Below are 143,886 nucleotides of genomic sequence, written 5' to 3'. Positions count from 1 at the left end.
TAAATCATCAGCAAACATAAGATGGTTCAACTTAAGAGAATTGCAACCATAGTGATACTTAAACTCATTACTGGCTCTAGACAGGTTTTTAGAGAGATAATCCATGCAGAGGACAAAAAATAGGGGAGACATAGGATCACCTTGTCTAAGGCCTTTTGAAGAATAAAATTTCTCACCTACACTGCCACTCCATAAAACAGTAAAACTAGGAGTTCTAATACAATCCATCACAAGAGAGATAAACTTTTTTGGAAAATTTAAGCCAATAAGAATTTCTTCTATGAAGTCCCAATTAATGGAGTCATAGGCTTTCCTAAGATCAATCTTAAGGAGACATCTAGAAGGACCATTATTTCTGTGATAATTCTTAACTAACTCATGAGACAACATAATGTTATGAGCTATAGATCTCTTAGGGATAAAGGCTGATTGGTTCTGAGAAACTAATTTCATAAGATGGGGACTAAGCCTAGCAGAAATCACCTTAGTAATCACTTTATAAACCACATTGCAACAGGCAATTGGTCTGAAATCACTAAGTCTCTCAGCATTGCTACTTTTGGAAATCACAGTAATAGTAGTACAGTTGATTTGTTTAAGGATCTTACCAGTTCTGAAAGACTCCCTAACAGCTTCCAGCAGATCATACTTGATAACCTCCCAAGTAGCTTTGAAGAAGAATTTATTATACCCATCAGGGCCTGCTGCTTTATCAGAGCCAATGGTGAACACTGCCTGCTTGATTTCCTCTTTAGTGACCACCCTTAAGAGGTTGTCTCCTTCTTCATTAGAGAGCTTGTCCTCCTCTTTATACGTCTCATAATTGACATGCTCTCTATTAGCATCACAACTGTTAAATAATTCTTTGTAGTATCTGGTGATTTCCTTGTGAATTTCATCAGGATCACTAATAATACCCCCATTGTCAAGTCTTAAGACTGGAATACTGTTTTTGACTCTTCTCTGCTTGATTGAGTTATGAAAGTACTTGGTGTTGGCATCCCCAAGTTTCAGCCATTGAATCCTGGACTTTTGTTTCAAGAAGCTTTCCTCACATCTCATCAGAAATCTCAGATGAATTGTCATGGCCTTCTCTTCACAAATGAGATACTCATTCATTGGATCCTTTTGTAAGTCTTTTTGGTTAATCTCCAATCTGTCTCTCTGAGTAATAACTTTCTGAGATATATCAAAAAAATGTCTCCTATTCAACTTGCTTAGTCTGTAGCTAATAGCTTTCAACTTCTTCACAATCTTGAACATGGAGAGACCTTCAACTTCTTTATTCCATTCCTCCAATATAATTTCTTTGAATTCTGGATGAGTAGTCCAGAAATCAAAGAATCTAAAATTATTCCGTTTCTGCTCAATTCTGCTCAATTATTAAAAACTGAAAAATATGGTTGTGCAATTGGTCGATTTCGGTCGACCGAACCAAAAAAACCGAAAACCAAAATTAAAAATCGAAAAAGATATTTGTAAAAAAAAAAATTTTAAAAAAAATTGTAAATAAAAAAAGTCAGAAAAGAAAATCAAAATTTAGCAGGTAAAAATGTAAATAAAATACCAAAATATGTATTTCAGGAAATTACCACTTTTTTATATTGATCATTAGTAAGTAATTTTAAAAATAATTGAAGGATAACAAAATATATAAATTAGAAAAACTGAGATACGTATATACGACGTTTATATCTTATTATATGATCAATTACAAAGATACAAGATAGTAAGATACAACATCAATAATATCAAAAAATAAAGCAGAAACATCAATAATATCAACTTCAAGGTGAAGAGATTTATAATTTTTCAATTGGCGATGGTACTTTACTATATTTGCTAATTTAAGCATAATGTAATCTGTATATGTTTATTCTGTGACTATAAATATTTGACTTTCCATAGGTTATTTTAAGAAATTATGTCTTCTATTTTGTATGATATTATGTTGATTAATCCCAAAATGATTATAATGTTCTTAAATCCAAGAGCAAATTACTCTAATATTTTCACACGTATGACATATCTCCCAAATCCATTTTTTTAAAAGTTAAATAGAATAGTCTTTTATATTATCATTAATATTTTAGTTTTTTTTTTCATTCTTAGCCTTAGTTAACTAAATTAAATAATTTAATTTTAAAATAAATTTTAAATATTTATTTCTTTTATATATAAATAAAAATATATTTTTATGAGATTTAATAGCTTAAAGAATTTAGTGTAAACTTTTCTAAAAAAAATATTTTTGTTATTTTTATTAGTTTTCTTATTTATCTTACTTTTCAAAACTAAAAATTTAATTTAAAAAAAATAAAGATTTAAAACATTTATAACTATAAAAAAATTAGTTGAAATTGTTAAGCCATTAGCAAAAAACTATAATTTATATTAAAAATTAAATTTAAAAATTAGACTGAAATTTAATTATATAATTTATAGTTGACTAACATAAAAAATGCATGAAAATTTTAAATACTAATAAAATTGAAAGTAAATAACTCTATCATTCAATTCGCAAATACGATGAATAGAGTTATATATTAATATAAAAATGTCAAGAGTGAGAATAATTTGCTATAAATTAATTTTTTTCAGACATAAAACTATCTCTCCTCTATTATACTTAAGAATATATTATAATAAATATTTAATCTCTAAATTTTACATTTTAAAACTTTTTTTATGTATAATTCAGCCTTATGATTTGGTCAGTCATAGCCTAAAAATATTAATTATTTTTGGCTTTTCTTTCATGCATGGTTATGTTTTAATATACAAACTATATTTTAAAAGTTATTTTCTCTGTTTTTTAGAAATGTTCACTTTTAAAAAAAAAATATCTAAATAACGGTTCATTTCAAACTTTAATGTTAATTTTAAAAAATAATTGTTGCCCGTTATTTCAATTAATAAAACAAAAATAATATATAGTAGTTTTACTAAATCTATATAAGAGTACTTTATAATTTAAATAAATTTTTAATTAAAAAAAGGTCCAATTTATATTCTATTAAAAGTGGCATTTAAATGGGAACAAATAGAGTATAGCAAATGTCGATAGTAAATTGTTTAGTTATATAGCATGTTTTATTGAATTAGTACTTCAACCTGTTCGTAATAGTTGTCGCTTTTGGTTATTTCGCATTGATTAAAAAAATTAATTTATATACATTTGTATTAAATAGTTTATATTAATTATTATTAAGGAGTATTTCTCAACTATTTCGTCACACATTTTCAATTTATTGTGAAATAAACAACGAAGAAAGCACCACTTTACATGAGGTATGTTATTAGTCGATAATTTATGACTGGTGCATTTATATTTGCTTTGACAATAGCTAGTCTAATTTGTATTTTTGTTAAAATGTGAATGCTTAACAAGCTTGAAACTTTTGACGATCTCTTTTTTGTACTAATATAGTAGTAGTATAATTTTTGAAGACGTGTGTATATGTAAAATGAAGAAACAAAAAGGGTCATCCCAGTTATGAAATTCATCAAATTTTATTTCCTGATCAAAGTAATAAAAATCTGTTTTAAATTAAAGTTTATCCGCTGATTTTACACATGTTAATTACAAACCCAAATTTAATACTACCAATATTTTATAATTTAGCATTATTCATATGTTTTGTTATAATAATTAATTAAATGTGACAAATGAATGCAAACAAATGTCCTTACTTTTCCAGTATATATATTGGGCAGGGGTGTCATAGTATAGTATATACACCGGAGGGTTAATTTGTTTATCTCGTTATAAATTCAATTAATTTAAATTTTTAAATTTTATAATAATAAATAGACGTGTTATCTTGTTATAAATTCAATTAAAATCTTTTAATTTCAATAATTTTATCTCAATTTAGGAACTTAATACTTTATTTTATTTGTAATTATTTAATTTAGTTGTATTTTAATGATAAATTTAGTTTTTTAAATTTTCCCTTTAATTTTATAATTTATATGTGTGAATTAAAATTAATTTTTAATGAAAAATGTTTAATACCAATTAAATATAAATTAATACGGAATTTTCCAAATTAAATTAAATTTTGTTTAAAGTAATAAAGAGTTTATACAGTAAACCTAAACAGAACCGTAGTCTCAAAAAAAAAAAAAAAAAAACAGAACCGTAGACTTTGTATTGAACTCCTCGATTGGTTTGGTTTTGTCGTGTTCCAATTTTCTCCATAAAAATCACTCCACCATAGTTGGTTGACCTTTGACCTTAATTTCTAAGTACTGACATGCATTACACTCAATACTAAAAATAAATAAAACGAAAAAGTGTATGTATGGGCATGAAAACGCAGCCTCGGGTTTGATTATCATGGTCGGTCGGTTTTGCAGATAGATGGGCTGGTTTCTATTGATTTCTGTTGGCTCAGAATTAATAATTAAAGCCAACCCTACATGCATAAAAAAGCTTAAAAGGATTGAGTGATGGGGCTACTCTCTTTACAAATCAATAATTCAATTTCACCAACAGAATGTTTGGATAGCAATAGCACGCTCGAATCTGCTAAGAAGTACCAGTATAACGATAACAGTATTGGTGTTGAATATTTGTATGATACCTCACACAGATATCACCGCCACCGAACCATCAAAATTATGTTTTAAAAACTGGATCATAACGACTAGTTCAATCGGTTTAACTGCAAATGAAGGCCAATACTGTAAAACCAAAATATTATCCAACTTATTTGAACAAAAAATTCAACCAAATTAGTAGAACCGGTTCAGTTGTAAAAATCAACTGATTTTCATAATCTAATATTTTTCTTTCTGTGAACAAATATTTTTAAGGTCTATTAATATTTTTATTACTTTAAGAGAATTTTATTCATATATACGCAATATTATATAAAATTATAAAATGGTTAAGTCAATGGTTAAACCGATTGATTGTAAATTAGTGGTCACATTAATTCAGTCGTTAGTTTGGTTTTTGAAATATTGAAATCTAACTTCATAAAACATCATCAAAATTAAGGTTAAAATTATAATATTAATTTAATTTATTAGATATTTCTATCATTTACCTTCAAACATCATATTACTGTAACTGAATTTGTTTTTATATATATAATTACAATAGCTTCAACGTTTTTTTTATATAGCATTATGTATTTTGAACACATATTCTTCACCAGTATTGATCAAAAAATTTATTATTTTTATACTGAACCAGAATACTTTTTGGTATATTAGTTGTTTAATTTTATCTTAAAATAATTCAAGACAAAGATTTATTATTTTATTTATTTTCTCTCTCTTACTGTATACCAGCGAGAGAATATCCATTAGATATGAAACAACAATAATTCAGGTCCAAGACTTAAATTTGAAATATGTGCTGTATGATGCTTAATTAATAAAAAAAATATAAAAAAAGCCTACCGTCCAAAATATTAGAATTTTTTATCTGTTCACTATTGGAAAAATCTAATCTTTATCATCTAGTAATTTTTTTGTTAGGTGAACCACGCATAAAATTCTGAGTTCCACTAATATTATACTAATAAAAATTAAAATACAACACTATCATAAATAGGAGTAAAATAAAAAAAACACTATAATAATTAATGCTTTCTTAATCTATGTGAAAAAGTCATTTGTCCCATTTTAAACGGGACAGAGGGAGTATATTAATTAATAATTGATTAATATAATTTAAAAATCAAATAACATTTATTAATTAATAGATGTAATAATCGCATCACATTTCACACTTTAAATAGATAGTTTAAAATTATGAATAACAAACTTAGTTCACCTAAAAATTCTCATGTTTCTAGTGTGAGCAAAGATATGCTTTCAAATTATATTTTGAAAAATGATAAAATGTTAAAATGCTTAACTAGTTAGCTACCAATCATAAAATAGGCTGAAACTAATCAAAGCAATATTTACTGATTAGTCATCAACATCAATATTTTTTTCTTATAAATTATTTGATATTTTGAATCATATAAAATTGATAATTTATGGTTGATGATATATTTAAAGATCGTATATAATTGCGAAAAATCATAATTTCAATTTACATTTAATCTCTTTTAAATTATATTATCACGTCTTATCATTATATTTATTATTCGTTTGTTTTTCTCTTACTTCTCTCTTCCTCTCCTGATTTTGTTCTACATCTACGACAAATGACATATAATTCCAACTAATTATATCATTCTTAATATCAAATAATTAAACTCATTTGAAAGTTTATTATATTAGGCGAGATTTCAAATATGGTATTATTTATAACACCTTTTTACATGTAAATAGACATTGAACTTGACGTGTGAATATATACAAGTTGTCAAAAAATAAATATTAGACTTTTATCACAAAAACTAGCGATATCATGTTAAATAAATAATCCATCTACAATTTTAACATGTTAAATAAGAATTCAACAAAAGTATTATTTCTATAATTAGAATAATAGTTTATTTTTTTTACAAGGGAACCAGGCAAAGCATAAATAAAAAATAAACTAAACATGGTGGTCATAAGACACATCATGTAAATTGTGCACCTAATATCTTTTATGGAGTTGTTAGAATAATGGTTAATGTAAAAAAAAATCACAAATTGTACACGTTTTCTCATTTTAAGCACGCAGTTTAAATTGTCTAATTTTCATGCACGAACTACCATATTTTCTCAAATTCATACACGGTGCTGAGGTGTTACGGCTCCATTGATGTAATCCGATAAAGTGGAGGTCATTTTACACTAAATAAATGAGTGCCACCTCAGCGTTGTGTATGAATTTGAGAAAAAAAATGTTAGTTTGTGCATGAAAATGAAAAAAATTTAAACTGTATAATTAAAACGAGAAAATGTATAAATTTCGTGATTTTTTTGACATTAACCCTTAGAATAATATTAAGAGCAAATTACTCTAAGTCCCCTCATATTTGTCATAATTCACAGTTTAATACCCCTTGTTTGAAAATCAAACAGTTTGGTACCTTAATTTTGATTATGACAACAATTAGGGGCTTCTGTTAGTTCCGTTAATAATTTGATATTTACTTTCAAACGATTCGCTACCTTAATTTTTATTCTATCAACAATTAGGGGCTTCTGTTAGTTCAGTTATAATTTGATATTTACTTTCAAACGATTTGTTATCTCACTTTTGGTACTTCACTTTCAATTATGTTAACAATCTGATACCTCATTTTCAAACGATTTGGTACCTCACATTTCATTCCGTTAACGATTTGGCATTTATATTTAACAAAAGGTTTTAAGTGTTTGCAAAATCAAAACTGAAGTACCAAATCGTTTAATTTTCAAATAAGGATACCAAACTATAAATTATGAAAAACGTGGAGGCCTTAGAGTAATTTGCTCTAATATTAATGATATACATATAATGATGGCTTAACCCATCAAATAGAGGTCCCTATATTTTACCAGAGGTTCTTATACTTCATTTTTGTATTATCTGGTCCCTCTACTTACCTATTTTTAGTTTTCAAGTTTTTTTTAGTTTTTTCCAGTCCCTTTATTTACAATTTTTTCCCTCCAGTCACACAAAAGGATTGGAAAAAATTCGAAAAGAACCTAAAAATAAAAAATAGATAAATAAAGAGACCATATAATATAAAAATAAAGTATAAAGACTTTCAAACAAAATATAAAGTATAGGAACCTTTAAATGGATTTGATCGATAATGATAGCCATATGATATAGTAACTCATTCGGATATGATCCAAAACCATATTAGTAGAAACTAAATTCAGATATGATGTCCTTAATTAAAGAAACATTATTTAGTATTGCAAACCGTGCAACCAATTTATTTGCATCTATATATTATATAATTGAGAGGACCAACGGAGCCCTCTCATTGATTCTCACCAAATAGAGCATTCTCATCAGTTCCCACTTTTCTTAAACAACTTATTTAAAATTATTTATTTTAATGAGTTATTTATTAATTTTAATGAGTTTTAATTCCTATTTTACTTAAATTACTTATAATTTTAATCATAGTTAAACATTAGAAGTTTACTTTAATTACACCTACAATGTTGCAAACGATAAAAATTATGATAATGACGTTATCCATTAAGACGTTATCCATTAAGAGGTAATAGGAGAAGAAGATGTATATATGATGTTAATTTGTATAATAAAGTTAATTAGTGCTCGAACAAAATTATCAACATAATGGAATTCCTTAAGAGATTCGTAATGCAGAAGTTCCATGTTTTGAAACTAATTTATGTGTTTTTATGTAAGTATATAATTATTTTACTGTAATCTTTATTTTTATGTTTTTATTTTCTATGTTTGTGTTTAAATCATTATTTTGAAGGTGTATTATGCAGGTGGTCATGAAAACCTGATAATGAAATTTTATTTAAATATTGTTTTGGTGGTATGATCACAAAAATAGTAAAGGTATTGTATATTTTGTTCATTAGCTAAGTCCGTGCAGATTTGTTTTGTTATTAAATAACATTGTTAACATTGTCAATTAAGCCATGTTTATTTTTTGAACGTTATTTGAATTTGCATTACGAATTTTATTAAGCATACAGAATTTTAATATATTCTTTTTTCATAATGTTGAAGTTTTTTGGAGTTCAATTTCTCTATGCTTGAAGTTACGGTATGAAAACCAGTAAGACAGAAAAGTTGAATTTGCTAAAAATTGAACCTTCTTTTATTCAAGGCTTTTTTTAGAGTTATTTTGTTTATTTACTTTTCTTTAGAGCGAGTTTTATATAAATTAGCTATTTAAGTTTTATTTTTAAAAATATATTAATTATTTATTTATATGAATTAGCTATCTAATTTGTAATAAATTCTATCTAATAAATTTTCTATTAGTTGTTTATAGCAATTTCATCTAAATTATAGATATTTTGGTTTTTTATTTTAATTATACACAAACATGCTTCCGTACTATTTTTAAGTCTTTTGTAATCCACTTTTAAAATTCTTAAAAATATTTTATTTCATATATTTTGATTGTTTAATCAACGTATCCACCACAAAAAAATGTCTATGGTATAGAACAAATATTCTCAATACAAATGAAATAATAAATTATAAAATGCTAAAAACAATATCCTATATATTTAATACTTTAAAATAAAATAATCCATTATTAGAATTATTAAAGTTCATCTTTTTTTATTAATTTTAAGTTTAATAAAGGGTTTCAAAAAGTCCATTTTTTTAAATTTTGAAAATCTACTTAAACCTTTTAAAAGTTATAAATTTATTCAATTTAACCAATCCACTTGGAATATATTTAATTTTTCAAAATTGATTTAATTATTTCTATATGGCGTGCCATGTTGGTCTAATATATAAAATTATAATTTAACCGAATAAAATGGCATCTCAATCAACAATTCTTTTTTTTTCTAAATTCAAAACAAAAAATACACAATTTAATTTCCATATAGGCAACAATTAAATAAATTTAAAAAATTGGATAGATTTTCATCAAATTGGCTAAGTTGTGATAAATCTATATATTTTTTTAAAAGTTCGGATAAAATTGTAAAAAGTCAAAAAATTTAACTTTTAACAACATTAAACCTTAATTTACTAATTTATGGATTATAATTTTTATTTTTAGTATTTCCATATTATTTTTTAATAACTATATTATTAATATGAAATGTTATATTGATTTCGCGCAAATGCGCGGGGTACGACTAGTAACTAATTAATTCCTCCCCGCGTGATCTATATCTCACCAATCCATTTAGTTGATGTGAATGTATCACCAAGATATAGACTGACTTTTTTTATTTAGTATTCTAAATTATCAGGATTGACTTTATTCTCTGCACATCAATATAAATTAATTTTAGTGCATTTTGTTTCTAAAAAGATAGAAATTGATATTAAATTGAATGTGTAATCGTAAAATAAGATAAATTTTTATTTCAATACGGCTTTTTTATTCTAAAAATGTAAAATATATACTATCAATATTTTCAATTCAAAATACGAAATACAAAATCATTTTTCAACGTTTGTATCAATATTTTTTATATAAAAATTAATTGTTGTTTCAAATCATATACATATAAGAATTAATATTACTTATTAAAGTTGAAAGTCTTGATAAAAATTATACTCTCTTCGTTCATAAAAATATTACTTTTGTTAGATTATTCTTCTATTTTTTAAAAGTGAATTATTATAGAGCCACTATTTTTAATATTTATTTAATAAAATTATACGAGTATTTAATAGTATTAATAACATTAAATAATAATATATAACTTTTTTTATTTTTATAGAATGGATTAAGTAAAACACACTAAATTTTAGATCTTTTAAATTTTTTTATCATAAAATTTTCCGCATGACTAACACACTATTATTAAATTTTACTATGAATTATTTTGTATTTATTATATCAATTAAAGATGTTGGGTTTGTGGGTTACAGGCTGTTGGAATCGACTAAGATTGTATAGAAGTAGACAGTACATTCTTAATAAGTTGGAAAAGACTAAATGAAAGCCACAAAATAGACCAAAATCAAATGAACTGACCTCAAACCCTAAACTCCTTGCAGCCGCACTTCACACCTTGTAAGGGGAGATGGTTTTTTGGCCTTTTTGGCCAAAAACCATCTCCCCACCCTTTAATTTCTTCTATTTTAAATAAATAAATGGCTTGCTTATCTTAGATCTTTAGTTTGTTGGTCTTTTCACATGTTATTGTGAAGAAATTAGATTTTAATTTCTTAGTTTATCTACCCTAAATGGGTTTTCGTTAGTCTTTTTCTCTTATGGTTTCCGGCTTCGGCGGCTTCCGGCGGCTCTGATAGCTTCAGTCTCTCCAGCGGCTCCGACGTTATTTTCACGTTTCCGGCGTGTCTCCGGCGTTTCTGACGTGTCTCCGGCGTCTCCGTTTGGAAGATTAGTTTTACAGATTCTAATGTTTGCAATTAATTTTAGTTTTTTAGATGTTTGGATCTATGACTTTACTTATTGTAATCATTTAAATTTGTAGTTTGATATACTCATTTGACTAGATCTATTATTAGATTTAGTGTTTGATGAGTTGGTTGGGTGGCTCTTAGTAGCCGAAAAACCCTTAAAATGTTATTGTAATATCTAGCACAATTGTTTTGTGGCTAGATTTGAGACTTTTATAGTTGAATTATCAATGAAGATATTAATCTTTTCGGCAAAAAAAAAAATGAACTGACCATTCTAAAAAAAGTTAGGTTGACAAATTCTACAAAGCAGCCTCTTGTAGAATATGAATACTAATATCGTAGATATGGAGTAATTTCTAGCCTTGTCTTTCTGTCACAAAATATTAAAATGGCTATAAGATTTATTTAGTTATTTTTTTTTTTTTTTTTGATCGCCAAAGAGAAATTATATAGAAAACTCAAGAGCCGAAGAAATATCTTCGAGAATACAAGAACGGATAAGATTAGGAACATCCTCCATAATCACGATATCCTCAGAAATTGTTAGCGCCCACTTAGCTAAAGAGTGCGCTGTTTTGTTGTTATCTCGGGGAGTATAACCAAAACTAATGCTATTAAAATTCGAAATCAACCTGAGAATATCTTCTACTATTAATCCTTGATGATTTGGATCAGCTTTTCCCTTCAAAATTGCTTGAATAACAACCTGCGCATCACTCTCCACCAGAACAGCAGTAAAGCCACATTCCAAAGCAATTTTAAGGCCATGAAGGATAGCTAGACTTTCTCCAATGGCTATAGACTGAACAGCAGCTAACTTCTTCCCTGCTGAGGCCATAACTTCACCTCTGTCATTCCTGAGCACAACACCAAGGCCTGCTGAGCCATCTGCCATTGAAATCGCAAGGTCTGAATTAATTTTCACCACACCCGGTCTTGGAGCCTTCCATCCTGGCTTAGCAATCTGCTCATCATTGCGACTCTGAGCCGAAACTTGCTGCACACCGCAGTCTCTACTCCTGTTCAAGAGGGACTCCATAGAATCTTCCTTTCCCTCATGGATCAACATATTACGGGAATACCACAACTGCCATAAAATCACCACAAACAAAGCAAAATCATCTTTTGTTAGCCGCTTTAACATAATCTCAACCCAAGTATGGAAATTGGGGACATCAATATCATCAACCCGAAGGCCCAGCTGAGAGCTCAGCCAAATACCCCTAGCCCAGCTGCAATCTTTCAAAACATGGAGAGTAGATTCTCCTGGTTCACCACATTTGGGACAAAAATCATCAACAGCAATCCCTCTATTTATCAACACCTGGAAACAAGGAAGAATGTCCTTCAAGGCTCTCCATAAAAAATGTTTTATTTTCGGCAGAATTTGAATTTTCCAGATAACTCTCCATATCATAGAGTTTGAATATGAAGAACCTCCACAGTCTCTACCATTGAACTTCAAAAGTTGGCACGCATGGTAGCCTGACTTCACCGTGTAGAGACCACTCTTAGTATGCATCCAGAACATTTTGTCAATAGGCAATCTTGGACTGAGGGCCATCTTAAGGATAATGTCCGCCTCAAAAGGCAAAAAAGAAGCTTCAATAATGTCCCTTTTCCAGCTCTGTGTTTCTGGGTCGATTAAAATATTCACCGTCGCATCTCTAGGCAGATTTTGCACAACCAGCGGCTTCAACATCGTCTCCCCACACAACCATTTATCATTCCACACGCTAATCCTTTCCCCATTGCCTACCCTCCAGCTTTTTCCTGCATTAATTAACTCGAACGAGGCTTGTATGCTGCGCCAGAAAAAACTTGGAGTAAAACCTGAACCTGCTGCCAAAATATCACTCCGGGGGTGGTATTTTGCTTTAATAATCCGAGCACACAAGGACTCCGGACAAGAAGCCAAACGCCATGTTTGCTTAGCTAATAAGGCAATATTGAAAGACTGAAAATTACGAAAGCCTAAACCTCCATCATCTTTCGAAATGCACAGTCTGTCCCAACTCATCCAATGGACTGGATTCTTCTTTTCGTTATTCCCCCACCAAAACCTACTCACTAAGCTCTGGATTTCCTCACAAAACGTCTTCGGAAGGAGGAAGCAACTCATAATGTAATTGGGGATCGCTTGCGCAACAGCTTTAATAAGAATCTCTTTGCCTGCACGGGATAAGATCTTCTCCTTCCACCCCTTAAGCTTTTTCCAAATACGCTCCTTCAGAGAACCGAAGATACGCTTCTTCGATTTCCCAATAATCGTTGGTAAACCCAGATATTTCGGCAAGTTCCCCACTTCCTGAACCTGCAGAAGATTTTTAATTTCAGCCCTCCGCTCCATTGGAACCTTCGAGCTAAAAGAAATCTCTGATTTACTCACATTCACCTGCTGTCCCGATTCAATCTCGTAGACATGTAACATATCTCGAAGAACCCGACACTCTTGAGTGGTCGCTCTAGTAAACAAAATACAGTCGTCTGCGAATAGAAGGTGGGATATGCTCGGGCTACCACGACAGACTTGAGCCCCATGGATATCTCCTCGCTGAACCGCTTGACGAACTAAAGCGGAGAGGCCTTCAACGCACAGGAGAAATAAATACGGCGAGATGGGGTCTCCTTGCCGGAGTCCTCGAGATGGCTGAATATAGCCCTTCACTTGGCCATTGACGAGAAAGGAAAAGGACACAGACGAAACACAACCCATTATTAAATTAATAAAATGACCCGGGAAGCCCATTTTATTCATCACTTGACGAATGTATCTCCACTCCACTCTGTCGTATGCTTTACTCATATCGAGTTTGAGCGCAGCAACACCCTTCTTGCTTTTAATCCTGTGTTTCATTGAGTGGAATAATTCAAAAGCAATAATGGCATTATCCGTAATCAACCGGCCAGGGACAAACGCGCTTTGCGATTCGTCAATAACACTTGGCAGCACTTTTTTCAATCTATTGGCCAAAACTTTGGAGATAAGTTTGTAGACGACATTGCACAGGCTGATAGGACGGAGGTCCTTCATTGTTTCAGGCGCTTGAGTTTTGGGGATTAATGTGATGAGCGTGTGGTTTAATCTAGGCGGCATTATACCTGTTTCCAAAAACTTGAGGACAAGAGCAGTAACGTCTTTACCAACTATATTCCAAAAGTTAATAAAAAACATAGCTGACATACCATCAGGCCCCGGAGATTTATTTGGATGCATCTGCTTCAGCGCAAAATTCACTTCCTCAGCTGCGAAGGGAGCAGCCAACAAATCAGCATCGAGAGGACTTATCTGCTTATCTAAGGCTTCCAACGTACTGTTACAAACCGGAGGATACGATGTACTAAAAAGATTGCTATAATACTTACATATTATCTGCTCAATATCTTCAGCTTTCGTTCTCAAAATACCTTCTGCATCCTGAAGTTTAGAGATAGTATTACGTTTCCTGCGATTTGAAGCTTTCATGTGAAAAAATTTCGTGTTGCGATCTCCTTCTTCTAGCCAAACCGCTCTTGACCTTTGACGCCACATGATTTCCTCCCGTTTGAGCAGCTCGTTAATCTCAGTGTGAACAACTCTTCTCCTCGCTGCAACACGGGCAGAATTGGGTAAGCTCTGGAGCCTCTCTAGCTGCTTCGTCAACGAACGTTTCAGCTTATAAATATTCCCATAGACTTCAGCATTCCAACTCTCCAAGCTAGAGGCACAAGCTGAAATTTTTTCCATAGCAGAAGCCCCATGCTCTAGATTCCAGCCACCCTTTACTATCTCACCACACTCTGGATGCTTTAGCCACATTGACTCAAAACGAAATAATTTCGTCCTGCTCTCCCTTCTATTAACACCACAATGATGGAGAAGAATGGGGCAGTGATCAGACGAGATTCTTACAAGATTAGACGAAACAGCTTCAGGAAACATCGCTTTCCAACTAGAGGTAGCAAAGAATCTGTCAAGGCGTTGTTTAATATTGTCCACCCCTGTTCGCCCATTATCCCAAGTAAAAGGATTGCCTGACCAACCTAAATCTGCAAGCCCACACTCATCAATCACAGCACGAAAAACTTCCATCGCTTGAATTGATTTAGGTCTTCCTCCAATTTTTTCGCTGCTCTTGAGAATTTCATTAAAATCCCCAAGGACCAACCATGGAAGCAAGGACACTCCTTCTAAACTTTTTAGCAGCTCCCACGTCTTATATTTGGCTCCAGTTTCCGGCCACCCATACATACACGTACCCCGCCATTTCCCTTCATTATTTGGCATCTCACAAACAAAATCAATGTGATTTTTGGAGAAGCTAGAAATACTAACATTGCAGTCTTTCTTCCACATAAGAATAAGACCACCACTGCGACCTCGGGCATCAACAACAAAATAATAGAAACTAGAAAACGAAAACTTAAAATAATTAACTTCAAACTGACAAAGACGAGACTCCATAAGAAAAATAATATCGGGGTTATGGTCATTAACATATTTCTTTAAAGCTCTTACCGTCCAAGGATTCCCCAACCCTTGGAGGTTCCAACTGAAGGTTTTCATTGCGACTGGCGAGACTGTCCTGCAGTCTCCGCCAAAAAAGAAGAATTTTGATCCAGTCCAGCAATAGAAGCTTTTGGCTTCTTTGAGCAGAGATCCTGCATCTCGACATCCTCCGAGTAAATATCAAGTAACTGAAGTTGATATTGGGGTTTCCTTTTTAACATTCTCGCCTGTAAAGATTCGTTGTCAGTCGATTTACTCACAGCAGGTTGGACACCGCGGGCTGCGTTTTTCAGATTCCTTCCCCCTTTTTTCTTCGCTCCTAACCCCGATTTCTCTTGAACAGCTCCAGACCCCCTGCCTGGTGTGAAATTTAGACTATCAATCCTCACCCCAATTTCACTTCCATGCTCAGACACTATATTCAGCCTATTCACACCCTCAGCTTCTCCTTTCTCATTATCTACAACAGTTTCTGCTTCTTTACTTAACACAGGTAGTTTGGATACCCCACAAGTGAGATCATTTATTTCCCCCTCAAACTCTTCATTCAAACGACGGCGAACCTGGACATTTTCATTATCACCCATCCCTTCACTTCTCGAGAAGACAACATCAGCTCTCCTTTCAGTAGTTTTGGATCCGACAGCTTTACGGAATGGAGATGCCCGTAGTGCCGGGCTATATGGCCAGTCTATCTCCTCGACACACTCCGGACGCGTCTCACAATCATCATGAACATGCCCTAACAAGCCGCACCAGTAACAAAAATTAGGGAGTTTTTCGAATCGAAAATAAACCCACACCTTCTCGCCCTTGCTATTACGGATAAAGGTTCCCCGCTTAAGAGGAACATTAACATCGACCAGTACCCTAACTCGGATATGTTTACCCCATACAGCAACGTCCTCCTCTCTAATCTCCAATACCTTCCCTACTCGTTCTGCAATTCTAGTAATACTCTCACTGTCTCTGCAATTTAACGGCACGTTGCATAACCGAATCCAGAAAGGAGATTCATTCAGCTTCACCTCTGATAATTGCTCATCGCCTTGTACCTCCGATAAAATAACCAGCTGTCTATCATAATGCCATGGGGCTTCTCTCAACACCTTCACCTTATCCCTATGATTTTTGAATTCACAAACAAACACTCCTTTGCCAATATCTGATATATCAAAATTTCCGTTGATTTTCCATGCACCAGTCATTGCACTATGTAGTGCTTTGACGTTGATAGGTTTCCCCGGAAGCAAACGACCCACAATGCACCTTTTAAACTTTTCTGCATGTACTCCTCCTGTGCCATGTTCCCCAAGTTCAACGATATCTTGTTCCTCATCAGTTAATGAAAATTTCCTCCAAAGGTTTTCTAACTCATTCTCCATCTCTACGGGAGAAAACACAACGACAAAACTCAACAACACCTAGCAAAGAGAACAAACAATCGTAGATGAATTCTACAAGAGAAAACAATCGAAAGAACGAATAAAACTCCACTCCAGGAAAAAAAAAAATGACCTAGACTAGGGAAACCCTAATTTAGGCATAGGAGCGCTCCATAGGAAAACCTAGGAAAATCGATTTATTTAGTTATTTATTTATAATTTTTGTGTTAGAAAGATCTTAGTTTAGTCATTTTCAATATTTTTTATCAAAATATGTCGACCTTTTGAAGTCTATGTCACGCTGTGCGTTTGATCTTTGAATTTGCGTCTTCGTTTTTTTATTCCTTGTATAGAAGTCATCAGCAACAACCCCGCTCGATATGAATATGTGTTTGTTATTCTTTGCGACTGTACCTAATCGAATCAAAATCGATTAGTTAGATTGAATCAAAATCGATTAGTTACATCGAACCAATCAGTTTAGTTTTAAAATATAATTTTTTTTTCAAAAAATTTGGTCTTATTTGATATTGAAGGTAAATGCTAATTTTATTTTTGTTTAAAGGTTTTATAGCGTAAAAAATCACGAACTTTTACGTGTTTTGTAAATTTAATACGAACTTTTAATTTTAGCAAATTAAACATGAACTATCAGTTTTTTACAATTTTAGACACCTAGCGATTTTCCGTTAGAAAAAATGCTCACGTGTACATCGGTATGACCACTGTTTCGGCGTCCACATCATCATTTTTTGATGGAAAATTGCTCGGTGCTAAAATTATAAAAAATCAAAAATTGGTGTATTAATTTGTCAAAATTAGAAGTTCATATTAAATTTGCAACACATGCTAAAGTTCGTGATTTGTTATGCTATTAAACCTTGCATAAAATGAATAAAAAATCAAATCAAATTAATAAATCGAATCGAATTAAAAAAAACCGGCCAAACTTAATTGGCTCGATTTGATTCAGTGTGAAGTATTTAAATTTTTAAAAGTTAATTTAATTTAAATTTGGAATAATTAATTTTTAATGCAGATCAATGCAAATGAAATGTGCACATATCCTATTATTGTTATGGATTATTTAATAATTTAATTTTAAAACGTAAGCTTGATTTAATAATTTTTAATATTTTTTCCGGGTGGTCTTTTTTTCCCTCATTTATTATTAGGGGTTATTTTTCAAATACATATTTTGGGTAAAGTATTTACACCATTTTAACCCATCTTTTCCTCTTATCCTACACTACCTAATAAGCTAACTTATTTACTAAAAATACCCACTATATAAAGAATTCTTATTTCATTTTAGGTTAAACTTTTACATAACCACATTTTTTCTCTCTTCTTCTCTCTCTTCTACTCTCTTCTTTTCTTTTTCTTTTTCATTTGATTTTCAGTTTATCTCCTCCGATTACTTTTCCGTTCGCTTTCCGATCGCGCTTTCGTTGGTCTACTTCTGATGGATTTCTCGTCGTTTTTTCGTTCGTCTTTTCCGTTCGCGCTAGTCCGTTCGTCTTTTCCGTTCGCGCTATGGATTTTTCGACTCGTTTTTAGGTTTTTATAATTTTTTAGGTTTTTTTAATGATTTAAATATTTTGTAAATAAATTATTATAGATCTATAAAATTTTTGTTTATAAAATTGTTATATTATTCATATAATTATTTATTTTGTCTTCTCTTATTCATAGATTTGTTTATTGCTACTGATTTTGTAAAGAAAATATTGATTTATGGTGCATTTGTAATAATTATATAATATCTTTACGTTTTAGTGTATTTTTGGTGTATTAATAGTGTATTTCTGCCTTTTTTAGTATATTTATGGTGCATTTACAGTGTTTATGGTGTATTTGCAGTGTTACAAAATGTTATAAATACACTACTAATAAACTGCTTATACACATCTTATACACTACTTATACACTATATATACACTAATTTTACATTATATAAACACCATAAAAACACTATATATACATTACTGTTACACTATAAAAAATAAAATAAAAAATTCCAGGAAAATAATCTATAAAAAATAAAAATTAACACTATATATACACTAATCTTACACTAACTAAAAAAAATTGTCGGTGGGTTCGGTCGACCGAACCAAAAAAACCGAAAACCGAAATTGAAAACCGAAAAAGGTATTTATGAAATTGAAAAAAAAGGTATTTTTCGTAAATGAAAAAAGTCAGAAAAGAAAAGTCAAAACTTGCAATGTAAAGTTGTAAATAAATGCCAAAACTTGTATTTTGGGAAATTACCACTTATTATTAGGGGCAGTTACCAGTCGGTTCTGTCACCAAATCAAACCGAATCTAAAATAGGATAATTTTTATAGTCGAGCTGAAACTGAATTCTATTGAAATTAAACCGTACCGAATTAAAATAATATTTTGGTTGGGTTGGTTATTTAGTTAACTAAATAACCAAATTTCATTAAAATAAATTAACTTTAGTGTTAACGTTAGTTTTTAATATTATTGAACTTCAGGAGCAATTAATATCTAAGTTAAAAAATTACCTTAATTCATATCTATACTATATATAAAAGCACGGATTGGGGGGACATGCAAATTTACTGAATAATCCTTTTCAGTTTACTACTAAATAAAGGTTTTATAGTCATTAACTAATTAATTTTTAAAATAATCACTATTGTAATTAAAGTCCTAATTAGAATAGATAGCTAAATTATCTCTAATTTAGCTTTTAGTATGTAAAAAAATAACTAAATTGTCTTCAAATTAGTAGGAATACCTATCTTTTAGATTGAGTGAACTATAAAATTAAAATATTATATTTAGTCAATATATTATTATTTAGGCTTATTCACCAAAAAATGCCAAACCTTTGCGTCTCGAGTCAGATTTAGCCAAACCTTTAAAAACCACCAGATTTAGCCAAACCTTATATGTTGTGTTTTTTTTTAGCCATTAGTGAATCGAACCGAATTTTGTGCCTACATGTCACTGCCAACTTAGCAAAACTAGCTGACATGGCATTCCAAATCACTAATTCAAACCTAACCAAACCAAACACTAAATCAAACAAAATCAAATTCAACTAATTCAAATCAATTAAATTTTTATTTTAAATTATATTTAATTAAAATAAATATTAATTATCTCAATATTTTATTTTATTCCGATTAAAATTCACGCCGACTAATAAATTTAGTTAAATTTAATTTTAATTAATTTCTGTATAAATTTTAATTAGTTAAATAAAAAATATAAATCATCTAAAATTAATATAAAAAAAATTAATTGCCGCTAATTTTTTTTAAATAATATTATTAAAATTTTCGATGCTTAAATATTTTTTAAAAAAATTAAATAATTTTTTTGTATCGAAAAATTCAGACCCACCGTGGTGGTGGATCTGTCAAAAAATAACAGACCCACCACCACGGTGGGTCTGTTTGAGAACAGACCCACCACCACGGTGGGTCTGTTTGAGAACAGACCCATCGGCAATGGTGGGTCTGTTCTCAAACAGACCCACCACGACGGTGGGTCTGTGAGAACAGACCCACCATCACCGATGGATCTGTTCTGAACAGACCCACCGGTCTATTCAGAACAGACCCACCGGTGGTGGGTCTGTCATTTTTTGACAGACCCACCACCATGGTGGGTCTGATTTTTTGGTAAAAAAAAATTAAAAAAAATATTTAATTTTTTCAGAAATTATATTGAAAAATTATTCCGGCGGTCGGTTTTTCGTATGCGTCTCGGTGGCGGCCGATTTTTGATTGATTAAAATTAATTAAAATGACGGTGAATTTTTTTTAATATTATAATGTTGAGATTATTGAAATATGAGTTTTAGTAATTAATTAATAATTAATTTGATTTATTTGGGTTTGATGTTTTTTGGTTTATTATTTGGTTTGATTAAGTTGGGTTAGTGAATGTGCCATGTCAGCAAATTTTACTGAGTTGTAGGTGACATGGATGACATGTGGACAACAATTTCGGTTCGATTCAAAAATGGCTACAATTGACACATAACATATAAGGTTTGGCTAAATCTGGTGGTTTTTAAAGGTTTGGCTAAATCTGACTCAAAACGCAAAGGTTTGGCATTTTTTGGTGAATAAGCCTATTATTTAAATTTCTATCTTATTATTTTTAAAGATATTATTGATAAAATTAAGTTAATTATTTAATTATGGTTATTATAAAACCAAAAGAAGAATAAATTCAGTATGAAAAAAATTTAATAACCGAATATATTATATTTACTTTTACAAAAATTCTTAACTAATTTAATATTTATTATAAATAAAAAATTTATATAATTATAATACATTTATTAATATGTTCATTGACGAGTTACGTTACGAGCCACGTGCATAGTACGTAATGCGAAACTAGTACTATATATAAAAGCACGGAGGGGGGGACAGGCAAATTTACTGAATAATCTTTTTCAGTTTACTACTACATAAAGGTTTTATAGTCATTAACTAATTAGTTATTTAATTAATCACTATTATAATTAAAGTCCTAATTAGAATAGGTAGCTAAATTATCTCCAATTTAGTTTTTATTATGTAAAAAATAACTAAATTGTCTCCAAATTAGTAGGAATACCTATCTTTTAGTTTGATTGAACTACAAAATTAAAATACTGTATTTGGTCAATATAATATTATTTAAATTTCTATCTTATTATTTTTAAAAATATTATTAATAAAATTAAGTTAATTATTTAATTATGATTATTACAAAATCAAAAGAAAAATAAATTCAGTATGAAAAAATATTAATAACCGAATATATTATATTACTTTTACAAAAATTCTTAACTAATTTAATATTAATTATAAATAAAAAATTGATATAATTATAATTAATTTACTGATATGTTCATTGACGAGTTACGTTACGAGCCACGTGCATAGCACGTAATGCGAAACTAGTTGAATATAAATTACAGAAATAAAACTATTTATGCAGTAGACCCTCTAATAACTAATACTCAATAAATTAATAATTAATAAAATTTTAGAAACTAATTTTAATATTACATTTTATTTAATATTTAATAATTCTAATAGTTAATAAATTTTTAATTCATCACATATATTAATTATTAGAGGGTCAATATGAATTCGAGCTGAGCTTGATTTAAAAAAAGTAAACATAGAAGTCCAGCCCAAGTAGGACGGGCTTGTAAGAGTTGGACTGATACCCATCCCACCGTTCAGGTCTTGTTGTCATTGACTTGTAATTGAAGAGATGCCCAATTATGTGCTGCCTATAGGTTGCAAATGGTGGATTTGGATGGGTATGAATGGGGTTTAAATGGGTAGGTTTCGAAATGGGTAATCTATTCGTCCTAACCTATCCATTAACCACTTCATATGTACAATATTAAAAATTAATTTTTTAATATTTAAATTATTTAACTGTATATTTTGTGAGAATCAATAAATTTAAAGAGAAATTTTTAGAGACAATATGTTCCGGAAAAAAATTGTTTTGGAAAAAATATTTTTTGCAAAAAAATATTTTCGGAAAAAAATATTTATTTCGAAAAAAAAAGCTGTAAAAAATATTTTTTTGGAAAAAGAATTCCGAGAAAAAAATATATTCCAAAAACATTTTAAAAAAAAAACATTTTCTTGTAAAAAACATTTTGGTTCGGTACAATTTTTGAATGTTGTTTTTGAAATTTAAAGTTTATTTAGTATTTTAAAAAATAAAAATACTCTTAAATTGAAATATGTCATTTAATCTATATTTGCCCGTTGGATCATCATGGTAAAGTGCGGGTGCCCATATCAAACCCTTTTATTACTCTTATTTTAATGGGTTGGAAGATTTTTATTTTTCACCCATCTACTATCCATTTAACAAATAACTATCCTTTTATAATCCATACTCTTTATATAGTTGGTGGGTATGTATGAGTAAATGGATATGAATGAGAATTGCTACCCATTGTACAATATTTCTTCTAAATAATAGTATTATTTTTCATTACTCTTTCTTCCCACCAGAAGCAGAAGTGAGAATGGGTTTGAAAATAGTTCAAGTGTTATAGCTTTCAAAGGTTTCACGAGAAAATAATTTAAACTTACACTCATATACGTTCTCATTTCTTATGGTGTGAAGATATGCCAACAATAACGCAGTTAACCCTCATTTGTCGCAGTTTAGAAGTCACTTATCACCGATACGACAAATTAGACATGTTTACGGGCTTGGGTACCCGCTCAGTCCCGTCCAAATCCGGTGGTTAGGGTCGGGTTTGGACAATGATTTTTCGTACCAAGTTCGGCCCGAGTTCGCAAAAAGCCCGTAATTTTATGGCAGGCTCGGGCTTTCATTTTTACAAAATTTACATGTAAGCCCGCTCAAACCGGTCCCGGGTCTGCAAAATTATAGTTTTAGGGCCGTGTTTGGGTAGAAAATGTAAAGCCCGATCCTGGTTCGGGTCGGGCTTGTAAAAAAAAGCCCGTCGAGTCCGATCCCGAGCCCGGCCCATGAATAGGTGTACAACAAACAAATATATCAACGACTCGTCCCAGTCACATTTAAAAAAAAATACAGACATGACATTACCTGAGCTCCATTCATTCTTGCCATTTTAAGGTCCATGAAAATGATATCAAAGTTACTGCCTGACCGGAGCAAATTCAGAGCCTCCTCTCCGCCATTCACCGCCTCAACTTGTAATCCGACACTTTTCAACACTATTGTTTGAACCATTCGAGAGACGGACTCATCATTTGTTAAGTTATCTTGAATTTAAGCCCATTTGCATCAAGTCCATTTTGTATCATAGCCCAAGTCCATTTCATCTTGGAGAGCAAGGATCAATCTTGGCCATTCTTTTTGGCTTGAAGAGCAAGTTGTAATCCTAGCCATATACTACTACTTGGTGACCAAGTTTATTTGGCTATAAATAGACTAGCATATTGGTGGAGTAAGACATGGAGAAAAACAAATAGCAATAGCATTTGGAAAACACTTGAGTGAGATCTTTCTTTTAGGTATTAGTAAAATACTCTTTTAGTCCTTAGAGTTATTTTACTAGTACATTTTGAGAGTTACATTATTCTAGTGTTATTGGGTTTTGGGTTAGAGTGATATTCTCCATTTGTACTCTTTTTCTCATATAGTGGATTTTACTTCTCTTTCGTCCGTGGAGTAGGCTTACGCCGAACCACGTAAATCATTTGTGTCTATTTTATTTCTCTATTTTGTCGTTTATATTCCTGAATAAATATTCTTCCGCATTAATAATCCTAACATCATTGACAACCAAAGCCACCAAAGCATTCATCTTGATGTAGTTTTGAAACGATAATGAGAAAAATACGAACAATTATATAAGCGAAAACCATTTCTATATTTGCTCATCTTTCCCGATTATTTGTTTCTTCTTCAATTTCCTCTCAATCAGGACCAACAATCATTCAATTAAAAAGTAATAGATTAGTAAAAATAATGGTATGGGCAATTAACAAAAAAAACATCATGCATGGTGACAATTATCAACATGCATCAGCCATTTGTTCATCCAGAAACTGACGTTCGCAAGCCAGCAACTTGAATCATGCAAATTATCCTGTAAGTAATTAATAGTTGTATATAGGTTTATCGATCAAGTTTTGTGGTACCAATTAATCTACCGTCGGTTTTTTGTTGCCCTTTTTTCCTCTTCTGTTTTCTCTACCGTTTGTTGATTGTCAACATGTTAATGTCTAAATGTCCAGGTTTGTTTCTTTTCTTTTTTGTAAATTTATTTATGTATTATTCAACTATCAAGATCTCTCAATGATATTCTATTACTAAGTATCCACAACATAGCCTCCATTATCCGACCATTAGAAGAAAATTAAATGTCAATAAATTACGACATATTATCGGTTTCTTAATATTATTATTGTAGTTTCTTCATTTTCAACTACCTTTCATGAGACGTTTACCGCTTCATGATCGACCAAGAAAAAAATATGCGACTGGAAGTTGGCCATGATATGTGAAAAGTTTTAAAATGTTGAATCCATTGTTGCTAATCTAATTTTATTAGTGGATAGTTTCCAGGTTAATCAATCTTTATTTCTGGTTGTTCAACCTTCATTTCTTTGATGAAAAAAAAGAAAAAAATTTGAAAACTGAAAATAATTTTCATTTATGCAATACTTGTTCATCTTCAATCATTATCCTTCAATTTTCAGGCTTGTTTTTCTAACACTAAATTGTTTATCAGCATTTGCTTATGTGTCATAATTTTATGTTTATGAGGATTTGTTCATTTTTATCTTTTTTTACTTTTATTTTCATTATCTATCAATTTCGTCAACTATCTTTCTAAATTCATTTGTTCCAATTCCAAATCAAAACAAACTCATTTTCACTTTTATTCAGTTTCTATCACTTTTGAACTTCAAAATGATATAATTTCTTTATTGGGTTAGTGTCATAAAAATTCACCAACTTTACACGTTTTCTCATTTTCATCACACAATTTAAATTTTCTCATTTAATTACGCAGTTTAAGTTTTCTCATTTTCATGCACGAACTACCACTTTTTCTCAAATTCATGCACGGTGATGAGGTGTCACAGCTACATTGGTGTAATTCGCTGAGGTGGAGGTCATTTTACACCAATGAATGAGTGTCACCTCAGCACTGCACATGAATTTGAGAAAAAGTGGCAGCTCATACATGAAAATAAGAAAATTTAAACTGCGTGATTAAAATGAAAAAACGTGTAAAGTTCGTGATTTTTTTGACATTAACCCTTTTTTATACTAACCTATCACAATCTCATAAATTTTAATCATCTTTTTTTGAAAAAAGGAAAATTTTCACAAATTTTTTAATGATTATTTACTAAAATAATATTTTATGTGTTGTCGTATTATTTTTTATCTATAATTTAGCCTGTTTATATATCACATTTTTGGCGCTTTTCCTTTAGAGCCTCTTAATGACGTTCTTTACTTTTAAGAGCATCTTTAAATAAATAAAGAATTTTCAATAATAAAGGATAAAAGTTAATTTTACTTAATATTCTCTAAATTTAATGATTATAGTGTTTATAATTTTTAAATAAATAATTGAAAAAAATGATAAGAAATAAAATTTATACTATATTTAAATAAAAATTATTTTCATTGTTTAATTTTGCAGAGCCAAATTGATTTTTCTTTTTATTTTTAAAATGAAAATTCATTGAAGCGTTGTTTTATATTATATTTTCGTAATAAAAACTTTTAAATTTATAAAGACTCCGTAATAGATGCTCTTAAAGGATAAAGTTTATATATTTGATAATATTTTTCATTTCGGATGGAATATGAAACTATTCAACCGAAGGCAGGTACCTCAAAATATATGCTCAGTTAATTTAATTAATATATTATTTTTATAATTAATTTTTAAAAAATAACTAATATTGTTATATTTTATAGATAATTGTGTAGGTATCAATATATATAGTTGCATAATACAATGATTTAATAAGTGAATTGATTTTTGTGGCAATAACACATATTTGAGGGCATTTTTATGGTTACTGTTGCAATTTATTTTATTTATTTTTTTATTAAAAAAAATTGGTATACTTCATTCAATAGTAATTAATAAATAAATTAGAATAACTTGTACAAATAAAGTAACCATAGATTTATATTTAATGGCTATTTATTTTATTGTGATTTATATTTTATTTATTTAATTATGGCAAAGTTACCAAAATTTTAGACACATATGAAGAAGTTGTAACTATAATATCTTTTCATCTTTAAAGGAAAGATCACTGTATATAAATTCATATTCATTTATTGGTAAAAAATAACTTATACCTCAGCAAATTGCACCAATAAATGAGTGTCACGTCAGTACCGTGTATGAATTTGGGAAAAAATAAAAATTGGTGTATGTTTTTGAGAAGTTTTAAAGAACGCGATTAAATTGAGAAAATATGTAAAGTTGGTGAATTTTTATGACATTATCCCTAAAATTTAATTTCTAAACAATATTGTTTTGTTCCATTTATTATAATTTTCTTTATATTTATTAAACCTCTTAACTTTTAAATTTATTCTTAACCCTTCAACTTTTATTTTTTTGTCGGGATGACTTCCTTTTGTTCAGTGTAGCAAAGCGCATGCATTCAAACGCTTTAAAGCACGTTAAGGATAACTAAAATGTATAATTTGACTTTTAAATTATACTATTTTGTTCTATTTGACTTATAAACTATTTTTTTCCTATTGTTATCGATGAAAATCGTATTGTTGATGTCATTTAATCAGACTCACTCAAGATCCATGACTCAGTTTGTGGTTTAAAAAAAATCACTGAGTGAAGCGGACATATCGTCAAATTTCACCATGAAACAACGATGCGACTGAAAAATATTAGTAAATCTTTTAATTTTTTTATTTAATTTTTTATTTTGTGCTTTTTGAATATGCTTTTTTATATACTCGTTCATCCATAATCTTATTCTTTAATAATGAAATATTTGTTATCATTAAAAAAAATCCCAATCGTTTAAATGAAATAAAAATTAGTTACATCACTTTTTATAAATAATAGTAATTGATTATAGTATTTAATTATTCTAAAATTATCATCTATAAATTTATTTAATCTTATATTTCATTTCAATGATTGTTAGGTATGAGTTGGACGGACAAAATGACACAAACAAACGAAAAAGGAGTAGATAGAAGCACGAGAGACAATCAGATACTTGAGACTACACGAATAATCACATGGACTTGCTTTTAGATCGAATAAAATTGATCAATGACCATGAACACAACAGTTGTCAGCTTGCAACTGGGCAACAAAAAAACTTACGATATACCAAGTCGTAGGGATCACTACCCACCAACGTGCACCTTTCCAAATATTTAGGTGGGCCTAGCATTGGCCTGTCCGATCTGGCATACAGCGAATCAAAAAACCGAATTTTTGACACCCCTATATTATCGCCGTTGGTAATAAAATTTCCAAAAATCACATACATAATAGTAGCGGAATCAACAGAGAGATTCGATAAAATATATTTTTAGAGTTCTTATAGGAATTTCAATGGCCGGATCAGAAGGCGGCTCAGGTACGATTGCTTTTCATTTCATGTTCTAAATTCATTGTTTTTATTATCGAATTTGTTTGTCTGGTTTCTTTGAAACTGCTGTTGAACTGTTGATTAAAGCATATGTTTTTTGTTGATTATTGTTGAATAAACGACCTATTTTATCTTTAATCGTATATATAATTAAAATTGATGATAATTGATATGGAAACGAATTGAAACGTAATATCTGATAAGTTTTCGTGCAGCCTAGAATTTAGTATGGTTTGATTCTGATGTTGAACTGCAGTTTACAAAACACTATTTAATTTTAAGAAATTTGAGGGGATTAATTAGAGATTTTGTGTGTATGATCATTGATTATGCAAATGAAGTAATAAGGAGTGCTAATTATATGTAATGGTTTGGCAATTGTGAGCAGATGAACATGGGAAATTACTTCATATATTTGATAAAGCAAAGGAGCAGATACAGGATGTAATACACAGTGAGAAATTGAATTTTCTTCACAAGGAAACTGATGGCACTAGTAATGACATTGATGAACATACTCCATTAGATAATGTCAAAGCTCCTAATGTGTTCGAAAGAGCAAAAGAGGAGGTCGAAGCTTTGATTCAAACCATCCAAATCAAGAAAGATTCTGAAGATCATGAGAAGGGGTATTGTATACACTTATTCTTTTTCAACACACGGATTCTTTTTTTCGCAAATCGAATCAGGGATTCCGGAATTCATCTTACCATGTTTTTTTTTTCATTTTTGGGTTCTTTTTTTTTGGTTTTGATATTTTGTTATTTGTCATTTCAGGGATGAACCTGCGAAATCCGAGGCAGAGAATGTCGGTGTTAAGTCTTTGAATTTGCTTGCAAGTGCTAAGGAAGAGATTGAATCAATTATTCGTCATGATAAGTCATCACCCCAAGAACATCATAACGAAGAAACTCATGAGAAAAGGTTTTGCAATTTGCATACACTAATTGTATTTTAACACGAACTTTTCTTTTTTTCGCAATTCGAATGGCTGACTGAAAATCTGATTAGTGATGATCTGAATGCTGGAATTCATGTTACCATGTTTTTTGTTTTGGGATTCTTGTTCTGATATATATTTTGTCGGTTGTCATTTTCAGGGATGAATCCACGAAATCCGAATTAGAGAAGGTCGGTGTTAAGTCTCTAAATTTGCTCAAAAGAGCTAAGGAAGAGATCGAATCAATCATCCATCCCGATAAGTCATCATCTCAAGATGTTCGTCACAAAGAAACTCATGGAAAGAATGATAGGATTAATGAAAATACTCCAATTGATGAAGTTAAAGGCCCGAGTATTTTCGAACGAGCTAAAGAAGAGATCGAAGCCCTCGTAGAGTCCATTCACACTAAGAAGGAATCGGCTTCGACTGAGAAGAAAGAAGAAGGTGGCGGATTCGGAGCGTCAATTGGAAGAGGGTTGGAGAAAGTATGTTCTCCTGATAAAGATGGATTTGTAGGTTTCATTGGAAAGGGACTAGAAAAAGTTTGTGCTCCTCGGGGTAACAGCAAAAAAGATTAAACTTAAACTTTCTTGTATAGCAAGGTGTTGTGGTTGAGGATTGATTACATGGGGATAGTAAGAGATGTTTGATTTGTTTTTATTGCCCATTTTTTGTTGTTGAATCCCAAAATATATGGTTTGTGAAACTTGTTTAAGAATTGAATCACAGTTTGGCTTGGAAATGGATTGAGTTAAGTTTCATTCTTGCAATGGAATTGGTTTCACCAAATGCCTTATTTTTGTCCTAATTGATCCTTATTTGACATGATTTTTCCTGCATATTTATTCAATTTGAAAGAACATAGGATCTGATAAGACTACAAATAAAAACTGGCTACCATCTCATGATTTCAAACTTTATAAAGGAATAGGTCAACATACTTATGAGAATTTCCACCACTCCATCTTCTTCCATGAATTATGATTAAATACAATATAATGATTGATGATGACTAATCATTCATATAAGCAAATCCTAATGATTGTGAGTATAATTTGATCAAAAATTATTTTCCATATGCATATGATTTCTTACATTTTATCAATTTATAATTAATTATTTTCACTTTTTAGTAATTGAATTTTAATTAATTATTACTAATATAGTATTAAGGATTTTTAATAAAATAAATTAATAATTTTAATATAGTATCATATAAGAACTAATTAGTTTTTCTAATTTTTTTTCTTCAGTTTATCGTCTGAATGTCTTAATTTAATAATCATGATTATTTTTTTATTTTATAATAATTAAATTTCAATTTAGAAAAATTTCAAGTTCTATATATATAATGATAAGATAAATAAAATATGATAATAAAAGAATACACCACTCAATTGATTGATGTTGATCATTTTAAATAAATAAATTTATTTTTTAATTTATATACAACTTCATATATTGTAATCCATTTTGTAAATTATCGTGACATTTTCCAACATTTATCATATTGACAGCTTCGTCATTTTACTTTAAAATAAAACGATGATATCTTTTATTTTTTTTATTTTCGTTAATATTTTGATTCTTCCATTCATTTTGATGTTACTCAACAAAAAATTTAATTAAATGAATTAAATATCAGCATAGTCTTTAAATTTATTTTTAACACAAGAGTAAATAAAATTTATATTTTTATAAAAATTTAATGATTTAAAAATTCAATTTATTTTTTTATATACTTATTAGTGTTTTATTTTCTATAGTTTTTAAAGAGAAGTAAAAAAAATTAAAACAAAAATTAAGAAAACAAAATAAAAAATTAAAGTCATTAAGTTATTAGATCTTATAAAAGTATATTTTTATTAATAATTATGTCAAAAATAAATTTGAGAAGTGAGCTTGAATCTTAAATCTTTCGATCTAATTGACTTACATAAAAATAAATTGAACGAAACAATTAAATTATTATCAATAATAAAAATAAAAATAAACTATTAATTTTCAAACTAAAAAGATGTAACTGTAAATTATAGGGTTAATTACATATAAAATCACTACCTTTACACGAATTTTCAAAAATAACACGACCTTTAAAACGTGTCAATTCAGGGCATCACCTTTCATTTCTTTTCAAAAACAACATGAGTACGTTTTTTCATAAAATTTTGCTGACTTGGACAGCCGATGAGAGTGCCACGTGTCACGCCACGTCAGCAAAAATGCCACTAAAAATGTGCCCATGTTATTTTTGAAAAGAAATGAAAGATGGTGCCCTGAATTGCCACGTTTTAAAGGTCGTGTTATTTTTGTAATTTCGTGTAAAGGTGGTGATTTTATATGTAATTAACCCTAAATTATATTACATACGAGGATGACAGTATAATTTTCACTAATCTATTTTCTGAGAGTTTATCTCACATAACCGTTGATTTCATGTTATATTTACAGGAAAATAATGAATATCAATGATATGAAATCTTTTAATTGTTGTCTATTATTTTTATTTTCAAATATTTCACATGTTTGACATTATTGTAAAAATAATATGGCGCAATATCTACCAATATAATTTTGCATTTATAGTTAATCTCTCTATCAGTATCAGTCTATCACCAATGATAAATACCGGCAGTGCAGGATTCCATGTGATAAAATTAATCATCATATTTGCAAGTTGCAAGTAAATTTTAATTAAGATTGAAGGGATGCCATGGCCTAGCATGTGGGAGTGGGTGACATGTAATTGTTGTTCTCTCTCTATATATATATTGGAATATAGTTTTATTTTGTTGATAATCTCTATGAATTGTTTATTTAAAATATTATTACGAATACTAATGAGTTATAATTCAAAATATATATTCACCGATAATTCAAAATATATATTCGCCGGACAACATTTTGCTAATATTGTGCAATTAAATTCTTCCACAAACGTTAATTTTTTTTCTTTGAAGATAATTAATAATATTATAATATATAAATTGCTATATGCTAGTGCCATGCTCAACCATTTGACTTCCTACCTGATACACAAATCTGATAGCTGTTTTTGTATGCTTTATTATACTTGCAAATTTGACCAATTCTTTTCTGTGCATCATCATCCAATATTATACTGATAGCTTCTATTTCTGTCTGATGACAATATTTTTTATGACAAAACCAGTCCTTTTCTTTTGCATATCTCTGTTTTACAATAGTAATTGTGATTATGGGCATTGAAAAATACTTAATTCATACTGAGCTTGTATTAGTAATTTTTATTTGCTAGTTATGAGTTAAACTTTATTGATAAAAATAAAGTCTGATTAGGGGGAAATTATAAAAGGAGAAAAGCACAGGGACTGATAAAAATAATCTGCATTTAAAGCCGACAAAGTAACCCTTCAAAGCTCAAACAGCTACAAAACGACACAGTAGCGAGTCACATGCTGATGAAAGACACTGAACGCTAACGCTAATACCGACTCGTCATGACACCAGCACAAACCGGCCGAAAAGATAATTTCTAATCCAAAATAAATAAATAAAACACACACTGTAATTTGACTTCTACAGCAAGTAATCCCAATCGTTGGATCAAATCAAGAATCCAAATCAAAGTTTCCATCTTTGTTCAGACAAAAAAGAAGTTAATTAACAGTTTTGTCCAAATGTCTGCACACACACATATTTTTTACCAAATGATAAACTGAGACAGTTGAGTTCATTGTGTACGGACTAAATTCATGAACCGTATATTTTTTTAGATCAATGGTGACAAATTTTATTGAATTTGACAGGCCCATATCATAAATAGCTAGTATTTCAATTCTCTTTCTCTTCTCTTCTTCTTTGTCTTCACTCTTAATTATTTTGTGCTAACATGTCTCTAATTCTCCTAAATTCATTGTCTTTTTTCAGAAATTATGTGCTATTTATATTATTTGTTGATTCACTCAAAAGGGTAATTAGTATTCACTGATTGACTCAAAAGGGTATCAATATTTTTGCAATTTTAAGTAGTGAAATCTCCTTTTTTGTTGCTATAAATTCTATATAAGTTTCAAAGTTAGGTTCTTTTTTGTTTTTTTAGGCTCTTAAATGGATAATAGAATAGGGTTTTCTGATTCAAATGAGATCAGCAATGGAAGCAGTAGTTGCTGTATAGAAACCCATTCAGTACCAAATCCATCAAACCCTGAATTATCAGCTCTTCACCAGCTTTCAAAGAGTCTTGAATCAGTCTTTGACTCATCTGATTTTGACTTTTTTGCTGATGCCAAGATTATAATCTCAGCCTCTAATAGAGAGGTTCCAGTCCACAGGTGCATTTTATCTTCTAGGAGTCCTTTTTTTAAGGCTATTTTTTGTTCAAATAAAGAGAAGGGTGTTGTCAAATTTGAGTTGAAGGAGTTGGCTAAGGATTATGATGTTGGATTTGATTCAGTTGTGGCTGTTTTGGGGTATTTGTATAGTGGGAAAGTGAGACCTTTGCCTAAAGGTGTTTGTGTTTGTGTTGATGAAGTTTGCTCCCATGTTGCTTGTAGACCTGCTGTTGATTTTATGGTGGAGGTTCTTTATGCATCGTTTATTTTTCAGGTGCCTGAGTTGGTGGCTCTCTATCAGGTAAAAGTTTAGCTTTTGATTTGTTAGTTTAGCTTTTGATTTTGAAGTTTTAATCTTTAAGTGGGTAGCATATTATATGTTTTGGATTGGATTGAAGTATGCAAGTTAATCTAGATTAGGTAGGGTTCCTTTTCGTTTAGTCCAAAGCAACTCTTGCACGAACATGCTCATAGAATTGGAATCAAATAGTCCTTATCTGATTCCGTAAACAACATCGAGTAACTTCTTATCGATTTCTATTTATTTCAGTATGAACCTTACCCCACTAGTACCAATAGAAGACGTAGAGGAATAAGCACTACGCCTAGGAATAAATACTGCAAGTTCGATCTTTTTTTTTGATAATTTAGTTCGATCTTTTTCAATAACATTATCACGAGTATGGTTAACCTCCACTGTGATATAGAACCTATAGCTAGGTATAACCTTTTATCTGCCTTTAGTATCCTAGAGTTGCCATTTTTCTTTCCCTTATCCAACTTAACGGTTTTTGCTAATTGATTTACCTGGGAATGAATCAAAGATCCTGGATTTTGTTTGGGTTCATAATGATGAAACAATACCTAACCATATACTCATACATGTAGTACGAGAAATGAAAATGCTGAAACGGGTAAAACAATGTTTTTTTATAAGAATATCTTATAAATAGTATAGAGTTTCAGAAGCATTTTTGGAGACAGAAATAAACAAAATTCCGAAACATAGAACTCCAAAAGTTTCTGTGCAACATAGCTTATCATGAGCTGTGACAGCACTTTCCTTAATTTTGTTAGTTTACTGTCTGAAGTGTTCTTTGTTTTTTATTCCTTGCGTAATTGCAGAGGCACCTTCTAGACATTCTTGACAAGGTTGCAGTTGATGATATTTTGGCAGTTCTATCGATTGCAGATATCTGTGGTAAAGCTTGTGAGAGATTGTTGACAAGATGTATCGAGATAATTGTGAAGTCCAATGCTGATGTTGTAACTCTTGAGAAGGCCTTATCCCAACACATTGTAAAGCAAATAACTGATTCTCGCCAAGAACTCGGGTTAAATACACCTGAAAGTACTATTTATCCTGATAAACACGTAAAGAGAATTCATCGAGCCTTGGACTCGGATGATGTCGAGTTAGTTAGAATGCTGCTGAAAGAGGGGCATACTAATTTGGATGATGCACACGCACTCCATTATGCTGTTGCGTACTGTGACGCAAAAACTACAACAGAGCTTCTTGATCTCGGAATTGCTGATGTTAACAGTAGAAACTTAAGGGGCTACTCTGTGCTTCATATTGCTGCAATGAGGAAAGAGCCTAAGATTATAGTATCTCTCTTAACGAAGGGAGCTCGGCCGTCAGATCTCACTTCAGATGGTAGAAAAGCAATTCAAATCTCAAAACGGCTTACTAGAGCCGCAGATTACTATAGGTCTATTGAGGAAGGAAAAGCTTCTCCTAAGGAAAGATTATGCATAGAGATACTGGAGCAAGCAGAAAGAAGAGATCCGTTGCACGGAGAGGCTTCTCTTTCTCTTGCAATGGCCGGTGACGACCTGAGGATGAAATTATTATACCTTGAAAATAGAGGTGATATTTTATTCTTTATTTTTGCGTATTTATTCCTCGTTTAAACTCAGACGGATATTTACTTCCCTTGAATTGATGAAACTATGTGATCGATCACAAGATCGAATTATAGAAGGGGATTCCTACAAGGCACTATTGGTAAGGTTGATCCGAAATAATGAAGCAATTAATAATTGTTTATCTGGTTTCTTTCGCAGCAAGTGAAGCATTATGCTGTTATTAACCATTTAATCATATAGCTGGCTGTATGAATTTGGCTAATAGCAGCATATTAACCTCAACAACACTGCGGCTAGATCAAAAACTAGTTTATTTCATTTAGTTATTTTATAATTGTCGTAGAAAAAAGGATAAGCTCCATTCACCTTTGTTTCTCTTATTTGGCCTTTGATTTTGATTCTGAACTGATATTGCAATATAGTTGGAATCTGTAGTTTTATATGGTTAAAATGAAAACTGTATCTCCTGCTTCGCGGCTAGAACTTTCTTTCTGGAGGAATTATTTAGAATCTTCTTGTCGTCGCTTAAAATATTTACTTCCCTTTGGCTAATATGAAATTTTTCTGGCATTTTGAAATTTGTCTTCTTCTTGTCTACAGGATTGGATCGAGAAATTCTTGCAGGAAATTTTTCCACCACGTCATCCGAGTCTATGAATTGCTAACTGTTATTAAACAAATTAATATTTCAGTTTATTACATTACTTTATAAACATCATTTAATGATGTGTTAGCATTTCATAGGCTCTATCCAAGGATGATGTGGTAGACAAAGTCTATGTAAACATTTCTCATGTCTATCCTTTATAAATTTTAAACTATCTATCAAAGAGAGCTGTTTGCGTAACTGTATATAGCAACAAATTGTTCGTTCTCGTGAACAAATGTTTCGATTATCTATGTTTAAGTCTGGATGATTCTGATTTATGGATATTTCTTATCAGTTGGACTGGCGAAACTTATATTTCCCATGGAAGCAAAAGTTGCAATGGACATTGCTCATGTGGATGGCACATATGAATTTCCATTAACAAACGCCAGGCCTATAAACTCTGTTCCTGCGCAGAGGACTACTGTGGACTTGAATGAGGCACCTTTTATAATTCAAGAGGAGCATCTGAATAGGATGAGAGCACTCTCGAGAACAGGTATGCATTTACGCATTTATAAACCTACAGTATTAGATTCTCTCTGCCTTATCTTGAACACTGAGAAATATCTTTAAACTTGTCTCGGATATAATTCAAAGCTTGAATTACTAGTCATATATAGGTAAAAACTGATCAAGTAATGAAAACTTATACTGCAAGAAACAGAAATAATTGAAAATTGCTTAATTATTTCTGTCTTCAGTGCTTTTAGACGTTTGATAGTCAGGGTTAATGTTGACGGATTCCTTGTGTGAACAGTTGAACTGGGGAAACGGTTTTTCCCTCGGTGCTCAGATGTACTGAATAGGATCATGGACGCGGAGGACTTATCGCAGCTGGCGTATGTAGGAAACGATACAGAAGAAGAACGACACAAGAAGAAACAAAGATATATGGAACTTCAAGATCTTCTAAGTAATGCATTTAATGAGGATAAACAAGAGTTTGATAGGTCTAACATTTCATCTTCTTCATCTTCTAAATCAATAGGTGCGGTTCGATCTAATAGTAAACTCCGTAATAGATGTGGCAAGTCTTAAATTACTCTACTCTGTATTATATAGAGATTCATTTACTCTCTTTTTCTTCCATTTTTGATCCTATATTCCTTCTCTCTGCAATATAATACTAAGCTGTTAATCAGACAGCTAGAGACGGAATAATTTCATGTTCTGTAAATATTTAAAATCTTTATAAGTTTCTTTGCATACTATCAATTATCGAATACTTAAACATTAGCAAAAAATAATAATTTTCATTTAATTTCAGATATATATAACTTGCATTCACAGGATTACTAATAAACATCTATTTAAGCAGTATCGTAACGATAACATGTTTGATGCAATAAAGATTACTCTAACATGTTTAATCCCCATCACCTGTAATATACTCTTCAGTCTTCATGTTCTTCTTCTTTGCTTGCTACTATTCTTGAAGTTGAATCATCATCATCGTCGTCATCATCAAGAAGCAACTCTTCTTCTTTAACAGTAAGAACAGATTCTACAAATTTATTAGCATCATCGAACTTCTCGTGAACTGGTTTTCTTGATTCTTGAAAACGTTTCTGCAAGAAATGAGTTGTTGAAAGCGATGAAGAATAATCTGCTGCACCGCCAGGTTTCACCATCAGAAATTCCATCAGGAGCTATCTATATCGTTTTTTTTCTCTGTTTATAAAGACTACACAAAGTTTGTAGCATTTACAAGAGAGAGAGTGCTTCATAATAATGGGAAATGAGCAAGCAACACTATGCATCAATTACTAGTAATGTTGGAAGCAGCGTAATGAAATGAGGAAAAAAAATTGAAGGGTAATGTTTAAGCATTATTTGAAAGGCATAATTATTGAGAATTTTAAACATGAAGCAATAATATTAAGGTATATTTGATTTTTTTTCACTTCAAATTGAACAAAATGACTGTAATTAAAACTAAACACTAAAATAAATTAAAATTGATAATTTCAAAAATTTAGAGCTGTAAAAAGTAAAAAAAAAATGGATTTTTTTTGAATGATTAAACCTATTTAAAATAGAAAAAGTTCATTTGGGGGGGGGGGGGGGGGGGTGGTGTGAGGTTAGGTAACTTTTTTTTTGGCTTGATTATTTGAGTTTTTTTTTTTGCCAAGACTATTTAAGTTGAAAATTTACTTTTATCTTTAATTCCAATTCTTTATATTATTTTTAAATTATAATAATTATTTAATATATATATAATAAAACTCTTTATTATTTAATTAATTTATCTTTTTAATATTTATTCTTAGTATTGCGAGATACCGATTACAATATTGTCATCATTTTAATGATGTGTTATGATGTGATTAGTCCATTCCACGAATGATGTAGTGAACTGAGTCTATCTAATAATTTATCTTCGTTGAATCCCTATTTTTCGATTTCCTCGATAATTCAATTTTTTTTAGAACGCAGGATGTAATTTAGGGTGACAATATAATCAAGGAAATAATAAATAGTGACGGGAAATTCTTACCTAGACCCGATCCATGAAAAATTTATGAATCTATCCAATGATGTGTTAGAGAAATGAGAAAAAAAAGAAAATAATGAGAAGAGAGAAAAAAATGTGTTAGATTTTCTAACACCTTATTGAATAGGTGTATGGAAAATTCATGAACCAGGTAAGTAGTGACATAGTCAAAATAAAATTTGTTTCTCTATTAAATCAAATATTCTTTTAATGAAAAGGATAATATTCTTTTGTAGGTTGGTATTTTCAAGGTAAAAGGTCCTAGAAAGCCCTTGAAATATAGGTGATGGTAACTTCTAGTGACCTTCCTTTACTATTTTTCAATAAAAGAGAACAATAAATAACTTTCCAATGGCTAATTCAATAAGTGCATCGTCGTCAAAATGAAGTGGGTGTTTCCACAAGTTTCACATCGATATGATCCATCTTCATACTCTACACAACCTTCCTCAAAATCACTCACATCCCTTTATTTAACTGATGATTCGGATACCCAACTGCACCAATCCTTATCATCCACTCATGATCCTCATCGCCAAGTACAAGATCCTTATTCGGAGAGTGTTTGTTAGCAGTGACGGAGCCAGAATATTTATATCAGGAGGGCCAAATTGCAATATGCACTATATATAGGAGATAATTTTTGAAAGTTAGGGAGGGCCAAAGCCATCCCCAGCCTACCCCTCCCTCCGTCATTGTTTGTTAGACGAAAACTAAAATATCTGTCAATTCATATTTGGAGTGTCTACATCAACTTATGATGCTTCGGAAATTGACGAATGTGCATCATATTATTTACCTGCAGATTGACCTTTGTCCATTACGTGAATATTTTAGAAGAGTTAGAGATCTCGAATGAATCTTCATTATGCATAAGAATTATATTAGGCATCTTACGCTTTCTAATGAATTAAAAATCAAAGCTATTTAGAGGTGTCTATATTAAGTTTATGACATTTAAAAATTAGTGGTTCCTTTATGGGTTCTTAGCTCGTCGAGCTGACGCCCAGTACAAGACAAATAGTTTTTAAAAATAAATCAGCTCGTGAACATGATCTACGAAAAAATCTCTCTAAAAATAGCTGAAAAAATTATCTAATCACACACATCTAAAGAAAGCTCAACCAAATTCTCTATATTTTTGGGGGAAAACTCTCTCAACACACAAAATTCTAGTCAAATCATTCATGGTCAAATCAGTCTTATAAGGCTTAATTACTTAAAAATCATCCACTTTAATTTTTTTTTTTCGTTTATACCCTGACCTAGGAAAAAATTCATTTATACCCTGACGTGTGTGTTTATGTTTCACCTCTACCCCGAGACACTAAATTAACCTCTTTTTATTTAAAAAAAAAATTAAAATAGTCCTTCATTTAGAGAAAAATTTATTTCTAATTAAACTCTAATTAGTTTAGGTTAAAAATAAAGAACTATTTTAAACTTTTTTTTTACATAAAAAGAGGTTAATTTAGTGTCTCGGGATAGAGGTGAAATATAAATACATACGTCAGGGTATAAATGAATGTTTTTCTAGGTCAGGATATAAACGAAAAAAAAGTTTAAGGTGAGTGGTTTTTAAGTAATTAAACCTTCTTATAACAACAGAATTCAGAGCGCAAAAGAGCTACAAACTATTGTAAAAATTAATCTCATTGTTTAGCTTTAGTTTATGTTTAGTAGTTTAGTGTAATATATCAAATATAATTCTTTGTTAGCTTTAGTATTTATATTTGAGCACACTGTGGATTCCGAAACTTTAATCCAACTGGATTATTTTCGGCAATTTCAAGTTTATTTTCTCTTTTCTTTTTAAAATTAAATTTAGTTTCTTTAGGTCGAACTAATTTTTTTAATCTAGGCATGGCGAGTAATATGGGTGATTATAATTGAATTGAATTATTTATCTTTCTCTGCTTATGTAGTTTAATTGTTGAATTTAATATTAATAATTAATGAACTACTAATTACTTGACACTATATTGCTTAATGATTAAAAAATAGAATTAATCGTTTCAAAGAGGAAATAATATAGTTGCATTAAAAGATCAAGCTTATCTTATTTGATCTATGTGAATAACTAGAATCTAAGAATAATAGTTTGTTCTCTCGTTTGAGGTTGTTAAATTACAATTGAAGAGCTAATAACGACTCGTAAGAGATGTTAGTGTTGAAGTGGGATATCCCACGTTGATTACGTGTGAATGTATTTGTATTTATATATTAGATAGGCATCTCTATTTTAAACATATTGGTTTTAAGATGGATTCCATTATGATATTAGGGCTTTATCCATCACACAGTGTGAGGGGGGATTTTGTTGCTCGGCCCAGACACATTATGTGTGAGGGGAGTGTTGAAGTGGGAAATTGTGTGTGAATAGACTTAATTTACTCTGTTAGAATCTCAAAATCCAACGTGGAAACATCAGTGAAACTAGTTGAAACTTGAATTTCAAAATCCAATGTTTTTTTGTTGATGGAGACATCCATAAAAAAAACATTAAGATCATAATTGAGATCTGAAAAACATTAAGCGTTTAAGTGAAAATAAACATTAAAATTAATTTTTGTACCTTTTTTTTAAAAAGACGGTGCCATGTTAGAGTTTTGTGGCGAGAAAAGAATGTCATGTCTGATAACTCAACAGAAATGGATGTTCCCATTAAATCGTGTGTGTTTTTGTTAACGAAAGAAATATGAGGGTCGTAATTGAGATACAAAAAATATAAAAGAGTCAAGTGAAATTTTGATTAAACATTAGGATCATATTTGTACCTTTTCCCTTATATTACATAAAGATATAATGAATGGACTTTAAGATGTTGACATTAATGTTTTTAAAATCGGACCGGAAAGTGAACCGGCTTCGATGGGGGTTCATGGTTCAATCGGTTCAACCGGGTTGGATCGGATTTTTAAATTTTAATAAATATAAATTATTTAAACTAAAGACATATGTGATTTAAACTTTTAGTAATAAAAAATATGATGATATATTTAAATAAAAATATTTATTAAATTTTATTGTGTAAACTAAAATTATAGGTGAATAATTTCTAAAAATATGTAGAATAAATGTCAAGTAGGATAGAAAATAAATAATTTTCAATTTTTATAATAAATGCTTGCTAAATTAAAAATTAAAGTAAAATTTATTTATTTAAATTTAATTGTGAAAAATATAATTATAGTTGAATAATTTTCAACATTATGTAGAGTAAATGCTATGTAGGATAGGAAAAAAATTATTAAATTTTTATAATAATATTTACTAAATTAAAAATTAAAGATAGTATAAATTCTATAGAAAATATGATATTATATTTAAATAATTATTTTATATAAAATATAGCCATATATAATTAATATTTAAGTTTCTAAAAGTATGTATATTGTATAGTAATTAATTATGCTAAATAAAGAAAGATACTAAAAAAAGAAGAGTTGAGTGTGTTAGAAGAAAAAGAAAGATAAAATATATGTACATGTGTCAGTGAAATGGAGGAAAAAGTAATCACGTGGGTATGGGTGTCAGGATGTGTAAGGAAAAGTTGTGAATTTGAACGCTGATTTGAAAGATATTCCAAAAACCGGGTTTAACTGATTTTTTTTAAAAACCGGATTTTTCCGGTTTAATCCGGTTAGAAGCGGTTTTTATACTTTTTGGATTTTAACATATAATCGGACCGGATTGCTGGCCGGTTTCCGGTTAACCCGGTCCGACCGGCCGGTCCGGTCCGCTTTTCAAAACATTTAAAATTAAAAGCTGCTGATACAAGGTGACGGCAACTTCGAAGTTGTAATGACTTTCGTTTATTTTTGAAGAAGAGAGACAAATAATTAAAGTTTCCAATTGCTAATGAGTTGTCAAAATGAAGTGGGTATTTGAACTAGTTTCACATCGAGATGAATCCTCTGCCTACTCTACAGAAACCTCCTCAAACTCAGAAACATCCCTCGATTTAACCGACGATACCCAACAACAAAGCGACGATCAAAAATCCGATCTGCCACCCTCAAGCAAAAGAAAAAGAGAATCCGAGGAGCTTGAAGATGCTTTATCAGCCACTTATGATCCCAATCCCCGGCACTACTTAGGAAACGCTTCTCCTCAGAAAAGATTATGGATAGATATTCTGGAGCAAGCAGATCCATTGCACGCAGAGCCTTCTCTTTCTCTTCCACTGACTGATGATGAACTGATGCTTCTATTATTATACCTTGAAAACAGAGGTGATTTCTGCGACGTTTATATATTGGAATTAAATCGCTACAAATATCATACTTGCATTTTATATGTAATGTTTTACAAGTCTATATCTCTAAATAGTTTTGCTGTTATTGAAGCCTTTTTACGGTTAGGCAATGTTTTACTTGTTTCATTTTGGTAACTTAGCTATCATTTTTACAACAATTGGAGAGCATTTTAGGCATGGATTGATAGTTATGTGAAAAATATTAAATCGTATAACCACACCATTTTCTACCATATAGGTAAAAATTGGTCAAATATCGGGTAACCTAATGTTGTTGCAAAAATGAGTAGGGCTATCAAACTGTAACAAATGAAAATGAAACGTTGGTAAGTTCAGTAACTGTAAACTTATAGTATTTAATTAACCATCAGTAGTGCTTCTCTGTAAATATATGCTTACATTTGACTAGTATGAAAATGTTCTCGCATTTGGATTTGATCTTATACATCTAATAGACTAACAGTACTCGAGCGCCTAATATAAGATATGGAATAGATTAGAGTTGATTATGCAGAACTTAACTATCTGGATAATGTTTTGACAAAAAAGTTACATTAGGCATCTTGAAAAACTTTTTTTGGCTACTGGATATATTTATATGTCCCCTATAAATTTTAAACTCAGTCTTAGTTCAGTTAAGCTGGTTCAAAATAATCTCACGGACATGTGATCGGTGTTTGTTATTTCAAATTTTGTGCCTTGTTGCATTGCTGCTATAAGAATTCTCTCTCGAGTTCATTTGCCCTGTAATTCTACTTAATTTCGAAGAGAAAGAGCTTCTGGCGTAACTGTTTATAGAAACAAATTGTTCTTTCTCGTGTTCTTCCGTCAATAATGTACCAGCTCTCTATTTTTAGTCTTGATGATTCTGATATATGACTATTTTCTATCAGTTGGACTAGCAAAACATTTATTTCCCATGGAAGCAAAAATTGCAATGGATATTGCTCAACTGGATGGCACATATGAATTTCCATTAACAAGCTTCAAGACTACGATCTCTGCTGATGTGCAGAGGCCGACTTTGGACTTGAATGAGGTACCTTTTATAATTCAAGAGGAGCATCTGAGTAGGATGAGAGCACTCTCGAGAACAGGTGTGCATTTACTCAAATAAACATCTACGGAATTTGATTATATCTTTTCGTTCTCTTGAACACCAAGAATTTCCTTAAAACTTGCCTCAGATAAGTTTCAAAGCTTGAATTACTAGTCAGATATAGGTAAAAATTGTTCAAGTAGTGAAAAATTATATTGCACAGGAATTTATCCAAGTCCTACATTTCAGTATGTCTGTTTCCAAAAACACTTATGAAACTCCGTAACTTTCTATTTATAACCTATTCCAGTAAAGAATAGTATTGTTTCACAGTTCCCCATTTTAGCATTTTTTGTTTCAATTTCCATGCAACATAGGTGAAAACGTTGTCATGGTTTTCCTATGCAAAATTCTGATCACTTTGCGTATGCATTATATGCTCTAGTGCTTTAGATGTTTGATATTTAGGATTTATGTTGATGAATCCTCGTGTGAACAGTGGAACTAGTACAGCGTTTTTTCCCTCAGTGCTCAAAGATACTGAATAGGATCATGGACGCGGAGGACTTATCGCAGCTGGTGGATGTAGGAAATGATGCTGATGATGAACAATGCCAGATGAAACAAAGATTTGTGGAACCTCAAAACCTTATACGTAAAGCATTTAATGAGGATAAACGAGAGTTCGACAGGTCTAACATTTCATCGTCGTCGTCTTCTTAATCAATAGATGTGGTTCGATCTAATGGTAAAGTCTGGGACGGAGGTAGTAAGTCTTATTTCACTCTCTGTTTCGTGTATAATATAAGGGTTCTCTTACTCTTCAATATAATTGGATGTTCTGTTAATATTAAAAATACCCCGCAGCTTCGTACTTTACTTTTCTAGCAACTAATGAGATGGTTATGTTGATATATTTTTTATAATTCGTTTAAGGTTTATAAATAGACTGTGTGAATGATACATAATAGAGAGTATTACTATGAAGATAATAAAATCATCCCTGCCTGAGATTCAAACTGAAGAACTGTACATTCAGTAGTTTCATAACTATTACATGTTTGATGCAATAAAGATTACTATGCGCCCAAAGTTTCTGGCTTTCCAATCAAGTCCTCCTATTCAAGGTAAAATTTAGAGTCACTAATATCTTAGCCTTCGTCAACTGGATCTTGATCAGAAATCACATCATCATCCAATAAATCATTCTGTTTTTGCCTCGGTTACAAGCTGGTGATCTTCTAGAGCAAGTGCCTCAGTTTGTCTCTGGGTTACTTAATGCCAATTCGTATAACTGGAATGAAGGTCTACTTCGACAATTGTTTATACCTATGATGTACTTAACATTCTATCAACCCCGTTGCCAACCATATACAACCTGACTTTTGTGGCGGTATAATCGAAATGGGGTAATCTCGGTCAAAGGCTATATTGGAAACATTTCTGTCAAATGAACATATTTCCAATGCTTATATGGGATACCTCGCATTGAAGCTAGGGATATAAAAACAGCCCAGCTCCTTCTCTCTAACATTTCTCCTAACCCTAACAACAACCAGCGCCGCTCATGTCTTGGGGAGGTGACTTTGGCTAATTTTTTGTCAAAATCATCTCCCTACCCTCTATTTTCTCTACATCTATTCTAAATAAATGGTATTTTTACCATCTATTATCTATTATTGTAATAATTTTTGCCATGTTGATTTCTACCCTTTATGAATTTTCTTCTTCTCTTCATAGTGAGCTATGTAAGATTTACTACTCCGGTGTTTTCGCACTACAAAATCACTTGGTGGTCCTTCGTCTAGAAATCGGCCAGAAGGGGTGTTTCGTTGAAGTTCGGAATTTCTAACATCTCCTTTGGAAGATTAGTTTACAAATTAATTTTATGACTTAAATGATATTTCCTTAGATTTGTTATAGATTTAAAGTTTTTATTATTTTTGTTGTAATTTTATATTTGTAAATTGCCCACTTTAGCTAGGTTTATTTTTAGATCTAGTTTTTGTGGAGTTTGATTTTGGGTGACACAATTGTTGTCGAGTAACCCTAATTTTCTGTAATTTCTAATCCGTTTATTGCGGTTAGAATTGAGACTCTTGTAGTCGAATTTTCATCTATGAATGAAATCATTATCTTTGGCAAAAAAAAAATGCTTATATGGAGATCTTTTCATCAACGGTTGCCTACATGGGAGGTTCTTGCTTTCCTGACTTCATAAAGTATGTTCATGTATTAATTTGGACATGAGGAATCTTTAATGCATTTGTTGTTTCGCTGTTCTTGTGTTGAAAGAATATGATTTACTTCCCGGTTGGGACTGCGTTACTCGACTAGATATATTAATCGAGTTGATTTAAAACATATGGCAGAGTAAATCTCAAGTAGCTTGAATAGGTAGAAAGTTGCTCCGACATAATGTTGAAACCTTTCATATATGGACGCATATTTAAACCACCTCATGTTCAGGACCCCATGTCTAGTTCCATACTAGTAAAACTTGAGGTTTGTTCTAGTAGCGTTATAAGAATGAGTTTATTTGAGCCGCTTTTAGAAGTATTAAGTGCATTCAGCATCTTTTTAAAAAATGGAGGGTCAACTTAGCAACGGTATATATACGGTAATGGCAACTTCTAATGGCCTTCGTTTACTTTTCAAGCAAACAGACAAATAAATTAACTCTCCAAGGGCTAATCAGTGCCTTCAGTCAGACAGTAACTCATATCCAGCTGCCGAAGTGAAAATGAAGTGGGTGTTTGAACTAGTTTCACATCGAGATGAATCCTCTTCCTACTCTACAGAAGCCTCCTCAAACTCTCAAACATCCGTCAATTTAACTGACGATACCCAACAACAAAGCGATGATCAAGAATCTGATCAGCTACCCTCAAGAAAAAGAGAATCCGATCAGCTTGAAGATGCTTTATCAGCCACGTATGATCCTAATCTCCTGCACCACCAAATCCATCTCTCCTTAGGAAACGCTGAGCAAGCAGACAGAGGAGATCCATTGTATGGAGAGGCTTCTCTTTCTCGTGAAATGGTTGGTCATTACCTGAACATGAAATTATTATACCTGAAGAATAGAGGTGATTTTTTTGCATAAACTTCAAAGCTTCAATTACCGGTCCGATTACGGTAAAAACGTTTCTCAAGTAGTGAAAACTTATATTGCATGAAAATTTGTTCGGGTCCTACATTGAAATGTAATTCTGAAACAATAACACTTTGGCTGTGATTGTTTCATGGAATAGATACGGAGTGAAATAACTATTCCGTATACAATGACTATTTTTTTTATTCCAAGTAATATCATGAAACAAACACAGCCAAAGTGTTGTAGTTTGCACATATTCCACGAACCGAACATGGTCTTTAAATTTTATACAAAATATTGCTTCACTGTTTTCCATTTCGAGTTTTTTTTGTTTGTTTCCGTTCCGTGCAACATAGGTGAAAACTTTTATCCTGGGGTTTCTATGCAAAATTTAGATCACTTTGCTTATGCATTGTATGCTCTAGTGCTTTAGACATTTGATATATATGATTAATGTTGTGAACAGAGAAACTAGGGAAACGGTTTTTCGCTCCGTGCTCAGAGGTACTGAATAGGATAATGGACGGGGATGGATTACCAGAGCTGGCGTATATAGAAAATGGTACTGAAGAAGAACGACACAAGAAGAAACAAAGATATATGGAACTTCAAGACCTTCTAAGTAATGAGGATAATCAAGAGTCTGAAAGGTCCAACAATTCTTCTTCTTCTTGTTCTTCTTCTATTTCTTCTGAATCAATAGATGTGATTCGATCCAAAGGTGTTTGTGTCGATGAAGATTGCTCCCACGTTGCCTGTAGACCCGCTGTTCATTTCATGATGGAGGTGCTTTATGCATCTTGTGTATTTCAGGTGCCTGAGTTAGTGACTCTTTATCAGGTAAAAGTTAAGTCATATTTTGTGTACTTCACACCCAAGTTTTAAATTTGTTATAGTCTACCTTTTGATTTTTATATTTAATCTTTAAATGGGTGGCAAAGTAAATGTTTTGGATTGCATTAAAGTATGCAGCCAATTTAGACTAGGCAGTGTTCCTTTTCGTTTAGTCAAAAGCATCTCTAGCACAAACATGCTTCTAGGATCGAAATTAAACATTTGATTGATTCAAGTAAATTGAATAGCTAGCCTAGTCTTGTCTGCTGTTCAGAGTAAACTAATTCATCCATCACCCTTCATGTTAGTTTATTGATAGCTAACCTTTTTTATCTGCCTTTATTATACTAGAGTTGCCATTTTTCTTTCCCTCTACCCAACTTACCGGTTTTTGCTAATTGATTTTCCTGGGGATGAATCAAAGATCCTGGATTTTGTCTGGGTTCATGGTGATAAAACAATGCCTAACTACATACCCATATAGAGCAGTAATATTCTGTTGGAGATCAACAAGAAAATAATAATAACAATAAAAAATCGAAGTCTTCTCAGTTTCAGATCATCTATGTAGCACGGAATCAAAAACACAGAAATGGAAAAATGCTGAAATGAGAAACAGTGAAAGGATATTTTTTTACAAGAATATGTTATAAGTATAGAGTTTTGGAGAATTAGAAGCCTTTCTGAAAATGAAATGTAATGCCGAAACGTAGAATTTGCAAAGTTTATGTGCAACATAGCTAATCATGAGCTGAGATAGCACTTTCCTATATTTGGTTAATTTCTTGTCTGAATTGTTCTTTGTTGTTCTTTGTTATCCTTTTCTTGCTCAATTGCAGAGGCGCCTTATAGACATTCTTGACAAGGTTGCAGTTGATGACGTATTGACAGTTCTATCGATTGCAGATATCTGTGGTAAAGCTTGCGAAAGATTGTTGACTAGAAGTATTGAGATAATTGTGAAATCCGATGCCGATGTTGTAACTCTTGATAAGGCCTTGTCCCAACATATTGTAAAGCAAATAACTGATTCTCGCCTAGAACTCGGCTTAAATACACCTGAAAGTACTAGTTATCCTGATAAACACGTAAAGAGAATTCTTCGAGCCTTGGACGCGGATGATGTTGAATTAGTTAGAATGCTGCTGAAAGGAGCGCATACTAATCTGGATGATGCACACGCACTCCATTATGCTGTTGCATACTGTGACGCAAAGACTACAGCAGAGCTTCTTGATCTTGGAATTGCTAATGTTAACAGTAGAAACTCAAGGGGCTACTCTGTGCTTCATGTGGCTGCAATGAGGAAAGAGCCTAAGATTATAGTCTCTCTCTTGACAAAGGGAGCTCGGCCATCGGATCTCACTTCAGATGGTAGAAAAGCACTTCAAATTTTAAAGCAGCTTACTAGAGCTGTTGACTACTATAAGTCTATTGAGGAAGGAAAAGCTTCTCCTAAAGAAAGATTATGCATCGAGATACTGGAGCAAGCAGAAAGAAGAGATCCGTTGCTCGGAGAGGCTTCTCTTTCTCTTGCAATGGCTGGTGATGACCTGAGGATGAAATTACTATACCTTGAAAATAGAGGTGACTTTTGGTTTGTTGCATTTATATGTATTCCTCAGTTTCTGAAGCATTATGCTGTCGTTGACCATTCATAGCATATAGCTGGCTGTATGAATTCGGCCAATAGCAGGATAGTAGCTTAAATAAACACTGCCGCTAGATCAAACAACTAGTTCGTATCGTTTAGTTAGTTTTTAGTTTTCAGAGAAAAGGAATAAGCTAAGTATAATGACTGCATCTAGTTGACCTGGAAGCCCTTGCCTTAGATTTTGGTTTCTGAACTAATATTGCAATATAGTTGGAATCTTCTGTTTTATATGGTCAGCATGAAAATTATACATCCTGCTTCATGACTAGAAGAAATTATCTGCAATCTTCTTATTATTTGCTCATGTTTAGGTAAAAATGAAATTATTCTCGTATTTTGAAACCTGCCTTCTATTCATCTAATAGTACTGAACCACCTATTAACAGAGATGGAACAGATTATGGAGAACTTAACTTGAATTCTTAAGACAAAATTACATGATGCATCTGGAATTAATGTTTTTGCTATTCTATGGATTTTACACCAAGTCTTAGTTCAGTTAAGCTGGTTCAAAATACTCTCACAGACCTGCCGTAAGTGTTTGTTCTTTTAAATCCCATGCCACGTTGCATTGCTGCTATAAGAAGCATATCTCTAGTCACAGTCCTTTGCTTTCAGTTTCACTGGTTCAAGCAGAAGAATATTAATCTTCTCCCCGTACTCCTACTTGTTTATTTTGAATAGAGAGAGAGAGAGCTTTTCGCGTAACTGTATACAGAAACAAAATGTTCTTTGTCGTGTTCTCTCGTGAACAAATGTTTCAATTATCTATGTTTAAGTCTTGATGATTCTGATATATGGATATTTCATATCAGTTGGACTGGCAAAACTTATATTTCCCATGGAAGCAAAAGTTGCAATGGATATTGCTCATGTGGATGGCACATATGAATTCACACTAACAAATGTCAGGTCTAAGATCTCTGCCGGCGTGCAGAGGATTACTGTGGACTTGAATGAGGCACCTTTTTTTATTCAAGAGGAGCATTTGAAGAGGATGAGAGCACTCTCGAAAACCGGTATGCATTTACTTTTTTATAGAACTGCAGAATTAGATTTTTTCTGCATTACCTTGAACACCAAGAATTTCATTAAAACTCACCTCAAATATATTTCAAAGCTTGAGATAATGTGTAAAACTGCTCTAGTAGTGAAAACTTATATTGTACGGAGATTTATCGAGCCCCATGTTGCAGTGATCCCGTTTTCAGGAAAGCTTATGAAACTCAGTAATTTAATATTTTCACCATTTTTCATTTCAGTGTTTTCATTTTCAGTGCTTTAGACATCTGATAGTTACGGTTAATGTTGACGGATTCCTCATGTGAACAGTGGAACTAGGGAAACGGTTTTTCCCTCGGTGCTCGGAGGTACTGAATAGGATCATAGATGAAGATCTATCGCAGCTGGGGTATATAGAAAATGATACTGAAGAAGAACGATACACGAAGAAACAAAGATACATGGAACTTCAAAATCTTCTAAGTAACGCATTTAATGAGGATAAACAAGAGTTCGATAGGTATATCATTTCATCTTCTTCATCTTCTTAATCAATAGGTGTGGTTCGATGTAATGGTAACTCTGTGACAGAGGTGGTAAGTCTTAATTTTCTTCATTCTCTATCACTCATCCATGATCAACTACATAGAATATGATCAACTAGTATATGTTTGATGCAATAAAGAAGATTACTATAACATGTTTGATATATACAGTCGTGAACTATGTATTCTACTGTCAAAAGGCTATGATATACCATTGGATCAAACACAACCAGCTTGCTCAACGACCTCATGAGTTCCATATCCTCTCCAAGTTCTTGGCTTTCCAATCAAGTCCTCCAATTCAAGGTAAAATTTAGAGTCATTAATATCCAAGTGATCTTCATCATTTAGATTTTGATCAGAAATCACATTATCATCCAATAAATTCTCTGACATTATATCATAAACAGACTGTTGATCATCTGTACCACACATCACATTCACCTTGTGTTCTTCACTGCAAAACTCATCAGCCAAAGGAGCCTCGAACAGATTATTGATCCCTTCTTCATCTTTCAGTATCTGAGCAGTAAGTTCAGTTTGCATTGTTGCCAATTGTTCCTGAGCCTGATTTCTGCAATCCACACTTCGGCTTGCATCGGCCGAGATTTCTGGGACTCGGGTTTGAGCTTGACCTGAAAGCATTCTTCTTTTCTTGATAAACTTATTACTCCCTTCTAGCTCCCTTTGTTGATTTCTCTTATGCATAAGATTCCGAATAAAGTTGCGGTTCTTAGATGCTTTAGCAAGGAAATAAAACATCTGCAATTGCTTGCACTCTGCAAATCGAATGCGCTGTTCAACATTGCTGAGCCGATTATCCGAATCCTCCTGATGTTGTTTGAGTTTGAGCATTTCAACTCTCAACAAATCTCCATCATTCTTCAAATTTTCAAGTTCAGCTTCCAAATCAAGTTTTGCAGAATCACCACCAGCAGTAGTAGCGCCAATTCTTGATCCTTGCTGCTTACTGCTATGCCTACTCCTTCTCTTAATGCTCTTGAGCAAATGCTTTTTACCGCCCTGGAACCCTTCGTGTGCGAATTCCCATCTGTCTGGATCAATCTTTCTAAACCCCTGAAATCAAATGAGAAGAATTTACACCACATAACATACAAAACCCACAATAGAATTATAAATCTATACACTAAGAACTACTATAAGAGAGTGCAAGACACTTACATAGGTGTTGAGCTGACGAACGAAGCTGGAGAAATTACAGTGCTTGAAATATTTAGGAAGAAGATGTTTAGAAAATTCAAGAGGGTCCCAAACAATAAAACCATTAAGAGTTTTATTCCAGGAAATAGTGAAATCAGTGCGAGGATCCTCTACCATCTCGTAAGTTTTCTTTAAAAAAGGTGGCGGACTATTCTCATGCAAACCCTCTATTGGTTTAGGCAAATTTTCTACATCACTCGGAGAAGACGACGACGATGATCCGCCATTGATAACATTGCTATCAAAACTAAACCTCTCATCGTCAAAATCACCAGTAATATACTCTTCATAATCATCTTCTTCTTCTTTGACTGTTACTATTCTTGAATTTGAATCATCATCATCATCATCAAGAACTTCTTTAACGGTAATAACAGACTCTGTAAACTTATTACTATCATCATCATCTTCATCCTTCTCTTGAACTTGGTTTCTTGATTCTTGAAAGGGTTTCTGCAAGAACTGAGTAGTTGTAAGCGATGAAGAATAGTCTCTTACACTGCTACCGCCATGAGAAATTCCATGAGGAGCTACCATATCTACGTTTGTATGTTGTTTTTAAAGATTGAAATGGGGATTTGTTGCATATTAAAAAGAGAGCAGGTCAATGTATATATACGGGGACTTGATAATGGCAGTAGGAAATGAGAGAGCGACACTGTGTGTTCACCGAATGAAAGACGAGGATCGATGGTTGCCACGTTTAGTTGTTGTTTTTACTTTTTATAGGTTTGCCTGGCTAATCCGGAAATAGAACAACAAAGCTCTTTAATTTTTTTTATAAAACTATCCCATATTCAAATTAATATTTTTAATCAAACTCAGTGCTGAATCATTTTTTTATAAAATAAATAAAAATATAAAAATATACTTATACTATTTAAATTTTTTAAAATAAAATGGGTTTAACAAGTCATTTGCATATTAAATCAGTCACATCATAACACTTAATTAAAATAATGATAAAATAATAATAAATATATTTAGATTTTGATATTATATTTTTATTATTAGTTTAATAAAATCTTATAATATAATTAATTTACTCTATAAATGATCTGGTAAATTCAAATTTAAAAAAAAATTATTGTGATGTTATGAAAAAATAACATATTTTGAAGTGATAAAATTAAATTATATTATTAAATTTATCTTGATAATATATTTCAAATTTTAAATTTATATGCATGGGCAGTTTTTAAACATGTTATATGATATGATTAAATAAGTAAATTATAAAGTTTATTTAAAAAATTACCAATTTTGGATAAATATAATTAAAAAATTGTATTTAAATAAATTTAAAGTCGAGTGAATATGAATGACAGATAAATATACTATTTTAACTAAATTTAATGAAAATAATAATAAAAAAATTATATATACATTTATCATAAATCCAAAAATTATTTTTTTATCAAACTCTTCTAATATAATAATTTTCACTTCACATTATTTATAAATTAATTTTTTTATAGATGTATAACAATTTTCAAAAAATTTAAAATATTTTTATATTTTCAAAATTTATAATTTTTTATAAAATGATTAAAAGTTAAAATTAAATTTTAGATTGTTATAATCATATCAAAAAGAGATATATCGAATTTGATTAGATTTTTTAATTTTTAAAACATAAAGGGATTTAGTTAATTTATACAAATTTGAGTTGATTTTTAGTGATGACTATTAATTTTATACCTAACTTACTATTTTAAAATAAATGAAAGTCTAGCTCTACTTAGATAAAATAAAATTATAAATAAAAGCTGTAAACCGTTAGATGTTCGTGTGTGAAATTTGTAAGGGCGGGATGATGCGGTCAATCGGTCTTCATATCTGCATGTGTCCGACGTGTCAAAAGCCAATATCATTGTCGGTCTCTTCTACCATATCCACAACGAGAAGATTACTATTAGCTTACCAAAATGGCGGTAAGCGACTGTACGGTGCACTCGTGTTTTAGTTAGTAGTATGTTCAATGTAACACCACCGTAAGACAAGTTAACCTATCAGATATAGCCACGTTGAATTTCGTCACCTCTTGAACTCTTGAAGTGTGAAACATTAGTTTTTTGGCTTAATTCCTTAAAAAAACCTCCACCTTACATTTTTTTTTCGTTTATACCCTGACCTTGTAAAAACACCATTTATACCCAATTTTGAGTTTTTATGTTTTATTTCTACCCAAAAGCATTAAATTGTACTCTTTTTATTTGAAAAAAAGTTTAAAACAATCCTTCATTTTTAACTTATATACTAATTAGATATTAATATTATTAATAATACAAAAATACCATCTTTTTCAAAAAATTAAAAAATAATTCGAATTTTTTTTTAATTTTTTTATTTTTTTTTTAAATATTTCCGACAAAAAATTAAAAATAATAATATTTTTTTTAATTTTTTATTATTTTATCAAATTAAAAAAATTAATTAATTATTTGGATGTATTTGATTATTTTTTAAGTTTAAGGATTTATTTGTATATTTTAAAATAGAAAAAAGTATGCTTTAAACTCTTTTCCAAATGAAAAAAGTACAATTTAATGCTTTTGGGTAGAGATGAAACATAAAAACCCAAAATTGGGTACAAATGATGTTTTTACAAGGTCAGGGTATAAACGAAAAAAAAGTGCAAGGTGAGGGTTTTTTAAGGAATTAAGCCTAATTTTTTTTAAGGTAAATTCACTCCATCTGTATCAAACATATCATATTATGACACGTTATTAAAATAATGACACTTATAATATTACTATCCAAATGTATAAAAAAATAATAAACAAATTACGATAATGCCACTATTTTAATGATGTGTCATAATGTGATAAGTTAGTTCACGGATGACATGGTAGACTAAGTCTATCTAAAAATCTCTCGTGAAACATGTCTTTTTTATTTTTTTAACAAAGATAGACCTATTCTAATTGTTAGCGGAAATTAACGGGGTTAATTATGTTAGTAAACAGCCCACTAGCTAGCAGAGAGAGTGTTGAACCTCTGCCCTCTGAAAATTGCAATTGTGAGTGTGCCAATCGGACCACACGTGCATGAAACATGTCTTATTGGTGAGAAATTTTTATATGAATCTAGTTCACCACGTAAAATTATGGACTATTTATTAACTGTATGACCTGTGGCGTAATTAAATATTATATTAATCAATAAATCATAAAATTTTAATCAAAATATCAGTAATTAAATCACTACTATTAGATTTAAATAATCCATATTTCAATTGACTGATCTCCGGATTTATAAAAGGCATATTTTATCTTTTTATTATTAAGAGTGTGCGATTCACACTTCAAAAATGACGAGTAATTTATTAAAAACATGTTACATAATAAATTTTTTAATGGAGATACATGGCCCGATTTAAAAACATGTCCTTTTTTGAGTTCATACATAAAAAGACAAAATCTAATTTAGTGACTAATTAAGTAAAAAAAATGTATAGTTTAAAGAGCTAATAATAGGTTAAGCTAAGAATTTCTGTCCGTAATCATACAATTCTTGTAATTTTTTTAAATTTTGATATGTTATAATTATGGTATTCGTTTAAACTATAACTCCATAGTTGTGATTATCTGTATAAATAAATGAAGTATGTTTGCTGAAAATTTAAATAAAAACTTTTAAAGTATAATTAAAAATAAAACTCTTTTCATATTTTGATATAATTAAAATAAAAATTTATTTTTCTAATTATGAGATGAAAGAAGTATTTAGGAGCATTGTATTGATTGTGATTAGCATTCACATGCAACACAAATACAAATCAAGAGGATATTTTTGAAAATATATATAAAAAGCAAAAATATTCATAAATCTAATTATAAAATCATAATGTGAAAATGTTATCCCGATACGTGTTAGTATTATTTTATTTTATTTTTACACTTAATTTTCATGTTCCGATATCTATTTCAGTGTGTTTTTAAGGCAAATTTAAAACGATTTCAAATGATTTCGAAATTTACAGTTAAAAAACAGTTTCTAAATATTTCAAACGATTTTAAGCATATTAGTTTCTAAAAACACAATTAACAATTATTTTAAAAATAATTTTTTAAAATGTTTTTAAAGAGGCTCTAACTGATTTAAATGGTATTTAAAAATAAAATTTAACGTAGTGTTTTTTTATGCAATAATAGAACAAAGCGGTAGTTCTTATCTTTCCTAGAGAGAGAAAAGGTCTTTTGGAGAGAGAGTTTGATTTTTATCAGTCTAGGGCGCATGAGACAGTGATTCTCGGCTTTTAGCCGGAAATCATCGTCTCTTAGCTCGTTTCTAGCTTTGTTTTCCTTATATTTTTTACTAATTTGCTTCGCTTTTTTGGAGTTTTGTGTGATTTTTGTGTGTTTTGATCGATATAAAGTTTGTGTTTTCTAGATCGTTAGATCATTCAAGATCTTGTCGCGTATATTCAAAATTCAAATTTTTGAAGATTCAAACTTTCATACCGTTTGAAGTATATTGATAGCGGAACAAGAGATATATACGAATTTTGAAGGTGCAATTGGTGTCAGGGAATTATCAACATTATAATTATTCCTTAATATTTAACACCTGCAAAAATTGTGTCTTTCATTTTCTATTGTTGTTTCGTTTTTTTTCGTGGATCGATTATAGTGTTTCAGGTTGTTTTTTATTTTTTGAAATTTTAACCTACGATGTATTTTGACGATTTATATTGTAATTCGTTTATTGCAATAATATATTATTCTTTGATAAAAAAATATATCATTTTTATAAGTTTGCAGAGTACATAAAATTCTATGAGAGTGAAAATGAAGTTTTAAAACCACAATAGTTTTTTTAAAAAATGTTAAAAATGAAGCACTGTTTACAAATAGGAAAGATTAGGATAATACTCTATTTTCTAAAATAATTTGATTTTCTACCTCAATAAAAAAAAGATAGAAAAAATACCTCATTATTTTAATGCTTTTATTTTTTTACTCTAAAGCATGTTTATATTGTAATTATACCTACTTTCTATTAATTTTTTACTCTAAGTACCTTATATGACAGTTGTCATATTTTTACATTTCTTTCTCTCTCCTTTCTCCTCTTCTTCTTTTCCTTCTTCTTCTTTTTCTCCTGTGTTTCTTTTTTTCTTCGTCAATTTTCTTCTTCTTTCTTATTTTTTCTCCATTTTTCTTTCTTCGCCGTACTTTCATCGCTTCGCCGCCGTTTCTTCATTGCTCCACCGTCACTGCATTATTCAATCATATTTTATTTTTTCTATAATTCATGGTGATTATTGCGATTTTTTAACGTTCAGATATAATTAAATTGCTCTTGAATTTTTTTTTCAATTTTAGATCTAAAAATCTGCATGAAAAAACAATATTATGATGAAAAAACGATTTTCTGCAAAAAAACAGCATCTGATTATCATATGATTATCATAACACTGCAGAAAAAAAGATTTTTTTATTAAAAAAACAGTCTCTGATTATCATATGAGTATCACTATATTATCATGTTGTTATCATAACACTGCATTAAGAATGATTTTCTACAAAAAAAAAATTGATTATCATGTTATTATCACTGTATTATCATCTCGTTATCATAATATAATCATATGATACCGAAATGATAATGTATTATTGTACCTAAATGATAATGTTATGACAACGACATAATAATAACAGTATGATAATATGATAGCTATATGAAAAAAAAAATTACATAAAAATTATGATAACGAAATGATAATGTGAAGAAAATAGTATGATAATGAAGTATAATAAGGTCATATTGTCATACTATTATCTTCACCTTATCATCTTATTATCATAATTTTTTTGTAATTGTTTTTTTCATACATGTATCATATTATCATACTATTATCTTCATATTATCATCTCGTTATCATAATTTTTTGTAATTTTTTTTCCGTACAAGTATCATATTATCATACTATTATCTTTACATTATCATCTCATTATCATAAATTTTATGTAATTTTTTTACATATATGTATCATATTATCATACTATTATCATAACTTTATTCTTTTACTATCATCTGGTTATCATACCGGTGTCATGAATCTTTTTGTTATTCTATTTTCACGTACGTTATCATCTAGTTTTCATAACCTTATCATAATTCATTATCATCTAATTATCATACTCCAGTGTTATGATAACGACATGATAATCAAACACTATTTTATCATACATTATCATAGATGTTATCATATATGTACCATAAATATTATCATCTCGTTATCATATAATAAAACATTATCATATGACACTATTTCTGTAATTTTTTTCCATGTAAGTATCATATGATAATGTTATGATAACGATATATGATAATATTATGATAACAATATGATAATCAAACATTATTTTCTGCAGAATTTTTTTCCTGCAATATTATGATAATTACATGATAATATAGTGATACTCATATGATAATCAGAGGATGTTTTTCCAAATAAAAATTATCTTTTCTACAGTGCTATGACAATGTGATGATAATGCAGTGATACTCATATGATAATCAGATGCTGTTTTGTTTGCAGAAAATCGTTTTTGTGCATAAAATCGTTTTTTTCAACATAAAATCCTTTTCATGCAGATTTTTTGATCTAAAATTGAAAAAAATCAAAGAGTAATTTATTTAGATCTGAAAGTTAACATAAATCGTATTAATCACCACGAATTAAGAAAAAAAAAATTCTAAAATCAAATATGAAACAAACGGAGAGCGACAGTAAAACGATGGCAGAGCGGCGTCGGATTGACGGCGGAGCGGCGAAGAAAAAGAGAATAAAAATGGAAAAGAAAAGAAGAAGAAGAAGAAAAAAAATGATGGGAAAAAACAAACAGAGAAGAAGGAGAAGAAGAAGAAGAGGAAAGAAAGAGAGAGAAAAAAAGTGACAGTTATCACTTAGAGTAAAGAAAAATAGTTAGAGTAAAATAATAATATAAGTTAGGCATAATTATAATATAAATATGTGTTAGAGTAAAAAAATAAAAACAATAAAAAAGTGAGGTATTTTCTTTATCTTTTCCTTTTTGAGATAGAAAATCAAATTATTTTTAAAATGGAGTATTTATCTTAATTTTCTCTTACAAATACAGACTAATTGCAGGCCTCCATTTTCACACCAGAAACAATATAAGGCCCAGTATCTTTGAGAATAAGGTTGCCAAATTCGGTAATTTATGTAATTTTCTCCAAGTAAAAGCCAACTTAATCAGGAAAGCCCAAAGATAAATTGTCGTTTTCAGAATTCCAAGTCGTTTGTTTATGATTCGAAGAAATCGTACGAGCTTCGCCCCAAAAACTCAAAACCCAGAACCCCAGTTCACTCCTCATCACTTACTGTAATTAAAGGAAAATGGTGGTAAGGATTAGATTATCTCGATTCGGATGCAAAAACAAGCCGTTCTATAGAGTAATGGCAGCTGATAGTAGATCTCCCAGAGATGGCAAACACTTGGAAGTTCTAGGTTACTATAATCCATTGCCAGGTGAACTTAATCTTCAACCTTTTAATTTGTTTAAAATGGGTAAATTTTTTTTTGTTATTGTTTCCTAATTAATTTCTTAATCAAATCTTTCAGGTCAAGATGGAGGCAAACGGATGGGTATTAATTTCGACAGAGTCAAGTAAGAAATTTTCTTAATGTTATGGCTAGCCTTTTTTTCTAGGGCTTATTGTGTTTTCATTTATTTATTTCTATAATTACATGAATCTATCAAATAGATTATAAATTAAATTGAAAAAATATCCTAATTTGGTTTATTTTATTAGAAGCACAGTATAGAATTTTAGTTTAGAGCAGGACTCAGTGAAGGAGGATGAAGGATTAGGGGGGAAAGTAAAGGGGGGAACTAGGAAGAGTGGTGAGAAGCTCGTGAAGTAGTTTCGGATTATCTTCGTCGCTACAGAAGGACTTTGCCCGCGAAGTGAGGAGATAGTAACTGGTTGAACACGAAAACTCGTAATTTAAGTTTGGCTGTAGGATGAGAAGATTTAAGTTATCAGGATGATCATAAAGCTGTGGTCAGATAAAATTAACTTATATATGTCAGAGAAACTTCCTCGAGCTTTAATCTTATGACACATAGTGTCATTGTGATACTTCAGCTACTTGGTTTTGCTATCTTCTGCACCCATATTGTGGTTAAATATGCCTATTTGGAATTTGAGAGTTGTAAAAAAAATGAAATATGATGGCTTAGGATGCCACCGTTATTTCATTCTTGTTCAGTGATAACACATTTTCCTCCTCAGTCAATGGTGTTATGTGCTTGGCATTCTTGTGATATGCACGGAGTTACCCTTATACCTATGGTTGCAATAGCTATCTATGATTTTGACACAATTGATAGTTTTACCTGGGGGTGTAAACTAGTCGAGTCAAGTCGTGTATTGAGAAGATTGATATTGACTCATTTATTTTCAAGTCAAGTTTATATATTGAGTATTTCTCGAGCTCGTCTAAAGCTCACGAGCTTAACTTGTTTTATCGAGTCTCAATTTTATTTAGAAAATTTAAATCAAGATGCAAAACTAAATTATTCAACGATTTAATAAAAACTTAAATACTATACTCCCTTATACATATTAAAAAATTTAATGATCTATAATATATTTAGCTTTTTACAAAAGAATACGTAAATTAAATATTTAAAGTTAAAAAATAAAATAATAATGTGTCAAACTAGAAAGATATATACGACCGAGCTTTCAAGTCGAGTATCACTAAGATTGAGATTGATAAACGAGCTTGAAAATTTCGAGCTCGAGTTGGTTTTATTGAGCTGAGTTTCGAGTAACTCGCGAGCGGGATTGACTTCATAATCTCTGGTACCATTTGCTTCATAGTGCATTCAATTAACTGTTAATTCATTGGTGAACTATCTTTTCTATATGTTTCCTTTGATTGTTGAGGATTTTTATCAGATTCTTGCATATATAGCTTAATACTGATGGTGTTCAGCTCGTTAATACTTTTGACAGTCTGATATGGTTAGTTCAAGGATTAGAGTTCCTGATTAAAAGCAATATTGAACCTCAGGAGTGTAGTCAAGTCAAGTTGAAATAATTTCGAGTTTGAGTTCGACTCAAATCAACTCAAAGATTAGAAACTCGATCTATTTCAATCAAGTTTTACTTTAGGGGACCGATGTCGAAATTACTTGTTCCTTAGTAAGTGGATCTCTCATCATTTTAGTTTCAATAATTAGAATCGAATTTGACTTAAAATAATAAGAGTATTGTTGTAAGTATATATAATTATAAGAAATAAATAAATTTAAGTTCTATTAGGTTAGTGGGTTTGTTAAATCGAGTATTTTGATATTCAAACTCGATTCGGCATTTGATTTGAGTAAATACAATGCGAATTTGATTTGATTAATATAGGGTTGAGTTCAAGTATTTTTCGATATAATTTCGAATAGTTTGTGAGTTAGCTCGATTAGGTCATATCCCTTATGCGAACCTGGGATATGATGATTTACAGAAAAAATAATTATTTCTTTGGATTTTTCAGATTCGAACTAGATTGAATTGTGAATTAGATAATGAGTCAATGACTGAGGGGATCTTGTATCTTGCTTTCTCATTCACTGTGTTCTTTTATTTCTTCTCCTTCTAAGTTGCTTTTGGAAATTTGTGTTACTGTATATTGTGAGTTGAGAGTACATGATAACCTTGACAAAAACAGCTGAGGAACGATTAGTAATTCTTTTTTGTATCTATAGCTTTTATTAATGGCGAATTTTTATCTCTCTTTGTTTCTGTTTTAGTTTTTATAATCTGTGGGCATTCTATAGGTATTGGCTATCTGTTGGTGCTCAAGCTTCAGAACCTGTCCAGCGGGTTCTTTATAGAGCAGGACTACTACCTCCACCACCAATGGTGGCATTGGGACGTAAAGGTGGTCCTCGCGACACTCGTCCAATTAATCCAATGACTGGACGTTTTTTGAACCCCGAGAATTCAGCCGATGCTTCCAAGTCAAATAGTGATAAAAAGGCCGATGAAGCGGAATAAAATGCCCCTTGATACCTCTTTTTTTGCAGTTCTAGTGGACTTTTTTTATCGCTGGAGTAAATGAGCTTCAGATCCGATATTTCTAAAATCAACTTTCTGTGAGCATAATTGAATGGTAATCAGGTTTTCGTGTTGATTTTTCGTGCGTTTAGAAATAAGAACCTTTTTCATCATTAAGCTGAAGAACCTATCCATCCATGGGCCATGAGCCTCGTTGTTGATTTGATTCTTAAGGTCCCGCAAACCGCAGAGACAGTGAGAAAGTTGAAAAAACAGCTCGAGAGATATTTTCTTCTATTGTTGAGGAATGTCCGAGTGTATTTGATTTGTGGAGGTATATGTGTTACTCATGAATCTAATCCAACTAAGCCAATCTCTAACCAAAATATTAAACTATTCAAACACTATACAGGAAAAGGAGATATAACTTGTCATTAACTAGAATAAAACAGAGAGCAACTTAATATTTAAAATTTGACTAAAGTTATGTATACATTAACTAATATTCAAGGAGTTGTTTCTTCTCTGTTAGTTGAAGTTATAGCAAATTGAGAAGCATTGAGCTAGATCAAAAGTTGGCAGAAGGTTATTGTGGATTCGGATGCACTTGAAGTTGTTTTGGATATCAGGAGTCTCATTCGTGTTCTGTCAGATATTGTGATCGAGGACTGTATTGAGCTAATGAAGCAATTTAGTAATTTATCTATTTTTTCATAAGACGTTCAGGGAATCAGGTTGCACATTTCTTAGCACGTTATGCTTCTTCCCTGTCGGCATCAATTATCCTGAATTTTTTACAAATGTTATTGCTTCGGATTTAATATAATAAGAATTTTTAGCGTAAAAAAAAACTAAAGTTATGTATACATTAACTACTGTTAGTTAAAATAAATTTAAAATGAACAATAGGTTTGAAATAAATTTATTATTTACTTATAGAAAAATAATTTTTTCCAACATGAAAAATGAGAAAAATTATGTTAAAAGAAAAAAGAGAGAAAAATAAATAAATTTAATTTAATTTCATATAAAATATTGTAAATTAAAGTTTTTGTTGAATTTTTTTAATTTTTCATTTATTATTTAAAATTTATTACTGAAAATGCTCTAATAAACTATAAACGACTAAAGAAATGTGGTTTTTAAAGTACCTTCTATGATAATTTAATTTTCTATGATATAAATACTATTTTCTTTATTATTTTTCATTACTCTCGAAACTGTAATGTAACACAATCTAAAATAATAAAAGTAAAAAAAGTAGGTTATAATTTATGGGTTGCTAAATACGAATATTCCAACCACAAAATGTGTTTTATACAGTACATTAAGTTTCGGAATCAAACAATGCACTAAAATAGTCGAATAAATTTATGTTTTATATATTAATTTCTTACCATATTTTAAAAGAATCTTTACGTCTTTTATGCAGCTGGAATCAATAATGCATTAAAATGACTGAACAAATTATATTTTGTACGTAGTCATATTCAATAATGTAAGTTTGTAATCAAACAATGCATTAAAATGACCAGATAAATTATGTTTTTTACGTAACTGGAATCAATACCGCATTAAAATGGCTGGACATATCATATTTGTACGTCCTCTTATTCCATAACGTAAGCTCGTAATCAAACAATGCATTAAAATGACCGGATAAATTATGTTTTGTAGCTATTATAATGTAGATTTAAACGGAGATTACATACACGTTCGTAATTTCTTACGTTATTTTTTTAAGAACAAACACATGTATACAATTTTTTAATTGTATAAACTATTATTTAATTGAATTGCATATATAAAAATTTAATTTATCGCCTTATTTAGACATAAAATGCATCCACAATATAATACTAATACAACGAACACAAAACCTAAACGAAGTTGTATTGACATATGTGATAAAACATTCCATAATCAAGTAGATTTTCAAAATCCAAATTGCCTCCAACTCCAAAAAAAAAAAAATTAAAATTAAAATTAAGCGAAACCAAACACGGCCTTAAACGTTAAAAAAAACTAGTATAAATATGAGGGTTCGATAATCATTATTTACAACACTCGCTAAGAAAAAGGCAAAAGTGTTAATTAGGTCATCTTTTTTTGTTTTGTTTTTAAAGAGAGGGAAGGGTTTCATTTTTTTCTCATTTAGTCGCCCCTCTCTCTCGACCTAGGGTTTTAGATTTTTTTTAGCTGCTTTAAAAATCCCTCAAAATATGAGCAACGACAAGGATAACTTCGCCATGGCCGATCTTACCGCCGGTATACTCACGTTTACTTCTAAAAATTGCTTGTTTTTGATTGTGTGTAGCTGTTACTAATTTTTTACTTTTTTTTTAATTTCTGTTTGCAGCTCTTAAGGACGGGGATCGAGATGGACTTGTTAACGCACTCAAGGTTTGTCTCTTTTTATTTCGTTAATGTGTAATTGAAGTGGACGGAGGTTATTTTTTGACGTGTAGACAGTTTTTTTTTTGTGATTTAAGTTTGTGTTTTTAAAGATTAGGGTTTAAATTTGAGTTTTTTTAGTTTAGTTACTTTATTTTTGTTTTTCTGATTGAGGAATTTGATTTTAATGCAGAACAAGCTACAGAACTTGGCTGGCCAGCATACTGATATGCTTGAGAGTTTGTCTCCTGTTGTTAGAAAACGTGTTGAGGTTCTCCGAGAGGTTCAGGTGAGACTTCCGTCTGTCACAGAAAAGCTTTTTTTACTTTAAAATCATGATTTTTTTAGCTTCAATCTATTGGTGAAATTAATAAATTTACTAAAGTTGAGACATGAAATAAAGTCTGGATTGTTTGCGACGTTTATCTATGTTTTTGTGGTGTTGATGTTTGCTTGTGAATTTTCTGTCTTTTATTCTTGCCTTGATTGTGAATTTTTATGATCCTACGACTGGTAAGTTAGGTCCAGCTTTTAAGTTCATTGAGCTCGTGTTTCTCGTGGGCTGGGAATAATTTTTATTTTCTTATATGGAAACTTCTGTATTACTTTGTGTTTCTCTTTTTGGTAAAGAATAAATTTTTTAATTTTCTCTTTTTACGGAAGCTTGTTAAATGGAAAGAGCAGAATGGTTTTGTCGTCATATCACTTATTACCTAGCTGTTTTATGTGATACACATGTTACATTGATTGAATGATGTTTATGTGCAATGTCCATGTGTGTAGATACTGTTATAATTATTTACCTTTTATTCTTGCTTCAATTGTGAATTTTGTCTTAGCTGTCAATCTTAGGGGTCCGAACTGTGCTCGTGTTCCTTAGATGGGATAGATGTCATTCTTTTCCTTTTATAGGAGAGTACAGATCGGAAAGAATGATTCTTTATTTTTTATTATTTCCTTACATGCTGATTTGTTTGATGGATGCTTAAACGTTGTTTATAGACAATATGTAAACGTCATTGTTTCCCCTTTTATGGAAGGTTAAAACATGGATTTATACTGTGCCAGATTATATGTTGACTACCATATTGTGCAGTACATGCTTTGGCATTAATCATGTGCATGAAATTCATGAATTTGCTCAAGAAATAAAGACAGGTTCCTTTGGAATTGAAAGGCTCCAAAATCTTGCTGAAAAATATGCCGATTTGATCAATTAGTGTAGGTTATTCACGCTTGCATAATATTTCCTGATTTCAGCCTTTTGAGTCCTATTAAGAACTTGCTTTAAATGTATGTTGAGGTTTAGTACTCCCTCTCTATGTCAATTATGTATAGTCGAAGTGAATTTTACGGTAATTGATTTCAAAATTGAGGAAATTTCTTTTGGTTCTGTTTTTTGTTACATGTTAAACAGTGTGCTAATTGATTTTGATTTGTCAGTTTTTCTCATGCTTGCACATTAATATGTGATCTGTTATTGATTTACAGAGCCAACATGATGAATTAGAGGCAAAATTCTTTGAGGAGAGAGCAGCACTTGAAGCCAAATATCAAAAATTGTATCAACCATTATACAGCAAGGTATAATTTGATCATATTCTTGTGTTATATGAACCTACCTGCTTCTAAGCTGTACTTGGGATTTATGTAAATGCAATTGGTTGCATTTACTTGCTTGGTGCTTGCTATAGTTTGACTGATCTTTTATGTGATTTTATTTAATGATTATTTGTAGAGATATGATATTGTGAATGGAGCTGTTGAAGTTGATGGAACTACAAAGGAGGCAGCGATGGACAAAGAAGGGGATGAATCTGCCGAAGGTACCTTCTCACTATTTTGCAAGAATTTCTTTGTTCATTGACTATTAAGTACAGCTTGATATTTGAATGTTTTAATGCAGAAAAGGGAGTTCCTGATTTCTGGCTCACTGCAATGAAAAACAATGAAGTGTTAGCGGAGGAGGTTTGTTATTGAGTTGTTAAACTTTCCTGTATTAGAGTATAATTGTTAATAAAGCATTGCCTAATATTTTTAAAATGTTTTTCATTAGATTACGGAGCGAGATGAAGGAGCTCTCAAGTACCTGAAAGATATTAAGTGGTGTAGGATAGATGATCCCAAGGGATTTAAGCTTGATTTCTTCTTTGATACCAACCCTTATTTCAAGAACACTGTCTTGACCAAGACATATCACATGATTGATGAAGATGAGCCTATTCTTGAGAAAGCAATAGGGTAAAATTCGGCTCTTGTTATGAAACTAATTTTTTCATAACTAATTTGCATCTATTAACAACTACTACACCACTCTCATAACTGATACTTGGTTGGTGTCTGGTTCTTTAGGACTGAGATTGAGTGGTATCCAGGCAAATGCTTAACTCAGAAGCTTCTTAAGAAGAAGCCTAAAAAGGGATCAAAGAATGCCAAGCCCATCACTAAAACTGAGGACTGTGAGAGTTTCTTCAACTTCTTCAATCCCCCTCAGGTTCCTGAGGATGATGATGAAATCGACGAAGATACTGTATGGTTTCATCCTTGCTCTGTGCATATTAAAGGATTATGTATTCTGTAATTTTTAATGTTTTAATTTCATCCACCATTTTTTTGACTAGGCCGAGGAGCTTCAAAACCAGATGGAACAAGATTATGATGTTGGGTGAGTTCTTAAAAAGTTCACCACTCAGACAGGGATTAATTTGTTTTGTGCAGATGATGTTGCCTCCTCTCTTTTCCTCAACATTCCTTCCTAGGTTTAATTTTGTGAATTTGTCTGTTGCTCCAGGTCAACCATTCGAGACAAGATAATTTCTCATGCCGTGTCGTGGTATACGGGTGAGGCTATCCAAGGTGATGACCTTGATCTAGATGACGACGATGATGAGGATGATGATGATGAACTAGATGATGAAGATGATGAAGACGAGGAGGACGAGGAAGAAGATGAGGATGAAGAGGATGAGGATGAAGTCAAAACCAAGAAGAAGGTATGGTTCAGTAGTAATTTTATTTAGCCGTATTTAATTACTTGCCTATATTCTCTCTTTGAAAAATTTGTGCTCGTTGCTGATCGGGTTTTTATCATATGGGTGCAGCCATCCGCTGGAAACAAGGTATAATGTGCTGTTCGAGTTGCTCAAATTCGTTTGATAGTTACAATAACTCTTGTTTGATGTGTGATTATGTAATTGTAGAAGGGTGGAAGGACACAAATCGGAGATGCTCAGCAGGGTGAGCGGCCTCCGGAGTGCAAGCAACAGTAGAGTTGGATTGGTTGTGTGCATGTGAAGTAGCTGAGTTTGATTGATGTGTGGAAGACTACAGAAAGAGAGGGAGGGGATTTGAAGTTTTGGATGGTTCTTTATTTTTTATTTATTTATATTTTGCTAAAGTTATCATTATGAAGGACTGGGTTTGAAGTTTTCTTCTTTCCTTTTACCCTCTTGGTTTGGAAAGAATGTTATAAAATAGTTAGGAGAATGTATTTTGAGATTCTGCTTCATCTTTTGTGTTGTTTTATATCAAAATCTTTATTTATCTTAGTTTTTCTTGTAGAATCCATTATTAAATGTAGGTGATGAATTATTAAATATCACATCAATTGGTGGTTTTATAACTATTATTCAACTAAATAGTTGGTTATTCTTATTTAACAACGGTACTAGATTTACCTAAAAATTTCTCAAATTTAATGTAAATTTTGTAGAGTTTATTTTGAAAGAGTGAAAGCTTGTAGCTTGTCAATTTTGAATAGTAATACACTAAACTGAGTAAAATGATTTAAAATTGATAACCCAGGGGCAATTTCTTTAAGGTTATAATTTAGATTTTTACTTTTAATTCTATGTTGGAGTCCAAAATAAACATTTGTCAAGCATCTCCACTCCTATATGAAATGTGCTTTTCCATTGCTATGCTATATGACGTGCTAAATTTAGCATATGCTAAACCTCGTGTTAAATTTGGCACCTTGTTTAGCATATGCTAAATCCTTATCCACTTAAATTAACTATAAAAATACCATTTATAGCAATTTTATTTACTATAACTATACATAAATTTTTTAAATTTAAATTAATAAATTATAATAATAATAAATAATTACTATTAGAAAAATAATTCAAATAATTAGCTAATAGCATATTCAATTATAATATTTTTATCATGTATATTTAAATTTAAAAATAATATTATGCTCTATTAAAATTATTTATTAAATATTTATAATATAATATGTAATTAGTGATTAGTAATGAGATTTAAATATTAAAATTAAAATTAAACTTATAAATAAATATTTTATGCTTTTTATATATAAAATAAATTAATATTAAATTAATAGTTTAGCATTTAATATAGCAATATGCACTGGAGATCAAATTTAAAATTCGTGCTATATTTAGCATTTTTCTACATTTTGTGCTAAGAATAGCATACTATATAGCATATGCAATGGAGATGCTCTTAGATATTCTATATTTTCTGCCAAATATTTGTATTTAAATTATTACAAGTTTAGAATTTAGTACTGTCCGTTATCGTTAATCACATCCTTTGCAAATTTTTGGATGACCTCCCTCTTTATAATATTTAGAAAATAATATTTTACCATTTTTAAAAATATGGTTTTTTTTCCATTTTTTTTAGTTTTTCACAAGTATTATATTTTTTCAAAAAATAAAACAAATGTCTTTAATTGTTTTTTCAATTACCTATGTACTAAAATGATAAAATATTTTTTTTTGTTTAAATTTTGGTTATATTAGTAAAATAATGATGGTAATATGTGTAATAATATATGCATCGATTTAGAATCAAAATGATAAATTGTATTGAAAAATTTAAAATTTATCAACTTTTGCTAATAGTTCGGTGATCGTAAAATGGATTAAAATATATGTTCATTTGGTACACTGTTACAAAATAAAAGTACTAATATATATAATATTTAATAAATTAATAATTTTAAATATATATATATATATATTTTTAATATTATAATTATTAAATAATAAGATTATTAATTATTTTATATAAAATGAAATTGATTTTAATTTTACTAGTTATTAATTTATTAAATATTAGATATGAAAGAGTGAACTATAGTTTTTCAAAATTTTAGTAATGGATTGTTACGAGGAAATCAAGCAACTGAAATCATTTCACAAAATTTATGTGTAATTTATATTTAAAACTATTTTATTTATTAAATTATTTAAAATGGATAAAAAGGGGTAATAAAATGAAAATGAATGTAATAACAAAAACTAAAGGGAGACAACGCAGAAAAGGAGGGAAAACTAAATACAGAGGAGAACCCCATAAAACTCTTAAACCCTAACAAAACTACACAGAGCAGAGTCTCTCTCCCTTCCCTGCCTTCTCTGTCTTCCTAAAAAACGCCTTTCTATGGCCAGGCTTCTCCGAAACGTTTCTCTACTGAAACGCACTCTTCTCGCACCTGAGGTAACATTTTTCCGTGATTGATTACATTTTCTTTTCTTTTTAGTTGTGTCTTGTTTGGCTATTCTTTTATTTATGGTTATCAGTGTATTTATTTGCATATTTTTATGTTAATTTTGTTGATAATAATAAATTTGTCTTGCAGGAATTGAGGAGAGGAATATTGGGGACATCTTCACAGCTTTGCAATTTCGCTACTAAAGGTGCGTAAATAGTCGAAATACATGCCGTTAATGTTTTCGATGCGATTCATTTTATTAACATGTCTTTCTAAAAGTGAAACCGAAAAATTAAGGTGTCCAGTGTATTTTAACCATTTCTCGAACTGTCTTGTTATTGAGGAACTTTTTGCTAATGGCTTGTTAGGTGAAACATGCTCGGAGCACAGAGCGGGGCATGAGTTTGCACACGATTTATGCAAATATGAGTAGTTCTAGTTGTGACTTATAAGTTAATTCTTTGGTTTACTGCCATTTACAAGATACATAAATGCCATTTTGGTTATCATGTAGTAGTGGTAGCAATTCTATATGATGATTATGTACAAACCCAAATCTTTGGCTTGCCAGTGATTTTCTTTTATTTGTCTCTTGTTTGTAATTTCACCTGATGATATTGTCATGAAGTATTATTCTTGCATTTTGGTAACCGATCAATATCTATGTTTTTAAAAGTTAGAAGGAGAAAAGCCAAGTCCGAGGGAAGTGAGTCCAGTGAAGACAGCAATATGTCCAAGAAAGAGGTGGCTTTACAACATGCTTTGGATCAGATTACTAGTACATATGGAAAGGGAGCTATCATGTGGTTTGGCAAGTCTATTGCTCCCAAGGATGTGCCTGTTGTGTCGACAGGTTCTTTTTCTCTTGATATAGCTCTTGGAACTGGTGGGCTTCCAAAGGTATCCAGAGGCTATATTTTTGTTTAGTGAAATTCTACTGGCCTTATATCATTAATAATTGCGATTTTTTCATTTAATTTGAGTCATACTAATTTACGGTTTCCTCATTTTCTATGTGGCGATTGCTTAGGCATAAAATATTTCAGTGTGTCAGTTTTTGAAATATCTAAAAACAAATAGAAGTAAGGAAAGTCTTATTGTAGTTATCGTGGTCTTAAAGTTTATTTATATTCTAGATTTATGTTTGTGCCCTTTAAACTCGAAAACTCTTGGATGTTTAATTGGTAGGTAATTAAACTCAATAGCTTACTGCATAATGTTTATTGGCTGCTTATGCAATTCCTATGTTGGATTTCTACAGGGGCGCGTCGTGGAGATTTATGGTCCAGAGGCTTCTGGGAAAACCACTCTTGCTCTACATGTAATTGCTGAAGCACAGAAGAAAGGAGGTAAGTTACAATAATTTTTTTCTTAAATTTCATCAACAATTATAATCACCTCCACGGTCGGGATCCCTTATGGAAATCCATGGATGTTTTTGGGATTGAATCCTGGCTTTGGCCGTCACTTCTGCTTAAATAAGTATTTAAAGCATAAGATGTTAGTGTTTATTGAGTTCATTGCTTGCAAGATGGTTCAAGTGGCACATGCTCTTATTTGGATGAACTAATTAATTTGCACAATCTTTAGTACTATTGTCTGCATTTATTTGCTATTGGGAACTTTTATACGAAATGTCCTTCCACAGCTGCCCGACATTACATTTTATCAATTGCAGGGAAGTAATGTGTTTGTTCGTTTATAGGCATATGTGTTTTTATCGATGCTGAGCATGCTCTTGATTCATCACTGGCCCAACATATTGGTGTGAACACTGAACAATTGCTTCTTTCACAACCTGATTGTGGTGAGCAAGCTCTCAGTCTGGTGGACACTCTTATCCGAAGTGGTTCCGTGGATGTTGTGGTAGTTGATAGTGTAAGTATTGATTATTTTGGTACATAAAATTCACACTTGTGCAATTTATAGCATCCCTTTCAGGTTTCAGCCGTAGTTTCTTCTACTTGCTTGAGAATGATTTTAAGTTTCTTAATCTGGGAAGTATGTGTCTTCTCTTTTCCACCATTGTTGTCATTTGACAATGGTCTTATTGCACGGGTAAAGGGTTTCTTTAGTGCAGAACAGAATAGTGCACATATAGCATTGGAACTATCTCCATATATTTGTTTGTTTCAATGAATGCTTTATTTTCATTAAGTCAAAGTCGTCAATTACTCTTTAGACATTAACTTAAATCCTATACTTTGGTGACAGGTAGCTGCCCTTGTGCCTAAAAGTGAGCTTGATGGTGAGATGGGTGATGCTCACATGGCAATGCAAGCTAGATTGATGAGCCAGGCCCTCCGTAAATTAAGCCACTCTTTATCTCAGTCAGAAACAATTTTGCTCTTTATAAATCAAGTATGAATTTCCAGGTCTCGGTCTGTATCATTCATATTATTTGGTTCAATAGGATACTCATCTCTTGATGATATGCATAATATTTGTCGTAACCTCTATGTGATTATAGATTTTATGTCTTGTTTTGAGCTTAGACATTCTTCACTTGGATTTTACTAAATTGACCAACTTTGTCGAGCTAAAATTACCAAAATGATGGGTGAATGGCCATAGCTGGAGCTCTATCAGTTTCTGAACTTTGAACCTTTGGACTTGTAAACTTTTTGAATTGAGCTTTTACTTACACAAGTAGTTTACCTAGCAGAGCATACTAGTTGGCTACTTGTGGCAGCTATGGTTTGATTTCAGTGAAGTGTTGCGCTTACTCTAACTATTGCTTTGAAGTTGTTTTTACTTGAGGATTGGCTCATCTCAGAGGATCGGTAATTTTCTAAATTAAGGCTTCAGGATGCTTTTTTATTTTTTTATTGACAATGGGCGTAAATAACTGATAGTTGTGCTATCAAAATTTTGAATATGAAGTTTGTTTGGTTGTTCCTTGTCTTATTACAGGTTCTAATTACTGCTCTTCAATTTCGGTATGATGTAGACATTTACTTGGTTATCATAATCTATAATTTTTCTACATTCTTGCAGGTGAGGGCAAAACTCTCTACTTTTGGAGGATTTGGTGGACCTCAGGAAGTAACATGCGGTGGTAATGCTCTAAAGTTCTATGCTTCAGTCCGCCTAAACATAAGAAGGGTGGGACTTATAAAGAAAGGAGAAGAGGTGTGTCATTCAATTGTTTTTTTTTTCGGTTAGTGAAGTTGAATATTATAGCTGAATTTTGTGATGTTACTCTTTAGGTGTCAGAATGGAAGAGCATTTACATGAATTTATTTTTCTCCATTTTGTTCGCTCCTTGTCTTAAACTTATGTGGTTTGAAGTGCTTCTACTCTCTTTTTTCTAAATATCCAGAAACAATTTAATGGTATTTGGTTAATATGTTGCATGTGTGCCTAGATTCTTTTTTGGTGTTAAACAAAAGGTGTAAGATATGCAAGGAAGCTTGCTGGTGCAATAGTTGTGTTGAGGATATGGTCTTGATGTCTTGATCTATTAATACTTTAAAATTATAGTGATTGAAAATGAAGGATTATGTTTAGCATTTATAATTGGTGCATCTTTATACAGAATATAATAGAAGTGTTAACTTGAGCAGTTGAGCCGTTAGCTTGGAGTATTACGTTTTTCACCACATTTATGTACTTGTATTTTAGCAGAAAGGGAATTTGACGCTAAAGATTGGCAGTAGCTGTTTCATTTGCCGTACAGGCAACAAACAATCTGGTTACTATTCCAATATTTGGACCATTTGAGGCTTTGGGAAGTTTAATGGCATAGGTCTTTAGGTTAAATTTTCTGAAGTGTATTATGCATCTCTGGATTATACTTGCTTTATATTTATAATTTCAGTGTCCTACTTCTGTGTTTTGCAGACTACAGGAAGTCAAGTTCAAGTGAAGATAGTAAAGAATAAGCTCGCTCCTCCATTTAGAACTGTGCATTTTGAGCTTGAGTTTGGAAAAGGCATATGCCGGCAGTCAGAGATCATAGACTTGGGAGTGAAACACAAATTCCTTAGCAAGGCTGGTGCTTTTTTCTATTACAAAGAGCAGTCATTCCGTGGTAAGGAAGCCCTTAGAAAGTTTCTAGCTGAAAATGATGCTGAACAGGAAGAACTTATGATGAAATTAAGGGAGAAGCTTCTTGGTGCTGATACGGGTGAGCCAGAGGAAGTGGAGGCTACTGATGAAGCACCTATAGAAGAAACTGGTTCACCTGATTCCACCGACGAAGAAGCAGTTACTGCAGTAGAGGCATAGTATGAAAATACATTATACTCTATTTTGGGGTCAACCTGCCAGATTCCATGGTGTAGTCCAATTTTCTATAAAATCGACAGTTTCCACTTTCTGCTGATTTATAGCACATGGAACTTCAGCAAGCACAAATTAATGGAAAGATCAGAAAGGCCATTGTTGTAGTCACTACTGACCAACTCTCTTCTATACATAATTGACGGAAGGATAAGAAAGGCCATGGTGTGGTCCGGTTCTCTTTGTAAGTTAAGTATGTTGATTGATCGTGTATATTGCTGGGTAGAACAGATGAAGTTTTGTGAGTTCAGAAGGAGCAGCCTTTACAATTCTGGCGAGAGTTTTATCAGTTCTCTTTCGATGTTCAAATCCATTGCTTTTTTGAATGAGACCAACTCTTTATTAATGGAAATGCCAGAAAATATTTATGCAACCCATTATTTTTTGTATCTACGACACTAATATGTTTTTACTACTAATTCTTGAGGTACTTGTACTGTGTGACAAACAGGAGCTGGACTTTTGTACAGAACTGAAAGCTTGGTACTTGAAAGCAGAATACCATTTTAGGAGCTTGTCCTGCTTAAGGTGAGTGTGATTGATAGTTTTGTATTCAAGGATTTATCACCACTTATTTTGTTCAAATTTCTGCTATGCTTGGATTACTTAATTTGGTTCAGTTTTGGTTAACAATTTTGAAATTTTTGGCTATTTCAGTTTGGTCCGGTTTTCAGTATAAATGTTTCATATTAACCAAACTGACCGTATTATATATGCATAATGTTATTTTTGTAATTTTTTAAAATGATTTAGATATCTATTTGCCCTCTAATTTCTATATAATAAAAAATTAACACCAAAATTAATTTTTTTCATTTTTTACTTTTTTAGAAATCAATATAATAAAATTCAGTTATTCGGTCAGCTAAATTAACTGACTGAACCAAAAAAATAATCGGCTACTGTTAATTCAGTTTGGTGACTGACTTAACTGATAAATGCACACACCTAATTCAGTCTCTTAATTCAGTCACTTAATAATCGGCTACTGTTAATTCAGTCGCTTAATTTTTTTTAAGCTTTGAATTGTTGGTCATTGACTTTTTGATAGGTTATGTGTACTCATTGAAAGGTATCATCAGCAATCGAGCTTATTTTTAAAAAACATAATTGTGTATAGGAGTCGTGATTGGTATTCATTCCATGAGATACTTAAGTCTTGAGATTTTAGGGTATATTCTGGAATTATTGTAAGACTAGAGAAGTTGACAATATGTTCGTGTTTGATCCATAAATTTTCATACTAATAAAAGCTAGATTGAAGTATCAATTTGCTCCCTGATCTTGTGCATGAAAGACAATTAACAACACAGTCGACTTCTTTTGTCATTTTTTTATCAATTAGGCCTAGACTATTAATTTTTGGCTTAATTGGTGTCAGAAATGTACTTTTTTTAAAGGCTAAATGACTAAAAAAAGGTCAAATATTTTCATGATAGTTCTACAAATATCCCAACATTTCAATTTCATCAAATTTATTTTGAAATGCATGATTTCGTTACAATAATGTCTAACCCTCGATTGACAATCAATTGGCATAAATTATTAAAAAAATTGGATGAAATATATACTTCTTAAAAGTTGTAAATGTATATAATTTGATGAATTTGTTAGAAATTTATCCATTTTTTTTAAAATTAATTTAAGCCTATGTGGCAATTGAATGTGTAGTTTTTATGCTGAATGTTTGGGTAAATTAATTTTGGAAAATTTGATAGGTTATTAGTGAATTTGTCAAATTAAAATAGATTTATAACTTTTTAAAAGTTTGGATTAAACTTTAAAAAGTTTATTTTTTTTGGTACCATTAAACTTTTATTTTTAAAAAAGATAGGAGGTTTTTGATAATAGTTTGAAGAAATTGATAACAACATAATAAGTTTAGGGGATTATTTAATAAAAACATACTTTTAATGTTAATTGTCTTTCACGTACAAATTCAAAGGCCAAATTAACATCTAGACGGTTAAAGTTAACATTGATTATAGTATTTTAGGCAAATCAAAATTACAACAAAATATTTTTAATTTGTTTAGATGATGGGTTTGACACTATTTTGAAGCTTGACTTCTCCGTTTAGCAATAGAAAAACACCAAAATTAACCTTTTGGATACATCTAATTCACAACTAAAGTCAAAGCTTTACATCTTCTGTAGTATCATAATTCATAAAAGTAGCCAACCACAAGAATTTTCAAACATAGACTTTACGACACTTATTTAGACTTATTTACTAATATAGTACAAATGTCAACGTCACCATTCAGTTTTAATTTTTAACTACAATTTTCTAGTTGAAGATGCATTTTCTATTAATGTGATAATATATAGGTTGCAAAGAAATAAATGTTGAAATGTAGTAACATAAAAATAAATATCTAAATTAGTATTTCATTAATTAATTTGTTAATTTTTCAATTAGTATAAATTTTGGATTAATCAATTAAAATTTCTATCCATTTAGCCTTCTAAGTTGTTCTTAAAATTCGTGCAATTTTTAAGGTGAATTATTATATTTAACATGATAAAAACTGACACGTTTAAAAGAATAGTTGATAAAAAAATTATATTTGATATTAATTATTGATTGCGTGCAAGTTTAGGGGTACGTTTGATATTTATTTAATAAATATTGGTAAAATGGTATTTTGAAAAGCTTCCAAATTGTAGTAATACTTATTTTCAAAATGTAAATTCCATGTATACTAAGGTTTTGCTTGGTTGGGCGTAAATAGTTTAGGGAAGTTGTACTTTCCGGAAAGTAGCATTGGTTTAATTTTTACATTTTACTTCCCGGAAAGTTGGATGTTTGACTTCCCTTTAACTAGGGAAGTAACTTCCCTAACAAAATCCAAGGAAGTAGAACTTCCCTAACACTTTTGTTGATTTTTTCTAATTTAACCTTAATTTTTTTCTTTTTTTTTTTAAATTCATAGAAAAATATTTTTATTTATTTCAAAAAATATACTTATATTATTTTATAATTGTTATTTATAATAAGTAAATATTTTTATTCAATATTTTATATTATGTAAAATTCAAATAAAAAAATATAATTTTTAAATTTTAATATTTAAAAACTCTCCTAAATAGTACCTGAATCGTAAAATAAGAGATAATAAGCAAAAATTAAATTATTTATTGCTCGATTTTTAAATTAAAATTATTTGTTTAACAATATAAAAATTATCAAAGGACATTTATGTCTTTTAATTAAAAATATAGTATATTATATTAAAATTAATTTTGTACTTTCCGGGAAGTAAAAATTGAAACAAGTAATATTTATCAAACTTCGTGGGAATTTAACTTCTCAGAAACTACACTTTCCGGAAAATTACTTTCCAGAAATTGTTACAAAACGAACCAAGCGAGGCCTAATATTCTATGACAGTTATAACTGGAGAGTGGAGATAATGGAAGTTTTGGTTAGTTGGATGGGGTGCAATGCAAGTAAAGAATTATGTAATTCAAATATTTCGGCGTGAAGTAGTCGGCAACGACAAGGATCTAGTTGCCTAAGACATGTTATTGGACTCCAACAATGCGCGAAAATGATTGAAATAGAGCATATTGTAATAATATTATTTTGGCGAAATTCATATTTGAATTTCCGTATTATTATATCTTTTTAAATTGGATTTCTCTACTATAATTTATATATATTGAGTTCATATTTTTCATTTTGTACAACGTTAACAGTGTTAAGTTAGACTGTTGAAAAGATTGGAACCAAAATAAAAATATAGGGACCCAAATAAAAAAAACAATCAATAAAAAAATGCATAAAAAATTTATTTCAGTTTCAGTGGCGGTTTATGGAGCAAATGCATTTTATTTTTGTGACGGAACAGTATAATATCTATAAAATTAGAAATACGGAAACTCAATCTTGACAAATAAAAGTGGAGGATTTAGAAAAATGTCTGGCACGGGAGGATCCAAATATGTGTTTTGCATATATTTTAAATCCTTTTATCCCTTTCGTTTGATATAAAAGATATATAAAAAAACTCAATTTTATAACTTATGATAAAATAAATCTACAAGCTGTCAATTTTGGACCAATTTTAAATTCCTTTGGAAAATAAGATAACACATTAGAGGAGTAAAAATGATTCAAAATTGATAAATTGTGGGTTTTTTTTTTGTCATAAATCATAAATTTAAATATTTTAACTTTTGTAACAAGTTGGAGGGGTGATATGATCCTTAGTTAAATTCCTCCAATCAATTGTTGAGCATGTATGAGAAGAGTAATCACCTCCTTTTATGGCTACAAAACAATGGCAGCACTCCTACTTTTCTTTCTATAAATGTTTTTTACTAAATTAAGCGAGGGTCTGTCGCTAGAATCATATTGATATAAGTTCACGATTAGTTTAAATACGAAAATAAATACAAAGAGAACATAATTAATAACCGCGCTTTATTAAAATGCAAATACAATATATTTATTAAAAGGAATATATGACATATTAAAAATGAAGACAGCACAATTTATAATTGTGTTCATATAAAATTCAAACATAACATATAAAACAGATTGCATGACATAATACATAATATATATTCAATTAAATAGGTTACTGGATCAACCTATTTAACATGAACCTATTTAGTTACTTGTTTGGATAATATATAATTTCATTTAGTATAACATAACTAGACTCATTAATATCTCTTATGATAAATAGCATAACAAAAAGAACAATTAAAAAATTGGTATGCCGTAAATGATTTCTATTACTTAATTTTGTGTTGAGTCATTTGAAATTGTTAGGTTTAATTTAACATCAACAGTGTCATATGTATGGTCCTAAACATCTAAAAGTCTAGCTTGAGAGGGACTGAGTTTGATATTAAATATATCACAGAAATTTTGGATTATGTGTTGGGCTTTAGGAACCCATAGACTTCCGCGGAAGAAAATTGATTTTTGGAGATTCAATAGTAAATAGTTTCTAGAAGTGGCTTCAACATTTTTTTTCCCCATTGATCAATTAAGGTATTAAAGTTAAGGATGATGACACAAAAAGCTTTACAAGTGTGAGGAAATTCTATCTAACCGTGAGATCGACACATTTAAAAATTCTAAGACATTTAATTTAGGAATAGAAATAGTTTAAATTTTAATCCTTGCGATTGGTTAACTTAATAATAAGAATAGTTGAAAAAAGTTTAGTCTCTACATTTATATTTTAGAATTTTTCAATATGTCGATCTGGATCTATGATACTGTTGATGTTAGACCTAATAATTTCAGATGACATCATGACACAACACAAAATTAATTTAGCCCAATATTTTTTTTATCTCCAATCTCTGCGATTAGTTAACTTAAAAGTAAGAATAGTTTAAATATTAATTCCGCATAAGTTTTTTAACCTTCAAATGAGTTTAGCATAATTTAATTTAGTTCAGTTTTATTAAATCTGTCCAATTTTTCGAACAGAATTAGTTAAAATATTTAAACAGTAATTTAAAAATTCGAATATAAAATTATCAATTAGCACGCAAACAATAATTATATTATAATTAAAAAAATTTAATGAAATAATCATTTTTTATTTATAAATTTATTATTGTCATATTATATTATCTCCCCTTCTCAACATAATACGGGTCAATATCGCCACCTTGAAATTCCATGTAGAAAAAGAAAGATCGAGACCCACTTTTGGAGTGCTGATTCTATCCATTTCATGCTATAAGTGGCCAAATATTTATGGATACATTATAATCTAAACTAATTTATTCATAAGTAAAATGCATTTATCTGCTAACAACCATGTCTCATTTGCAAAATATATCATAATATTATCAGCTTGGTTAATCATTTTTGAATGTTGTTAGATATTATCATAATATATTTATATGACATGGCGCAATATTAAACATCTATATATGAAACTTATCTTATATGGTATATATATTACACGTCGATGATATGATGCAATATTATACACCAATTAAAAAATTAGCGTGTATATATTTAACGACACTTGGTAGATTAAATTTGATAAAGTTTAAAATTATAATATATTTAATAAATAAAGTATATGTAGACGTATTTTTTCTTTTTTATATTATCAACCTAAATTTAGGTATGAGTTACTATTTGTCTATTTGTTTATTTTATTTTTCTATTTTTATATTAGATAGCAAAAATCAACTTATAATTTTTTTTAAAAAAATAGAGAAAAAAATAATTTAACTTTAAATTTCTAAAAAATAACTAAATTTTTTAATGAAGAGAAATCCGCAATTATTTGCTTTGTGCATAAAAGTGCAACCTTGAAAGCTTGGTGGGTTGGTGAAATTTTTTCTGTGGAAAAATTGACTGTTCTTGTATTCTTTTCTTCCTTATTTTGGACCATTTTTGAGTATAATCGGCACACTTCATCAGTCTACATCAAAAAAATGCAGTCAATTTGGGCGACAACACTTAAAATATCACTATTGCATTATAGTTCAAGCAAATTATTTGTGATAGTGTACAACTGGAATCCTTTAATATTGATTCTTATGTTTTTAATATTCCATTATAATTTAAAACATTAAAAGGTATTCATAAAAAAACATTAAAAATTAAAATTAGTCCTGAAAAGTTCAATGGTTGGCTTATGTAAAAAAAATTAATTTATGATATCATACTGATCATAAATAAAAAAGAAAAAAAAATAATCTTCTCTCATTTATTTATTGTTTGATAAGTTGCATATACAAAATTTGTAATGTGGTTCTTTTATTCTGAGATTACATATGCAAAGTTTGAAATGTGCTATGATAATTTGACCTGACGTATTATAAATTAGCCATAAATGTAGGAGCCTAATACAAAATTGTGCCATCTACAGTACTATGTATAATTGATGAGTAAGCACCTAATAATTTAATTAAATAATTAATAAATTTATATTTATATGATCAAAATTGTCACTGTGCCAAGTCAGCAACTACTCTTCTTACTGCTTCCTGGAAGGCAACCTCGTCCCATTCGATCCCCTACAAAATTTATTAATATTCAACAAATTAATCTCATTGTGAAAAAAATCCCTTTTTAACTTTACAATATCAACTTTCAAATTTTGCTTCTTAAATTATGTATAGGTTACAAAACCCTATTTCCTTGTTATTTCCTAATGCATGCTAAAATTCTTCATATTACTTTAAATTGCCATTTCCTTGTTATTTCCTAAGGCTAAGATGATTAGTTAATGTATTATTAGTCTCTAAAATTTGATCATTAGTCTCTAAAAATTGATTACTAGTCATATCATTCATATAAAAATAATTATTACAGGTGAAGAAAAGAATATATAGATAAATCCCTAGCTAGCATTTCTTTATACCCTTGAACAAGTAATCTTTATATGGAAAAAATGCATGCATGCCTTAATATGATCAATCAAACATTACTAAAGAAATAACAAAATATTTGATTTTATGCATAAAATCAAGAGTTAATGAATTAATAGACATACCTCGATTCGTAGTCTCAAGATTACACGACTCGAGAATGATCTTGATTCGTCTCCGCTTATATTGGCTTCGATGTTCGTCACATTCACTTGCTTAACTGTTTTCAGAAACTCAAGAATTTGAGTCAGCAAATTTGCAACAGAACATTCTCCTCTTAAGCAAACTTGCAAGTTGAAAATTCTTTCTTCGTCTGATTCTGAAACATTTTGGATTCTGACATCAACTGTTTCGTCTGAGATGTCCAGTTTCTGGTTCTCTGGAATTACTTTTTCTGCATGAGTTTCTCTAGCAGCAGGTGATAATTGTGCCTCTAATTGCTGATTTCTCTGGCTTAGCTCCTTTACTTGTGTCTTAAGCAAGGTCAAGTATTCCCTTGTTCGAGAAAGAACCGAGGCTTTGTCTTTCTACATTCAAAACCCTAAATTTAATCAATAATAAATTGCGATTCTCTATTTTCCAAAATATTTAAAGTGTTATCTGTAGCTTATTAGGTTTAAATTTGATATGGTTCAGTTTTTAATGTTATGAAACATTTTATTGCTTTGTCTGTGAAAGCAATTTAAACTTGTTTCACCAACAATTGTGTAAATTATTGCAAAAAGAACTAATTGAGATGATTCTTTTTTAAATTAATTTTAGACTCATAGAAATTCTTATTGAACTTGGAGTTTGATCAAATTATATGAACACATTTTAAGTTAAGAGTAAAACATAAATTCTGAAACAGAAAACGATCGAAATGAAAAACATGTAAAAGAATTAATATATTTTTGCAGAAGCTATAAATATAGAGTTGTGGAGTTACACAAATATTTCTCAGAAATATAAATATGAATATTGTAAGAGCATTCATACCTTAGCTTCAGGAGGAAGAAGTTTTCTCAAAGCTTCAAAGCTCTCATTGATCTTTTCCCGTCTTCTACGCTCCGATATCATATGGTGCAATTGTGTGGTGGTTGGTCGGTTAGCCATCATATGCTCACGCCTCACAGTATTTAAGCTTCGGTAATAAGTAATTGCCCGTTTAAGCAAACTTATCCTGCCTAAACTCGCTGATCTCATGGGCGTTTTCGGAGCTAAATAGCCTTCGAACGCGCTAGCTCTCTTCTGGCTTAAACCGTAAGGTAATGAATTAGGCGTCGAAGAAGAGGCGGCCGAAGAGGAAGGAGAAGTTAGAACAGCAAGAATGGCTCGTGTCATCACGGCCTCTTCACTTTCTTGAGTCGGTAACTGAGCGTTTCTTGATAAAGCAAACGCCTGCATAGCTTGCTGATGAGCACTCACTGGTATTGGGTTCAGAGATTGTAAGACTTGTTGGATTACATTTGGTGTGATTGGGATTTCTGATGTAGTTGGAATGTTGAACATTAATGAGGAGCTTTCTGGACTTTCTAGGGATCTTAATGAAGAAGAAGAAGATGAAGGTCTGTTCGGATCGATAGATTGCGATAATTCTCTCAGTTGATGAGATTGGTTATTGTGATGGAAATTGTACTCCGAAAACCAGCTCATCGTAGCATGTTCCATGTTAATCTGAAGAAATATGCATAGTTTAGTTACTATACAACACGAAAACGAAAATACTGAAATGAAAATATTATGACATAAAGTGTGTGTGTTTAAAAAAAACGTAAGACGGAGAATTTTTCGTGCAACATAGAATGATATAGAATTAAGTAATTGAATGAGTCTCTTACTTGATTTGAATTAGACCAGCCCATTTCAATTTCTCCACTTCTGCACCCCATAAAGACTGCACTCTGAAGATTTAAAACAGCAACAAATATTTGAACATAACGGTCTACATTGTTACCATATAACTGAATAAACAAAACAAGTCTTGAGAACAAACCTTAATGCTTGCTTCCTGCAGAAAAATTCAAGAAAATGGAACTAAGTTAGCTATTCAAGGTAACGAATTATTCTTAGTTTTAGCTAGGTTATGATTAATAAGTATAGAAACCTGGTAGAATTGTCGCTGCACAGCAACAGAACTCAGTCGTAGAAGCTCAGACTGGTTTAGCTCTCTATAGGGTAATTGGCTATTAAGGAAAGCCATTCCAGGAATGCGACTGATCATTATAAACCAAACAAACTTAATCAGTTTAATGAATGTAATTAATCTGTATATAGTATAGTATATATAACACATGAAATTGGATTAAATCATACTCATTAAGAACGTAAAACACTTCTCGTCGATATGCATCAAAAAGCCTCCTCGTTACGCTCCCTGAAGAAAGCCCAGGTTGATTGTTTTCTTCATTAAAACGTCCGTCCCAGAAGTATAATCGGCTGCTTTAACGCATTAATTAATATAGTTCACAAAATTATAGTAGTAGATTAAGATAAAGACATAAATAACTTACTGGTCTGGTTGAGGATAGTAAAGCCAAAGGCAAATGTAAGTGCAGCCAGAAGAGTTGAGCAGCGACTGAAGATAGTTGGCTCTTTCGACTTCATCAATGAGCGAAAACACAGTATCCATAGCGAAAACTAAGACAGCGCGATCTACGGATCGATCTCTATGGTTTTTGTTTCAGTCATTTGATGATCATGGCGGGTTTGGTTTGAAAAGTATGATATGATCGGATGGTAATAAAGAGAGAAGATTATGCATATGATAATTAACCATTTGTAGTAGTAGTTGTGGTTGGGTTTAGCATAGCCAGCCAAGAAGATGATGAAAGAAAAGCTGGAAAAGTAAAGGTCAAAAGTCAACCATGGTATGAGTTTGAAATTAGTCAAGAGAGGAAGGTTGAGTATCCCTTTCCTATTATTTATATTTCTTAATTATTTCTTCTTTTTGTCTAATTAAACTTTCTTCCTCCTCCTCATATTTTTCTTCTTATTCTCTCTCTCCATATGTTTAAAGGGAATAAAAAGTTAAAAATCTATTAATTATATATAATTTGTTCACACTAGTGATTAGTTTAACTTGCCGGCCCATTGTTTAAAGTTTAAAATAAATTAATATATCCATAACTATGATAAATTAATAAAAACAATTAGATAAAATGTTATAATAGTTGAACTTAGTAATTTATTTTAGGCTTAATTGCGTAAAAAATCACAAATTTTAGCGTGTTTTGCAAATTTAACATAAACTTTCAATTTTAGCAAATAATACACAAACTTTTGATTTTTGGCAATTTTAGTACCGATCAATTTTTTGTAAAAAAAATGCTGATGTGTACACCGGAATAACCACTACTTATTCCGGCGTCCACATCAGCATTTCTCTCTATTGTTTTGAAAGAAAATTGATCGGTGCTAAAATTGCAAAAAATTAAAAGTTTGTGTATTAATTTGTCAAAATCGAAAATTTATGTTAAATTTGCAAAACACGCTAAAGTTTATGATTTTTTACGCCATTAAGCGTTTATTTTATTGTGAATATTTAGAAAATTATGAAGGTAAAATTGATACAAATAAAATAAAATTTAACATTTTAATTATGATGAATTAATCTATATTCAAATAAAATATTATTAAAAATAGAAGTAGAACGAGGAATATATGGCTGAAAATGATTAACCAGCCTATTACTTTTCGGAATTGAGTTGAATGCAGTGTTTAGTCAATGGTTGTGGTTCTTTTAGGCTCATGAATGTATTCTGCTTATAATTTCTAAAGCACAGTAAGTTGGTAAGATATTCTTTTGATTTAACTGAATTTGCAAATACAAACCATATTTATATATGCAACCATTTAAAATTTGGAAAATAGAGTTTCATCTCCATCAAGGGAGTTATATATTCAACTCGTGGATTAGATGTGAAAAACTTAAAAGTGTAATTTATAGTTGTGATTTATCCTGGACGGCCAGGAGCGGATCCAGGGATCTCGTCGGGAAAAAATTTAAAAATAAATAGAAACTGGGACAATTTGTCTCGTAGGGGTTATAACCGAACCTATAAATTTTAGGGGCGGTTATTTTCATGTAAGGGCGGTTAAATTATTTGTGCTCCCCGTAAATATAAATTATTCCACACATAGTCATAGTGCCGCTCAACTCAATCAGAATCAAACCCTAATCCATCATTTGAGTGTGCAATTACCTACTCTAAGAATCCACATCCACAAGATTTTGCCACTTTTTTTACATCATAATTCTGCTCTTCTCGAGCTGGTTTTAACACTCACTCAAATTTTATCTAGAGTCATTTGTTCCCATCTAAACCAAGTTATGATAACAATTTTTTTAGGGGAGTTATGATAACAATTTTGTTATTAGAAAGATCGCAATTTATATGAAGATTGTTTTAGTAAAAGATATATGAGTCATCCTCAGAGGCTAAACTGAAACTCCAATTCAAAAGAGTTGAAATTTTTATGTTTAGATATTTAAAAAAATTAAACGATGATTAATACAGTGTAAATATGAAATATATATATGTGAAAAAAACTGATCATTAACCTACTACTTTAATATTTTGAGTTTCATTTGATGTTTGGCTCATATTTATAGTTCTCTTTATAGGCTCGTGAATATATTTTTTCTGTATATTATGTTTATTCTAGTTTCAATAACTTAATAACAAATTAATTTTGTTAATAGAATAGAATCATATAGACTTTTTAAAATTTGTTATGAATTTTATTTAATTTGTAAATTAATTTACATAAAATGAGTTAAAAAGTTAAGAAATTTTTTATTTTTATTAATTAAACTCTTTATTTCTTATTTGCTATTCTGATAAAATTAGAACAACTGAAAAAAAAAAAATTATGATACATTTGCCAATTTTGTTGTAGTTTTAGATAATAGCAATTTATTTTGCCTTTTGAAAATATATCAAATTATTGGCTAATAATCACCCATAGCCCATGATCTTTGGAGGTTCGATCACAAAATCCCTTTATTTTTATGACGGCGCTCAGCAAACCCCATAAACCCCAAATATGACCAAAATGCTCTTGTCGCCGTCTTTTTTCAGTCAACTGTCATTCTTAAAAAAAACTAACGGCGCCAAGCCAGCTGCCACATCAGCAAAATGTTTTAAAAATTTCAAACACCCAAAATACCGTAATTTAATTTAAAAAAGGGTAAAAAAACAAAAAACAAATCAACCCAATCTAATATAAACTATTCAATTAACCCAACAACCGACCCAACCACCACCCCACCCAACCACCGCCGGAAAATTTTCGGATATCTTCTCCGAGATGACCAGAAAATTAATCTGTCATCATGTTCAGTTCTCGAAGAAGACCCAGCTGAGTCCTCTTCTCAGGCAGAAGACGACCCAGCTGGGTCCTCTTCTCTCTGTTCTTAAAGAACAAATTTTTGTTCAAGAATAGGACGACCGGAGAGCGGCACCAACGGCGGCGGCGAGTGGTTTGGGTCGACGGGTGATGGTGGATAGGTTGACCGATGATTAAGTGTGGTTGAATTTTGGTTTGATTAAAATTTCTTAGGGGTACTTTTGGTCTTTTTTTTAATATATGGTGATGTGTTAGCTGACATCTGGCGCCGCCAATTTTTATTTTTTCTAGAATTACAACCTCCAAAACATGAGGGATATTTTTGTCCATAAGGACTATGAATGGTACCGCCACAAAAATCAGGGGGTTTTGTAATCGAACCCCAACAATCAGGGGCTATATATGGGTGATTATTTAGCCCAAATTGTTAGATAATTTATTATATCCCAAATGAAACAACAAAATATAAGACATATACAATCAACTAATTGATGACTGTTTGGATTGCACCTTTTTAAAATTTATAAATTTAATAATACCATAATTTGAATGTATTAAAATTTGAAATCTATGAACTAAGGATATCACTGTTTGATAATAAAATTAAAAATAATTGAAGTAAGTATATATCAGAACAATCCATACTCATATAAATGATAAAATTTAAATTTTCTCATCTAGGAGTTGTAATTTTAAATAAAATTTTGTGGAGGATAATAAATTTTAAAAATTTATAAATTCTAAAAATTATTTTATTAACCAGTTTATTTTGTCTAAATTCATAAATTTCAAAAAAATTATAAATTTTATTCATATAAAATTTCAATCCTAATAATTTTTAAATTTTTAAAAGTATAATTCATAATTGACATTGAGCTCGTGTTGTAGTAGCATTCTCTAGGGATTGAGCTCGTATTGATAATTTTAACTTGAATGCAATATAATCAAGGTCTATTGATGCTAAAAGGCCAATTTTTTAATTTTTTTTTTTGAAAATTCGTTCAGATTTTATAAAAGTTGTAAATCTATTACATTTTAGTCAATTCGCTAGAAATTATCCAATAGATTGATTTAAAATAATCTAAAATTGAATTACTTGTACCATGCGGTATTCCAATTGACAACTCTTTTTCTTTTCAATTTATATTTAGAATTACATCTTCAATTTGTCATGTAGGCACACATAAATCAATTTTGAAGTTTGTCAAATTAGAAGATATTTACAATTATTGAAAAACTTAAATAAATTTCTATTTTTTTTGGCTTTTACTGCACTTTCATATCTATAATTTAAAATCAAGGAGTTATAGTCCAAATAGTATAAGCATTGAGCAGCAAACTGCTAGATCGTAGGTTTAATTTCTCCCACAAACGCTCCCCCTCCCCAAATTATCAAAAACAAAAAGAACATCTTTAATTTGAAAAATCGTTAGACTTTTGAGAATAGCATCCATTTAAGTCAATATGATAAGCATAAAAAATGAATTAATTAGCTAATCTTTTTAGAGTTATATAGTACTTTTAAGATCACATCGTATAAATTTAAATTTTTAAACAAAATTTTAATATGAACGATTAGTAATTCAAATGTTATAAGCGATAGATAACATTTTGCTAAAGTTGTGGGTTCAATTTTTCTCTCAAACGCTTCATTTGTCTAAACGATAACAAAAAGAATAAGATAGTAATAATATTTTTTTTAATGAATTTGTATATATGTTATAAACACAAGATGTGTTAAAAAAAAGTCCACTATTCAAAAGTTTATACATAAATAAAAGTACAATTATTAAAAAGAAAGTACAGAAAACTTCAAAATAAAATACATTCTAGAATAGCGGGTTAATTATGCACATGTTAATGCCGATTTAATTGTTAGTATTCCATTGTATTATATTCTCAAATCATTACAATATGGTATTTAATCATTCTTATACCCATGACTTTCCTATAGAAGTGTGTGTGATCAACACTTATTCTATATCATTATTAATTTATATTTAGTTGTCCATATCATAATATAGATGGAGACCGTATGATATATTATTTAAAATACATATAGTTAAAAATTGCATAATTATGTTGATTGAGAATATGCAATGTGAAAACATAAGAGTAATTTTTAATTCCATAAAAAGCCAATGAGAAAAAACTTAGAAAGTTACAAAGATTTGAATGGCGGCCTGTTGGCAGCTAGTTCATCCCTTTTCTCGCATGAGTAGTGCCGTCATGCTACAACGACCGGTAACAACTAACAATATATATAAGCTGTCTGCAAAACGGTTTCATGCAACGGTTGTTATTTTTTATTAGTTTATTATGAGTGTTAATTATTTCAGTTTAAGATTACTATTTTCTACTAAAAATTCTAATTTGTTGCCATTTATATTTTATATTAAAATATTTGCAAATTGGGAAGCGCTTGTTCCATTTTTTATTTGAACAATTATATTTATCTATAAATATTTTATTAGTTTTAGGATTTTAAATAATCTCTAACATTTATATTACAAATTTATCCTATTAATAATAAATCACTTTATTATATATGCAGTTTAATTTATAAAGCTAAATTTAGACCAAAGTAAATTTAAGAATCGTACACTTCATGGTATAAATTAAAACATCAATTAAAAAATAGTTTAACAAATAAGATTATATTAATTTTAATATTTATAATTTAAAACAAAAAATACATTTTTCAAATTAAAAGGGTGTTTAGTTCAGTTTTATGTGGAACTTTTTGCTTTTATTTTTCAAAAACTTCCAATTAAACATTTAGTGAGAAAATTTTAGTTTGTGGTAGTTTTTTCAATCTCCGACAGTTAGGTGATGGAAAAACTCTATATTAAAACTTTTTACTAACAACAGGTAGGTGGTATAAAATAATTTAAATAATTTATTATTTTAAATTCATTATTTGTATTATATTCTTTCCGTTTTTATTTAGTTGTCTATTTAGGAAAATGAATTTGTCTATAATTAATTGTCCATTTAAGATTTCAAGATAACATTAGCTATTATCTTCCAAATCTATCCCTCCCTGATAAATAACTTTATAACTTAATTTACAAAACATTTATTACATAGTAAGATTATATTAGTATTTACTCTTATAATTTTAAGACAAAAACACCACTTTCTTAATATGTACAATTTTGATTAAATGGACAATTAAATAAAAACAAAAGGAGTAGTAATTTATAATTAAATAATTTATTAAATTAATTATAAATTTAACAATTTTTTGTATGATATAATCTTACATTAAATATTGTTGTCTATGAATTTTTTTTTATCATTTTTATAAAATGTAATATAATTTATGTATTCTTAAAATATACTTAAAAAATATACTATATTTAACATCATTTAATATATCAACAATAAAAACTGATTAAGTTTTACTTAGACATGCATTGTCTATCAGCTATCAGTACAAATAATAATTTTTTTTTTATGAATAAAATTTTATAAAATGCCATAAGAAGTGACAAACACACTCAAATCAAAGCTTAAGTTAAATAAGGCTACGACTTCGAAGATGAGAAATTTACAAAAAGCAAGAGTCCGGATTTCTATACAAATCTAAACCGGAGTAAACAAAAGAATGATGTTTACATTTGTAAAAGTAAACGACGCTATTAAAACTTCTGAAAATCACATCCATCGTTGACGAATCTTTATGCTGAAAAACTCATCTATTGCGGCACTTCCAAATTTCCCAAATTAGAATAATCCAAATAGTTATCCAAAGCTTAGAACAACTTCTATTCGGGATGATAGCAATCCATTGCACAAAAAATTCCTCAAAAGAAAATGGCATTACCCAAGTCAAACCCAATTTTTGCCAAAGATCATACCAAATTTTACGAACGAAATTGCAATGTAAGAATATATGATTTTGAGTCTCTAACTCACCACAAATTCCGCACGATGTATTGTTATCCCTTACTATCCTTCGATCAGCGAGAAAGGAGAGAGTCGGAATGCTAGAATCAAGGACGAAGCCAGGATTTTTTTTCTGAAGGGGCAAAAAAAATTATAATTTTCATTCAAAAACTATCAAAAAAAAGTTTTAACTTATTTAATAAATATTATTGAGTTCAATTCCACATAATATTAAATATTAGTCGTGTAAATTATACGTTTTTTTCAAATTTTAATAAGAATTAGACATAATTAGGTATGAAAAAAATATTATTATTATAATTAATTTTTTTATTAATTAAATAAAAATAAGTATATTAGGTAGTTTAGCATATATATATATATATATATATATATATATATATATATATATATATATATATATATATATATATATATATATATATATATATATATATATATATATATATATGTGAGTATTATAGTAATGAAATCTGTACAAATTATTTCTCAGGAATATTAATCTACCACTAGACTTTGTAAAAGGAATTGGATTTTTTTGGAGGGGCAAGTGCCATGGCCAACCCCTGCCTATCTCCGTCCATGGCTAGAATGAAGAGCCGTCCATGCAATGAGATTCTAAACATGCAATGAGATTCTAAAATTAAGAAAAATATATATTTCAATGGGATATTAGAACACAAATAATTTGTCATACATATATATAAAATATCCAATGAATTGTTATTTCATCATCTATCATAATTTTATGCACAAGATCATACGAGCGTTCATGCACGTAATTAATTGATTGACGCATCAATTCTTATGGCATCTTAAGTGGGTACTCGAGAACTTATCGAAACCAATATTTCAACATATATAAATTTCAATTACAAATAGTGAAGCATTCCCATTATTGGAAAATCAATTATCTTGCAAGCTAATTAAAATTCATGTTAAGACGGTATTTTTTTTTTGAAATTGCATGGGGCCATTTGTGAAAGGTTGCAACTTGCATGAATATATTAAGCGCATGTGTTGTATTTTTATGTATGAATCAAACAAAAAGGGTAAATTTCCTTAAATTTTCCATATGTGAACATAAAGAATAAATAATATTAGCTAGAGCTTTTACATTAGAATAATTTTCTAGACAAAAATGACCATATCATTCTTTCTTTTTTGCATTTATATATGTATGGTCCATGAAATAATATTCATATTGTCCACACATTTATATATAAATGTATATTAACTTCAGGTTATAATTCAAACCCTAATTCCTACTTAGTCTTGAAGTTGAAAGTTTGACCTCAAGCTGTGTGATGGGGACAACTTCCTATTTGTTTCTTCATATACAAGAATGATGCATATATTATTATTAAATGTTAAGCATACCCACTAGTTTACAAGAAGATCAAATCTGAAAATTTTACCATTTTTTTATGCATTTAGTTATTTTTAATTGGGATAACATTATACATGAAGAACGCTTACACAACACCATTGAATGTCATTTTTAATGCAATTAATTAATGTAATATTTACATACAGAACTTTGTATATATGGTCATCTCAACTCATATATAATACATCATCAATTCCAGTAAGTAGATAATAATTTTAGGGTATGAATTGTTTAAAATGGCAATTTTGTATTCAATCTTATTTATATTTTTCAGAGATTCTTGTTTGCAGGGATAAAGATATTTGAGAATAACATTACGTTAGTACTTAGACCATGTTTGGTTCATGGAATAGGTGCGGAATGAAATATCTATTCCGTATAGAATGACAATTCTTTGCTTTGGTTCATGGAATAGGTATTCCAAAGAATTGCTATTCCATGATTTTGTGGAATAAGGACTCCTCTCAAAAACTAAAGAATGGCTATTCTATTTTTTATGGAATAGCTATTCTATTCCATATTATTCCATTCCATGAACCAAACATGACCTTAGTAGTAATTAGTAGTTAAATTTTTAAATTTTAAATCGGTCTTAAACCACCGGCCATATTGAAACTCGGAAAACCTTACCCACTTAGCCTAGCTTAGAAAGAGATACTTGAAAATGATATTAGTTTGCCAATAATGATAATAATAATAATAATAATAATAAACCTCAGTATCGGCCTTGGGTACAAAAACAGAATATAGCTATTACTTTGGGCTTTTAATTCACTTTCGACTACTACTTACGTATTATGATTGGGTTTCTATTAGGCCATATTCATAAGACCCATCAAGCCCAAATCTTTGCAACCCATCATGTCGCAACGCATCAAATTTAATGTGGCACGCCGGCAAACTGAGTGACATGGTAAGGTACATGAAAAAAATGACATGGCACACTAACCATGGACAGAGTCAGAGAATGACCTGGCAATTATCATCTTGACAACTTGCTGATGCGGCAAGAGCCACATATACACACTCGATAACATAGCACATGCCCTGCATGCCACTATGATAACATGGTGCACGCTACGTTTAAGGGTTCAGAGACGAAGCCGGGATCATAAATTAAAGGGGTGTTTGGTTCAATTTTTCGGTGGAAATTTTAAATTTTAATTTTCAAAAAACTCCATCAAAGCGTTTGATGAGATTATCTTAGGAGTTTTTTGGAGCTTTTTGAACCTCCAACAGCTGCTGTTTGAAAAGCTCCATTTTTGAACTTTTTGCCAACATCTGATAGCTGTTTCGATTTTTTTAATTATTTAGATAAAATTATCCCTACTAGAATATATTCTTTTTTAATACTCTAATTGTTCATAAATTATATAAAATTATTTTATTTATATTAAAACAACTATAATTTAATAATTTTTTTTTAATAAATCATAAATTTATCAAAAAAAGTCTTTAAATAAATTAAATATTGCCTCTTATAAAACAATAATATTTTTATTAAATATTATATAATATAATATATTTGTAGTTTAATAAATAAAAACAAAAAATATGCCTTTTACGGTCATTTTATATATAAACAACAACAACTAATCAAATCTCACCAAACACGTATAGTTTATAAGCTATCAGCTACCAGCCAACAGATAACAGCTAACAGCTACCAGTTATAAGAAACAGCTGAATCCAACAGGCCCTAAGAACAATTAACTATACAAAAATTAAAATTTAATAAAAATATATAATTCAGAACCAGATAATTTTTTTTATATTCATCTTTTTTAGGCTTAATTACTTAAAAACCACTCATCTTGAACTTTTTTTTCGTTTATACCCTGACTTAGGAAAAAATCATTTATACCCTGACGTATGTATTTATGTTTCACCTCTGCCCCGAGGCACTAAATTAACCTCTTTTCATTAAAAAAAAGTTTAAAATAGTTCTTCATTTATAACCTAAGCTAATTAGAGATTAATTAGAAATGAATTTTTCTCTAAATGAAGGACATAAACACATATGTCAGGGTACAAATGAACTTTTTTCTAAGTCAGGGTATAAACGAAAAAAAAGTTCAACGTGGGTGGTTTTTAAGTAATTAATCCTCTTTTTTAGGTCTTTAAATTTTGTAAATGGAAACCCTTGTTTGCAAATTTCAATTCGCCCTCATAAACTCCTTAAATTGCAAAAAGGCCCCATCTTCTTCTTCATTTATTTCTCGCCGGGTCAGCATCAGCTTATCCAGTAACCGAACCTCCACCACCACAGCACTGAGAATGGCTGATTCCACAGGTAACCCAATAAGATTTTTACAGCCCAGTTAATGTCTTTCAAATAATTAAGCAACTTTTTTTGATTATTTTTTTAAAAATGTCTGATTTTTTTTGTTCAGCTCTTAAGCAACAAAAGATTATAATACCGAACAAATATGGTGAGAAGCTTGTGGGTTTATTGCATGAAACTGGGTCTAAGGAGATTGTTGTCTTATGCCATGGTTTACATGCCACAAAGGTTAGTTACAGTTAGTTAATTTAGTTATCTTTAGAAATTTGAGGTTGTCAATGTCCCAGTGTAGTGTTCTTATATTTGAACATTTAAAAATCCAGCTTTTGAACTTGTGACTCGGAGTTAAAATAACTCACATTCAACTATTTTGATCGATTAAAGACAATAATCTCTACTTTTAAGTTAATTAAAGATAAAATTGGGTCATCCCGGTCCCTGGACTTGTTTATATTGTCCTTAATTGATCCTTTTTAGAGAGTAATGTCTTTATTCATCAAAATAATGTGTGCAAATGAGTTATCGACCTTGAGTCACAAGTTAAAGTACGAGGTTGACCCTTTGTTTATTATTTAACAAACACTGATGGAAAAAAGTGAATTTCTATGTTTTAAAATTACTGTCTACAGGAACATGAAATTATGGTGAACCTTTCTGTTGCTTTAGAAAATGAAGGAATCAGTGCTTTCCGTTTCGACTTTTCAGGAAACGGGTATGTTGTTTAGTTTGATAATGCACATCAATTCAAATTTTGGTTTGCAGATTTTGCATTTGCATATCAGTATTTGATGTCTTAACCTTTATAAGTATGCACTGCATTGCAACAAAAATTGAGTAAGAGTGAAATTTCAGCTGCAGATAGCAGCGGTTAATTGATGTTAGTAACAAAATTCATTTCAGAGAAAGTGAAGGCACGTTTGTGTTTGGTGGCTATTGGAGGGAGGCTGATGATATACGTGCTGTAATCGAACACTTCTCTGGAGCAAATCGTGCCGTAAGTTTGATTCTTGGGCATAGTAAAGGTATGTCATGTGTAATCTTTTCAAAAATGCAAGATAAAACATGTTATGATCCAGATAAATTTGTGAAGAATGTACCCTGCTATGTAGCACGAACACAGATAGGAAAAAACACGACACTTGATCGCGGACAGAACGAAAATAATGTTATTTTAAGGTCTTTTATGTTATAAACAAGTTTTGTGTCTGAAATGCCAAGTTTCCAACACGATTCTAAATTGAGATATGTTGATTGAATGAAGTGCTTGTGATAGCTTTTGTCCTTATGGTATTCATGAAACTCGATTTAGCGCTAGTGCTTCTAGTTTATAGCTTTGTCCATCTAACATATCTTTTCAAAATCCAGTTTGGAAGTCTGCAGTAATCTGTTATAGTGTTGAGTTGCATCATTCTGATTTCGATCTTGAAACTAATTTGTTGAACTGTATTATCACAGGGGGCGATGATGTGGTCCTATATGCATCGAAATATCATGATATCAAAGCAGTTATCAATGTTTCTGGTCGTTACGATCTCAGTAAAGGACTTGAGGAAAAGTTTGGGAAAGACTTCATGGACAAGATTAAGCAAGATGGGTTCTTTGATGTTAAGAACAAAGAAGGTGAATACATCTTCTTGCCAAAAAATAAAAAGTAGACAAATTTGTCATTTTTGTGTTTGCCGGCAGATTTAGTCAGTGTATACTTTCCTCTATTTTGCACAGACACGAGTTTATAAATAATTGGACTTTCTGAATTTCAGGAAATATTATTTATAGAATTACACTGGAAAGTTTGATGGATCGCTTGAATACCGATGTGCATAAAGCTTGCCTCCAGATTGATAAAGAGTGCAGGTGAGCTCTAAAAAATGCATCTTTGGCTGTCATTGCATTTTCTTTTCACTGATAAGTTTACAGCATGCGCGAATTTAGTTCTTATTCTCAACATCAACCGAGAAAGATAAAAGGTTTGCGTTTAACTCTCATCAGTTATGTTGCACAGATCCTTATCGAGTCCAACATTTCGGTGTTTTGTTTCTATTTTCTAAAACGCTGAAGTTTTTATATTTATAATCTATACTTGTATGTTTTTCTGTTTTTTCATTTTTTTCCGTTTAATGTTTCATTTTCGGTGCAACATAGCTCATGAGTACTTAAAGTGTACGCACAGGTTCCTCATCACCACCTGATTGATATTTCATATGCAGGGTCTTGACTATCCATGGATCGGCAGACGAAGTCATTCCGGTGGAAGATGCGATAGAGTTTGACAAGGTCATACCTAATAACAAATTACATATCGTAGAAGGAGCTAATCATTCATACACATCACATCAAGCTGAGTTAGCATCTATTGTTCTGAATTACGTGAAGGAGATAGTGAAACCAGACAAGAGTACTGCTATCTAGCTGGTGCTTCTGTATGTCAAATTTATTGAAATGTTACTGTTATTGTACTCTTGATGGCAATTATCATGTATCAGTGACTACTGAATGCCTTAAATTTTATAATTTTCTTTAAGTAAAACATTACTTTTAAAGAGAGAAAAAAAATAGAAATTCAAATTTTATTAAGAATGTGAAATTAAAATAAATAACACTATAATAAGCAATGAATGATCTTTTCCGCTCTAGAAAGTTGTAAACTTGATTGATAAATGGCTGCAGTAAAAGATCATAGTATCTATTGCAGACATTAACAATTAGAATTTCTTGCATGTCATGAAAAAGCAATGACATGGCACATTAAACATGGACAGAGAATGACCTGGCAATTACCATGTTGACAACTCGCTGATGTGGCAAGAGCCACATATACCCATTCGATAACGTAGCATATTCCCTGCATGCTACTGTGAATAACATGGTGCACGTTACAGGGTTCAGAGACGGAGCCAGGATCATAAATTAAGAACAACTAATTATACAAAAATTAAAATTTAATAAAAATATAAATTTCAGAACCAGATAATTTTTTTTATATTCCATGCTTTTTTATGTCTTTAAAATTTGTAAATGGAAACCCTTGTTTGCAAATTTCACTTCGCCTTCACAAACTCCTTAGATTTCAAAAAGGCCCCATCTTCTTCTTCATTTTTTTCTCGCCGGGTCAGCATCAGCTTATCCAGTAACCGAAGCTCCACCACCACAGCACTGAGAATGGCTGATTCCACAGGTGACCCAATTAATGTCTTTCAAATAATTAAGCAACTGTTTTTGATAAAAAAAAAAATTAAAATGTCTAATTTTTTTTTGTTTAGCTCTTAAGCAACATAAGATTGTAATACCAAACCAATATGGTGAAAAGCTTGTGGGTTTATTGCATGAAACTGGATCTAAGGAGATTGTTGTCTTATGCCATGGTTACCGTGCCACAAAGGTTAGTTACAGTCAGTTAGTTTAGTTATCTTTAGAAATTTGAGGTTGTCAATGTCCCAGTGTAGTGTTCTACTGGATATAGTATATACGAACATTTAAAGGGTGAACCCGGTTTCTGAACTTGTGACTCGGAGTTAAATAACTCACTTTCAACTATCTTGATGAACAATAATTTCATTTGCTGGATCAAGGACAATAATTTGTATTTTTAGGTCAATTAAGAATAAAATTATGTCATTTCGGTCCCTGAACTTGTTCATATTGTCCTTAATTGATAAAAAGAAATAGAATGTTGTCTTTTATTGATCAAAATGTCCGAAAATGAATTATTTGATTCTAAGTCACAAGTTTCAGGACCGGGTTGACCCTTTGCTCATTGTTTAACAAACAGTGATGGCAAAAGTGAATTGCTATGATTTTTAAATTACTCTGTCTACAGGAACACGAAATTATGGTGAACCTTGCTGTTGCTTTAGAAAATGAAGGAATCAGTGCTTTCCGTTTCGACTTTTCAGGAAACGGGTGCGCCGTTTAGTTTGATAATGCACATACCTTCAAATTTTGGCTTACAGATTTTGCATTTGCATATCAGTATTTGATGTTTTAGCCTTTGCAAAATGTTATCTTTTCTATGCACTGTATTGCAACAAAAATTGAGTAGTGAGACTGAAATTCCAGCTGCAGATAGCAGAGGTTAATTGATGTTAGTAATAAAATTCATTTCAGAGAAAGTGAAGGCACGTTAATTTATGGTGGCTATTGGAGAGAGGCTGATGATATACGTGCTGTAATCGAACACTTCTCTGGAGCAAATCGTGTCGTAAGTTTGATTCTTGGGCATAGTAAAGGTATGTCGTGAGTAACCTCTTAAAAAATGCATGATAAAACATGTTATGATCCAGATAAATTTGCGAAGATTGTATCCTGCTATGTAGCATGGATACGGGGAAACGGGACACTTGGATGCGAATACAACGGAACAATGTTATTTTAAGGTCTCTTATGTTAAAATGAAGTTTCGTGTCCGAAACGTCAAGTTTCCCACACGGTTCTGAAAGGGGAAATGTTGATTGAATGAAGTGCCTATGCTAGGTTTTGTCCTTATGGAATTCATGAAACTCAATTTAGCGCTAGTGCCTCTAGTTTGTGGCTTTGTCCATCTAACATATCTTTTCAAAATCCAGTTTGAAAGTCTGCAGTATTCTGTAATAGTTTGAGTTGCATCATTCTTATTTCGATCTGAAACTTTTTGCTGAACTATGTTATCATAGGGGGCGATGATGTGGTCCTATATGCATCGAAATATCACGATATCAGAGCAGTTATCAATGCTTCTGGTCGTTATGATCTCCATAAAGGGATTGAGGAACGCTTTGGGAAAGACATCATGGAAAAGATTAAGCGAGATGGGTTCTTTGATGTTAAGAACAAAGAAGGTGAATACATCTTCTTGCCAAAAAACAAAAAGTACACAAATTTGTCATTTTTGTGTTTGCCAGCAGATTTAGTCAGTATATACTTTCCTCTATTTTGAACAGACACGAGTTTAAATAATTGTCCAGTTCATTTTGAATTGTAGGAAATATTATTTATAGAATTACACTGGAAAGTTTGATGGATCGGTTGAATACCGATGTGCATAAAGCTTGCCTCCAGATTGATAAAGAGTGCAGGTGAGCACTAAAAGATGCATCTTTAGCTGTCATTGCATTTTCTTTTTACTGATAAGTTTACAGCATGCGCGAATTTAGTTCTTATTCTCAACATCAACTGAGAAAGATAGGTTTGCGTTTAACTCTCATCAGTTATGTTGCACAGATCCTTATCAACGTTCTGGTGTTTCGTTTCTATTACCGTAAACGTTTCTAAAATCATATTTATAATCTATTCTTGTACGTTTTTCTGTTTCATTGCATTTTTTTTCCATGCAACATAGCTCATGAGTACTTAAGTGTATGCACAGGTTCCTCATCACCACCTGATTGATATTTCATATGCAGGGTCTTGACTATCCATGGATCTGCAGACGAAGTCATTCCGGTGGGAGATGCGATAGAGTTTGACAAGGTCATACCTAATCACAAATTACATATCGTAGAAGGAGCTAATCATTCATACACATCACATCAAGCTGAGTTAGCATCTATTGTTCTGAATTACGTGAAGGAGATAGCAAAACCAGACAAGAGTACTGCTAGCTAGCTGGTGCTTCTGTATGCCAAATTTATTGAAATGTTATTGTAATTGTACTCTTGATGACAATTATCATGTATCAGTGACTACTGGATGCCTTAAATTTTATAATTTTCTTTCAATAAAACATTAGTAAGTACATTTATAGAGAAAAAAGTAGAAATTCAAATTTTATTAAGAATGTGAATTTAAAATAAATAAAATTATAATAATCATATAATAAGCAATGAATGATGTTTTTCCACTCTAGAATGCAGCCTTTCGGAAATGTTCTTATTATTGTAAACTTCATCGATAATGGCTGCACTAAAAGATCATAGTACCTATTGCAGACATTGACAATTAGAATTTCTTGCATGTTAGTTCTCCTCATTAGTGTTCTCATTGCTGCTGTCATAATCTTCAAGATATGCCTCTGCTCCTTCCTGCAATAAATAGAATAAAAATCCCTTCTGGTAAGGATAATACTGTCTGCAGAATTCTATTTCCAAAGATTGATAAATGCGGCTGCTCGGACTCATCATACAACTTGAAAGTTGAAATATCTTTTATGCAAAATTTAGCAAAAAATATGACATTAAGATCAAGAACCATCACAGTAAGCATTATACAGAATGTGATCAAATCTGTCTACCCTTTTTTTTAACTAAAAATAAAAGCCGAGTTAATAATACTCTCCAAGGAGAAGGCAAGACATACTTATGCGTTCTATTTAAAAGATTTAATGGTTAGAATCTGAACAGACAATTACCTCTTCAACTTCACTATCAGAAGCAGATGAATACTCCAATATTGAGCTCATTCTATCTGCATTAACCTTCTTGCCCAATTCCATTTCTTCCTGAAATTAACAAAAGTAAACCTGATGAAGTTATTCCCTGAAAATCAGAATATCAGAAATTTAAAGCAGAAATTCAGTGTCATACAAACTCCAGAGTCAGCAACCGAATCCTCTCCTGCAATTCTGATATATAATGCTTCATTGCCTGAAGAAAGAATGAGTGATATCATTTTTCTGAAAAAAAAAACAAATAATTACGAAGATAGATAAAAAGTCTATAGTACTCTTACCTCGCGCCTCTGAAGTTCAACTGACCGGGCCAATGCCTGTCGTTTCGTCAATAAATTTTGGGGCCTCATCTTTTGAGGACGTAAATAATTCTTTCCACGATAGATAATGATCGCATAGCCTTTGGTTGTTCTTTCTATAGAGACTAATATTCCGCCACTCTCGGCCTCTAAATCAATTGCAATATGCTTGATTTGTGCAAAACTTTTTCTTTTCGCAATAACTTTTACCAATTCACGATATTTCCAATGTAAGTGTATGTTTTCTATTGTACCGCCGTAGACCCCTCTCTTTCCTGGACAGAAATCAAGAGAATATTTAACTTTTTCGTTTCGAATCGTTAATGTCAAAGTCCAAATGGGAGTCTTACCTAGGAAAAAGTAGGGTTTCATGCTAAGACCAATCTTGCGAAACAAGAATCTCTCCTCGTCACTTATTGTTTCCAAATCAGTTGGGAGCTCTGATGGATCTGTACGTTCATATAACTTTGCTAAAGCTTTCTCAGCCACCTTGAGTTTCCCTTTTGCCTAAGATGATATAAAAATATGTCAGACGTCACAAATTGCCGGAGTAGTAGTTAGTGTTCAACAAAATTCATATTAGTTTTGTGTATTTGAAACTTACATGACCTAGTTTATTCTGAAGCTGTTTAATTGATAAAGCAAGTTTAGCCAAAACTGCTTCTCTCATCATTTCATCTGTATCTTGGCTATTTTGGTGGTCCCTCCAGCGAGAGGTCGCTGCCACTGTTTCAGCAAGAGTTCCAGCAACTAGTGGACCTTTTGAAGTTCTTGTGCTTGATACAACAGAAGCCAGGGCCATGTTCCGGGCTTCCTCTTCCTCTTCTTGTTTGAGATATGATAATTTTTTCCTTTCTTTCAGGATCTCCAAAACAGCAGGCGGCAAGAAATCATTTCCCCTGTATAATACAATGTACTCCTTGTTTCTAGATACTAGTACTCCTCCTGTGAATACCTGCGTGCACGTGTAACAGTTTTTATCAGAAGAGTAAAGATTAATTGCAAAAACATTACGAACAATAGCGTGTTTTGCAATTTTAACACAAACTTTCAACTTTGGCAATTTAAAATACGGACTGTTGTTTTTTTAGTTCAGAACACCGTGGAATTTTTTAACAAAAAAATGCTGACGTGGACCCTATAATATACACTGTTCTAGCGTTCCCATCAGTATTTTTGATAGTTCGTGTTTTATATTGCTAAATTAAAAAGTTCGTGCTAAAATTGCAAGACATGCTAAAGTTCATAAATTTTTGCAATTATCTCTATAGTAAATGATTAATACCAAAGATACACACCTCATTGACAATGGATTACTGTTAATTTTATGTCTCACCTTGAGTTCTTCTGCCATTCTCTCATTATGTGTATTCTGCACACCACGTTTTATAGCTATCTTTGCGATAGCACTTCTTTCCCATAATTTCACCATAGCTCTTGCCAAACCTTGCAATTGCCTGCTCCTTCCTACAAAAATAATTACAATTAAATTTTTAGTGAAAGATACCACTAGTAAGTGAAAACAGTCGGTGTAAGTGAAGCACACCAAGGGCAAAATGCGGAGGCAATCTTCTTGCAATTCTACGGAAATCAGTCATCTCTCTGTTTGTTAGACAACGTCTTACTCCGTACGGTAGAAATCTAAATGGAGGTTTATATTCAGGATCCACCGCAGGAAGCAAATCTGCATCAACAGGCAATGGCTCACGGCCACACCAATCATTAAACCTGGGACCCAGCTCATTCAATAACTGATCGAGTTCAGTGAAATCCGTGCTTTCTTCTTGAGATAGATCTTCCAAATACTTGGCTTGATTAGGTAAATATGATTCTGTAGTTCCATTGAAGTGCTTTACTCCTTGATTATGCGGAGAATTACTTGTAAATGCTTCCGGATGCAAGCCAGCATCCTTACCGGCCTTGTTTTTCTTCGGAAATGATTGTACACATTGTAAATTGTAGGATATTCCTCTGTATAACACAACTGAACTCCCTGATCTCCATATAATCAAACCTCCAGTTCTACTCTGACATAGCAAAACATTCAATTAGTACATAATATGCTATGTGCTGCATATAAGTATTCTAGATATGAACATTTATAGAAATCAGACTTCATATCCATCTCGAAAAGGTTCACATGCTAAAGTCTAGTCAAGAATAAGCTATGTAGCACGGACATGAAATAAGACATTTGGACATGAACTCATACTCGGCAAAACACTATTATTCTAAGCTTTCTTATGTTAATAATATAGTTTCGTGCCCGAAACGAGAAACATTGATTGAATGAAGTGTTTGTGCTACTTAAAGAATAAGCATATCACCTAATATTTTTAAGATTCAAAACATTTGATATAGGCATACCCTAATACATATATCAACAGCAATTTCGAAAACAATAATATAACAGCACGAAAATACGAACCTCCAACATTTCATGTGTCCTTGTCATATTACAAGAAAGAGCATCTTCAAATTTCAACTTCACCACCTCATTCAACCGCCACTTCTCATGAATTTCATCCACCAAATCCTGAGTAATGCCTGCCTTCCCCACTTTTATCCTCTCAAACATCCTCAAGGCAACATTTCTCAGCCTCTTCAGCTCATGCTCAGCCAGAATTCTCTCAGCCAACTCCGTGTTGCTTCTCTTCCTCCTCCAATCACCTTCCACAGACTCCACATTCCTCTGCTTCTGCCACGGCAGTCCAGCTGAACTGAACTTTTTCTCATTTATAACCAAGGAATTATCGGACCACTTAGTTCGGACAATTTCCTTATCCTTGTCTAGCTGAACTGAAACACCAGCACCAGCACCAGCACCATCACCATCACCATCACCAACTCCACCTTTTGAACCCTTAAATTCCTCATCAAAATCCACTTCCTTAACTACCCTTTGTACACTATCAGCATCTACAGCATCATCAACAATTTCTCCAACTACAGTCTGAGAACTAATACTAATTCTTTTGGGTATCTTCCCATGCATCCAAGGAGCTTTATTTACATAATTTGGTGAGCTAACACTCACTGTATCATCACCGCCGCTGACAATTGGACTGCCATCTTTTTCAGGTTTAGATAAAACATTCCCATGAAGCTCGTGCGTTTTTATTTCTTCTTCATCTTCCTCTGGTAAATTCTGTTGATTGGATTCCTGCCATGGAAATTTATCTCTGGTTGAAGGAACTTTAAGGGACCATTTATCTCGAATTTGTTCATGAAAGCTTGGCCTTGGCTTTCTTTTTGTTTTTGTGGCATTAACTTGAACTGAACGGTAATAACAACAATTTGCACCGAAGTTGAAAGCTTTGAATGGAGAGTGGTACTGGGTTTGAGGAAAAAGTGAGTTTATTGAAGAATTGGAAGTGGGAAGTGAGAGTGCCATATCCATGGCTACCGTACCACTACTGTAACTGAATTTGTGTTTCTTTTGTTCTTCTGTCTGATAATTGACAAGAAGGCTTGTATGAGTCCGGTAGGCCCATTGTATATCCAGCTAATTCAGTTTCAGCCCATTGTCTAGGCCTATCAAATAATTGGACTTAGGATTTGGGTATATACAGCTTAATAGGGCCATCTAGAAAATATCTCAAAATGGCACTTCTATATTATTATGAGAAAATTACAAACATATTACAAACACTCTAAATCTTTTGAAAAATATTAACTTATTCAAATCTTTTCACTCCATACCCATTTGAAAAGATGGCATTTTATAAAAAAAAATGAAAAAAAATTGATATTTTAACAAGATTTATAATTTAGCATAGAATATTTAAGGTTTAGCATTTAGGGTTTTATGATAAGCCTAGACAAGAAGGCTTGTATGAGTCCATTAGGCCCAATGCATATCCAGCTAATTCAGTTTCAGCCCATTGTCTAGTCCTATCAAATAATTGGACTTAGGATTTGGGTATTACACAACTTTATTAGACTACCTACAAAATACTCCAAAATGACATTTCTATAGTATTTTACCTCACAAAATATCAATATTGAGTGATAACTCAAAAGAAGTACATAAATCACTTATAATTCAAAATCAGTTGATTTCATAAGATAATAGAAGAATTTTTATTTTTTATGCGTCAACATCTGATTACTCTTATAATATACAACTTATCACACATTATTTTTACCCCTTGACCAAGTGAGTCACATGCTCTACTACCAAATCAATAATTTACTATTATCTTTTTTTATAAGACTAGTCTCGCTTTACGTACTACGCACGTGGCTCGTAACGCGACTCGTCAAATAACAATAGCGATATTTATAACGAAATAGGGTAGTTATATTTATAGCTAGTTAATTAATTATTTTTATAATTATAAATTATATTTAATTATAAAATATCGTATTATAATTCAATCGGTAGTTAATGGGCGATAGTTAATCTTATAAATAAAATCAAATAATAATTATAATATTAATTTATTAGAAATAGTTTATCTTAGTTATAATTCTAAATAATTAAATAATAATTGAATATTTAAAGTGGTCTATTTTAATTAGTACTTTAGACAATTGTTTAGATCTAGTATTATAAATAGTTTACTATAATTAGTATTTTAATTCTGATAATTATCTTAATAGTTTATTTTATAAATATATCTAATAATACAATTTTTTGAAAAATTTATATGTTTCTGACGTTTAAGTTTTTAGGAAATGCACAAAAAAATCACAAACTTTCGAGTGTTTTTGATATTTAATATAATTTTTTAATTTTGGTATATTTAACATGAAATTTCAAATTTTTTGCAATCAAGACCATGTGTGTGTTTTTCTTTAAAAAATAGTGTCATTTTACATCCAATACGGTGTCGTTTTAATATGGTGCCGGTTTATATGCAAAACGTGTCGGTGTCTTTAATTGCAAATTTTTCAGTTTGTGTACTTTTTTGTCAATATTAAAAGATTATTTTAAATACCAAAAACACGCGAAAATTGGTGATTTTTGGTGCATTCAAGACAAGTTTTTATAATTGTATATAAAATTAATTTTTGTTTAGATTTAATTTGTTAGTTTTTTTATTAATCCTATGCACCACTTCTTAATTTTGATGGCATTTATTACAAGGATTTTAATTCACTATTATGATTTCCTAAACTAACACCAAATACGATACTTTTAATCTAACAAAACAAAGTGCTTGGATGGTTAATTAAATTATATTCTTCTATTCATTATATAACTAACTATTTTTATTATATTTAGGACTCTAATACAATATTTGTTTCAGTTATGTTTTTCGTTTAGGCTAATTTCTTCAATCCTTGATCAAATCAAATTCTGATTAAAAATCTGTAAAAATAATAGATTCAATATAATAGAGCAACAATTGCCTTATTTTGTAGTACTTTTTTGCGGCAGTTTACATTATTTTGTATCCTAATTAAATTATAACTCTAATACTAATTAAGTATCTAATTTAATTATAATTAATTAGTAAATTACCAAAACATCTAAATAACTAATAAATTAGAAAGGACTATTAGGTAAAAGTGTCTGCCCCCCCCCACCCCATCCGTGCTTTTATATATAGTATAGATAGAGGTGGGCATGGACCGGTTAACCGGTCCACGAGGGTAATATGTAAACCGGTCCATAGTAGTTCGGTTTTTAAAATTAAAAACCTAAACCTAAAATTTTAAACGGTTAACCATTAAATCGGTTAACCATTTAAAACGGTTCGGTTTTTCGGTTTTGCGGTTTTTAACCATGAAACCATTAAAAAAATTAGATATAAAAAAGATAAAATTTATAGATAACATTTTAAATATAGTCTAATAATTAAACTTTCATTTTCATTCTATTTAATTATTAAAATATAAGTTTTATTTATTCCTATTTCAGTTAGATATATAAATATTTTATTAAGAAAAATAAAGTTCTTTATATATATATACTCCTAAAATAAAAATATATTGATAAATAAAATATTTTTTAAATATTTTTTTTGTTTAGAATTTTTATATGTGTAGATGTAAAATATATTTTATTTGAATAATTAATAACATATGTATGTATATATATATAATCTATGAAAATATATATTATTTATAAACCGGTTAACCGATTAACCGCGGTTTTTAAAATTCCAAAACCTAAACCTAAACCATTAACCATAAAAATCAAAAATTAAAACCTAAACCTAAACTTTTGGACCGGTTAACCATATTTTTCGGTTCGGTTTTCCGGTTTCGGTTCGGTTTTGCGGTTTGACCGGGTTTTTTGCCCACCCCTAAGTATAGATATAGATAGATATAGATATACTTATTTATACGGCCCAAAAGTTAGGGTTTAAACAGATTGGCCCAAATGAAAAGCTGAAGTGGGCCAAGTGGGATTAAAGCCCAAAAAGCTATTTAATTATTGCATTATTGTTATTATTTTTTTATTTAAATAAGAGATGCAACTCATTAGGATTAGGAGTCTACAATAAATTTTTAGTATAGATAGTTAAGAGTTTTTTTTGTATATTCTTATCTACTATTCAAAATAAAGTTTATGCTTTTTATCCCTAATTTCTAAATTAAATTTAATTTAAAAATAATTTTAATATTAATTTTGCTTGAATTTCTTAACTTGCAAATTAATTTCCATAATTTTAGTTTAGCGGTTACGCATAGTAGGCCCTGCTTTATTTTTCTGAGTTGAACTAGTTAAAATATCAAAATCATATGATACCCATCCATAAATTCAAAAATCTAAATTTAGAATTATTACAAAATGAATAGTATTGATTAATTTAATTACAATTGAATTTTCTTTCTCCTACCTTATTCATCTTGTAATTAATAATATAACATGACCCTTCAAATTAAAATGAATTTAAAGAAATTTCAATCCTAGTCTATTATAGAAATTTGAAATTTCCTTATACTTTGGCTTTATATCATAAGCTCTAGGATTTTGATTAAACAGCTTATAAATTATTTAGAAAAAAATTTAGAGATATTTTTTAAAATTAAATTTTTGGGCATTTTTAGGCTAAGTGGATTTTACGTTTACTTATTCTTTTGGAAATCTTTTCTAATAAAGTTTTTTTTTTTTAAATCTAATCCATTTTTCTGTGCTTTAATATTGATAAAAAAATTCAAAAGAAAAAAAAAACTTGAATGTATCACTAGCTAGGAAAGAGCGAATTCCTTAAAATGTAGTTTTTTTATTAATTGCAAATTAAATTATGAAGTTAACGTGATTTGTAATTACAATATAATCTTTAAAATTTGGCAACATCGGATATCAACTTTCATTTTCTGATAAATCGAAACACCGTTTAGTTTTCGATACAAATTTGCTGAGTTGGAAGCCGAAAATTCCATATAGACTGACACGTTGAAAAATAAACGGTGTTTCGATTTGTCAAAAAGTAAAAATTGGTATTCGACATTACCAAATTTTAAAGTTTATATTATAATTGCAAATCACGTTAAAGTTTCTGATTTAATTTGCAATTAATTCTTTTGTTTATTGAACTTAATTTGGCAGATAATGTTTGGTATAAGAGCACAAAACAAAGAGAAAAAGGGATGTCTCATGTCTCTCTTAACCCCTCGACAAAACAGTAGTATCTTAATAGATTATATATTACACGTCCTTGAGATCATTTTGTTTCTTTTTCTTTAATGCAAAAAAATCATAAAGCTAGTAATCTAGGAACTCAATATATTGGCCGTAAAAGTAGAACATCATAAGTATACATAGTTGTAATAGGATAATAAACAAAATGTACGTAATTAAAGGGACGGCGGCCACTTTAAATGTCTCCTAGTTGCCTGCAAGCTGCAAAAAAAGTTAGCCAACATTCCAAGGGTCCCATATATCAGCGGCGTAACTATGAAATATTATCGGAAAAAGAAATTAATCGACAATTTTTTCCATACACATTAAGATTTCAAATCGATTTTTTTAAAAGAGTTTATGGTCTCAATCAACTCCGGCTAGAGCAGGTGCACATGCCGGCATATGAATGGCTCCGCATCTTAATGATAGATTCAATTTTTCTTATAGAGCGGCCAAGACTGTGCTGGAAGTTTATAAGATGAGAAAAATTGACAGAATATAAGATTGGTATAATGTAAATTTAAAATGGTAAAACTATATTATTAATATTTGTAAAATAAAAAATTTAAATTATAAGTGGACAATTATCCACCACATGCTCTCTTAGGTCCGCCACAAATATATATCTTCATCATCTTAAGGCCGCAAAGCTACCAAAAGTCTGGCTAGTTATTTCATACATTTATACCTACTTTTTTTCAATCTCATCATTTTGCATTTTCACTTTGCAGGTAGCAGGTGCACATGTGGGGAAATTTGCTATTATACTGTTCCTATTTTTCTTTTCTTTTTTCTTGTGCGGCTGATGCATTTTGTAAAGTTCAATATTCGTGCAATAATGTAACTAAAAGTATATACATATCTCTCTACTCATAATTGCATATCACAATGCATTGATGCAAAACTTATATACTTTTTTGGTGCTTTCAATTCTATATATGCATGCAGGTAGTACTTCAAATTATTCCTTTTTTTCTTGTTCTATAAGAAATTTATTCTTTTTTGTTTTCATACCTTTTTCTCTTACTTTCTGAGTCATTTATATTGTGATCAGGGTTGCGTATCTAATTAAAATGATATATTGTGTATATTATTATTATATAGTGTTATAGTAATAGAATATTATTAAAACAATAAACACTAATAGCAACTATTATTACATATTAAAATTAATCAATGAGTTATAACATTATTGTAGGTTCAATTCTTCACGAGCGCTTCCCCTTCTCCAATTATTAGAAAATTGAAGATGGTAACTATGCAATAAAAATTGGAGGTTGAAAGAATGAAAACACATAATGAGAATAATGAGAGTTCAGTGAATAACGGATAAGCTTTTCTAATATCTAACCAGTTAAGATTGGTCGATGAATAAAATATAAACCGGGTCTAGATAAAAAAAAAATCATGCATACAAATAGAATTTTAATTTCCTCTATTTTATATATTTACAATCACTAATTTGGAGAATCCTCAAGGAATAAATTAGTGTAATTAATGAGAAATTCTTAGGTAGACTCAGTCCACCACGTCATCCGTGGACTAAGCCTATCACATAATGACACGTCATTAAAATGATGGCAATCTTGTAATATTACTATTCAAAAGTGTAAATAAGTAATAAACGAATTTACAAGATTGCCATCATTTTAATGACGTGTCATTATGTGATAGGCTAGTCCATGGATGACGTGGTGGACTAAGTCTACCTAAGAATCTCTCGTAATTAATTCCTCTCAAATTCTTACTACATTTCTATGTTTTCTTCTCTCTCACTAGCATTAATTACCAGAAAATAATACCTTAAAGAAACAGAAACAAAATTTATCCATCTAAACACGATCAATTGAATATTTTCTGCCCCGGTGATAACATCATTTTTGGATCATATTTGATTTTCCTATCTTGAAAAGTTGTCCATTTAGGTCCAAAATGTTTCATCCATTCTTCCTTAGTTGAGTAATGAGGAAAATATTGTTTAATCTTAATGCCAGCTTTGTCACAGTACTTCAACAAATCTTTGTTCTGGTCATCAAATGTCTGCCAATCATCAAATCCACTAGAATGCAAAAATCCTACGGTGTAGAAAACATCCTCATCTGGTATAACTGCAGACGTACGATCATCCCATCTGTAGTATATTAATAATTAATTAGCAAATTAATTATAGTATACTAAATCAAGATATTACCTTAAAATACGAACATTTACTGACTTACTTGTTACGGTTCATAGGATAAAAAAGGACAGGTCCTGTAGTAATGTTTCGTTTAAGGACAATGTCCTTAAAAACACCTGAATTGAAGGTAGAAATGCTGGATTTTGGCAAAAATAGATTAAGCCATGGATGAGGAACTTCCCAAAGTCCTTGTGATTGAAGATTTAGCTCTCCACTTCTTACTCTATTTAAAAAATCAATATATGACACATCTTTCTCGTACTTAAATCCCTCGATGAAGTTTAATTCTTCGAGCATTCGTTCAAGTTCCTATAATAAACAAAAAAAAATTATTTTCAAAAACGAATGGCTATTTTTTGTTTTTGCAGTTACATAAACTAGAGGCCAATTACATAACGGTAATCATCATTCATTTATTATACTTTGTTAACTGAATCTTTATTTTTGTACCAACAAAAGCGTATAGCATTTCAGGTCAAAAATTGTTTACATGACAGCATATATTTGCCTGAATTGCTATGAAAATTCAATTACCAAGATTAACAAGTAAAATGATGATAATTGTTCTGTAAAACTCTAAAATTAATAACCGCGTAGAATTTTAACAAACCAGTATAATGTTAAAAAAAATTAACTTTAGTGTTTAATTATTTAAAATTGATTAGCCTTTTTTTTTTTGATGAATCCGATTTAGGTAAGAATTCCGGTACCTGTGGCATAGAATATTTGGTGGCATCATCATAATATATAGCAACTTCAAGACAGTAGATGATGGCATGTTGGTGAACAAGGGACATTATTCTGGGGATATCAGAAGAAGGAAAAAAGGAAGATCTCCAATTATTTGGACCCTGATCCATAACTAGTGAACCTTCCACGTAGTTCACTGCATTACTTCCATTCACTGAAATTAAAAGTTCTTGGTCTTTCGTGAATTCAGAGAAATCAATGTATAGCATCCGTACCCACTTAACCTAAAAAAACAAAAATTCAGTCCAATTATTAATATAATCACTAGTAGAATTTCAATTGCTGAGACTGAGATATAATAATATTTATGAAATATTCCTTCGTACGTACGTACCCTCTTTGGTGCCGCCTCTAAACCTATTCTAGCTCTGGTTATTATTCCAAATTGCCCTAATCCTCCAAGAACAGCGTAAAATAGATCGGAATTTTTGTTCCCAGAGCAAGTTACGAGCTCTCCTTTTCCTGATCAATATAAGAATTCATGAGTTAACCCTAAAATAATTGCATGCATGCAAATTCTTGAAGGAAAAAGAAAATAATATTAAACTAAGATATGCTCTAAAATATAAAAATTGGACCGATTTGACGGAGTAAATTTAATGGGTGTACATAACTAAATCACAATGTGATTTCTTTGTCGTAAAAATTGAAGTCCATGTTATGTTATCATATAATGGTTGCACTTGCACACAAAATGTAAATAACTTAACTAATTAGAACAAAGAGACATAATCACACTGTGGGACCAAAATAAACATATTTCTATACATATTATTTAATGTCATGAAAACGACTCAAGTATATATACTTATTGCTTCACAACCACTTCTAACTCCACCGTCACCTTATAATCTCCAACTTTATTTTTTCCCCATTTTTATAAGAGAAAATGAATTAATCTACTAAACCGTATAATAACATAAAAAAAAAATATAATAATCCATTTTGGTATATTATTTATTGCAACGTTTGTCAAATATAGTAACAATTTGTTTCGAGCTGATCTCACACATTATAATTGATAATGCTAAAAAAAACTTCGATCCAAACTAATAGAATTTAGAGGTCGTGATCCTGTAGAATATTCAAGTTCCATTTCATAACTTAATTTAAAGCAAAGACTAATTCAAAACTCATCAAAATGCTAAAAACTTGCGACCAAATCTAAAAATAGTAACTCACCCGTAACAACATCCATTTCATAGACATTGCTGATCTGAGGACCGTATCGGAAACTTTGTCCACTGATTCCGGCGTTCGAAAGCGTCCCTCCGACGGTGAGGTACAAATAATCCGTCCACGAAACCGGTGCAAGACCATGTTTCGTAGTAGCATGTAACACATCAATCCATAGCTGTTCACCTCCGACATCAGCATAAAAACCTAACGAAGGGCTCTTCGAGATTTTAATTCCGTCGTTACTTTTTTCTTTAAAGCTTCTCAAACGCATCATATCGACAACGACGCCGTCCGGAGCCATAGCTTGTCCGTTAACGGAATGGCTACGGCCTCTAGCGGATACAGTTAACGGAGCAGTGTAATTGTAGGCAAATTTTACTAGACTAACTATGTCTTGTACGGAAGACGGGTAGAGAACGGCTGCTGGTTTTGAGTGGATAATATGACCGTAGTCACTCGAGGCTGAGTTTATGGCTGAGGGATCGGTTTGGATTCTTTCTGCAAAATCAAGGGTTAGGAGTTTAGGTCTGGTTTTTCCGGCCGTCGACATTAACCGGGTTATGAATAATACGACTATGAAATAAGTCGGGACTGTATAATTCACTGCCATTTCTTTTGTTGGTTAATTTCTTGACTTTGAAGAAAGATAGGGAGGAATAAGATTAAGGGAGGCGGCGGTGGTTGGGGTGGTGGTGGTGGTGGCCGGTGATGGAAGAGAAAAGCCGCGAGGTGTTCATATTTATAGAGAGGAAAATAAATGTGTGTGTGAGAGAGTGGAAAGTATTTGCATGGAAATGAGAAGAAAATCTAGCGTAGCAGAGAAGAAAATCTTTTGGGTGGAGAGCTGAACGACGACGTTTTATGATGGCATACTTTGTCAAAGATACGCGAGGACAATGTTTTAGATTCATTTTCATGACTTCTTACAATAAAAACAAACAATTTGTAAGGAATTGAAAAATTACGTGTTTCTTGAGTTTTTGATGATGATGATGATTCCAACCCACCCACAGCTTTGTTAAAAATCTTGTGGGTCTAATTTGTTGAAAAGCCTTACCTAGATTTGATTTGTACCGTTGGATATGAGATCTTATGGTCAAGATATACGTCAAGTTTGGTCTTGTATATACCCAATTCTTATTTTCCTTTATTCATTTTTTTTATTTAAAAACTCACAGCGATTTTTGGACGTTATAAATTAAGAACAAAATTTTCCTGCAATAACTATTGTAGGAGTTTCCTGCAACAAGAGCGTAGAAGCCGCCACGTGACTATATTTTCTTTGATCAAATGGTTAATTTACCATTTAATTCTAATTAAATAACCAGTTCAGTTTAGGTGCTGAACTGGTTAATTGACCAATCTTTTATCACCTGTAAATTAGTTTACACATCATTCAATTTTTGTTTATTAACTTGTTTAGTCCATGCACTGAAGCACTAACAAGTTAACCAAAATTTTATTTTTACGCACAGGTGCCATTTGAATTCAACTCTTATTAGGATATATGATTTCTTTAATTTAGAATGATTAAAACATATAATTTTGAATACTATTAAAACACACTAATTTATGAATCACCTATAAAAATCACATATATCCAATAATTCAAAAAATTCAATTCTCATATACTCAGCCTTTTTTAGATAATTAATCCTTTATAAAATTACATTATTTATATTATTTAGTTTATATTTATAATTTTAAATTTATGTTTTTACAGGATGCAATTGCACATTCCAAAAAGTTAGGATCAAATGAATTTAAAATCAAATTAAATCTTAATTTATTGTTTTTTAACATATTTTACATTTATTTTTTTATTAAATTATGTTCAAGTGTAAAATTATTCGACAATTTAAATAAAATGTATTTATTTCTAATCATATATATGTATATTGAATTTATATTATTATTGTAAAATAAATTGTCCATTACCAAAAATTGTTAAATTATTAAGAGATGTGGCTATAATTTTAAATTGTACGAAAATTTAATTAATTTATAAGTTCTTGAATTAAACTGGTTAATAAATTAGAATTAAATGGTTGATTAACCATAAAACCAAATCGCTCTTTAACCATTTGATTAAAGGAGAAACGGTAACGTGGCGGCTTGTACACTCTTATTGCAGGAAACTCCTACAGTATCTATTGCAGGAAAAATTTGTTCTTAAATCAATTAAGAAATGTGATTAATTAATTTTAGTTTCACTAACCATGAGCTAATTATTAACTTATGTTTAGTGAAGTTAATAAATTTAAGTTTAAGTTATATTGAGGTTGAATTATGAAAGTGTTGGATTTTGTTTGTTAGTTTGGTTGGATTTTGTTTGTTAGTTGGATCAATAATATCCCTATCTGTATGGGATTTTGTTTACTTTGATTTAGTCTTTTTCTTTGCTTAGTCTTATGCTTCTTTATAGCTAAGTCTGTTATGTAAGGCTATATAGCCAACGTTGTTCCAATTCAATAATACACAATATTCCTCTCTTTTCTTTTATCTTTCAAAGTCTATTCTTATTCTTAACATTTGGTATCGGAGCCAGCACAGAGCTGGGTTACTGAACCTTAGAAGCAGCAGTCTTCTAGGAATATTGCAAGTAGGAAATGGCAACCGAAAGTTCTTTCGTACAACCAGCAGTACCGAAATTCGATGGGCATTATGATCATTGGGCGATGCTCATGGAGAACTTTTTGCGTTCGAAGGAATACTGGAGCTTAGTGGAGAATGGTGTTCCTGTCGCAGCAGCAGATGGCATTCTGACGGAGGTACAAAAGAAGAACGTTGAAGAGCAGACGTTGAAAGACTTAAAGGCAAAGAACTATTTGTTTCAAGCTCTAGATCGCTCAGTTTTGGAGACGATTCTCAAGAAGAATACGGCAAAGGACATATGGGACTCTATGAAGAAAAAGTATCAGGGTACAACACGAGTCAAGCGTGCACATTTGCAAGCTCTTCGAAAGGAATTTGAAATGCTTCACATGAAAGCAGGAGAAACTGTAAACGATTATTTTGCTCGAACCCTAACCATTGCTAACAAGATGAAAGCAAATGGTGAGGATAAAGGAGACGTTGCCGTAGTGGAAAAGATTTTGAGATCCATGACTTCAAGATTTGATTATGTCGTGTGTTCCATTGAGGAGTCAAATGATGTAACTACGTTAACTATTGATGAGTTGCAAAGTAGTCTGCTTGTGCATGAGCAGCGTATGAGTTCCCATGTCGAAGAAGAGCATGCTTTGAAGATTTCTCATGGAGAGCAGTCCGGAGGTAGAGGCCGAGGGTATGGAAGAGGTCGAGGATACGGAAGAGGTCGAGGAATGGGACGAGGCAGACAAAGCTTTGATAAAGCTTTGGTGGAATGCTACAACTGTCACAAACTTGGGCATTTTCAATGGGAATGTCAAACAAAGGAGAAGGAGGCCAACTACACAGAGACCTATGAGGAGATGTTGTTGATGGCATATGTAGATACAAGCTCTTCTGATAAAGAGGATGTATGGTTTTTGGATTCTGGCTGTAGCAATCATATGTGTGGGAAGAAAGAGTACTTCTCCGATCTTGATGAAAGTTTTAGAGATTCGGTGAAGCTGGGCAATAACTTAAGCTTGGCTGTTACAGGGAAGGGCAATATTAGGCTGCAGGTGAAAGAAACGATACACATTGTCACAGGTGTATTTTATATACCGGAGTTGAAGAATAATTTGTTGAGTATTGGACAGCTTCAAGAGAAAGGGCTGGCTATTCTGTTTCAGCATGATAAGTGCAAAGTATACCATCCTGATAAAGGTTTGATTCTGGATACAAAAATGTCCTCAAATCGAATGTTCAAATTGTATTCAGTATCTCGACCTATAGTGTCTACATGTTACAGCTCAATTACAGAAGATATGGCGCAGCTTTGGCATTGTCGGTATGGACACTTGAGCTTTAAAGGCTTGAAAACTCTTTATCAAAAAGAGATGGTAGATGGTTTGCCGTCATTAAAATCCCCGATGAAATTATGCACAAACTGTTTGGTGGGAAAGCAGCAGCGTGATCCATTTCCAAAGCAGAGCAATTGGAGAGCTTCGCAAATTCTTCAGTTAATTCATGCAGATATCTGTGGCCCGATCAAACCCATCTCTAACAGCAAAAAGAGGTATCTGATCACTTTCATTGATGATTTCAGTAGAAAATTATGGGTTTATTTTCTAATCGAAAAATCTGAAGCCTTTGATGTTTTTAAAAGATTTAAAACTCATGTCGAAAAAGAGACAAACTCTTTTATAAAAGGTCTGCGTACAGATCGAGGAGGAGAATTTACATCGCAGGAGTTTAGTAAGTATTGTGATGAGAATGGCATAAAGAGGCAATTGACAGCAGCCTACACACCACAACAAAACGGAGTGGCGGAGCGTAAAAATAGAACCATCATGAATATGGTTCGCAGCATGCTATCTGAAAAGAAGATTCCCAAGAATTTCTGGCCTGAAGCAGTTAACTGGACAGCGCATGTCTTGAATAGAAGCCCCACTTTGGCAGTCAAAAACAAAACTCCAGAGGAAGCATGGAGTGGAGTTAAACCTTCTGTCGACTATTTCAGAGTCTTCGGATGTGTCTCTCATGTTCATATACCTGTAAGTACTCGAACTAAGCTCGATGATAAAAGTTTATGTTGTGTTCTTCTTGGGGTTAGCGAGGAGTCGAAGGCGTATAGACTTTATGATCCAATTTCACAAAGGATCATAATAAGTAGAGATGTTGTCTTCGAAGAAGATGAGAAATGGGACTGGGATAAGCAGCACGTAGAAGCCATTTCATGTGATTTAGAGTGGAGTGATTTCGAAGGAGCGGTTGATGGTGTTGAGGCTGTCGAAAACACTGAAGCGAATGAATCTGATTCAGAAGAAAATTCACCTTCTGATTCCTTGCCTGCAGTCAGCTCAGCTAGAAGGAATAGGGTGCCACCGGTGTGGATGGAAGACTATGAAACAGGAGCAGGCCTTTCAGAGGAAGATGAAGATCACCTTGCCATGCTTGTTACAGCTGACCCGTTCTATTTTGAAGATGCCGTGAAGAGTGAAAAGTGGAGACGAGCTATGGATCTGGAAATAGAAGCAATAAACAGAAATAACACATGGGAATTGATGGAATTGCCAAAAGGAGGGAAGAAAGTTGGGGTAAAATGGGTCTACAAGACTAAATTCGATGAAAATGGCGAGATAAACAAGTACAAAGCGAGACTTGTTGTAAAAGGATATGCTCAGCAGTATGGGGTTGATTATACAGAGGTATTTGCTCCTGTGGCTCGAATGGAGACAATTCGCTTGGTGGTGGCATTTGCGGCTCAAAGAGGATGGACTATCTATCAACTAGACGTTAAGTCAGCTTTTTTACATGGTGAGCTGACTGAAAACGTTTTTGTTGAGCAGCCTTGTGGTTATGTGCAAAAGGGAGAGGAGCATAAAGTGTACAAGTTAAAGAAGGCTCTCTACGGGCTTAAGCAAGCACCGCGCGCATGGTACAGCCGTATTGAAGCCTATTTCATTCGAGAAGGTTTTGAGAAATGTGAATTTGAGCATACTTTATTCATCAAAACAAGGAAAGAAGGCAAAGTATTAATAGTAACTTTATATGTTGATGATCTTATTTACACTGGAAATGATGAATTGATGTTTTCAGAATTTAAAGATTCCATGGAGCATGAGTTTGATATGACAGATCTTGGCAAGATGAAATACTTTTTGGGTCTTGAAGTCATGCAAAAGGCGAACGGGATTTTTGTCTGTCAAAAGAAATACGCAGTAGAGGTGCTGAAAAGGTTTGGGATGGATAAAAGCAATCCGGTCTCAAATCCCATTGTTCCTGGTTCTAAAGTTGTGAAAGATGAAGGAGGAGTCAAGGTAGATAAGACTTATTATAAACAGGTTGTGGGTAGTCTCATGTATCTCACGGCTACTAGACCAGATTTGATGTTTGTAGTAAGTCTTATCAGTAGGTATATGGAAAATCCTACTGAGCTTCACTTACAAGTAGCAAAACGGGTGCTGAGATATTTGAAGGGTACAGCTGATTTTGGAATTTTCTACATGAAGGGAGGAGAAAATGATCTTATTGCTTATACTGACAGTGATTATGCTGGAAATATGGATGATAGAAAGAGTACTTCAGGTTATGTTTTTTTATTAAGTTCTGGAGCTGTATCTTGGTCCTCTAAAAAGCAACCAGTAGTGAGTTTGTCTACCACCGAGGCAGAATTTATTGCTGCAGCTTCATGTGCTTGCCAAGCAGTTTGGTTGAAAAGGGTGTTAGGGAAGCTGAATCAAGGTGAACGGCCATTGATTAGTATCTATTGTGATAGCAGCTCTGCTATTAAGCTTTCTAAGAATCCGGTAATGCATGGCCGTAGCAAGCACATAGATGTACGTTTTCATTTTCTTCGAGAACTCACAAAAGATGGTGTTGTGGAGCTGGTTCATTGTACTACACAAGAGCAATTGGCTGATGTAATGACTAAACCACTTAAGTTGGAAGCCTTCTTGAAGATGCGAGATTTGTTGGGCATTTGTTCTGAGTCTGATATAAACTGAATGCTTACTGCATTTAGTTTAAGGGAGGAAATGTTGGATTTTGTTTGTTAGTTTGGTTGGATTTTGTTTGTTAGTTGGATCAATAATATCCCTATCTGTATGGGATTTTGTTTACTTTGATTTAGTCTTTTTCTTTGCTTAGTCTTATGCTTCTTTATAGCTAAGTCTGTTATGTAAGGCTATATAGCCAACGTTGTTCCAATTCAATAATACACAATATTCCTCTCTTTTCTTTTATCTTTCAAAGTCTATTCTTATTCTTAACAGAAAGTTTATGTCAAAAATTAGAATAATTATTCAATTCAACGGTTGTGTCACGTCATTCATAAATTAGTGTGTTTTAATAGTATTCAAAATTATATGTTTTAATCATTCTAAATTAAAGAAATCATATATCCTAATAAGAGTTGAATTCAAATGGCACCTGTGCGTAAAAATAAAATTTTGGTTAACTTGTTAGTGCTTCAGTGCATGGACTAAACAAGTTAATAAACAAAAATTGAATGATGTGTAAACTAATTTACAGGTGATAAAAGATTGGTCAATTAACCAGTTCAGCACCTAAACTGAACTGGTTATTTAATTAGAATTAAATGGTAAATTAACCATTTGATCAAAGAAAATATAGTCACGTGGCGGCTTCTACGCTCTTGTTGCAGGAAACTCCTACAATAGTTATTGCAGGAAAATTTTGTTCATAAATTAATAGGCACTGGTGGCGAGTTTAGAATTTTTTTATAAGGTAAACAAAATTGTTTTAAAGGTCTGTAAGATGGATAAAATTGACAAAACATGAAGTTTAAATTGGACACTGCTTGTTATTTTAGAGTAGAAAAACTATAACATTAAATTATAGGCCTAATGTTTTAAAAAATCCTCACCTTTCATCCCCTTTTCAATCATACTCTGACGTTGTAAATCAGTCAATTTTATTCTATTTTATATTTTTTTCATTTCAATTGTACCCTAAAGTATAAAATTGACATTTTTTTCATTTGACAAAAATTCTCTAAATTGATCCTTTTTGCATTAGATTAACTTTTTCTATTAAACTGACTATTTTTGAAGAATTGTTTTGTACTTTTGTCAAATAAATAAAGGTCAATTTTATGTTTTAGAGTAAAATTGACATGAAAAAAATATAAAATGGGGTACAATTGACAAATTTTCAACATCATGATAAAATTGAAAAGGGGATGAAAACTCGGATTTTTTTAAGGCATTAAGCCTAAATTATATGTTCATATTTTTTAAAAGATTCAAAATATTAAGGTGGTTGACTATCCAGTATAATCTTTATTTATATGCGCTTCTGATAGGCATTATTTTTATTTTTTATTTAAATTATAGATAATTATTTATTATTTAAATAATTAATTGTTAGATATACTTTTATGAATTATAGTGTAATACTTCAACTCTAAAAATTTGCTTTTACTTCTCTTTATAAACTCTTTCTTTCAACTTGATATAATTAAAGGGTGGAAAAAAAATGAAAAACAATCTTCACTTTGTAGAAATTTTTAGGTAGACTCACTCCACCACATCATCCATGAACAAGCTAATCATATCGCAACACATCATTAAAATGATGTTATTCTTATAATGTCATTATTTAAAAGTGTATGCAATTAACAAATGAAATTACAAGAATATCATCATTTAATGAGATGTTATGATATGATTGACTTATTCCACGAAGGACGTGGTATACTGAATTTACCTAAGAATTTCTCCTTCATTTTGTCCATATTATTGTTTATATTTAGGCCTAATCACTCAAAACCCCTCACCTTCAAACTTTTTTTCAATTCCACCCCGACGTTGAAAATTTGTCAATTTTACCCATTTTTGAATTTTCCGTTTTCAATTGTACCCCAATATTTTAATTTTTATTAATTTTTTTACTTAAATGATGAAATCATTCAATTAATTAAGTCTAAATATGAAATTAAATTCTTTTTTATTCAAAAAAGTACAAATAAGTCCTTTATTTTTAAAAACTAACTAAAAACCATAATCAAATTAACACTAATTTAAATTCTTAATTAATTTAACTAAATTTAAATAAATTTTAAAAATATACAATTAATATATGCGAGACATGGAGAATGTTTTAAACAAATTTCCAAACGCAAAAGACGTTAATTTAATTTTTCAGGGTACAATTGAAACACAAAAATACAAAATAGGGTAAAATTGACAAATTTTCAACGTCAGGGTATGATTGAAAAGGGGCTAAAAGGTCGGGGGTTTTTAAGACATTAGGCCTTATATTTAAGGTTTTTTTATAGATCTTTACTTTTAATCAAAAAATCTTTTAGATATAGAATTTTATAAAGTTTTGATATAGTTTTGTTGAGTTTTGTTTTTATTTATGTGCCTATTCTTAAATTATTCAAGAATTTTTAGTATTTTTTCGAACTTCGGATTCAAGTTCTTGACAATTGAAGGTGTTTTGGTAATAAAAATCTATTTTTTTAGAATATCTTTGATGATGAAAGATCGGAAAATATGAAATTTCAATGGATCTAGCGGTTTGAATATTTAATCGGAAGTGTTTTAAAATCAAAATTCTCACGTACGATGGAAATTTGTTCATCGTTGCGGTTCAAGAAGACATTTTTAGCGAGATCCACTGGCTGACATTTTCGATTAATTGTTTGTTTGTTTGTTGTTTCGTAAGTTTTCAATAGACTAGAGTTTGAAAATTCATATTACTTTTTTAAAAGATTATGTTATTAGATTTTATTATATGACTTTTTTGATTGTATTTTAATCTTGATTCTAATTAAAAAAAAATGCTTCAAAAAAAAAAACAAAAGTGAAAAAATATCATTATATTAAATTAAATAAATATGACATGTTTTATAAATTAACATATTTTACTCAAAATTTAATTTTTTAATCGCTATATTTATCCTAAACTATTTATTAATTTGAGAAGGAAGGATATCACTTTCAATCTTAACACTATAATTCCATCTATTACTCTTATTAATACCCAGTGTCTCTTTTGTTGAATAATGATTACTAAGATAAGATATTTACATTTAGAGAGTAATTAAACGTTAGCCAACATTTTATTAAGATCGTGAGTTTAATTTCTCTTATAGTCGATCTCCCTTCTCCAAGAAGAAGCATCAACAAAATTTTGACACATTAATTAAAAATATGAATTATCTTTCTATTAATTTTATTAACGAAATTACGTGATGCACATTGATTGTGGATGATATTGTGGACGAAAGGTCAAGAATATTAGGTAATCATTAAATGGATCTTTAAGATTTTCTGTTAGGTTTTGGAATTCTGATGAATCAAGGAATTGTCTTGAATATGACGAGAATCTTTCTTTAAGGATGTGAGAATTGCATGGAAATGAATATATACTGAAAACATCAATTCGTCAAAAGATTTTGTTTGCCCGTATCGTATCAAAGACTACATTAATTTGGCTAAAGTCAAATAAACAAAATAAAATCCGAAAACCATAATTACCTTCCCGCCTATTTACTACTAACATTCAATTAACTTCCATGAAACAATTAAGATGTTTCCATGGCCTTTTCATCATTATTACTTTAAAATTATACAAAATTCAATCTATATTTTCTTTTAACATAAAAATACAATTATTAATCGGCCGGATAGAATCTCATAGGGCGCCGGGCGCCGGGAGGTAAAGCATTCTTCAAAGTTTTTTAAACTGCTCCATACTCGAAATAAAAACTTTTAATTAACTCCATCTCAACTCTCAGTGATAATATATTAATTTTTTTTATTACGTATTGCTCTTATATATATCCCGGGGCTAGTTCAAACTTGTGAGACATATATAACTAAATAATAAATTGCATCACTCAACTCAAACTTTGTAAAATAGAGAGCATTTTTATATATATTGATATTAAATCTCCAAACTGAGACAGCTTTTTCCTAGCTAAAGAAACTGCATGTTTCATGAATGACTCGATTAAGATAATGCTTAAATTTAATTTCTAGATATGCAACTATATTGCTTCAATAAAATGACGCATATACAGTAATTCCATACCATGCACACGAGAGAAAATTCATGCAATACACAAATTTTTGTATTAGTCAAAGAATGAATACCATGAGCATAATTAATTAAATTACACAACGGATACATGATAATTAAAATACAACCATATAACCTTACATTAATATATATCAATTTGATCAAGTCTTTAGAAAATAGGATATCAAAAACAATAAACTGTATGCATTTTCAAAATCATATCAGTCATTACTATCATAATATAATGGCAAGACAAATTATTCAAATTTTAATTTTAGATTCAAATCTTGTAATTATAAATAAGTGTATAATTCAAAGAGTGATCTTTGACCTAAAGATCTTATGGGGTATAAGGACCTATCAGATAGCAGCCCTTCAACAGGATGGTACGTTCAATATATTTATAAACATATCAATTCCATAGAAAATTAATAATAGGATTGGCAAATAATAATCATAATGTAATCTCTAACATTCTTGTGCAACATGCTGAATATTTTTAATCATAATAGGTCTCCGGACCATAAAAAAATTAGCCATACTAGCTAAATAATTAAATATTTTTTTGATTATTAACTAATTAATTATGTTAAATTAATCTCAATGATTAAAGCAGCCAAAACAAATCATACAAATTATTTCCTTTCACATAATATTTAGATGTACTATACCATCAAGAATTAAATTTCACGAAAACAACTAAACATGCTATCCCCACATGTCAAAACAGTATATGTTAGGTTTTCATACCTACCAAGGGACACAGATTTAATTAGGAAAATAGTCCTAACATAATTAAGTGTTGAAAATATTTATGTGTTTCACGTTTTTTAATCACTTAATCACAAAAACAATGTTGTCTAATTTTTACGTTTTATGTCAGTATCAGCTAAACCTTTCAAAATCACTAAATTAAGCCAAATTTTTTATATTTTATTTCTTTTTCGGCCATTTTTTAATCGAACCAGATTTTCATCTCCATGCCATTCATGTCACTTCCAATTCAGCAAATTAACTGACATGACAACATCTCAAACCACAAAACCAACTTAATCTTTTGCAATCCAACAAATTAATTAAAAAATATTAATTTTTAAAATATGTATGAGTTTTATAATTAATTACTAAATTGATTTGATTTAGTTGGATTTGGTTTATTTGGTTTATTATTTGGTTTGGTTAAGTTAGATTAGTGGTTTGAGATGTTGGCATGTCAACTAATTTGCTGAGTTGAAAACAACATGGATGTCATGGGGACAATAAATCTAATTCGATTCATTGAAAAAAATATATAATAAAATTGGTTATACTTGACACAATACGTAAAAGTTAGGCAGTTTTGGTGATTAAGTCTTTTTTTATTGTCCAGTTACCTTTAAAATTTAGCATATTTTTTTTAAATTGGTTTTTACCGAGTAATTTTCCGTTAAAAAATATTGATGTTAATACCAGAACAATGTATATTAATAACATCAGTATTTTTTTAATGAAAAATTATTTGGTGTTTAAAATTGGAACGGAGGGATAACTTCATACATAAAATATAAAATTAAAAGTTCATTTTGAAAATATAAAATATATTATTTCCTCTGATCCATAATATTTGTCGCACTTGATTTTTTTTTTTCATAATATTTGTCACTTTAGCATATTAAAAAAGCATTAATTGCTGTATTTTTTTCAAGTTTGTCTCCAATAAATTTATTAAAAGAATATAACAACACGAATAAAACTAGCAGTAGTAAAAGTTAACAAGTTTCAAGATATAAATAACTTGATAAAAGTGTCTATAAATTACTCCTTCCATTTTTTTTAGTTGTCCATTTAGAAAAAATTACACATACCAAGACAATACTCATTTTGTCTTAAATTACAAAGAAAAATACTAATATAACCTCACTAGTTAATAAATGCTTTTTAAAGTAAAATATAGAGTCATTTATTAGGCATGGGTAAATTTGGAAAATAAAGATTAAAATCATCTTGAATCTCTAAATGGACAACTATTGATGGAAAAATACATTTGCCTAAAGTGACAACTAAAAAAATGGAGGGAGTGAGATATTTTTTTTAATTTTTGTGTTAAAATTAAATACGATAAATATTATGAACCGAACGAAGTAAAATTTTCGATTTCCAAAAAATTTAAGGCTTTTGTAATGGTACTTGAATTAATGAAGATTCACAAGAACATTAATTACTCAATGGACAGTTTATGAAAACAAAATTACATATGGATGATGGAGTATCTAGCTAACAATGATGTTGTTTAATTAATTTCGGGATATGTTCGTCCCTTTATATGTTTTAATTGAAATACAAAAGGATATCTTTTATATGATTTAAATAAAAGATCTCTTTTTGTATCCAGAAATGTAATCTTCTATGAGGATCAATTTCCATATTCAGATAGCACCTCTACAAAGCCATTACTTCCCGACTTAGATTGTGATTTGCTTTTACTTTCAGAAACTACTTCTTTTGTTGATCCTGCACAATCTATTCCTAGCTCACCTCCTTCTGCAGTTTGGTCCTCTAATCCCACTGCTTCTAACACTCCCCCTTCTACCATTCCTCCTTCTATTTTCCTTCTGCAGATTTTCCTGCACTTAGAAGATCCACCAGAACTTCTCATTTCCCAAATCATTTAAAAGATCTTTCTTGTTCTTTTCCTCCATCCATAGCTAAACACTCCACTACACCACACCATATCTCCACTGTTTTATCTTATGACAGACTTTCTCCAGCTCATAGACATTTTGTCTTAAACATCAATTCTGTTATTGAACCTCATACATATAATCAAGCCATACAGCATGAATGTTGGCAACATGCCATGGCTTCTGAGATTGCAGCTCTATAGGCCAATAAAACCTGGCACATTACAGACTTACCTCCAGGTAAAACTCCCATTGGTTGCAAATGGGTTTTTAGAATCAAATATAAAACTGATGGCTCTATAGACAGATGCAAAGCAAGGTTAGTAGCCAAGGGTTATACTCAGAGAGAAGGACTTGATTTTACAGACACCTTTTCTCCAGTTGCCAAAATGACCACTATTAGAACTATGCTTGCTTTAGCAGCTAAACAAAACTGGCATCTTCATCAGTTAGATATAAATAATGCTTTCTTGCATGGAGATCTCAATGAGGAAGTTTATATGCAATTACCTCCTGGTTTTGATGGTCCTTCTGGAAAGGTTTGCAGGCTGCAAAAATCTCTCTATGGCTTAAAACAAGCTAGTAGACAGTGGCATTTCAAGTTGACATCTGCATTATTAAGCATTGGCTTTAAACGAGCAATTTCTGATCCTTCTCTCTTCATCAAGAAGACTGACTCTTCTTTTATTGCTCTTGTTATTTATGTGGATGATGTGATACTGGCAAGCACTTCTCTCTCAGAGATTGATTTGATCAAGTCTTATTTGCATAAAGAGTTCAGTATTAAGGATTTGGGAGTTTTAAAATATTTTTTGGGTCTGGAAATTGCTAGATCATCTTCTAGCATTCATCTCTCTCAAAGAAAGTATGCTATTGACCTGCTTAAGGACAGTGGATTTATTGACTCCAAGCCTGTTCCTTCTCATATGCTCAACTCCAGCAGGCTTGTCAAGGATGACAAAGATTTGCTTCCTGATAATACTGCCTATAGGCAGCTTATTGGCAAACTCTTGTACTTATGCACAACTAGACCTGATATCTCATTTGCTATTCAGAAATTTTCTCAATTTTTGGATTGTCCTACTAATGCCCATAAAGCTGCTGCTAATAGGGTATTGAGATACATCAAAGGAGCTCCAGGTCAGGGTATTTTTCTCTCTGCTTCTTCTGATTTCAAGCTTACTGCATTTACAGATGTTGATTGGGCTACATGCCCTGATACAAGAAGATCTGTCTCTGGCTTCTGTGTCTTTCTGGGATCTTCATTGATATCCTGGAAATCAAAAAAGAAGACAACCATTTCTAGGTCCAGCTCAGAAGCAGAATATAGAGCTCTTGTGAAATCCAATGGCTCATTTACTTGTTTCAGGACCTGCAGATGCCTGTCACTTTACCTATGCAAATCTTCTGTGATAGTAATTCTGCTATACAACTTGCTTTGAATTTAGTCTTTCATGAGAGATCAAAGCATATTGAAATTGATTGTCATCTCATTCGTGAGAAAATCAATACTGGATTGATTCACTTGCTTCCTATTTCAACAGCTGCACAGTTAGCAGATTGCTTAACCAAAGCTCTTCCTCCTACTGCTTTTCAATCTGCCATTTCCAAGCTGAGCCTCTCAGACATTTCTACGCCTCAGCTTGAGGGGGGGGGGGGGGGGGGTAATACCATATAGCTCATAGTGCCAGCTCAGCAAGTTAGTTACAAGCTGCACATGCTTTTGGTGCTGCGTTTTCTTGTTTGTTAAGATTCAGTTGTAGCTTGTATAAATAGCTCTTGAGAGCAGTTATCATTCATTGTAACAAATATTGTTTTGAGATTATTCAATAAAATTCTCTCAACTTTGAGTTCTTATTAGGTACGTTCAATATATTTATATACATATCAATTCCATAGAAAATTAATAATAGGATTGACAAATAATAATCATAATGTAATCTCTAACATTCTTGTGCAACATGCTAAATATATTTAATCAGTATAGCTCTCCGGACCATAAAAATTTAGCTAGGCTAGCTAATTAATTATTATTATTTTGATAATTAATTAATTAATTATGTTAAATTAATCTCAATGATTAAAGCAGACAAAACAAGCATACAAATCATACAAATTATTTCCTTTCACATAATATTTAGATGTACTATACCATTAGACCTGTTCATGGGCTGGATTTGGGCGGGCTCGGACCGGGCTTAACTTTTTTAAAGGCAAGCCCCAGCCTGCCCAAGTCCGGTTCGGGATTTATATATTCTACCCAAACTCGGCCCTAATACACTATTTTTACGGGTTCAGGCCGAACTTAGGCGGGCTTACGTTGTTTTTTTACAATATTAGAAGTTCGAGCCCGCCCACAGAAAATCGGGCTTTTTTCGGGTTCGGGCCGGGCTTGGAACCAAAAATTGGTGTCCAAGCCCGGCTCTAAGAGAACGGGCCTGGGCGGACGGACCGGGTACCCAAGCCCATGAACAGGTCTACATACCATCAAGAACTAAATTTCATGATAACAACTAAGCATGCCATCCCCACATGCCAAAACAGTATATGTTAGGTTTTCATACCTACCAAGGGAGACATATACCTTTAATTAGGAAAATAATCATAACATAATTAAGTGTTGAAAATATTTATGTGTTTCACGTTTTTTAATCACTTAATCACAAAAAAAATATGTATAATTTTTACGTTTTGTGTCAGTAACAGTCAAACCTTTTAAAATCACTAGATTTAGCCAATTTTTCTATATTTTGTTTCTTTTTCGGCCATTTTTTAATCGAACCGTTTTCGTCCCATGCCACTCATGTTACTTCCAATTCAGCAAATTAGCTGACATGACAATATCTCAAACCACAAAACCAACTTGATCTTTTGCAATTCAACAAATTAATTAAAAAATATTAATTTTTAAAATATGTATGAGTTTTATAATTAATTATTAAATTGATTTAATTTAGTTGGATTTGGTTTGGTTAAATTAGGTTAGTGGTTTGAGATGTTGCCATGTCAATTAATTTGCTGAGTTGAAAGTGATATGGATGTCATGGGGACAATAAATTCAGTTCGAGTCATTGAAAAAAATATATAATAAAATTGGCTAAATCAGATGATTTTTTTAAACAAATTGGCAATACTTAACACAAGACGCAAAAGTTAGACATTTTTAGAGATTAAGTCTTTTTTTATTGTCCAGTTATCTTTAAAATTTAGCATGTTTTATATTTTTTTTAAAAAGGGTTTTTATCGAGTAATTTTCCGTTAAAAAATATTGATGTTAATACCAGAACAATGTATATTCATAACATCATCGTTTTTAATGAAAAATTATTTGGTGTTTAAAATTGGAACAGAGGGATAACTTCATACATAAAATATAAAATTAAAATTTCATTTTGAAAATACAAAATATATTACTCTCTCTGATCCATAATATTTGTCGCACTTGAATTTCTTTTTTTTTTGGTTTATAATATTTGTCACTTTAACATATTAAAAAAAGCAGTAATTGCTATTTTTTTTTCAAGTTTGTCTCCAATTAATTTATTGAAAAGATATAACAACACAAATAAAAATAGCAGCCGTAAAAGTTAACAAGTTTCAAGATAGAGATAATTTGGTAAAAGTGTCTATAAATTAAGATATATTTTTTTAACTTTTGTGTTAAAATTAAATGCGACAAATATTATAAACCGAACGAAGTAAAATTTTCGATTTCCTAAAAATTTAAGGCTTTTGTAATGGTACTTGAATTAATGAAGATTCACAAGGACATTAATTACTCAATGGACAGTTTATGAAAACAAAATTACATATGGATGATGGAGTATCTAGCTAACAATGATGTTGTTTAATTAATTTCGGGATATGTTCGTCCCTTTATATGTTTTAATTGAAATTCGCATGATCATGATTATGATTTTCTTTAAGTATGTAGTTTTACATAGCTTAATAGCTATCATACTGTTGTTTAAGTGATGTCTTCAAAAAGATAGTATTATTTACACATATTTTTTTTATCTTAATTTATCTTCTGACTTAGTATTGTAATGTTCATTAGATGCTAGTATAATAGAGTTGAATATATTACTGTATTCAACTCTTCCCACGGATACTCCTTTTTTTTAATTATATATATAAAAAACTCTATATTATTTCTGTTTTTGGAATTTATTTTTATAAATTTTTGATTCAATAATTAATTATTTTACACGACTGATGTTTTATTTCAAAACTCGCTTGGTTTGGGGTAAATAGATTAGGAAAATTATACTTTCCGCAAATTTACAAAAAAAATTTATTTAATTCAATTTATATATTGTACTTTTCGGGAAGTTAGATGTTTGACTTCCCCTTGATTAAGAAAGTAACTTCCCTAACAAAACAAAAAAAATAGAATTTTCCTATCAATTTTGTTGAATTTTCCTAATTTAACCTTAACACTTTCCTTATATTTTTTTAAAATTAGTATAAAAAATATTTTTATTTACTTCAAAAATATAGCTATATTATTTTATAATTATTATTTATAATAAAATTAAATATTTATATTTAATATTCTTGTGGACAATTTTTATATTATATAAAATTAAACTAAAAAGTATATTTTTTAAATTTTAATATTTAAAAAACTCTCTCAAATAGTACTTGAATCGTAAAATAAGAGTTAATAAGTAAAAATTAAATTATTTATTGATCAATTTAAAAAATTATTTATTTGTTACAATATAAAAATTATCAAAGGATAATTATATCTTTTAGTTAAAAATATAATATATTATATTAAAATTAATTTTGTACTTTCCGGAAAATAAAAATCGAAACAAGCAGCATTTATCAAGTTTCTTGGGAAGTTGACTTCTTAGGAACTATACTTTCCCGAAAGTTAATTTTCCGAAAATTGCTATAAAACAAACCAAGTGCGGCCTCAGTTTACAAAAAGGTATTTGAGTTTAAAATAAAAATTATGTCCCGAAAATAAATTTCAATTTAGAGTTGGATATATTTGTCTAATTTACAAACTTATCACATTAGAAGGTCTAAATTATATTTTAAAAAAATATTTAATAAGATAATTAAAATTGTGATTACAAAAAAATATTTAAGAAATATCTATCAATTTGTCAAGTTTAGGTCAATCTTGTTTAGGGCATCTCCAATAACAAGAGTTAAAATGCATCTCCAATAACAAGAGTTAAGAAATATCTATCAATTTGGGACATCTAAAATAGAAAGATAACCTATTTTTGTAGGACGGAGGGAGTACTTCAAATGGATTTGTATTTTTATTATAATAAATATCAAAAATTAAGTTTATTTGAACTTTCTTTTCACTCTAATTTAAAAAAAATAGTTACAATTAAAGTAAAAATAAAAAGTAGGTTAAAATTGAATTTTTTAAAAAATGAGGTCATAAACCGGAAAAAAAATTGAATCGTTTTTGGGTAATTAAACTCATACTATTTCAACCGAGTTATGAATATAAGAATAAAAAATCTGCAGTTTGAACATAAAGATTTTACGGTGAATGTTTACCAAAAAAGTTGGTAAAGGCAGAAATGATGTAGTTTTATTTGGTTAAAATGCAGTATGCTTGTTCATGATGAACACACTCTGCCATTAAAATAGAAACAGAGAGGCCCCTCGTGCACAAAACATGGTAGGGACCTTTTGTGCAGAGGCCTATAGCCAAAGATACTCTCATATCTTTATGGGGATCCAAGCCAACCTACAGGATCACGTGGTCCCAAAACCACCACCACCACCGGCGCCACCGCCATCACCCATTCTCCGGCGTCCAGAAAATTAGAAAATCCGCGGTCTTTAATTGTTATTCTTCACGTACTACAATCATTTTCATTCATGCGTGCATGAAAAGGAATGTGCCGTCTCAATTATTTTTGTTAATACTCCTCCCTCCGTCGACCAATAAAATTGTCCACTTTACTTTTATTATATACTTTAAAAAAACAATCATTATTTATGGATTTTATAATTTCTTTTTATTTTTTTTATCATATCCTTATTTAATATAGGGTCCACTTTCAATTTATTTATTAGTGGATTTTAAATAGAATTAATATAGGAAAGTTGAGTCCAAAAATTGTTATTTTTTGAAAGTGGACAAGAGTTTTGGGATAAAAAAAATTCTCAAAATGGACAATTATATTGGGACGGAGGGAGTATTATCTTAATCGTTTAATTTTCAAGTCAATGTTTTTCCATGAATTTTAAAATATTATATATTATATATATTTTACTTTTTTTCAACTAAAATTCTTATTTATAGAAAGGATTTTAGTTATATAAAACATAAAATTAAGTGTTAGCGCAAGCATCCCGTTCTATGTCAGGTCAGCAGGAATGGTTTAGCAAATTTCCGGTATTTCTTACTGACGTAACCGCTTTTGATTCGGATTAATAATATAATTTTGATTTTAAAAAAAAAGTGAAAAATAGTGATTATAAAAAATTACGACTTTGTATTTTCATACTATTATATTAGATCGTGCCTAATTTATGAGAATCTGCTTCACGAATTTAATGGCTGGAATGATCCTTTTGTTTAGTTGTTAAATAACATCAATGGACTTACTTCTGTCATTTTCGTCTGGTTTCTAATTCTTAAACTCTTTTCTAAAATAGTTTCTCAAAAAAAAAAAAAGAATCTCTATTCTAAAATCATTATCATATATAACGTACAAGTATGAAATATTATTGATTAAACCTTTCTAACGTTTCCTCCAACGACAAAGACGAATTAGTTCCATCACAAGTAATTAAACATATGAAAAAGCATGTCTTTCATTGTTATAATATTTTGGGTTTTAATGTATTTTTCTTTTGTGCTCATCAATCACCTTATTTAAGATATGGATTATTTTATAATTTGTCTTATTGTGTATATAATTTCGTCCAAAATAAGACAAAGAGAGAGATATATATATGTGAGTGTGTTATTTAATTATAATTTCAAATTTCTTGGTATAACTGCAAGAAGATTTTCTATTTAAAATAGAGCTCATCATATTATATATTCAGGAAATATATAATTATTGAAGCATTCTTTTAAGTATAATTAGATGATGTTCCTTTTATTTATGTGCATGAATAACGTTATAAATTAATTATAAGAGATTTAAGAGCGCATGGATGGAGTTTTATACTTAAAAATTGGACATTTATACCAAAGAAACATGAAGAATCTTAATAAATAGTAGTACCTCTATCCATAATATTTGTCATGTTTGTTTTAAATATAAAAATTCATTTTGAAAATTGTAAAGTTAATAAAACTGAAACTAAATACTATATTAGATTTTACCATATTTAATAGTAATACATGTTAAATTTGAATCAAAAGTTTCTAAATAGAATTATACACTTTAATTTATCCTGTAATTGGAAAATATAAAATGTTTATATTTCGACAATCAAGAAAAATAATTAAAAAAATTAAAAAAAAAATATTTTTATCTTTATGAAAAAGATATTATGTGAAATGAATGGAGTAATGTAATCATTTTAGTTAGATGGTAAAGATTGGGAAGAAAAGAAAAGAAAGGAGGTGCCTAATTTGAGAATGACAAAAGAAAGGACCAACTTGCAAAGATGTCGTGGAAAGTGAATTAGGGCTGTCTGTACTCTAGGGTGCTTTCCAGCAGGCAATTTGGAAGATTCGTCCTACAAAATTTACATTTTTAAGCGCGTGTCTATTACTTCCCATTTATTTATCCATCTTTTAGTAAATTTTTATTTCTCATTTTTTTCTAAGTATTATTAGTTTTTGCTCCAAGTAATAATGTATATTTGGTATTAGAAGTATTATTGATTAATGTCTAGGAGTATTTTATCATGATAAATTTATAGTAAATTAACTTAAAATTAGAAGAAAAAAGAATTCGGAGCATTATTAAATTGGTTTTTTTAAGATTTGGCATTTGTTAAGATAATTTCATATTGCTAAAAACATAAATATACATAATTTATAAATTAAAAAATTTAACAACCAATTGACTAGTTCTTTTTTTTTTTGAAATTCAAATAAATTTTTTATTAATGAGAATCCAAAACAGTTCGAAACTTAAAAAATCGAAGAAGCTTGACACCCACTATTCATGACCTTCTCGTCTTCTTCATAGAAGACGGTCATATTTGCTCGTCTTCAGAAACAAGCAGATTTGTTCGTCTCCAAGGACGACGAGCAACGACCGGCCCATTGGCGTTGACAGGGAAAAAGCCGGCGAAGTCGGGAGCGTTAAAATTTTCGAGTTGTTAAAATATCGGGTTGAACAATAAAACAAGTATTAGTTTATTTTCTGAAATTTTGGAGAAGATTTTTTTATATATTTATAATATTAAAAACTATTTAAAATATATGCTAAATATGAAAGATTTATTTTGAAAAAGAATTTAATTTGATGCTTCACATTACAATTAAAAGTCAAAATATGACATAGAAAAAACTTGATTGTATTTTAATGTCAGTGTGCTATTAAAATAGGTCTAATGGTAAAAAAATCCAACTTCTAATATTTATTACACTTTAATTCAAACTTTTTAATTTCTATAATAATAGTTAAATTGTATTTTTCTATAATAATAAGCAATAAAAAAAGCAAATTGCACTTTTTATGGACAATTTTTGGGCGGTTTTGAGTTTTTTTTTCACTTTTTGTAGCTTTTAATATATTCAGTATTTATTAAAATAGCACTATGTAAGAAAAAGAAAAAAAAAAGCACTTGTAAAATATTAATAGCCTAATTGAAAATAACAAATTTGTTCACCAATTTGATTATTATTGCAGCAGAAAATACAATTTGACTATTATTATAAAAATTAAAAGATATAGATTGAATTGCAATAAATTGTAAAAATTAGAATATTTTACTATTAGATTAAAAAAAATCAGGGTCAGTGATTTTTGAGATTTTAAATTTTTGATTTTTAATACACCCGTATATTATTTTTAATTCAATATACTTGTCGACATAACCATTAAATACATATTAACTGATGATTGTTTCATTCAGTCGTACTACCTCTTTGTGACTTTGTTCTTTTGTGTCCCTTTTCAGTCCAAAGAATCTAACTCTCTGGTTCTTGATTTTCAATTCGTAACATGCAATATAAGAAATTGATGAATTTATACTCAATTTCATGCTTCATCTTCCTTCTTTTCTTTTTGATAAAAACACAAAATAATACTGAATTAGTTCAGCGTTTATACAATTTATTAGAGATCAATAGATAAAAATATCTTCTACAATTAATATATTTAGAGCGTATTTATTTTAAATAATTTTAATTTCAAATGATAGTAGGATGTTCAGTCTCGATTGCATTTGAAGGAGAGTGTTAATAGCCATAATTTAACATTAATTCTTAAAATGTAACTCTTCAATGTTGTGCTATAATTTGTGCTAAATTTAGCATATGCTATTTCATGTACTAAATTTAACATTGACTATACCATATGCTTGACTACAATATTCAGTTAACTTTTTTATTAATCACAATTTTAATACAATTAATTTTTTGAATTTATTATTTTGACATATTTTTTCTTCTTTTTTACTTTTTTTCATTTTAATTTTACGATTTTATTATAGTAGGCTATACATCATTCTTCTTTTTAACTTCTTTTCATTTTAGTTTTGTGCTTCTTGTTTTTAATTTTACGATTTTAATATAGTAAATCATACATCAATATAATAAAAAAATTTATATAGTTTATTGATTCTCTTAATAATCTTTTTTAAAAAGTTCATTGTTATATTAAAAAATAATAGCATCAATTTTTGTTTGAAATATATAATTAAAACAATTATCAAGTAAAAAATATAATAAAATAAGCGATAATTATCACAATAAGTAATTATAGAACTTCTTTTCAATTTTTTGTATTGAAGAAAAAATTTAAATGTTATGCTAACTATAGTATTTTATTTTATTTTTCATGTCAAATTTAATATAAAAAATAACACTATATTGGAAATGCTTTAAGGGTTCAATCATCTATTAATTATTATTATAATTAAAATATTTATATGCGTGTGAATTGTCATATTTTAACTCATTTATAGTCAATCATCCATACCTATCAATTAATAATATTTTTAATAATAAATGTAATGCATTATTGTAATATAAAGATATGGAAATAAAATCATTAAAGTTTTTTTTTTTTTTTTGTAAGCACATCCGGTTTCCAAGACTTCGCCCTGACTAATCCGGATCCGACCCGCGTCGCGCATCTGGCATGGTGGGTGAGTCTATCAGTGGGAATTTTCTGCATTCACAAGGACTCGAACCCGAGACCTTGCTTAAGCGATATCAAGCCGCTTACCACTTGAACCAACCCCCATTGGTAAAGTTTTATTTTTTAGTTAATATTTTTTCCGTGCCATTCTAATTGAATAATATGTCTTTTCACATTGTTTTAATTTTTCTTATCTATTTCATGGAAAGCTGGGGTTTTACATACAGTATGTTCAAAAGAAGAATAAATAGTAATTGTAGTGTGGAAATTAGAAAAAGGGATCCATCCAGCTAAATCCTTCTCATGACCATTGAAACTTATAATACTTCCAAACCACTACTGATTTCTTGGAAATTTGACAATATATCTCCGTTGTCATCATCTTGAAGCCCAGTCAACCCTAGACCAACTTACGTATTTCTAAGGGAACCTCAGAATTTTAAACCATCATTTTAATCACATTTACATTCAACTGAATAGTCTAATTCATGAGGTATTTCTCGTTTTCTTTTTTATAATCATTATTATCTGAATACTTTATTATACATCTACTAATTCCAATTTGAACCGGCATATAGATATTAATCATTTATAATCATTTTTTTTTTTTAAAAAAAAAAAAATTATATTTTCTCATAGGACACTCGCAAAAAAACCCTAGGCCGTCATGCCTCCCCTGAACCCCTCCCACCCCCTCCAGCCGCCGCTCCATACTGCAGCTCCTCCATCCAGATTTGTTCCCGGAAACCGCTCCACACAAACTCAAGTCCTCTACTTTGAAAACTTTCCAGAATTATGGTTTTATTCTGATTTACAAAGGGCTTTTGCCAAATACCATATCCGAGGTAGGGTTACAATTGCTCGCAAGAAGAATCGATCCAACAAACGATTTGGATTTTTACATCTAGACCCTGAACAAGACGCTCTGGATTCATTATATAGACTTAATAATGTCTTTATTGGTTCCAAGAGGATTAGAGCATATTTTTCTCGTTACCCTAACCCTACAGCAGCTAGTCCCATGCAACGTCAATTACCTGTTATTGACAATCGTCCCAAGCATGTTTTTATTCCTTCGGTTAGAGATTCACGATCCTATGCCAATGTGGTTGATAAGCGTTCTTTTGAATTCGTTCCATCAGGGTCTTCTGCTATACCTAGTTCATCAATTGTTACTGTGAAAACCTTACCTGACCTGCTCAACATTGCTTCATATCTCCTGAACCATGGGATTATTTATGATTCCTTTTCGTTGCTTGGAGGAAAGTATGTTCTATTGAATTTTTTCAATCATGGGGACAATGAACAATTTAGGAAAATATTTCCTACTCTTACAGACTTCTTCATGACTATTTCTCCCTGGGATGGTTTGTTTTCGTCAGGGGAAAGATTTATTTGGATTAACATCTCGGGTGTTCCTTTAATTGCTTGGGAAGATCAATTTTTTACTTTTATTGGTGATAAAGTTGGGGGTGTTGTATCCCTTCACCCAATGATATCTAGCAAGGAACGTATGGATTCCGGATTTGTTCTTATTTCGACGATTATGAAACATATTGATAGTGATTTTGCAGTCACTGTTAATGATCAAGTTTTTAATATTCATGTTATGGAATCAGATATGCCTGTCATGTGGAACAATAGCTGTGACGTCTCTTTTTCTACCTCTTCGGATTCAGATGATGAACAATCTCAAGGAATGAAAGACAATAACAGTTCTCAGTTTGCTACCACTTCATTATCGTCAAAGGATACTGGGAAGGATATAGCTGAGACTCAGTTTACAGATATGGTGGTTGCAGAGAGTAATCACAGGAATTCATTGGGTGAAAGCAGTCAGACAAACTCAGAAAACCTATCAATCAACTCGAAAGCTACGTTCCCTAATCCGGACCTATCTTTCATTACTCAACGCAAGAAATTTAAAGTTATTCCATCCAAAGGTTCGTTACAGACCTGTTCACTTCCTTCAGCAAGTTTTGCAGGGGAATCAGATGGACTCATACGAGGTTGCCTTAGACAGATACCTGATGTTAACCCGACTATTACCAACTTGGAACTTGAAGTGCAGAAAACATGGGAAGTAGGTGTACAGAGTGGTCTATTTGAAGTTAAAAATCAGAGTGGAATTATCAGTCTTCTCACGCAGAGAATTAGCAAGGAGTCCCAGGACAGGAACCATTAACAGGTTCTTTCCTTTCAAGGTTTTTTTAATCTCTAATGTCTGATTTATTTAATTTCATATCATGGAATTGTCGAGGGGGAGTGTCTTTTTCCAGGAAACAAAGGATTATCCGTTCTCTTATTTCGAAAAATAAGATTTCACTTGTAGGTCTTATTGAAACTAAAAAAGAGCAGGTAGATGATTTTCTCATTAGTCGTCTTTGGCCGAATATGGATTACAGTTATTGTTTTTCGCCTTCCGTTGGGGCATCAGGAGGTTTGCTTTGCATCTGGGACAAGCATATTCTCACTGAAACCAGAATTTCTATCTTCTCTAGTTGGCTTTGTATTGATTTCAATCTTCGTGATGTCCGAATTCACTTTTTGCTTGTTTATGGATGTTCTCTTGCAACAGAAAGATCTATTCTTTGGTCTGAAATTACTCAAGAATTACAAACTGAGAGGTTATGCATTATGGTGGGAGATTTTAATGAAATTCTTCACCCTTCGGAGCGACACAATTGCAATGGGTTTTCTACAGGCATGAATCAGTTTATGGACTTTATAAACAATTCTAACCTTGAGGAAGTTCCTCTTCAGGGAAGGTTTTTCACTTGGCACAATTCAATTTCTCGTTCAAAAATTGATCGCTGTTTTCTTTCCTCAGATGCTTTTGTTGCTTGGCCGAATTTATGCCTTCAGGCCCTTCCGAGGAATTTTTCAGATCATTGTCCGATCATGCTTATTTCGGCAGTTGCTTCCAATTGGGGTCCGAAGCCTTTTAGATCAATTAACGCATGGTGGAGTGATTCTTCTTTTCTTGCTTTGATTACGGATACTTGGAAGGATATTTCTCTTAATTTTCCTAGAGCTAATCTTGTCTTTAAGCTTAGGGAATTGAGAAAAATTATCAAAGTTTGGAATGTTCGTTCTTTTGGTAATTTGAATTCGAAAATGGAGTCTACTCAGGTTGCAATTCAGGCTATAGAGGCATCTGCTGATTTCAGAGACCTTTCGGCAGAAGAGAAGGTTGAGCTGTGTTCTTTAAAAACTGAATTCTACAAGGTTTCTAAACAGATTGAGTCGCTATGGCATCAGAAATCAAGGGTTAATTGGAATGTTTATGGAGACAAAAATTCAAAATTTTTTCATACAATTGCTTCTGTTCATGCTAAGAACAATTGTATTTCAGATATTATGGTGGGAGGTATTACTTATTCGAACCCTGAAGATGTAAAATACAACATTCATTTGTTTTATAAGCAACTTTATCAATCCAAAGCTGAAGTGTGCTTCACTCTTGAGGATCTTCCAATTCGGTCTCTGTCAAGGGAGCAAGCTGCGGGTTTAGTTGCTTTCTTTTCGGAGCAGGAACTGTTCTCAACATTGGCGGATTGTGATGATAATAAAGCGCCAGGTCATGATGGATTCAATTTTTTTTTATAAGAAAGCTTGGGGCATTATCAAACAAGACTTTTTAGACTTGTTTTCTAGCTTTCATCGAACTGGAACTTTTCCTGCGGGTCTGAACACGGCTTTTTTGGTTCTTATTCCAAAATTAAAAGGGGCCAGAGACATCAAAGATTTCCGACCTATCAGTCTTATCAATGGTGTCTTTAAATTTCTTTCAAAGGTCTTGGCTAACAGGTTATCCTCTATTCTTCCTCAGTTGATTTCTGACAACCAATTTGGTTTTATCAAAGGGAGGAATATTCACGATTGTCACATGATTGCTACTGAGTTGCTGCATCTAGTAAATAAGAGGAAAGATCAAGTTTTTTTAATCAAACTTGATTTTAAAAAGGCTTTCGACTCTATCTCCTGGAATTTTATCCTAAAAATGCTTGCTAGGATGAACTTTGATAACTCTTGGATTACTTGGATTTCTTCATTCTTTTCTTCTGCTCAACTTTCGGTTTTGGTTAATGGTTCCCCTACACAGAATTTTAACATGGGTCGAGGAGTCAGACAGGGCGATCCACTATCACCGATGTTGTTTGTTCTCGCAGTTGAAGGTATGAAAGCATTGTTTGATAGGGCGGTTGCTGTGGGCTTGATTGATGGAATCCATGTCGATGGTTACCCAGATCCGATAACTCTTCTTCAATTTGCTGATGATACGCTGCTTTTTCTGCCAAATGACTTGGAAATGGTTAGGAACTTACTTCGAATCCTTCGATGTTTTGAGCTAGTTTCAGGGCTTGAAATCAACTATCAGAAATCTTCCATAATTGGCATCAATGTGGATGACTACGCTTTATCTGAAGCCTCTAAGATCCTTAACTGCAAGATTGATCAGCTTCCTATTATTTACTTAGGATTACCTTTATCTCTAAAGCCAATTAAAGCAAAATCTTGGGACCCTATTGTATGTAATTTCTCTCAGCAATTATCAGGATGGAAAGGTAAGCTTTTATCTCCGGCTGGCAGGTTAGTCCTAATCAAATCGGTTCTGAGTAGCTTGCCAGTTTATTATCTTGGTTCTTTCCTAATTCCAAAATCTGTGACCCTTTCTCTAGAACGTCTCATGCGTAGATTTTTATGGAATGGCTCGACGCTTACTTCAGGCTTTAGCAAAGTCGCTTGGAGCGATGTTTGCCGTCCTTTTGAATGTGGGGGATTGAATATTACTCCTCTCAAGATTAAAAACCAGAGTTTGCTTATTAAATGGATTTGGAAATTCATGCATGCTAACAATACTTCTCTCTGGTTCAATGTGATATCTTGCAGTTCGAGTATGGGTTTCTGGTATGAAATCGAAGATATCAACCCTAATAGTCTGTCCCATTTATGGCGGGGTATACAAACTGGTTGTGTGAAGAATCTTTCAGTTTGGGATAACTTCAAAAGCGGGTTACACTGGACTTTGGGGAACGGTAACAGTATCAGGTTTTGGTTGGACACTTGGAAGGATGCGGTTCCTCTTCATCTAGCTTTCCCTGCGTTATTTTCTTTATCGCTGATGAAGAACTCCTTTGTCTCTGATTTATTTAATACGCAGCATAACAGTTTCACATTCACTTGGCGCCGTCGTCTGCGCATAGGTGAGCAGGAGATGCTGTCTTCTCTCCAAAATTTACTGACTTCAAGTAATCTGATTGTTGACAGACCGGATATTCAGTTTTGGCTCGGCAAGAATTCTTACACTCCTTCCAGATTTATTTCTCATTTCACATCAGTTTTTAACTCTCCTGGGCTGCATTCTTATGGTCGTTATTGGAAGTTCAAGGCTCCTCCTCGTATTTTGTTCTTTATGTGGTTAATGGAAAGGGATAGAATCTCTTCTAACACCGTTTTATTTCATCGAGGAGTTCTTACTCTTAATCAACTTTCTTGTTTGCTTTGCATGGATGAAGAGACAAGTAGTCACATTATTATACACTGTCGCTTTGCTTGGGATGTCTGGAATTATATTTTGAGATTGAGCAATGTTTGCTGGGTTATTCCTTCATCTTTTTACCTTTTCTTTGATTCGTGGAGTATTATTCCGAGCAAGAGATATCGCCCTTTGTGGCAATCTATTTGGATGTTTTGTGTTTGGGAATTATGGAAAGCTCGGAATAAGAGAGTGTTTAGACATGAGCTGACAGATATTGATTCTCTTGTCTTCATGGGAATTTGCAGAGCAGTGACTTATTACAAAGATAATCATGTCGGTTTTACCTATTCGGCTATGGATGTTTTTAGAAATTTAGATTTCTTCTGTAACTCTTTTTAGCTCTTTGAGCTTTTTTGCCTTCCACTTTTGTGGTAAGTGCTTATATAATCATCATTTATCCAAAAAAAAAAAATTTAGATTTTAAACTTCCAATTACAATATACTCTTGGAAAGTGCCGGAAATTGGATTAGTTTCATATTAATTTTACTAAGATGTTGTTGAAACCGAATCTACAGTCTTATTTCCCGATTGGTAGATCCGATTAACTCTAAAAAGTGGCCGAGGGTGAAGCGGGTTTAGGGCCTTTTCAAACAAGTGGTCCGATAGTAGGTCCGGTCGTGGACTTTTTGGTCTATTCCGAATAGGACTTGATTTCTCGTTATTTTGGCATTGTTAGAGGCAATAGAACTCTATTCCTATTGAATAGAAGTATGGCCATGTTTGGTTCATGGAATAGGTGCGGAATGGAATAGCAATTCCGTATAGAATGAAAATTCTTTGCTTTGGTTCATGGAATAGGTATTCCACGGAATTGCTATTCCATGATTTTGTGGAATAAGTACTCCTCTCAAAAACCAAAGAATGGCTATTCCATTCCTTATGGAATAGCTATTCTATTTCATGCTATTCCATTACATGAACCAAACATGGCCTATGAGCAATTAAACTATAGTTTTACTTTATAAACACTAATAACTCTAGATTTTCTATAATTATTGATTTGATATAAGTGAAACTCTTTGCGGATGCTCCAAGAACGTAAGCAATTTATTGAATCTCGATAAATAATTATATCCTTGTGTGTGATTTATGTCTTATCTTCTTGATATTGTTTATTATTCTAGTTCAAAATATATATACTACAAAATCTCTTATTTTTTTGTATATTGTTGTCGTTTCAATCGTTCCACGACATACGTAGATTTTACAGTAATTGGTATCAGAGTCTGGTTGTGAGTGCGTTTGATTGATTGAAGTAAAATGACAATGATGAAAAAATTAATGTAATGAAGCTCAGTGGAGGTGAAAATTTTGAATTGTGGCAAAAAAAAGTGAAAGGTACATTGGCACAACAAGGGTTGTTGAAGACGGTGTGTAATAGAAAATCTGACATTTTTGATGAATTAGATTGGAAAAAACTACAATTGCAAGCGGCTGGAATCATCTGACTGTGTTTGGTAGATAAGGTCTTGTATCACGTGATGGATATTTAATCTCCAATGGTGGTGTGGGAGGTGCTTGAAGGGCGATATATGACGAAGAATTTCACCAATAAATTATATCTTATGCAAAAGTTATACTGGCGAAAGATGCATGCATGTAATGGTTTAGTGCAAGATGTTAATGTTTTCAATCAAACAATTACCTATTTATATCAGTTAAAAGTTAAGATTAAAGACAAAGATCGATTCATGATTTCTTTGTTCGTTACCATCCTCATATGAACACTTGGTGAGGACACTTACATACGGGAAAGAAATGGTTTATGTGGAAAAAGTTACATCATCATTGTGGTTTATCACTAACGGAAATAGAATATTGAAAAATACTCTATAAACATGAATTTGGGATTGTATGTTGGTGGGAATCAAGAGAGAGGAATAAAACAAGGTGATGGAAGCAATGAGAAATGTAACTCTAAATTAAAGTCTAGGAGTAAACGTGAAGTAATGTGAAGTAATGTGCTATAGTCCACTACAAAAAAAGAGATGTAAGAGGACCATAAAAATGGTCTCCTATTCCTAAGAAAATGGTCCTCTAATGTTTTGGGGACAACTTAGTTGGTCCCCATACTTCGTCCCTATTGCCTCCGTCCCCAATTTTTTAGGGGACGAAAAGAGAA

General features: G+C 30.9%; 13 protein-coding genes across 17 annotated transcripts; 8 read left to right on the top strand and 5 right to left on the bottom strand.

Moving 5' to 3' along the window:
- Positions 1-15,493: 15,493 nt before the first annotated feature.
- LOC126668737 (uncharacterized) lies at positions 15,494-16,825 on the bottom strand. Its single transcript, XM_050361919.1, has one exon. It carries the CDS (start codon positions 16,823-16,825, stop codon positions 15,494-15,496), a length of 1,332 nt encoding a protein of 443 aa, XP_050217876.1.
- A 6,971-nt stretch (positions 16,826-23,796) lies between these two features.
- On the top strand, positions 23,797-29,658 carry LOC126667666 (uncharacterized). 2 transcript variants are annotated; one of them, XM_050360702.1, is made up of 5 exons: positions 23,797-24,424; positions 27,490-27,933; positions 28,334-28,574; positions 28,723-28,869; positions 29,046-29,658. In XM_050360702.1, the coding sequence occupies exons 2-5, from the start codon at positions 27,909-27,911 to the stop codon at positions 29,464-29,466; spliced, it is 834 nt and encodes a 277-aa protein (XP_050216659.1). In that variant the 5' UTR covers positions 23,797-24,424; positions 27,490-27,908; the 3' UTR covers positions 29,467-29,658. The 2 variants fall into 2 exon arrangements, with proteins under 2 accessions (XP_050216659.1, XP_050216658.1); XM_050360701.2 differs by lacking the exon at positions 23,797-24,424 and adding an exon at positions 27,157-27,229.
- A 2,869-nt stretch (positions 29,659-32,527) lies between these two features.
- On the top strand, positions 32,528-36,940 carry LOC126667637 (BTB/POZ domain and ankyrin repeat-containing protein NPR1-like). The gene is made up of 4 exons (XM_050360649.2): positions 32,528-33,502; positions 34,327-35,074; positions 36,018-36,221; positions 36,483-36,940. Exons 1-4 carry the CDS (start codon positions 32,978-32,980, stop codon positions 36,761-36,763), a joined length of 1,758 nt encoding a protein of 585 aa, XP_050216606.1. The 5' UTR covers positions 32,528-32,977; the 3' UTR covers positions 36,764-36,940.
- Positions 36,941-41,997: 5,057 nt separating this feature from the next.
- On the top strand, positions 41,998-51,328 carry LOC126667636 (BTB/POZ domain and ankyrin repeat-containing protein NPR1-like). The gene is made up of 9 exons (XM_050360648.2): positions 41,998-42,454; positions 43,371-43,574; positions 44,016-46,605; positions 47,080-47,453; positions 48,287-49,034; positions 49,917-50,120; positions 50,434-50,623; positions 50,820-50,954; positions 51,059-51,328. The coding sequence occupies exons 3-8, from the start codon at positions 46,260-46,262 to the stop codon at positions 50,899-50,901; spliced, it is 1,944 nt and encodes a 647-aa protein (XP_050216605.1). The 5' UTR covers positions 41,998-42,454; positions 43,371-43,574; positions 44,016-46,259; the 3' UTR covers positions 50,902-50,954; positions 51,059-51,328.
- On the bottom strand, positions 50,868-52,406 carry LOC130015056 (heat stress transcription factor A-2-like). The gene is made up of 2 exons (XM_056104488.1): positions 51,831-52,406; positions 50,868-51,725 (listed from the first exon to the last, which is right to left on the bottom strand). Exons 1-2 carry the CDS (start codon positions 52,404-52,406, stop codon positions 50,868-50,870), a joined length of 1,434 nt encoding a protein of 477 aa, XP_055960463.1.
- Positions 52,407-59,097: 6,691 nt separating this feature from the next.
- LOC126666667 (30S ribosomal protein S16-2, chloroplastic/mitochondrial-like) lies at positions 59,098-62,281 on the top strand. Its single transcript, XM_050359504.2, has 3 exons — positions 59,098-59,374; positions 59,468-59,513; positions 61,689-62,281. The coding sequence occupies exons 1-3, from the start codon at positions 59,242-59,244 to the stop codon at positions 61,906-61,908; spliced, it is 399 nt and encodes a 132-aa protein (XP_050215461.1). The 5' UTR covers positions 59,098-59,241; the 3' UTR covers positions 61,909-62,281.
- A 1,685-nt stretch (positions 62,282-63,966) lies between these two features.
- Positions 63,967-67,850, top strand: LOC126668925 (nucleosome assembly protein 1;3). 2 transcript variants are annotated; one of them, XM_050362158.2, is made up of 12 exons: positions 63,968-64,176; positions 64,268-64,311; positions 64,496-64,591; positions 65,794-65,886; positions 66,041-66,128; positions 66,209-66,270; positions 66,359-66,543; positions 66,655-66,832; positions 66,924-66,967; positions 67,094-67,295; positions 67,404-67,421; positions 67,503-67,850. In XM_050362158.2, the coding sequence occupies exons 1-12, from the start codon at positions 64,131-64,133 to the stop codon at positions 67,569-67,571; spliced, it is 1,125 nt and encodes a 374-aa protein (XP_050218115.1). In that variant the 5' UTR covers positions 63,968-64,130; the 3' UTR covers positions 67,572-67,850. The 2 variants fall into 2 exon arrangements, with proteins under 2 accessions (XP_050218116.1, XP_050218115.1); XM_050362159.2 differs by lacking the exon at positions 67,404-67,421 and having other exon boundaries at positions 63,967-64,176.
- Positions 67,851-69,563: 1,713 nt separating this feature from the next.
- Positions 69,564-74,426, top strand: LOC126670128 (DNA repair protein recA homolog 3, mitochondrial). Of its 2 annotated transcripts, none has more exons than XM_050363794.2 (8): positions 69,564-69,774; positions 69,917-69,974; positions 70,450-70,669; positions 71,031-71,118; positions 71,475-71,647; positions 71,984-72,130; positions 72,767-72,901; positions 73,613-74,426. In XM_050363794.2, the coding sequence occupies exons 3-8, from the start codon at positions 70,499-70,501 to the stop codon at positions 73,997-73,999; spliced, it is 1,101 nt and encodes a 366-aa protein (XP_050219751.1). In that variant the 5' UTR covers positions 69,564-69,774; positions 69,917-69,974; positions 70,450-70,498; the 3' UTR covers positions 74,000-74,426. The 2 variants fall into 2 exon arrangements, with proteins under 2 accessions (XP_050219751.1, XP_050219750.1); XM_050363793.2 differs by having other exon boundaries at positions 69,565-69,774; positions 70,446-70,669.
- Positions 74,427-80,732: 6,306 nt separating this feature from the next.
- On the bottom strand, positions 80,733-84,188 carry LOC126667250 (putative transcription factor bHLH041). The gene is made up of 8 exons (XM_050360219.2): positions 83,908-84,188; positions 83,711-83,833; positions 83,502-83,610; positions 83,391-83,405; positions 83,236-83,298; positions 82,394-83,071; positions 81,541-81,942; positions 80,733-81,061 (listed from the first exon to the last, which is right to left on the bottom strand). The coding sequence occupies exons 1-8, from the start codon at positions 84,024-84,026 to the stop codon at positions 80,993-80,995; spliced, it is 1,578 nt and encodes a 525-aa protein (XP_050216176.1). The 5' UTR covers positions 84,027-84,188; the 3' UTR covers positions 80,733-80,992.
- A 10,009-nt stretch (positions 84,189-94,197) lies between these two features.
- Positions 94,198-96,859, top strand: LOC126670381 (uncharacterized). The gene is made up of 7 exons (XM_050364094.2): positions 94,198-94,341; positions 94,442-94,560; positions 94,962-95,044; positions 95,233-95,354; positions 95,788-95,952; positions 96,093-96,186; positions 96,540-96,859. The coding sequence occupies exons 1-7, from the start codon at positions 94,326-94,328 to the stop codon at positions 96,739-96,741; spliced, it is 801 nt and encodes a 266-aa protein (XP_050220051.1). The 5' UTR covers positions 94,198-94,325; the 3' UTR covers positions 96,742-96,859.
- A 399-nt stretch (positions 96,860-97,258) lies between these two features.
- On the top strand, positions 97,259-100,059 carry LOC126670382 (uncharacterized). Of its 2 annotated transcripts, XM_050364095.2 has the most exons (7): positions 97,268-97,507; positions 97,593-97,711; positions 98,150-98,232; positions 98,437-98,558; positions 98,982-99,146; positions 99,290-99,383; positions 99,711-100,059. In XM_050364095.2, the coding sequence occupies exons 1-7, from the start codon at positions 97,348-97,350 to the stop codon at positions 99,910-99,912; spliced, it is 945 nt and encodes a 314-aa protein (XP_050220052.1). In that variant the 5' UTR covers positions 97,268-97,347; the 3' UTR covers positions 99,913-100,059. The 2 variants fall into 2 exon arrangements, with proteins under 2 accessions (XP_055960462.1, XP_050220052.1); XM_056104487.1 differs by lacking the exon at positions 99,290-99,383 and having other exon boundaries at positions 97,259-97,507; positions 99,711-99,854.
- Position 100,060: 1 nt separating this feature from the next.
- LOC126670379 (CRM-domain containing factor CFM3, chloroplastic/mitochondrial) lies at positions 100,061-104,439 on the bottom strand. Its single transcript, XM_050364092.2, has 9 exons — positions 103,421-104,439; positions 102,539-103,019; positions 102,329-102,459; positions 101,597-101,947; positions 101,343-101,499; positions 100,975-101,267; positions 100,830-100,889; positions 100,655-100,744; positions 100,061-100,328 (listed from the first exon to the last, which is right to left on the bottom strand). The coding sequence occupies exons 1-9, from the start codon at positions 104,390-104,392 to the stop codon at positions 100,263-100,265; spliced, it is 2,601 nt and encodes an 866-aa protein (XP_050220049.1). The 5' UTR covers positions 104,393-104,439; the 3' UTR covers positions 100,061-100,262.
- A 5,547-nt stretch (positions 104,440-109,986) lies between these two features.
- Positions 109,987-113,675, bottom strand: LOC126670380 (cytokinin dehydrogenase 3). Its single transcript, XM_050364093.2, has 5 exons — positions 112,686-113,675; positions 111,838-111,965; positions 111,464-111,727; positions 110,794-111,062; positions 109,987-110,705 (listed from the first exon to the last, which is right to left on the bottom strand). The coding sequence occupies exons 1-5, from the start codon at positions 113,290-113,292 to the stop codon at positions 110,417-110,419; spliced, it is 1,557 nt and encodes a 518-aa protein (XP_050220050.1). The 5' UTR covers positions 113,293-113,675; the 3' UTR covers positions 109,987-110,416.
- Between the last annotated feature and the right edge of the window lie 30,211 nt (positions 113,676-143,886).

The sequence above is a fragment of the Mercurialis annua genome, linkage group LG2 (assembly GCF_937616625.2).
Source record: "Mercurialis annua linkage group LG2, ddMerAnnu1.2, whole genome shotgun sequence".
NCBI lineage: Eukaryota > Viridiplantae > Streptophyta > Magnoliopsida > Malpighiales > Euphorbiaceae > Mercurialis > Mercurialis annua.
The sequence above is the reverse complement of the archived record's forward strand: the minus strand, read 5'-3'. Positions and strand labels throughout refer to the sequence as shown.

Excerpts from the sequence above, each read along its gene's own strand:
- LOC126667636 (XM_050360648.2), top strand. The coding sequence starts at position 46,260 with ATGAAGTGGGTGTTTGAACTAGTTTCACATCGAGATGAATCCTCTTCC. Across the intron at positions 47,454-48,286 it reads AGTTAGTGACTCTTTATCAG|AGGCGCCTTATAGACATTCT; the intron begins GTAAAAGTTAAG and ends GCTCAATTGCAG. Across the intron at positions 50,121-50,433 it reads GAGAGCACTCTCGAAAACCG|TGGAACTAGGGAAACGGTTT; the intron begins GTATGCATTTAC and ends TCATGTGAACAG.
- LOC126670381 (XM_050364094.2), top strand. Across the intron at positions 95,953-96,092 it reads TGATGTTAAGAACAAAGAAG|GAAATATTATTTATAGAATT; the intron begins GTGAATACATCT and ends TCTGAATTTCAG. Across the intron at positions 96,187-96,539 it reads CAGATTGATAAAGAGTGCAG|GGTCTTGACTATCCATGGAT; the intron begins GTGAGCTCTAAA and ends TTTCATATGCAG.
- LOC126670380 (XM_050364093.2), bottom strand. The coding sequence starts at position 113,292 with ATGGCAGTGAATTATACAGTCCCGACTTATTTCATAGTCGTATTATTC. Across the intron at positions 111,728-111,837 it reads TAGAGGCGGCACCAAAGAGG|GTTAAGTGGGTACGGATGCT; the intron begins GTACGTACGTAC and ends TTGTTTTTTTAG. Across the intron at positions 111,063-111,463 it reads CCAAATATTCTATGCCACAG|GAACTTGAACGAATGCTCGA; the intron begins GTACCGGAATTC and ends TGTTTATTATAG.
- LOC130015056 (XM_056104488.1), bottom strand. The coding sequence starts at position 52,406 with ATGGTAGCTCCTCATGGAATTTCTCATGGCGGTAGCAGTGTAAGAGAC. Across the intron at positions 51,726-51,830 it reads TTCGTCAGCTCAACACCTAT|GGGTTTAGAAAGATTGATCC; the intron begins GTAAGTGTCTTG and ends ATTTGATTTCAG.
- LOC126668737 (XM_050361919.1), bottom strand. The coding sequence starts at position 16,825 with ATGGAGAATGAGTTAGAAAACCTTTGGAGGAAATTTTCATTAACTGAT.
- LOC126667666 (XM_050360702.1), top strand. The coding sequence starts at position 27,909 with ATGGCCGGATCAGAAGGCGGCTCAG. Across the intron at positions 27,934-28,333 it reads CGGATCAGAAGGCGGCTCAG|ATGAACATGGGAAATTACTT; the intron begins GTACGATTGCTT and ends AATTGTGAGCAG. Across the intron at positions 28,575-28,722 it reads TCTGAAGATCATGAGAAGGG|GGATGAACCTGCGAAATCCG; the intron begins GTATTGTATACA and ends TTGTCATTTCAG.
- LOC126670128 (XM_050363793.2), top strand. The coding sequence starts at position 69,718 with ATGGCCAGGCTTCTCCGAAACGTTTCTCTACTGAAACGCACTCTTCTC. Across the intron at positions 71,648-71,983 it reads ATGTTGTGGTAGTTGATAGT|GTAGCTGCCCTTGTGCCTAA; the intron begins GTAAGTATTGAT and ends CTTTGGTGACAG. Across the intron at positions 72,131-72,766 it reads TTTTGCTCTTTATAAATCAA|GTGAGGGCAAAACTCTCTAC; the intron begins GTATGAATTTCC and ends ACATTCTTGCAG.
- LOC126668925 (XM_050362158.2), top strand. The coding sequence starts at position 64,131 with ATGAGCAACGACAAGGATAACTTCGCCATGGCCGATCTTACCGCCG. Across the intron at positions 64,312-64,495 it reads GACTTGTTAACGCACTCAAG|AACAAGCTACAGAACTTGGC; the intron begins GTTTGTCTCTTT and ends ATTTTAATGCAG. Across the intron at positions 66,271-66,358 it reads ATGAAGTGTTAGCGGAGGAG|ATTACGGAGCGAGATGAAGG; the intron begins GTTTGTTATTGA and ends GTTTTTCATTAG.
- LOC126667637 (XM_050360649.2), top strand. The coding sequence starts at position 32,978 with ATGGATAATAGAATAGGGTTTTCTGATTCAAATGAGATCAGCAATGGA. Across the intron at positions 35,075-36,017 it reads ATTATACCTTGAAAATAGAG|TTGGACTGGCGAAACTTATA; the intron begins GTGATATTTTAT and ends ATTTCTTATCAG. Across the intron at positions 36,222-36,482 it reads GAGAGCACTCTCGAGAACAG|TTGAACTGGGGAAACGGTTT; the intron begins GTATGCATTTAC and ends TTGTGTGAACAG.
- LOC126667250 (XM_050360219.2), bottom strand. The coding sequence starts at position 84,026 with ATGGATACTGTGTTTTCGCTCATTGATGAAGTCGAAAGAGCCAACTAT. Across the intron at positions 83,834-83,907 it reads TACTATCCTCAACCAGACCA|CCGATTATACTTCTGGGACG; the intron begins GTAAGTTATTTA and ends GCGTTAAAGCAG. Across the intron at positions 81,943-82,393 it reads TTCTTCCTCCTGAAGCTAAG|AAAGACAAAGCCTCGGTTCT; the intron begins GTATGAATGCTC and ends TTTTGAATGTAG.
- LOC126666667 (XM_050359504.2), top strand. The coding sequence starts at position 59,242 with ATGGTGGTAAGGATTAGATTATCTCGATTCGGATGCAAAAACAAGCCG. Across the intron at positions 59,375-59,467 it reads TTACTATAATCCATTGCCAG|GTCAAGATGGAGGCAAACGG; the intron begins GTGAACTTAATC and ends CAAATCTTTCAG. Across the intron at positions 59,514-61,688 it reads ATTAATTTCGACAGAGTCAA|GTATTGGCTATCTGTTGGTG; the intron begins GTAAGAAATTTT and ends GGCATTCTATAG.
- LOC126670379 (XM_050364092.2), bottom strand. The coding sequence starts at position 104,392 with ATGGATATGGCACTCTCACTTCCCACTTCCAATTCTTCAATAAACTCA. Across the intron at positions 101,948-102,328 it reads GAATGGCAGAAGAACTCAAG|GTATTCACAGGAGGAGTACT; the intron begins GTGAGACATAAA and ends ACGTGCACGCAG. Across the intron at positions 100,890-100,974 it reads TTGAACTTCAGAGGCGCGAG|GCAATGAAGCATTATATATC; the intron begins GTAAGAGTACTA and ends TTCTTTCTTCAG.
- LOC126670382 (XM_050364095.2), top strand. The coding sequence starts at position 97,348 with ATGGAAACCCTTGTTTGCAAATTTCACTTCGCCTTCACAAACTCCTTA. Across the intron at positions 99,147-99,289 it reads TGATGTTAAGAACAAAGAAG|GAAATATTATTTATAGAATT; the intron begins GTGAATACATCT and ends TTTGAATTGTAG. Across the intron at positions 99,384-99,710 it reads CAGATTGATAAAGAGTGCAG|GGTCTTGACTATCCATGGAT; the intron begins GTGAGCACTAAA and ends TTTCATATGCAG.